The sequence below is a fragment of the Lynx canadensis genome, chromosome X (assembly GCF_007474595.2).
Source record: "Lynx canadensis isolate LIC74 chromosome X, mLynCan4.pri.v2, whole genome shotgun sequence".
Lineage (NCBI taxonomy): Eukaryota > Metazoa > Chordata > Mammalia > Carnivora > Felidae > Lynx > Lynx canadensis.
This window is the reverse complement of record NC_044321.2, coordinates 41506243-41648450: the sequence shown is the minus strand read 5'-3', so window position 1 is coordinate 41648450 and position 142208 is coordinate 41506243. Positions and strand designations below refer to the sequence as shown.

The window sequence follows — 142208 nt, the reverse complement described above, 5'->3', positions numbered from 1 at the left end:
TGTTAACATAAGGTTACTTTTAGTCTTTAATTAGACAAAAACATGAAGGAAGTAAGGCATCCATGAGTTCCTTGGACAGGGTCACCCTGCATGTTTCAGATATCTATCAGTGGGCTGCAAGCTGTAAGGAGATTTAATTGAAGCTACATTTTCTATTGCCTTTGTTTCCCTCATCAGTGGTATCTTTGTCATTTCACGTTTCACTATACATATTAAAAACTGGTGGCCTGTCACTATTTACTCTCCCTTTTGCCTTCCCCCACTTTGATCCCCTGAAGTTATTCAGTAGTCATTTGCTTAGAGAACTTCTTATTCTCCAATAAGGTGCACAGGTTACATGTACTCCTCTGACCAAAAATGTCTTTCTTTGGCCTTGATTGATATGTGCTGTCTTGCCTGGGTGGGGGGCCCATGCATCTCAAGCGTTTCTTCTCAGCGCTCCTTGGGTGCTACAGGCCACTGTCTTCTTGCTTCCAGAGTTGAGGAACAGAACTATTTGCATCTTAGTCCTCCAGGTATCTCTACTTTTTTTACTCAAATCGTCAAGCTCGAGCTCTGCACCTTGAAGGGGTTCTTCTGTTTTGTCTTACATTAAAAAAAAATGTTTATTTATTTTGAGAGAGAGAGTGAACGAACAGAGAAGGGGTAGTGAGGGGGGCAGAGAGAGAATCCCAAGCAGGCTCTGTGCTGCCAGCGCATAGCCCGATGTGGGGCTCAAACCCACGAACCATGAGATCATGACCTAAACTGAAACCAAGAGTTGGATGCTTAACTGACTGAGCCACCCAGGTGCCCCTTGTTTTTCTTTTTCTTTCTTTTTTTTTAATATTTGGTCTTTCAGATCATTGGTTTGACCTTCATCATTTTACCTGTTAAGTGTTTTCATGCCTTGGAAAGACCACTCTGGCAGCTGTTGGGAGAGAGTGGAGAGGAACAAAGAGGGAGTTTCAGGTGAGAGATGTGGTGGTTCAGGCTACAAAGCCAAGATGAGAGAAGAGGTGGAATTTAAGTATGTTCTGCGGGCAGAAGCCACAGGACTTAGTGACAGTTTGGCCCTGGGAGTTGAGAGTGGGAGGCTGCAGGGATGTCTCTCAGGTTTCTGGCTCAAGCAGATGAACAGATAGAGACACTGTCTATTCACATGAGGAGCAGAGGAGGAGGTCGTGTCGCAAGTGGATCTTGGGTTCTCTTTTTGGATCCCTTAGGTTTTCAGTGCTCTATGAGACATCCAGGGAGAGGCAGTGACATCCAAATAGGGCCTCGAGTTTGCTCCTCCCTCAGCTGTGTGGCAGAAGGCACAGTGGACTCCATGGACATGCTGCTTAGGGACAGCATTTGCCTGCAAATTACAATGGCTTAAACAAACCAAAGTTGATTTGCTTCATATTGTAGAGTTTGATATTGTATCAAGTATTATAAGATTTCATATTGTAGAGTTTATAGAGTTTGACATTGCTGTTGTGAGTTTAGCAGCTCTGTGGTTCCAGGGCTGACATCTCTTAAGTTTCTCAAACTTCCCTTCATGTGGCCACTGCCACTTCAGCCACCACATCACATTTGTGGTAGGAAGACAGGATGTGAGGGGAAGTAAAGAAGAGAGGAAAGAGACAAATTTCTATTGATATTCCAAGGGTCAAAACTGGAGAGAGCCAGTATAGCGCTATTTCCTCTAAGACACAAATACTTTCTCTAAAATCTGTCTGGGCTCTGGAGTCCGGTAAACAAGATTCAGATCCAGCCGTACCGTTTCCTGGCTGTCAAGTTTTGGCCAATTACCATTCCAACCTTTTTTGTCACCATCTACAAAATGAGAATGATCATGGTAATCTCTACCGATTGTGGGGTGAAGGCTACTGTGAATAGAAGATTAAGAGTTTGGGGGCACCCGGGTGGCTCAGTTGGTTAAACGTCCGCCTTGGGCCCAGGTCATGATCTTGCAGTTTGTGAGTTTGAGCCCCGCATCCGGCTCTGTGCTGACAGCTCAGAGCCTGGAGCCTGCTTCAGATTCTGTGTCTTCCTATCTCTCTCTCTCCTCCTCCCATGCTCGCTCACTCACTCTCCCTCTCAAAAATAACTAAACATTTTTTAAAAAGAGTTTGGGCTCTTGGGGTACCTGAGTGGCTCAGTTAGTTAGGGGTCTGACTCTTGATTTTGGCTCAGGTCATGATCTCACGTTTGTGGGTTCGAGCCCCATGACAGGCTCTGCACTGGCAGAGCAGAGCCTGCTTGGGATTCTCTGTCTCTCTGTCTCTCTCTCTCTCTCTCCCTCTCTCTCCCTCCCCCCCCCTTGCTCACGTGCTCTCTCTCAAAATAAATAAATAATCATTTAAAAAAAAAAAGAGTTTGGGCTCTTGAGCTTTGGGCCTGGGCTTCAAATTTCAGTTCACTCACTAGCTGTGAGGCCTTGGGTAACTATCTTCTATTGATTGTGCCTGTTCCCTCATAGAAAGAATCATGATAATAATGGTGCCTAACTTAGAGACTATGGATGTGAATGTTAAATGAGTCAATATTTGCAAAGGGCTCAGAATACTTCCTGGCACTTAGCACCATGGAACTGGTAATGTTATCTAGTGTTCTTATCATTTCTATTAAACTTAAGCCCTTGTCACAGTGCCTGGCACACAGTAAGTGCTCAATAACTATGACTTCATACATTAAAATATTGCTTAGAGTCTACCCAGCCATTTTGTGAGACCGTTACAAAAGAATTATTCATGGTTTAATTTTCGCCTGATTTGGATGACATGGGAAGAGAAGGTGGGAGTCATTCATTGCCCCGTGGGTAGCCTGGCTGTAGTAGGAGAGGAACCCAGCCCTGCGGTCTGGGACTCTGACCCCCATTCTCATATTGTGTCATTCTGTGTGCCTAGGCCCGCTGCTGGAAGACTGGGACATAATCAGCCCCAAAGATGTCATTGGTTCTGATGTGCTGCTGGCTGAGAAACGGTCATCGCTGACGACAGCTGCCCTGCCCTTCACGCAGTCTATCCTCTCTCAGGTGGTTTCAGGGACCCCTATGGCCAGCTGTAGCTGGCGCCCCAGACTCTGAGCATGCTGTTTGGCACCTGCCCAGCTGACAGGTGGCCTTTCCCCCTCCTTCCTTCACAGGTGGGCCGCACCTTGTCTAAGGTCCAACAGGTGCTGAGCTGGTCATATGGGGAAGATGTCAAGCCCTTCAAGCCACCCCTGAGCGATGCTGAGTTTCACACATACCTGAACCATGAGGGCCAGCTCTCCCGCCCCGAGGAGTTACGCCTGCGGATCTATCACGGTGGTGTTGAACCCTCCCTGCGAAAGGTGAGCCGCCTCGGTCACTCATCAGATCCATCACTCGTGCAGTCGTGAACAGCACATGAGACACATGCAGCGGACCACGCCATCATGGGATGGCATGGACATGTTCCAGAGCAGCAAGCTCTCCTTCAGGAGGGCTAGAGGCAGAGGTGGGAAGGCAGACTTTTCTGAAGGAAGACAAAGGCCCCAAGGCCACAGGGTGGATGGTATCGGATATACACTGGGATGTGGTGGCTCGTTTGTAGAACCTCAGCCTTATCCCTTTTGTCCCTGGCCAGGTGGTGTGGCGGTACCTGTTGAATGTGTACCCAGATGGGCTGACAGGCCGCGAGCGGATGGACTACATGAAACGCAAGAGTCGCGAGTATGAACAGCTCAAGAGCGAGTGGGCACAGCGAGCAAGCCCTGAGGACTTGGAATTCATCCGCAGCACAGTCCTCAAGGATGTGCTGCGTACGGACCGGGCCCACCCCTACTATGCGGGGCCTGAGGATGGCCCGCACCTGCGGGCACTGCATGACTTGCTCACCACCTATGCCGTTACCCACCCACAGGTGTCCTACTGCCAGGGCATGAGCGACCTTGCCTCGCCCATCCTCGCCGTCATGGACCATGAAGGCCATGCCTTCGTCTGCTTTTGTGGCATCATGAAGCGCCTGGCCGCGAACTTCCATCCTGACGGCCGAGCCATGGCCACCAAGTTCGCCCACCTTAAGCTGCTGCTGCGACACGCTGACCCTGACTTTTATCAGTACCTACAAGAAGCTGGTGCTGATGACCTGTTCTTCTGTTACCGCTGGTTGTTGCTTGAACTGAAGCGTGAGTTCGCCTTTGATGATGCCCTCCGCATGCTTGAGGTCACCTGGAGTTCGCTGCCACCCGATCCTCCTGAACATGAAGTAGAGCTCGTCGGACCCCCCAGTCAAGTGGCAGACACTGGCTTCAGTGGCCACAGGGGAAGGCCCATGCGACAGAGGCACATGCTGAGGCCTGCTGGTGGAGGAAGCAGTGCTTTTGAAGATGCTGTTGACCACTTGGTCACGAACAGCCAGGGGCCTGGTGGCGGGGGGCGTCTCCTGAGACAAGCCAGTCTGGATGACCTTCAGCAACTCAGGGATAACACGGGCTCCAGGAGGGACCCTCGGGTCCAGCTGCCCCACCCAGCTGCCCTTATCAGCTCTAAGTCCCTCTCCGAGCCCTTATTGAACTCCTCAGACCCACTGCTCTCCTCCTCTTCCCACCCTGATTCCCCATCCTCCTCATCTCCACCATCCACCCAAGAGGCCTCTCCTGCTGGTGATGTGGCTGCAGGATCCCCCTTGATGCCAGAGTTGGGCTCCCCACAAGAACCTGGGAAGTCCCTGCCACCCCCACCCCCACTGGGCCTGCCCCCACCCCAGGAGTTTGGTCGGGGGAACCCATTCATGCTCTTCCTCTGCCTCGCCATCCTGCTGGAGCACCGCGACCACATCATGCGCAACGGGCTAGATTACAATGAGCTGGCCATGCACTTTGACCGCCTCGTGCGAAAACACCACCTGGGGCGTGTCCTTCGCCGGGCCAAGTCTCTCTTCGCTGATTACCTGCAGTCAGAGGTGTGGGACTCAGAGGAGGGGGCCGAGGCCACAGCCCCATCTTGATCAGGTTGCTTGCAGCCTACCATCAGCCCCACCTGGTCTCTGTTCTTTGCCATGAGGGCCTACACATAAGACGCCACCTCCCTGCCTGTCAGCCCTTGACCTGTTGGAGTGCAGGGTCCTCTCTCCCCAGGTCTGAGAGTATGGGACTATGCTTTGGCACTGCCCCGTGGAGGCCACGGCCTCTTTTCTCAGTTTATGTTGTTTCATTTTTAACAACTATACTTTGCACACATGAACGTTGCTGTGGTCTTGTGTATTTCTCCGCCTTCTCCCTGGTTTTTGTTATAGATGGAGTCTCCAGGGGCTCTTAACCTGATGGAGCTGAAATAACTTCACTTGGTGGAGGGTGGTTCCTGCTGCCCCAGTGGCAGGAGAGTGGGTGCTGAGGCTTGGTTCTCAAAGGAGAGCCCAGGTCAAGGACTGCCTGGAGATGGCCTGAGGCTATTTTGTGGTACATCTGTCTGCCTGGGAGCGACTGGATTATGGCTGTAAATGTATGTTTTCAGGACAGGCCCCAAATGAGGGATGAGAGAGTTAGTTCCTGACTCCAAAAGGGCAAGACTCATCACACAGACTGGATGGTATAGGCTACTTAGAAATGTTGGGCCAGCCACTTCTGCCATTCCACATGTCACCATCTCTAGGATCCAGACCCTCCCCTGTGAGTCTTACTGCTGGCAGTCCTGGGCAGGGGGCTGAGGCTATTCTTGTCACTTGCTTTGGGACCAGCCTGAGGGACTGTGGCCTTGCCATGCCTCGGGCTCTAAGCCCTAAATTGGGTTTCCAGCTCACGAGGGCCTGTCTTAACAAGTTAGCAGTAGAAACCACTCCTCAGCTTTCTCTCTCCCACTTCTGTTGGCACACAAATCAAGCACTGATAAAACTCAGGCCCTAAAAGAAGTCACCCACTTATTTGAGAAGATAATGATCAAAAGAAGGCCCTTTTCCCCACTTACTTTCTCAGAAGGTGGATTCTTCTGTAGGCCAGTTGCTGTCCTCCCCAAAGGACATGGCAAATGATGGGTTAGGCAACTGGGTTCCTTCAGGTCCTGGCCAGAAGTTGCTGCACTAGGCTGAGATGAGAGGCATTGGGGCAGCCATCCTCTCATCTGTCTCCCTCAAGAATGCCATATAAAGCTGGAGATCACCCTTAAAAGGTTCCCATCATGACCCGGTATTTGGAGGGAAGCTGACCATTACTCTGATGAGGGCTCAGGCACCGGAAAAACAGGACAAGACCATTCTGTGTCTAGGGTACTCCCAAGTGCAGATAAGGTGCTCAGACATATGCCATCCAAGGGCTATCCAAGATTGAGCATCTGGCCCTCTGAGGACCTGAAATGTCCCCTTTGTCAGTCACCAGCTGATACCCTTTGGGTGCATTCTGTGAGTAATGAGCTCAGATATCTGAGGAGTCAGACAAGTCAATTTTGTGTATAGCAGCTTGGGACCTCTGAGGGTCAGAGGGGTCCTTTCTGTGAATAGGAAGCTCGGATACCCTGAAGGGCAGAAACCTCTATTAGTCCCTGAGGACACTTGGGGTTTCTCGTCCCTGCCAAGGTGGCAAACAGCACAAGCCACTGACTCCCTTGCCTGAAAGCAACCCTGGAGTAACTAGAGGGAAACATGAGTTCCAGAAACCACAGCACAGCTATGAAGACCTATGGGAAAATGGAAGGCTGTCTCTAAATGGACTATGTTTTGAGTGGCGATGGCTGCAGGCAGCAAATATGGGATAGGTTTAAATTCTGGCTCTTACCTCTCCCCCATGTTGTGTTGGGAAGGCTCTTCTATGCCCCTCATTGCAGACATCATCCAAACCACTTACAGTTGACTGGGGAGCTACCATCAGGGCAGCAAGAACCCTGTTGAGGGGAAGAAATGAGCAGCCAGAGGCAATCACCCCTCCACCTGCCCCCCTTCAGACACCAGAGCTGGTGGTGACACCTAGGGAGATGGGCTCCTCTTGGGGTTTAAAGATGAAACCTCTCAGAGGAATTGTCAAGTGGTGTGCTAGAAGGGACACCACTTGACTCACTCCAGGTGACTGAGCAGAGTTGAATCTGGCCTTCAGCCTTCCCTCAATATGCTGTATATGCCAGAACAGCCACTTACATCAGGAGAACGCGAGCTCACCACCAAAGCAACTAGACACCAGGGTAGCATAACTGCCTCCAGAGAACAATAAACTGGATGTATTTGTTAGCCATTGACATATAACAAATTACCCCCAAAACTTCACAGCTTAAAACAAACATTTATTTTCTCATTTTCTGAGTGTCCGGAATCTGGGAGCCACTCAGCTGGGTGGTTTTGACTCAGGGTCTCATCTGAGGCTTCAGTCAAATTGTCAGCCCAAACTGCAGTCAGCCGAATGTGTGACGTGGCTGAATGACCCACTTCCAATGTAGCCCACTCACGAGGCTGTTGGCAGGGGGCTTCGGTCTTTCACCACCTGAGCTTCTCCATGCAGCTTCTCACAACACGTGGGCCCAACAAGCAGGCAAGAGACCACAACCAAGACAGAACTGTAGTGGCTATTATAACCTAACCCCAGAAATGACATACCATCACTTCTGCTGTATTTTCTTGGTCACTCAGACCAACCCTGGTACAACATTGAAGGGAACTACACAGGATGTGAATACCATCAGGCACGGATCACTGGGGGCTATATTAGAGGCTGGCTACCATACTGGATGACATATAATATCTGAAGCAGAAGTACTGGAACAGACATGAAGAATTTTAAGTACAATAAATAAGAGACAATATTAGAATATAAAACCAGAACAAGTGGGGCGCCTGGGGGGCTCAGTTGGTTAAGCATCCGACCTTAGGCTCAGGTCATGATCTCTGGGTTCATGGGTTCAAGCCCCATGTCCAGCTCTGTGCTGACAGCTCAGAGCCTGGAACCTGCTTCGGATTCTGTGTTTCCATCTCTCTCTGCCCCTCCTCTGCTCATGCGCTCGCTCTCTCTCTCTCTCTCTCTCAAATTTTTTAAATTTTTTAAAAGAAAAAATAAAACCAGAACAAGTGATATAAAAAGGACCCAAAGAAAATATTAGGTATGAGTATGATAGGAAAAAAGGAACAGAAAAATACTGTAAATGGAGAATATGAAATGGGATGTCAGAAGTTTTAATATAATAGCAATAACACAAATATTTAGAACACAGACACTCATTGGATTAAAAAAAAAAAGGTCCATGGGGCGCCTGGGTGGCGCAGTCGGTTAAGCGTCCGACTTCAGCCAGGTCACGATCTCGCGGTCCGTGAGTTAGAGCCCCGCGTCGGGCTCTGGGCTGATGGCTCAGAGCCTGGAGCCTGTTTCCAATTCTGTGTCTCCCTCTCTCTCTGCCCCTCCCCCGTTCATGCTCTGTCTCTCTCTGTCCCAAAAATAAATAAACGTTGAAAAAAAAAAAGGTCCAACAACATACACAAAGATTAAGAAATGTTGAAAATGAAAGGATGAAGAAAGGATACGGCAGACTAATAACCCAAAGAAAGCTGGGCTAACCATCCCAATAGCTAACAATACAATTTAAGATCACAAAAGAGAAGGACATAGACTGATTGACAAGGAAGATACGTCTACCATAAACATATACTCCTAAGGAGTGCTGAACAATACATTTTTAAGCTCGATATATAGTCATTACATATATATAAAACACATTCCTTTTCTTTCTTTTTTTAAAATATTCATTTATTTTTGGGAGAGCCCAAGCAGGGAAGGGGCAGAGAGAAGGGGACAGAGGATCTGAAGTAGGCTGTGAGCCCGATATGGGGCTTGAGATCATGACCTGAGCTGAAGTCGGATGCTCAACCGACTGAGCCACCCAGGTGCCCCTATAAAAACACATTCCTGTATAACCCACCACTTAACAAACGGAGAAAAGGGGCGCCTGGGTGGCGCAGTCGGTTAAGCGTCCGACTTCAGCCAGGTCACGATCTCGCGGTCCGTGAGTTCGAGCCCCGCGTCAGGCTCTGGGCTGATGGCTCAGAGCCTGGAGCCTGTTTCCGATTCTGTGTCTCCCTCTCTCTCTGCCCCTCCCCCGTTCATGCTCTGTCTCTCTCTGTCCCAAAAATAAATAAACGTTGAAAAAAAAAAAAAACAAACGGAGAAGACTCCTTTTATGCTTATACTTAACAATTACAAAAATAGACCACGATAGGGCACAAAGAAAAGTTCAATGAGTTCAAAAGTATCAATATTAAGCATTATCTCTGACCATAATACAATAAAGTTAGAAACATCAAAAAGCTAAAAAAAAAAAAAAGCCCCCAGTTTTGGAAACAAACATTATTAAATAACCCTTGGATGAAAGAAGAAATCATAAAGAAACCTTAGAAATGTTTACAGGGGCTCCGGAGTGGCTTAGTCAGTTAAGCATCTGAGTCTGGATTTCAGCTCATCATGTCATGATCTCACAGTTGTGAGATGGAGCCCTTGTTGGGCTCTGCACTGGGCATGGAGCTTGCTTAAGATTCTCTCTCTCCCTCTGCCCCTCCCCACCCCCCCCCCCGCGTGCCCACACTCTTTCTCTCAAAAAAAAAATTACAACTAGGGGCACCTGGCTGGCTCAGTCAGTAGAGCATGAAACTCTTGATCTTGGCATTGAGAGTTCAAGCCCCACGTTGGGCATAGAGCTTACTTAAAAATATAAATAAATAAAATGTTAAAAAAGAAATATTTACAGCTAAATAATATAACACTACCCGAAAAAAAAATTGTAGCACACAGCAAAATCAGTTAATAAGAGAAACCTACAGCTTTCAATACTTTTATCAGGAAAGAGAAGTTGAAAAATACACACTTTAAGTCCAATAAAATGATTACTTGTGGGAGGAAGAGAACAACAGTTGGGTGCAGGATTAAAAGAATAAATAAAATGAGGGGTTTGCATGGAACAACAAGGAGGATGTGTCATGAACTGTAAGAATATGATCAGAGATCAGACACTTTGAAAGGCAAACAAGTACTTCTTTTTTCATGGGGGCTCAGATTCTCTGAGGGCTATCTAAGGCCATTATATATGTGGCCAATGTGAAATCTATTCATATCCATCCCGGGCATAGGAGGTCTGGATATGGCAAAAGCCAGACAAGTCCATTTTGTGGATGTGTACCATACCGTAATCTGAAAGTTAACAAATCTAGTCTGTGTTGGGAGGGCTGACCCTCAGAAGGGGTTCATTCTATGGATAAGAAATTTAGTTTCTGAGAGCAGACTAACCCGGTCCTCCTTGATGCAGAGCTCAGACACCCTGAAGGCTGGAAAAGACCAAATCATGAGCAGTGAGCTCAGCCTCTGCTTTAGATAATTCCACTGTGTACTGTGAAAGTCCTTTCTGCGGATCAAGGGCTCGGGAACCCTGAGTGATAGCAAAAATGGTTCTGTGGATTGGGATTTATTCCCTCTGAAGATTGGAGCATCCTGTCTTGTAGAAGGTATCGCAGGCAGTCTACTGGCAGGGAAATCAAGAGACTGGCTTCAGGAAGCTGTCAGATAAGGAGGAGGGCTCAAGTCAAATGAGAAGTAATGACGCCAGGAAAAAGTATCCCACGACAGGCAGCTAGCTGTTGGGTACAAAGAAGTAAAAATAGGGATCAGGATTAGACACTGAGAAATCGCAGGGTCTGACGTTAAGGACTGTGAAGGGTTAGAACGGCAGGGACAGTGAGGGATAAAACATCGGGCCCTTCAGGTATATGAGAGGACTGAGAGGTGAAGGAAGTTATCTGAAGATGGTAATTATGTCGTCAGGGCCCTTCAGGAAGACGATTGAGATGGCGAGGGACACGTCGGAACCAAGGGGGAAAATCAGGTCAAGGATAGCGAGGGTGATGTCACGGACGGAAAGGGGTATAAGCGAAAGGTCCGAGCGCAAAAGGGATGGAGACCGCTGGGCCAGTGAAGGGATGTGGACCGCAGGGCGCATCAATTACAGGAAGCTTGCCTCCAAGCCCGGAAGCGTGCTGAGGATATTGGTCCGTTTGCTCTGCCGTACCTTCCTCCCACCCCTTTCCACGCCCCCTTACCCTTCGCACCCCCCCTTTACCCCGCCCTTGCTGGCTTCAGCCAATGAACATGCACGCTCGTGCGCGCGGGGGACGTTCCGTGACGTACTCGCTACGCAGGCTTTATCAAGCGTCTTCCCGCGCGGCAGTCTTCCCAGTCTCTCTTCTCCGCGGCGGTAGCTGTTCTTCTGGTCTTTTTGCTTAACTTGCAGGTAAGCAGTGCATGTCTTGCGGGCTAGCTGCTCCTCGCCTCACTGATGTTTGCCGTGCCGGCTAGGAGCGAGGTGCACGAGTGGGGAGAGCAGCGGCTTCTGACACGTAGGCTTGGGCTTCTCCCGAGTGGGCGGGTCCCGTGCTCAGGAGTGAAACTTTGCTGTTGGTGGGAGGCTGGTGTCCTATATCCGAGTGCGAGGAATGCTGGGAGGGGTTGGCGACGTTTGTGGCGGTAGTGGCCGCGCGACAGTCAAGTTTGTGGGCTCCTCTTCCCCCACGTGACCGGCGCCATCTTGTTCTCCGGGCACTGAGGGAACGCGGGGATGTTGTGGGCCTGCGCAACGGGACAAAATGACGGGCGTGGTGGTGGAGGGTGGTCTGGGCATGCGCGAAGGCGGCCCGCAAATGGCCGCTTGCCTGGTTCAATACCGCGGATTCCCGCCTTTTCTGCTCGTGTTCTCTCTTTAGTTGCCTCTTGTTTACTGTCTACTTTTTATTGCTCCCTTTTTTTTTTCCCGTTCTTTCTTATTTTCAGTTTTTTTCTTCCCGTGTCCACGGTTTCTCCCACCTTTTTTTCATATTCCCCGTAGTACCCGAATTGACTGCCATGTCTTCTGAAGAAGGGAAGCTTTTCGTGGGAGGGCTCAATTTCAACACTGATGAGCAGGCTCTGGAAGACCACTTCAGCAGCTTCGGTCCTATTTCTGAAGGTGAGACATGAGCCAGATGCGTGATGAGTGGGGTATTTGTGAAAGTCTTGGGAGCCTTGCATTTCAAGAAATAATAAGAAAAATCAGGACCCTAGGCTTTTACATTTTGCTTTTCCTGTTGCTAGGCCTAAGGTGTAGTTTTACAGGAATTCCATAGTTTTCAATTGAGGATTGGCGGGAGATGTTCATTGTCTACCCGATGGTCTTTTGTCGCTTTCATTTCTTTTTACTCACATTCTCTCTCCTTTCCCCCAGTGGTCGTTGTCAAAGACCGGGAGACTCAGCGATCCCGGGGTTTTGGTTTCATCACCTTCACCAACCCAGAGCATGCCTCAGATGCCATGAGAGCCATGAATGGAGAGGTGAGGCCTCCTGCCTGCATAGGGGCCCTGCCCCCATCTGCCACTTCCAGCATTCTTTCTGTTTTTCCTTCTGTGTCTGCTAGGGGCAGCGCGGCCACCAAACCCCGCAGTGCCCACTCACAGGAGCGTGACTGCCTTCTGTTCTAGGGGGTGGAGGGCAGCGGCAGACAGAGCCGGGCTGCCTGGGAGGCGACGACTGGTCCTGCATGAGGCCGAGAAGCCACCTGTGGATGGTTGACCTGCCCTGGGCTTAGGTAGTAGAGTCTGCAGACCTGCGGGCCTGGCCCGGAGAGGACCTCGTGAGTCTTCTGGGATGGACTCTGAAGTCTCAAACCAAGAGAGGTGTCTGTCTAGCCCTAATAGTGGGGCAGCTTATAGGAGTGGGGAGGAGAACTCGGCCTGAGTTCAGTCAAGATGTAAGTAGTAGCAGGGGGAACACGGTGGATTCAGGTCATTTTGTGGGGTTCTATAGCTCCTGATAAAGCCATTGCGGTCAAAGGAGCTTGTTCTGGAACATGGCACCCAGAACCTGGTGCCCAGCAGGAGTTTCTGGGCTCTTTTGCCCGCCTGCCCTACCCATTCTTCCCTTACCACTGTCCTGTCTGACCACCAATCCATCCTCCTTGTGTCTCCCCACACCTAGTCTCTGGATGGTCGCCAGATCCGTGTGGATCACGCGGGCAAGTCGGCCAGGGGAGCTAGAGGGGGTGCCTTTGGGGCCCATGGGCGTGGTCGCGGCTACTCTAGAGGTAGGTGCAGTGGTAAGTTTGGGTATGGGAGGGAGCCACTTGTTAGTGACCTCTGTCTGGACAACTGCCTTTTAACTTTTTCTTGATCTGCTGTAGGTGGTGGGGACCAGGGCTATGGGAGTGGCAGATACGACAGTCGACCTGGAGGATATGGGTATGGATATGGATATGGATATGGAAGGTCCAGAGACTATGGTGGCAGGTGGGTAGCCAAGGGACTGGGGTACTCTGCTGGCGCTGCTTCCTTCTTAAGAGCTCAGCTGCCTGAGAGTTCATACGTGCCCATTTTAATGTTACTAGCATTTATTTCTACAAAATGCAATGAAAGTATAAATATGAAATTTAACACATTCTGGGTTCTGTATAGCGCATTAATTGTAAGATGGCGTAGACATAATGTACATAACACATATCATTTGTTGTGTATATTGCATTTATGCTGTAAGTATCCTACACGTAATTATGTGATTTCTATACAGTATTCATGTGCTTGAATATATCCCATTTTACACACTGAAGCGTATGTTATAATACGTCAAAAATGACAGGATATGTAAATAAGTATGATTGTTAATATCAAGGTGTATATAATACATTCTTGTTAATGCTGACGTGTGTTTTTTCCCAGAAGCCAGGGCGGTTATGACCGCTACTCAGGAGGAAATTACAGAGACAATTATGACAACTGAGATGAGGCATGTGCACCTAATGTAGGTGAGGCTTATATGTTGCCACTGAGCAGACCTCTGTCCACCAGCCCTGTCCTGTTCGTTCACTCCCCTTCTGCCTGCACATTCTTCACCTGTCCCACCTGACACCATTCCTAGGCCTCTTTGTTCTCAGGTGCCTTGTCAGGGCTAGTCTGCTGGGGGTGGGGCGTGTCTAAAAACTTGTCTCCCCTATAATCTACACTTGCTGGGCATGGAGGAGATGAAGCGGTATTGCTGTTGTCCAGCCTTCAGCACTCCTTGTCAACCCTGGGAGGTGAGCATGTTTGCCTGTGCCTTCCCAACATTACAATTCTCCCCCTTCTTACTGTTCTCAGATACACAAGGAATAAAACTTCTGATCCAGGATCATCCTTCCAAATGGCTGTATTTATAAAGATTTTTGGAGCTGCACTGAAAAATCTGTTTAGTACATCAACTTCTATTTTTGAATTGAGCTCCCAAGGTAGCTTGTTACAAAGACCTTTTAGAAAGTTCCATATGTCTTTTAAAGTTTTTCCTCCCATTTAAAGACAAGTCCTGGGACATTTGTAGAGTCTGAGTATTTTTCTTTTTACCAGTTTTTTAGTTTGGGCTCTCAGGATTACGGGCTATGGCAAAAAATGTTTGGTCACTTTTTTTTTTTCAAATGATGTGCATTTAGGGACATTTAAAAAACCTGTATACAATGTTTATCGTGATTAGGAAGCAATTTCTAAATGCAGCTGCAAGAACATGATTAGAGGTGATTTGGGGTTTTTTTGTTTTTATTCAAGGTCACCACCCTGATACACAGAAGTTTCTTAGAACTTGTGAATGTCCTTTTCTTTAATACTGGAAGAAAAAATACTCTGTTGTGTTTCACTTAGCATTTAGGATGTCTTTCACGGAGCTGATTAAAAAGTTGAAATGTGAAAACAAACTGATACTGATAGTGCTTTTTCTTTGTTCAACCTAGTTTTCAAACTTAAAATAGGAGATCAAGAGGGGAGGCTTTCAGGAAGGAATTTAGTTGGGGGGTAAGCAGTGGTTGCCAAAAGAGTCTCTGAGTTTGGTTCGGATATATATACATGAAGTGTGGGGGTGGGTCCCTGAGATGACCTCTTCCCATTGTTTTAAATACTGTCAGCTTGGGAATCAGACTGCTTGGGTTTGCATCTCCCTAGTTTCTCTGAGCATCAGGTGGGTGCCATCACAGGATTGTTCTGAGAATTAAAGCATCAGATGGGATTTAAACATTGGCATAAACAGCATTTCCGGTTTCTTTGAAATGTTGAAAGTTTATTTTGAGAGCACAGGGGTGGGCAGAGAGGGCAAGAATCCCAAGCAGGCTCTGCTGTCGGCGAAGAGGCAGACACAGGGCTCAAACTCATGAATCTGGAGATTATAACCTGGGCCAAAATCCAGAGTTGATGCCTAACCCACTGAGCTACCCAGGTGCCCCAGTCTGGTCTGCTTTTGTATCTTAGCTCGTCTTCATTCCTCAGTCCTGATTCCAGTGAGTCTGTGGCTTCCACCTGGCTGATAGAAAGCCAAGTACCACCAGATTGTAGGTTCCAGAACATCATGAACAGCCTTATTCCCTCATTTATGCAGAGTGTTAGTGAACTCTGTGTGTTCCCTCAAAAGTCCTATGTTAAAATTCTGCCCTCCCCAATATGATGGTATTCAGAGGTGAGGCCCTTGGGTGGTTAAGATTAGGTGCGGTCATAAAGGGTGGTGCCTTCCCTCTTCTGTTCTCAGCCATGTGAGGATACAAGAAGAGGGCTTTCACCATAGCTAAACTGAGCTGGTACCCTGAACTCAGACTTCAGCCTCCAGAACTGAGTTTATAAACCACCCAGTCTGGTATTGTTACAGCACCCTGACAGACTATGGGTCCCTGTATTGTGAGAGTCCCAGTAGTGGAAGCCTCCTGGTCCCAGCTAGTTGGGACAGGCCTCAAGGACCATTTCACCCAAGCACTTGTGAATCTTCTTTAGCAGGTGGAGAACTTCTCAGAGCTGTCTGGCCCACTGAGCCAGGACCAGGTAAAGGCATGGCTACCACCACCACTTGGATATTGGGTATTTGAGGAGATATTCTGTGCTGGGTCTTTGGAGGGCTAGGGCAGTGGAGGCTGGCAGGAAGAATACCACTACTGCCTTGTAGATAGGCTACAGCAGGGGGCACCTCTGCTCCCTGCCTGTCAGGAAGTAAAACGTCCTCACCCTTGACGTGTCCCAAGATAGGATCCCATAACCTACCACAAAGTTACTGCAACAAAGTGATCTAAGTGAAACCCATGAAGACCATAGCTTCCTACACCTAAAAAACTTGGTTGACCTGATCTGATGTTAGAAGGTACCTTAACAGGGGTGTCTTGGCTGGCTCCAGTCTGTACAGCATGTGACTCAATCTTGGGGTTGTGAGTTCAAGCCACACATTGGGCGTAGAGCTTACTTAAAACAGAAGGTGCCTTGTAATCAAGCCCAGGGAGGCCCAGTCTCTTGCTGTTTATTTGCTCTAAAGAAAAAGGCTTAAGAGGACTCCTGTTGGTTTTCTTTGTAATTGCCAATCCAAGTTCCCAGGTAATGGGATGCAGACCTATCAGTCAGTCCTCTGCTTTCAGTTTGACCAGAAGTTACCTAGTGTTCTCTAGTGTGCAAGTTCCTCAAGAACCCGTGGAGACCAGAAACTCCAATGCAGAGGTGCCTTGGAAACCTCTGTCCTAAGGCCCGTGAAGGCCAAGTAAGTCCCTGGCTTGCAAATATTTCAAGCCTTGGATCTTGCCTATACCCCAAATTTTGATACAAACCTCTACTTTAGACACCCTGCCTCCTTACCCCTTCCAAGAATAAATCCAAGGCCCTGCTTTTCCCACTCCATGTGGGCTAAAAACTGTTTTCAGATCTTGTTTCACAGTTTAAATTTCTCTGCCTCAGGCTCAACAGGTGTAAAATGGGAAATGATAATGCCCACTTCATGGACTTTTAGAACATGGCAAATTACTGATAGTACACCCACACCCATGCCCCATGCACTCTGGATTTGGGGGTGTAGGAAATTTTTTGTTTGTTTATTTTGAGAGCAGGGGAGGGACAGAGAGGGAGAGAGAATCCCAAGCAGGCTCCAAGCTGTCAGCCCAATGCAGGGCTCAAATCACAAACCATGAGATCATGACCTGAGCCAAAACCAAGAGTTGGATGCTTAACTAACTGAGCTACCCAGGCACCCCAGGTGTAGGAAACTTTTAAAAGGTTTTTCTTTTCAATTAAAAAATATTTTTTAATGTTTGGTTTTTTTTTAATTTTTTTTTTCAACGTTTATTTATTTTTGGGACAGAGAGTGACAGAGCATGAACGGGGGAGGGGCAGAGAGAGAGGGAGACACAGAATCGGAAACAGGCTCCAGGCTCTGAGCCATCAGCCCAGAGCCTGACGCGGGGCTCGAACTCCCGGACCGCGAGATCGTGACCTGGCTGAAGTCGGACGCTTAACCGACTGCGCCACCCAGGCGCCCCTAATGTTTGTTTTTTTGAGGGAAAGCAAGTAAGGGAGGGGCAGAGAGAGGAGACAGAATCCAAAGCAGGCTCCAGGCTCTGAGCTGTTGGCACAGAGCCTGATGCGGGGCTGGTACTCCCAAACCGCAACATCATGACCTGAGCCGAGGTCAGACTCAAGCGACTGAGCCACCCAGGCACCCCCAAAAGGTTTTTCAAAGTAAGTTGCTGTGAATACTTCAGGGACGTAAAAAGACATATTAGATAATGATCACTAGCCAGTGTTCTACCACTCTGCTTCTCAGGACAAAACCTACAGTCCCTGCCAGGCTCCATCTTCACCCCATCATCCCTCCCCAGGCTAACATAAAGGCTGTGATCCTTTACCATTCAGAGTGCACAAAGATCTGAGAAACTAGAAGCAGGTGTTTTTTGGTTTTGGGTTTTTTTTTTTTTTTCAAATTTGGTACAAGACCTGACTTGGAGCTTTTCTTAATTTTTTTTTTAACAAGTTTATTTATTTTGAGAGAGAACTCGCAGGGGAAGGGCAGAGAGGGGGGACAGAGGATCTGAAGTGGGTTCCGTGCTGACAGAAGAGAGCCCGATGTGGGGCTCGAACTTAGGAACCATGAGATCATGACTTGAGCCGAATCAGATGCCCCACTGACTGAGCCACCCAGGCACCCCGTAATCTTTTTCTTTTTTAAGTTTATTTTTTAAGTAATCTCTACACCCAATGAGGGGCTCAAATTCACAACTCCAAGGTCACGAGTCGCATGCTCTTCTGACTGAGCCAGCCAGGTGCCCCAGAGCTTTTGATAACCTTTATTTTTTCCAGTTAGCGTGAATATGCATACAATACACTGCAGAAAAGTTTGATTATGGACAGCTACCCTAGATTCTATTGCATGGTCTTCACATACAATGAATGCACAAAGAAAGTTAAGGCTTCTAAATTGTTAAAAACAGTCCATGGTGTTCTGTGTAAACATTCTTAGTACAGTGTTGAGTTAAATTTTTTAACCTTTAAATTTTGTATTTTTTATTTTTTTAAATGTTTTTATTTTATCTTTGGGAGCGAGAGAGAGAGCATGAGCAGGGGAGGGGTAGAGAGAAAGGGAGACTCCAGGCTCTGAGCTGTTGGCACAGAGCCCGACACGGGGCTCAAACCCACGAACTAGGAGAGCATGACCTGAGCTGAAGTTGGATGCTGAACCAACTGAGCCACCCAGGCACCCTTAAGCTTTCTTTAAGTAAAACTCTTTGGAAATTTCCTTTACTTTTTTAAGTTCTTAATAGTCATCTGAACCCACAATTTGCAGTCTCTATTTTAACCTTTATGATTGTAATCCATAATAAGAGGTATATTTTTCTTCATTGGAGTCCAGTCTTCCCATTGGTCTATGTAGTGGAAGAAAGGTTGAGTGAATGAAATGTGCAGAGTTCCTGGTGTTTCCTACTTTATGGTATCTTTTTTTTAAGTTTATTTACTTTCAGAGGGAGAGAGCACACAAGTCGGTTTGTGAGATTGAGCCCTGCGTCTACCCTGTCAGTGCAGAGCCTGCTTGGGATATATTCTCTCTCTCTCTCTCTCTCTCTCTCTCTCTCTCTCTCTCTCTCTCTTTCTATCCCCCGTCTTCTCCCCCCCTCCCTTTCTCCCTACTAGCTTCCTTTTCTTCGCATCTGACATTGTTATTTTCCAGATACTGGCCCTAGAACCCCATCCTGTTCCCTGCCCTCAATCACAGATCTCAGGACCTCTGTGGCTTTTCCAGTCAGAAGCACTACCTTTTTGCCCAGCCCTAGAGGTCCTGCCTTCCAACCTCCATACCGACGAACTCTTTTTTTTTAACGTTTATTTTTCATTATTGAGAGACAGACACAGAGCGTGAGCAGGGGAGGGGCAGAGAGAGAGGGAGACACAGAATCTGAAGAAGGCTCCAAGCTCTGAGCTGTCAGCACAGAGCCCGATGTGAGGCTCGAACCCACCAACCATGAGATCATGACCTGAGCCGAAGTCAGTTGCTTAACCAACTGAGCCACCCAGGCGCCCCATACCGATGAACTCTTAAAACTTCTCTCCTCGCCTCGTGGCGCCTGGGGGACTCAGTCGGTTAAGCGTCCGACTTCGGCTCATGGCATGATCTCGCAGTTTGTGAGTTCGAGTCCCACATCGGGCTCTGTGCCGGCAGCTCAGAGCCTGGAGCCTGCTTTGGATTCTTTGTCTCTGTCTGCCCATCCCCTGCTTGTGATTGCTTTCTCTCTCTCAGAAATAATAAATGAATCAACTTAAAAAAACTCTCTCCTGGCCTATAAAATGGAGATAATAAAGGTAGCCCATTAAATGAGTTAAGATACAGGAAGCACCTAGAACAGTGGTAGTTAGATGTGGTCAATAAATGTTAGCATTTGTTAAGTGTGACAGGTAATAGAAGGGATGTAGCAATTTTACAGTTTGAGCAGTTTTTGAAGGATGTGCAAGAAAGACAATGGCTGGAACCTAACCTGATAGAGGAAGAACAACAAGAGGCAAAGTTGCAGAGGAAGTCTGAGAGCAGCTAGGAGCCATTGTGGGTTTCAGTGTGGACCTACCAGCGCAGGAGGTCAAAGAGACAGGAGTGGAAATGGACTTGAGACTTGCTGTTGGGGATGTACAGAGAAAGGAGAAGAATGGAGCACTCCGTCAACACTGCCGGCTGGTTACCAGGGGTTGGTGGTCTCCAGTATCCAGGATAAGAAAATTAATCCAGTTCGACTTCTTGCCTGAGTCCAAATGCTAGTTCTCATGTCTTCAACTTCTGTAACCACAGAAGGTAAACCCCTCCAGGGTGCACTTCCCTCATCTTCAAAGTGGCGCTAAATGTCACACCTTTCTCATTGGGGAGGTTGTGACAGTTACAGAAGATGGATGTAGTCAGAGCCTGGTAAGTTCAGGCTGTCCCCAAAACCTGGCTGGGGTGCCTTGACATTTTGAAAAGCAATGAGATGTAGTTCAGTGTATTAACAGAACAAACAAGAAGAAGCAAGGCCAGGGACTATTTACCTATATTGCCGAGGACTGAGGTACCTAAACCCAGGGTCCAGTCTCTCCCAAGCCCATGATCTGGCCACAAATCCTTCACCAAGTAAATGGAATTGAGATCTTGAGAGCATAGGGACCCCATTTCTAGTCCTGTGAAGTGATTTCTGCCTCCTCTCTGAGTCAGTCATTCACCAGCTTCACCGACCTTATCTGCACATTCAGCCTGCAGAGCTGTGTGTATCTGGCTCCTTTTCATTCAGGTTCTAGCTTAAACTTATTTCCCATCCCTCCTCCTTTCCCCCAACAGCTCAGCAACACTAACCAAACTCTGACATTTTTTAAAAAAAAATTTAACATTCATTTTTTTGAGAGAGACAGTGCAAGCAGGGGAAGGACAGAAAGGGAAACACAGGATCCGAAACAGGCTCCAGGCTCTGAGCTGTCAGCACAGAGCCCGACGCAGGGCTCGAACTCACAAATGGTGGACTCATGACCTGAGCCAAAGTCGGACGCTTAACTGACTGAGCCACCCAGGCACCCCTAGGTGTGCTGTTTTGACGGGGCACATGCACCCCCATGTTTATAGCAGCACTATCAACAATAGCCAAAGTATGGAAAGAGCCCAAATGTCCATCGATGGATGAATGGATAAAGAAAATGTGGTATACACACACACACACACACACACACACACACACACACAATGGAGTATTATTCGGTGATCAAAAAGAATGAAATCTTGCCATTTGCAACAACATGGATGGAACTAGAGTGTATTATGCTAAGTGAAATAAGTCAGTCAAAGAAGGACAGACATCATATGATTTCACTCACAGGTGGGATTTAAGAGAACAAAACAGATGGACATAGGTGAGGGGAAGGAAATATAAAAACAGAGAGGGAGACAAACCATAAGAGACTCTTAAATACAAAGAACAAACTGAGGGCTGCTGGTGGGGTGTTGGGTGGGGGGATGGGCTGAATGGGTGATCGGCATTAAAGAGGGCGCTTGTTGGGATGAGCACTGGGTGTCCTATGTGAGGGATGAAGCACTGGATTCTATTCCTGAAATCATTATTACGCTGTATGTTAACTAACTTGGATTTAAATTAAAAAACAAATAAGTTAAATTAGATTAAAATATATGAATGAATGAATGAATAAATAAACAATGACTTGCAACCATGCCACACCCGTGCCCTTACACAGGCTCCCAGGGCCACATGTGTACCCACATCCATTTCCACCCCGCCGTATGCACCTGTTTACTCACGTTTGCACACGCTTGGCCGCCCAGGGTATACGTGCCCAGACCCTAGACACATAAGCCGGGGCCACTGGGCTCCCCTGCACCTGTGTGCTCATACATAGCCATGCATGTGCACCCTCGGGTACACGTGTACACACCTAGACACAGACACTCAGGCGTGCATCCGTGGCCATAGGGGCTTGAACTGGAATCTCATGCACAAGCATGTCCTCATGCCTATGCACAATTGCTTTTCACAAACACCCTTGTCAGGATACAGGCCCGTTTGTATCTGCTGGCCTTTTCTGCACCCTAGCATCTCCTGTAGCCAAAGCAGCACAGCTTTAACGCACACACGTACCACATACGCATACACGTATGGAAGCATTATAAATATGCACACAGAGGCATAAGTGCACCATGCACATACGCGCATAACGTTACACATGCTGATACGCACACACACCCAGACACACATCCATGCAGGCACGCACACACCCAATTGCCCTTTGAGCCTCTCATTCACCAGCCCAGCCCAGCCCAGCTGGTAATCGGTCCCAGATCCTGCATCTGGCAGAAGTTTCACATGAGATGTGACCCACGATTCACTCCAGCTTTCCCCAGCCCCTGTCACCTAGAGAGACTCCAACATTAGTCCCGTCCGTTGGGCTCCCACCAGGCCTGAGATCACAGCATCACGGCTACTCTCCTGAAGCAAGGCATTGATGGCTCTAAAACTGCACATGTGTTCTGTGGGAGAACAGTCTGGCATGATCCAGTTTTGGGTGGGGCTTTAGAGGGAGACTTGGGGCAGTTCTGAGATCTCCCAAACCATTCTTACGCATACTGCAGCATGGCCCAGGATGTTGTGTGGACACAGCTCCTGGAAACTGATCCACGAGAGTGCTGCGGATTTCATCCCTGGGCTTCCCCCGGGGCTGTACATCCCCTCTCTGAGCTCCAGTGGCCCCTTCATACCTAGACAAGGAAGATATGTCACATTTTTCTTCTTCCACTTGAACACTGCTGCCCTCGCATGTGGCCAAGATGAGTCTTCTGAAGTCAGATCCGAAACTGAGAAGCAATGTATTGGTTTGCTTGGGCCGCCATAACAAAATACCACAGACTGGGTGGCTTAAACAACAGACATTTATTTCCTCATAGTTCTGGAGGCTGGAAAATCCAAGGTCAAGGTGCCATCGGGGTTGGTTCTGGTGAGGCTTCTCTTCCTGGCTTGTAGACGGCAACCTTCTAGCTTTGACCTCACATGGTCTTTCCTCTGTGCCCGTGTGTGCAGAAAAAGTGCCTGGGGATTTCTTTCACTTCCCTTATAAGGCCACCAGCCCTATAACATTAGGGCCCCCCCCTTATGACCCCATTTAATCTTTATTACCTCTTTAAAAGCCTGATCTCCAAATATAGTCATGTTGGGGGTTAGGGCCCCAACATATGAATTTTCTTTGGTACAGGGGGCACAATTCAGGTCCTGATAGTCAACAAAGCACTATGTTGAGTTGCAGCAGTATGACCACGGCTCCTTCTTTTCCTCAGGTGCATTCCTGAGACAGGTCTGTGCAGAAACCACGTGGAGATGAGGCACAATCACAGCACCCCTCCCCTTTTTAAAGATTTTATTTAAATTCCAGTTAGTTAACATAAGGTTTAATAATAGTTTCAGGTGTACAATATAGTGATTCAACACTTCCATACAACACCCAGTGCTCATCACAAGTGCCCTTTAAAAAAAATCTTTATTTATTTTTTAAGTGATCTCTGTGTCTGACGTGGGGCTTGAATTCATGGCCCTGAGATCAAGAGTCACATGCTCTACTGACTGAGCCAGCCAGGTATCCCACGAGTGCCCTCTTTATAGACAAAGAACTCTCTATTGCTTGCAAAATATTGCATATGAGAAGTTACATTTATTGAGGTATACTTTATTATTATTATTATTCAAAAAATTTTTAAATATTTATTTTTGAGAGAGAAAGAGAGAGACAGAGCGTGAGTGGGGGAGGGGCAGAGAGAGAGAGGGAGAGACAGAATCTGAAGCAGGCTCCAGGCTCTGAGATGTTAGCACAGAGCCCAATGCGGGGCTCGAATTCATGAACTGCGAGATCAAAACATGAGCTGAAGTTGGACGCTTAACCAACTGAACCAGGCACCCCATATTATTTTTATTTGAGAGAGAGAGAGAGAGAGAGAGAGCATGAGCAGGGGAGAGGGGCAGAGGGGGTAAAGAGAGAATATTTTTTAATGTTTATTTATTTTGAGAGAGGGGCAGAAAGGGAGAGAGAGAGAGAGAGAGAGAGAGAGAGAGAGAGAATCCCAAGCAGGCTCCACACCACCAGAACAGAGCCCAATTTGGGGCTCAGACTCATGAACTGCAAGATCATGACTTGAGCCAAAACCAAGAGTTGGACACTTAACCGACTGAGCCACCCAAGTGCCAAGAGAGAGAGAGGGAGAAAGAGAGAGAGAGAGAGAGAGAATTTTTTTGATATTTTTAGCATTTTTATATTTATTTACAATAGTAAGTTTTTGCATTTTACCAACACTTTAGTGAAATTCTTAAAGATTCTAAGAGATTTTCACTGGCCAATTATATCATTTTTTTGATTAAAAATAATAATTCCTCTCCTCCTTCCACTACTTAGGTCTCTTATTTCTATTTCATACCTTATGAGTTTGCCAGAATATTCAGAAAATGTTATATAATATTTGAGATGGGACATCCTTTACTTTTCTTGCTTGAAAATTTTAATGGAAATGCCTTTGGTGTTTCACCATCAAACATAATGTTGGTTCTTGGCTAAAGAGAGAAACTGCTTATTCAAATTGAGGAATTATCTTTGGTCAAAACTTAAAATAATTTTTACAAAATTAATAAATACTGAAAAAATTAGTGAGCATTGAGTGTTGAACTTACAACTATTCTTTAAAGCAATTGGAAGAGACTGAAACATATTTTTAATATAACTTGAGGGTGTCCAATTGGATTAAAATCTTTCACCACATGTAGGAAATTGCTCTTTTTCTCTTCACTTAAGCGTAATAATTCAAGTACATGCTTTTGAATATTATGCTCATTCAATTATTTTTGAGTTTCTGTCACACATATTTTTCCCCTGTAGGTTATAATACATCAAATTTGATTAATGCAGAAAGCTCTGACAGATATTTTAGTGAGTTAATTTGTACCTCTTAAATGTTTGAAATTTATATAGTTAGTTGACATCCTGGCCAAGGCAATAAAATACTGAGAAATACAAATACAAGCTTGTTCTTAGTCAACGTATGTTTTTTTTGTATCAGCACCATAAAATTCCACACCTATAAATTTTGTTCTTATGCTGTAATCTTATTGGAAGTAAAAATTGTCGTAATATGGATTTCCCTGAGTTCAAAAGTAACAACCTAAAGACCTAGTTTTGCTTGATTTGCTTAGCTTTTCTGGTTTCACCTTTAGAGAAGATCCTTACAATAAATCTCTGTTTTGGTATCTGCATTTGAAGATTTGCCTCTAATCAGTTTTGTAGAAAATGTGTAGATTCTCTCTAGTCTTTAATTCATTGATTCACAGCACTTATCGAACACCTGCTATGTGCTCTACATGCTTGAGATAATTCATGAATAAAACAGAGATCCCCATCCTAGAGAAGTGTACATGCCCACAGACAATAAACAGGAAATATGCTCATGAATTATGTGGTATGTTAGATTCGACATGTTACATGATAAGGAGTTAGGGGCAGAGAGGAAGTGTAGATTGTGGTATAAAAAAAGTTGAGCGAGAGAGAGAGAGAGAGACAGAGAGAGAGAGAGAGAGAGAGAGAGAAAGAATCTCAAGCAGGCTCCATGGTCAGTGCAGAGCCCAATGTGGGGCTGGACCCCACGACCCTGGGACATGACCTGAACCAAATCAAGAGTCGGACACTCAACTGACTGAGCCACCCAGGCGCCCTAATTGAGGTATATTTTACATACAGTAAAATTTCCCCTTTGTACCATACCGTTCTCTGAGGCTTTGCAAACAAAAATGGTCAGCTGACTGGCACCACTCCTAGTGTTACAGGAGGGTGGGAGAGACGCTGGTCCTTGTCTGTCACAGAGTCAAAGAATGAATTTCACGGACAACAGAGAGTGAGCAGAGCCATAGAGTTTATTGGAAGCAAGTATAAAGCTCTCAAGAGTGACAGGGGTCCCAACTGGGTAGCCGCTGAGGACTTCTGTCCCTGGCTTTTTATTGGGACCTTATCAGAAAGTCAGTGAGACTCCACGCATGGCACCTAGCCCAGGCGAGTCCAGAACACTTTTATCCCTTTTTTCCCCCCTTCAAACCCCACTGCTCCCTCAGCCTCCCACCTGTAGCTGCAGCCTGCTTCCCTGAAGGTCCCTTATCTCCCCCTGCCTAATGTAACCCTTTCCCTACTCGTTTCTCCCCCCTGGAATAGGGTCCCTAACTGCCATTAGAGAACAGGGATGATGACTGCTCTGGCTTCTTCAAGCTGACAAGGGACAGTGTGGGGGTACAGCAGTCAGAGTCTACTCAAGGGTATGTCGGGTGGCCCACGGTGTGGATCTACAGGAAGGCTGGCAGGCAGGAGGCGGCACAAACAATGGCAGACACAAAGAGGAAAACACAAACTAAAGATTACACGGACCACCAAGATGACACCTCTGAGATGTCCCCAGTTCCCAAACCGGTCAAACAATCCAGGAGAGACCCTAACTTTGCCTAATTGTGTCCAAACGTCATCTATCAGCGGTGAGATTACGGGAATTATTGGTCATCTTGAAACAACACATGTCAGGGAATCTCTCACCACCCAGGCGATGGAGGAGCAGTAAGTAATCAGTGGTGGCTCGATTTTCCAAGAGTCTGGCCCTAACTTCGTTTCATTCTTGATTTAAAGCATCTAATGCTTGTGAGGTGTCATTTGGTGTTCTGCTGAGCAAGCAGACAGTTTGCTCTATTTTGCAGTGTAAAACTTTTCCAAAAGCCGGGAGTCCTACCAGGAGAAAGAGCCAAGACAGCCATTCACCATTATCACTTTGCAAATTTGTAGGTAAACTGAACCCGGCCTAAAAATTTGTTTTATAAAGCACAGCTTTTATTACGTCTTGCACCTTTTCTGTCTCGCAGGGGAAGGCCTCTACTCAATTAGTAAAAGTATCAACCCGTACCAACAGATGTTGGGACCTCTTTGACCTTGGCATGTGAGTGAAATCTAATTGTCAGTCTTCCCTGGATAGCCTCCAGGTCCTTGATTGCCCGGGAGAGCAAGTCTGTGGTTGAGAAGATAGCTTCTAGGACAGACTTCACAGGCCGCTACTACTTGCCGAACTGTCCTTGACAAATTTTTCCCAGTAAACATCCTTTGGGCCATTTGATAAGTTTTATCCCTCCCTAAATGAAAGGCCTGATGCAGTGCTTTAATGCTCTTCCAGCTCTAGGAGCTCGGTATTAGTAATTGCCCGGCTCTGTTTGTAACCATCCCGAGGGCTGGAGACAGTATCTAGGAGTCAGCCCCAGTTCATTTCCTTGGGAGAGTAGGTGGGATTGAGTCTCCTTTAATAATTGATAGAGCGGGTGAGCTATTTTCCTGAACCCTGGTATCCACAGCCTACAATATCCAGTAACTCCCCCAAACTCACACGATTTTCTGTCCTGGAGTTAGTAGCACTATAGTCGCTAATTCAGTTATAATGTCCCTTCCTAGCAAGGGAGTAAGGCTCTCTGGCATTATCAAGAAAGAATGAGAGAAAGTTAGTTTTCGCTGTATGCAGCCCAGGGGCTGAGAGAAAAATTTAGACATAAGTGTTCTGGAAATGACTCTAATCAGTATACCGTGTCTGTATAGTTGGCCTGGAGTGGAAAGGAAGACTGAAAAGGTGGCTCCGGTATCAAGAAGGAAACGAACCAGCTTTTTAGTTACCTGAGTTTTCCAGAGTTACCCGAGGGTCTGGGCTTCCAATAGACAGTTGGCTCCCGAAGCCACCTTGAAGAGTCCCAGAACCCATCAGTCCCTTTCAGGGACACTGGTTATCTGAGCCCTTGCAGATAGAGGTCTCCGAGGGCATTCAGACCTCCAGTGATTGTCTGCACACAAGGGGCATGGCTTACAGGGCTTTGACTTCTGTTGTCCCTTCTGAGGGCAGTCTCGTTTCCAGTGTCCCGACTGGCCACATAAGTGGCATTTGGTGCCAGGACCTCAGGAAGTTTGGTCTGACATAGAGTGTAAGGCCTCAGATTTTTCTTTCCTTTTTTTTTTTTTAATGTTTATTTACTTTTGAGAGAGAGGGAGACAGAATGCAAGTTGGGGGGGGGCGGGCAAAGAGAGAGGGAGACACAGAATCCGAAGCAGGCTCCAGGCTGTCAGCACAGAGCCCGATGTGGGGCTCAAACCCACAAACCATGAGATCATGATCTGAGCCAAAGTCGGACACTTAACCCACTGAGCCACCCAGGTGCCCCCGGCCTCAGATTTTTCTTTTTCTTTTTTTATTTTTTTTTATTTTTTTTCCAACGTTTATTTTTATGTTTGGGACAGAGAGAGACAGGGCATGAACGGGGGAGGGACAGAGAGAGAGGGAGACACAGAATCGGAAACAGGCTCCAGGCTCTGAGCCATCAGCCCAGAGCCCGACGTGGGGCTCGAACTCACGGACCGTGAGATCGTGACCTGGCTGAAGTCGGACGCTTAACCGACTGCGCCACCCAGGCGCCCCATCTTTTTCTTTTTTTAATGTTTGTTTATTTTTGAGAGACAGAGAGAGACAGCATGAGCAGGAGAGGGGCAGAGAGAGAGAGGGAGACCCAGAATATGAAACAGGCACCAGGCTCTGAGCTGTCAGCACAGAGCCCAACGTGGGGCTCAAACTCATGAGCCATGAGATCATGACCTGAGCCAAAGTTGGTCTCTCAACCGGCTTGGCCACCCAGGTGCCCCCAGATTTTTCTTAAGCCTCCTTTTCCGTTTTTTTGTTTTTTTTGTTTTTTTTTAATTTTGATCTTGGGTGTAACCTACCCGATTGGCAGCTTGTAAGAGCTCCTCCAAGGTCCCTTCCAGGCCAACAGCCAATTTTTGCATGTCCTCTGAATATCTAGGGCTGATTGAGTGACAAATTTGTCCTTCAAAATCATCTCAGACTTAGGGGTGTCAGGGCAGATAGCCATATATTTAATGAGAGCCTCCCTCTACCTCTCCAGGAAGGCCATCAGGCTCTCATTTTGTGTTTCTAAAATAGTGACTAATTTAGCATAATTTTAGAGCTTAATGTTAGACCTCCTTAATTTCTCTAAAGCACAAGCTTAGAAGTGGTGGCACTACCATTTTTTTTAATCTTATTTTGTTTTCTTAATTTACATCCAAATTAGTTAGCATCTAGTGCAACAATGACTTCAGGAGTAGATTCCTTAATGCCCCTACCTATTTAGCCCATCCCCCCTCCCACAACCCCTCCAGTAACCCTGTTTGTTCTCAATATTTATGAGTCTCGTATGGTTTGTCCCCCTCCCTCTTTTGTTAATTTTGCTTCCCTTCCCTTATGTTCATCTGTTTTGCATCTTAAAGTCCTCATATGAGTGAAGTCATATGATATTTGTCTTTCTCTGACTAATTTCACTTAGCATAATACCCTCCAGTTCCATCCAGGTTATTGCAAATGGCAAGACTTCATTATTTTTGATTGCCGAGTAATGCTCCATTGTATATATACACCACATCTTCTTTATCCGTTCATCCATCAATGGACATTTGGGCTCTTTCCATACTTTGGCTATTGTTGATAGTGCTGCTATAAACATTGGGGTGCATGTGCCCCTTTGAAACAGCATCCCTGTATCCTGCAGATAAATGCCTAGTAGTGCCGTTGCTGGGTCGTAGGGTAGTTCTATTTTTAGTTTTTTGAGGAACCTCCATACTGTTTTCCAGAGTGGCTACACCAGTTTGCATTCCCACCAGCAGTGCAAAAGAGATCCTCTTTCTCCGTATCCTCACCAACATCTGTTGTGGCCTGAGTTGTTAGTTAGCCATTCTGACAGATGTGAGGTCATAACTCATTGTGGTTTTGATTTGTGTTTCCCTGATGATGAGTGATGTGGAGCATTTTTTTCATGTGTCGGTTGGCCATCTGGATGTCTTCTTTGGAAAAGTGTCTATTCATGTCTTTTGCCCATTTCTTCACTGGAGTATTTGTTTTTCGGGTGTGGAGTTTGGTGTGTTCTTTATAGATTTTGGATACTAACCCTTTATCTGATATGTCATTTGCACATATCTTCTCCTATTCCGTCAGTTGCCTTTTAGTTTGGCTGATTGCTTCCTTCACTGTGCAGAAGCTTTTTATTTTGATGAGGTCCCAGTAGTTCATTTTTGCTTTTGTTTCCCTTGCCTCCAGAGACATGTTGAGTAAGAAGTTGCTGCAGCCACGGTCAAAGAGGTTTTTGCCTGCTTTCTCCTCGAGGATTTTGATGGCTTCCTGTCTTACATTGAGGTCTTTCATCCATTTTGAGTTTATTTTTGTGCATGGTGTAAGAAAGTGGTCCAGGTTCATTTTTACACATGTCACTGTCCAGTTTTCCCAGCACCACTTGCTGAAGAGACTATCTTTATTCCATTGGATATTCTTTCCTGCTTTGCCAAAGATTAGTTGCCCATATGCTTGTGTGTGTCCATTTCTGAGTTCTCTATTCTGTTCCATTGATCTGAGTGTCTGTTTTTGTGCCATGGCACTACCATTTCTTAAAAAAAAATTTTTTTAACGTGTATTTATTTTTGAGAGAGAGTGAGAGTGGGGAAGGGGCAGAGAGAGAGGGAGACACAGAACCTGAAACAGGCTCCAGGCTCTGAGCTGTCAGCACAGAGCCTGATGCGGGGCCTGAACTCATAATGGTGAGATCATGACCAAGGCTGAAGTGAGATGTTTAACCAACTGAGTCACCCAGGCGCCCCGGCGCTACCATTTCTTAATGGGATGGTCATAGTCCCAATTAGGATCTTGGGATGAAACTCCCTGGGCCCCGGTGGGAAACTGGAAGTTCCCTAGAGGGCATCCAGCCCCAAGATAATTAATGAGTTGTTTGTGGTTTTTTTCAGAGCTTATGGATCAAAATTATCCCAGCTTTTTAGAATGCATCCCAAAGGAGTGTTGGCCTGGTTGGGGAATTACCCATCTAAGGAAAAAGGAGGAAGAAGTGTCCCTTATCTTAATTTTCCATAGCTGGCCAGTAGAAACCTCATCTCCTGGCCCTGCATTTTGGCTGGTTATTCAACTGGCAGCCAAAAGCTTTGTCAGTCTCATGAGGTGCTGGGAGCAGTCGCTCTTATCCAGGCTTGACCCTACCTCTGAGAGCTGACCTTGTCTTCCCTGATTTCTCCTATCCCTCTATTTTTTCATCTGCAGGACGTTGAGGGTATCGACTATGCCCAAGCAAGACTTCCCTAGTTGTAGAAGGATGCACTAATTTCATTTTGGCCCAACAGTAATCCTCTTTACAACTATGTTTTAAAAGGCTGGTGAAAACCATTTTTTGAAAGGATAAAATTGGCCATCAAGGGGGCTAAAACTGCCAAAGTTGAGGTCTATTCCCTTGCCTTTTTCAGCAATGCCCACATAAATATGTTTCAGCCGTGTGGCTATCTGTTTTTTAGTATCTGGGTTGTTACAAATTGGCACACACTGGGCTAAGTGTAGCAAAATGGCTCCTATGTATTCCAGTGAAAGTCTTTTATATATCATAGTCATGTATTCCTTATATGGCACATGCATCCATTCCTTTGCTACACAGAAACAACACAAATGTGGAGCATTTGGAGGCTGGCAGCAAGGACATCGTCAAGGGCTCCCCAGCCTTTGGATCACAGGACAATTTCAGGGGCAATTCAAGGACAATTTCAAGGGCAATTTCAACCAAGGCTTGCGTAAAACACTCAAGGGCATGCTGCCCTGCACTTTTGGTTAAAATCATATTTTTTCCATCTTTTTGGGCAGAAAAAGTCTTTTTTTTACCTCTTTCTTTTATCAAAAATATACCAACAACCCACGAAAACTTTGCCTTTTTACCAGAAAGTAAAGCAGAATTTTAATCTTATACTAGTGCTCTTGTAAAATCCATTTATTTTAACCTTAGTCCATCCTGACCACATATAAAATTCCTTTGCTTTCAGATTTTGACCTAAGCCCTTTTTCTCCAAACAACCAGACTCATTTAGGACAAAATTACTTTCTTTTACTTTGAACAAAAAGGTATTCCCATTCCATATATCTTTCTTACATATCTCCTACTTTTCTACCTACAGAATTACTTTCATTATTTTTATTAGTCTTAATTATGCTTAGCAGAATTTTAACTCTTAGAAACCTTAGTCTCCAGTGAAAACTAAGTAGTAACCAACTGTTAACTCTGTGCTACATCAGAATTTTTTTTAGATGGCAAATTATGAATCCATTAACCATAAAGCATGTTTTTTTAAACAGATTTAAATATGCTTAGGTATTTTTTTTTTTTTGCCATAAGAAGCCAAAAACAGAAAACTTATGCTTAAGCAATTCTTTAGCATTCCATTCTATTTGGAAAAGACCTAGATGTCCAATGAATTCAATGCCATTTATTATGCAAGTAAAACTTTAAAATTTTAGGTTACCAAAGACCCTGAAAGTTATCTTAAGAATTACCCTTGAAAATGTTGAGACAGACAAAATTAACCATTATTTTAAGTCAACTTTTTGCTAACAAATTGCAACAGAGACAACATGAACTTATTTAACCTTTAGCAAACCTAGGTAGAATAAGTTTCATATTTAATGCTGATAACTTAATTAAACCAATAAACTTAAATTAGTTTAAATGCCAAATACGTCCCACCCACGTCCATTTAAAAGTCAATTTGTTCCCCATTATTAGTTTTTACCTGGGACACCAATGGGAAATCTGAAGTGGGCAGTCCAAGGGAGTGTTCTTTGCTCCTTGACCTTGAGGGTGGGAGGAGGAGCCTATGGTGCCTGAGGCACTGAGGATGGTAGTGGAATCAGTTATGCAGGCTGCACCCAAGGTGGTGCAGAAGGAGGAGGAGGGGGAGAGGAAGGCAGAAGAGGCCAGATTTGACCTAAAGCCTGAAGGCAAATAAAAGCCCAGAGGGTAGAGAGAGAGAGGTCTCCTGGTCTTAAAGCCTGTCCACTCAAACAGATGAGCAGACACCAGGTTTTTTCCCACCAAAGAGTGGAATTAGGCAGTCCATGTTAGGCTAGAGAAGACAGGGAACTTCCCCGAAACAAAACGATTTTCGGCAGATGTTTAGGAACATTCCTTAAAGTCTGCATCCCGAGGTAGACCAACCAGAGACAGTTGGCCCTAATCATCATAGTCATTGACCCAGGAAATGGATGAGGGAGAAGCCCCCACATACAGTTAGAGTAACCAGAGTGTATTAGGAGAAACAGTGAGAGAGAGATAGAGTATTAGAGTCCCCTTCGTTAGGGATGGCCTGTGTTTTTCTCCAGCAACCTGAGTTAGGTTTTGGAACACTTCTGTATATTGATCAGGATTGTCTGCAAATTTGCCCATGTCCTTTTTGTTTGCTTAAAATCTTACAAGGAAAATGGAACCTTCATGGGGCCAAATTCACCATTAGGCATTTCGGTCAATGGATACATTGAATGTGCCTTCCTTTTTTTTTAATTTTTTAAAAAATTGTTTACTTATTTTAAATATATTTTATCATTCAGTTAGCTAACATACAGTGTATACAGTGCTCTTGGCTTTAGGTGTAGATTCCCATTATTCATCGCTTACATACAATACTCAGTGCTCATCCCAACAAGTGCTCTCCTCAATGCCCATCATCCATTTTCCCCTCTTCCCCGCCTCCCCCCCCCAACCTGCCATCAACCCTCAGTTTGTTCTCTGTATTTAAGAGTCTCTTATGGTTTGCCTCCCTCTTTGTTTGAAAGTCTTTTTTTTCCCTTCCCTTCCTCCATGGTCTGCTGTTAAGTTTCTTAAGTTCCACATATGACTGAAAACATATATATGACTTTCTCTGACTGACTTATTTCACTTAGCATAATACCCTCCAGGTCCAACCACGTTGTTGCAAATGGTAGGATTTCATTCTTTCTCATTGCCAAGTAGTATTCCATTGTATACATAAACCACATTTTCTTTATTCATTCATCAGTTGATGGACATTTGGGCTCTTTCCATAATTTGTTGAAAGTGCTGCTATAAAAATTGGAGTACATGTGCCCTATTAATCAGCATGCCTGTATTGTTTGGATAAATTCCTAGCAGTGCTATCGCTGTATTGTAGGGTAATTCTATTTTTAATTTTTTTATATGAAATTTATTGTCAAATTGGTTTCCATATAACACCCAGTGCTCTTCCTAACAGGTGCCCTCCTCAATGCCCATCACCCACCCTCCCCACCCTCCCGCTCCCAATCAACCCTCAGGTTATTCTCAGTTTTGTTTTTTTTTAAATTTTTTTTAACGTTTATTTATTTTTGAGATAGGGAGAGACAGAGCATGAACGGGGGAGGGTCAGAGAGAGAGGGAGACACCGAATCTGAAACAGGCTCCAGGCTCTGAGCAGTCAGCACAGAGCCCGACGCGGGGCTCGAACTCCCAACCGCGAGATCGTGACCTGAGCTGAAGTCGGACGCTTAACCGACTGAGCCACCCAGGCGCCCCTATTCTCAGTTTTTAAGAGTCTCTTATGGTTTGGCTCCCTCCCTCTCTAACTTTTTTTTTCCTTCCCCTCCCCATGGTCTTCTGTTAACTTTCTCAGGATCCACATAAGAGTGAAAACATACGGTATCTGTCTTTCTCTGCATGACTTACTACTTACTGTCCACTCTCACCGCTGTTGTTTAACATAGTGTTGGAAGTTCTAGGATCAGCAATCAGACAACAAAAGGAAATCAAAGGCATCAAAATTGGCAAAGATGAAGTCAAGCTTTCACTGTTTTCAGATGACATGATATTATACATGGAAAACCTGACAGACTCCACCAAGAGTCTGCTAGAACTGATACATGAATTCAGCAAAGTCGCAGGATACAAAATTAATGTACAGAAATCAGTTGCATTCTTATACACTAATAATGAAGCAACAGAAAGACAAATAAAGAAACTGATCCCATTCACAATTGCACCAAGAATCATCAAATACCTAGGAATAAACCTAACCAAAGATGTAAAAGATCTGCATGCTGAAAACTATAGAAAGCTTATGAAGGAAATTGAAGAAGATACAAAGAAATGGAAAAACATTCCGTGCTCATGAATTGGAAGAATAAATATTGTTAAAATGTCAATGCTACCCAAAGCAATCTACACATTCAATGCAATCCCAATCAAAATTGCACCAGCATTCTTCTCGAAGCTAGAACAAGCAATCCTAAAATTTGTATGGAACCACAAAAGACCCCGAATAGCCAAAGTAATATTGAAGAAGACGACCAAAGTGGGAGGCATCACAATCCCAGACTTTAGCCTCTACTACAAAGCTGTAATCATCAAGACAGCATGGTATTGGCACAAAAACAGACATATAGACCAATGGAATAGAATAGAGACTCCAGAACTGGGGTCACAAACGTATGGCCAACTCATCTTTGACAAAGCAGGAAAGAATATCCAATGGAAAAAAGACAGTCTCTTTAACAAATGGTGCTGGGAAAACTGGACAGCAACATGCAGAAAAATGAAACTAGACAACATTCTTACACCATTCACAAAAAAAACCTCAAAATGGATAAAGGACCTGAATGTGAGACAGGAAACCATCAAAACCCTAGAGGAGAAAGCAGGAAAAAAACCTCTTTGACCTCAGCCGTAGCAATTTCTCACTCGACACACATCTAAAGGCAAGGGAATTAAAAGCAAAAATGAACTATTGGAACCTCATGAAGATAAAAAGCTTCCGCACTGCAAAGGAAACAATCCACAAAACTAAAAGGCAACTGATGGAATGGGAAAAGATATTTGCAAATGACATATCAGACAAAGGGCTAGTCTCCAAAATCTATAAAGAACACACCAAACTCCACACCCGAAAAACAAATAATCCAGTGAAGAAATGGGCAGAAAACATGAATAGACACTTCTCTAAAGAAGACATCCGGATGGCCAACAGGCACATGAAAAGATGCTCAACGTCACTTCTCATCAGGGAAATACAAGTAAAAACCACACTGAGATACCACCCCACGCCAGTCAGAGTGGCTAAAATGAACAAATCAGGAGACTATAGATGCTGGAGAGGATGTGGAGAAACGGGAACCCTCTTGCACTGTTGGTGGGAATGCAAACTTGTGCAGCCGCTCTGGAAAACAGTGTGGAGGTTCCTCAAGAAATTAAAAACAGATCTACCCTATGACCCAGCAATAGCACTGCTAGGAATTTACCCAAGTGATACAGGAGTGCTGACGCATGGGGCACTTGTACCCCTATGTTTATAGCAGCACTTTCAACAATAGCCAAATTATAGAAAGAGCCTAAATGTCCATCAACTGATGAATGGGTAAATAAAGTGTGGTTTATATACACAATGGAATACTACTTGGCAATGAGAAAGAATGAAATATGGCCATTTGTAGCAACGTGGATGGAAGTGGAGAGTGTTATGCTAAGTGAATGTGCCTTCCTTTCAGGGGGAGGATTTCTCATCCCTGCCAATCCTGGATAAGGAAGACATGAAGGTCTAACAGGTGGCTTTTCCTGAGAAGAGGCCTCAGCAGGCAAGTCTGCAAGTACTTGCCCTTCTGGGCTCCTTACAGGGGCCCAGAGGTCGGCACCTAACTTACAGGTCTTACATAAGGAACTTCTGACCATTCGCCCTCTCTTCTACGATATAGATCTAACTGTAAGATAGTACTGTACTGAATACTTCCCTCAGGAGGCCAGGATTCTCCATCCCCCAGGCCATATTGAGGCCAAGCCTGGGAACAAAAAAAACCTTCATGCTCTCCCTTTTGAGCATTTGTGGATCAAATCTTTCCCAACTTCTCAGAACACATTCCAGAGGAGTTCCCCATTGCAGAGGGTTTGTGACCCATCTGGCCATCGGGTAGGAGTCAAGAACCTCAAGTACCTATTATATTATAGAGTGACTATGACACATCCCAGCATATCAGCTCTCCCCTTTAGAATCAAGGCATCCCTGACCCGCACTCCGCAAGGTGAGAGGATGGCCTCGAACCCTGGGTCTAAGAAGGATTGGACGAGCGGGGTAGCCATTGTGACCCGCTGCTTTAGCCCCCACCCAACCCTGCCTTCCTTCCTCTGGATCCTTGTAAATGTCTTAAGGAGTTTGGCGAGCTTAGTGATTCAAGGTTTGTTATCTGTAAAGCTTATGGGTGCGAGCAAACAGCTGGGGCGGTTACAGGGAGGCACGTGCTGCGTACGGAGGAGGCTTCCCCGGGCCGTGACCCCCAGGGCCGGTCTCCATCCTTTTACGTGTCTCGGGTGCCCAATGGGAGCCACGGGGCAGGTTCAGAGTGCTGGATCGCCAGTCCTTATGTGTGCCCCTGGATGAACCTTTCCCATGACCGAGAGGGTCTCTGATGACCTCCGTCTTTGGAGGCCCCTTGACAGGGCCCTCATTTCGCGGTCGTACCAATTTGCTTGCACCCCCAACCCATGGAATCTAGTCCACACAGTCATTATTTCCTCACCTCCCCCCGCCCCAAGCATCTTTCCTTCCTACATGCCTCCCATCCTATCAGCAGATGGGTCCCGATTGTTAAGGTTCCCGCTGGTGCTGCCCACAAAGAAGGCACTGATGGTAGATCTCTCGTCCCATTCTTAATGTTCAATGCCAAGGGAATACAAAACACTTGACGATAGTAAGCTGCTTCTAGCTTGTCATGAGGGGAAATGACCCAAATGTTGTCTGCTCGCATTCAAGCCTAGAGCACTGACCACACGGAAGACTGAGTCATATCTGACAATAAAACATTTGTCTCCCCAAACAACAGAAAAACGGGAAAGATCTCTCTGCTTCATCGAGATTCTCACGAGAGACACTTTTATTTATTTTTTATTTATTTTTATTTTTTTTTAAATTTTTTTTCAATGTTTATTTATTTTTGGGACAGAGAGAGACAGAGCATGAACGGGGGAGGGGCAGAGAGAGAGGGAGACACAGAATCGGAAACAGGCTCCAGGCTCTGAGCCATCAGCCCAGAGCCCAACGCGGGGCTCAAACTCACAGACCGCGAGATCGTGACCTGGCTGAAGTCGGACGCTTAACCGACTGAGCCACCCAGGCGCCCCACGAGAGACACTTTTAAAGGGGAGGTCCTGAAAGCTACACAAACAGCATTTCCTCCCTACGTGACAAAATCAGTAGGGCCCCCTATGAAACTGCTGCACCCAAGAGATCCCCAGGTGTTTGGTGGAGAACGAGCCACGGTTATAACGAGGGATTCCAGATCCTGAGACGAGCCCCTAATTGCTGGAGCATATTGATCATCGGGGTTGGAGAGGTTTTAGAAGGCATTTAAGAAGGACAGGGGAAGGAAGGATAAGCCGAGAGCAGAAAGGGGAACTGGTTAGGGTTAGGCCAACGTTCCCCTTTCACAAGGGGGGATTGACCAACCTTTACCCAGAAGCCTGAGACTCGAGACTGGCGGCCACACGACCTGCTTTTAACTGGCGACAGGTGCCTGGTTTTGAGAGTCCTTGGTAAGGACATCCTGCGTTCAGAAAAGGAAAGGAAAGAGTCCACTGTTACTCACCCTCTGGCGGTCCCAGGGTCTCGGCACCAAAATGTTACTGGAGGGTGGGAGGGACACTGGTCCTTGTCTCACGGAGTCGAAGGATGAATCTCACAGATGGATGACAACAGAGAGCGAGCAGAGCCATAGAGTTTATTGAGGGAAAGTACAAAGCTCTCAAGAGCGAGAGGGGTCCTGACTAGGTAACCGCCGGGGATTTCTGTCCTGTCTTTTTACTGGGAACTTATTAGAAATTTTGTGAGACTCCACACATGGAGCTAGCCCGAGCGGGATGGGAACACATTTATCTCATCCTCTTCTTCCCCAAACTCCGCTGCTGCTGCTGCTGCTACTTTCTCAGCCTCCCACGTGTAGCTGCATTCTCCCTCCCTCAAGGCCCCTTTTCTCTCCCTGCCTAATGTAACCCTTTCCCTACTCACTACCACCAGTGCAGAGCCTGATGCAGGGCTGAAACTCATGACCTGCAAGATCGTGACCTGAGCCAAAACCAAGAGTCAGAGGTTTAACCGACTGAGCCACCCAGGTGTTGAGAGAGAAAGAGAGAGAGAGAGAGAGAGAGAGAGAGACAGAGAGACAGAAAGAGAGAGAGAATCCCAAGGAGGCTCCATGCTCGATGCAGAGCTCGATGTGGGGCTTGATCCCACGACTCTGGGATCATGACCTGAGCCGAAATCAACAGTCAGACACTCAACTGACTGAGCCACCCAGGCGCCCTAATTGAGGTATATTTTACATACAGCAAAATTTCCCCTTTGTACCATACCGTTCTCTGAGGCTTGACAAACAAAAATGGTCAGTTGACTGGCACCACAAGTGTGACACAGAGCAGTTCTCTCCCCCCTGAACAGTTCCTTGTGTGACCATGTTGAAGTCAGCCCCTCCCTCCACCCTAAAACCCCTGCTTTGGGTGCTATTCCCATAGTTCTGGCTTTGCCAGCATGCCGTGTAAGTGGAATCACACAGTATGTAACCTTATTATTCAGGCTTCCCTCACTTAGCATAGTGCATTTGAGATTCCTCTATGTTGTATGCATCAGTAGTCTGTTTTCTCATTGCTGAGTACTAAGTAAGGATGTATCCATTTGTTAGTTTATTGGCCAATTGAAAGAGATTTGATGGGACACTTGGCTACCTTGAGTCAGAAGGGCATGCGACTCTTTTTTTTCCCCTTAGTTTTTTTTTTTTTCAACGTTTATTTATTTTTGGGACAGAGAGAGACAGAGCATGAACGGGGGAGGGGCAGAGAGAGAGGGAGACACAGAATCAGAAACAGGCTCCAGGCTCTGAGCCATCAGCCCAGAGCCCGACGCGGGGCTCGAACTCCCGGACCGCGAGATCGTGACCTGGCTGAAGTCGGACGCTTAACCGACTGCGCCACCCAGGCGCCCCCCCCTTAGTTTATTAAATTATTTGAGAGAGACTGAGACAGTGTGAGTGGGGGAGGAGCAGGGAGAGGGAGAGAGAGAGAATCCCAAGCAGGCTCTGTGCTGCCAGCCCAGAGCTTGATGCGAGGCTCGAACTCACAAAACCGTGAGCTCATGACCTGAGCCCAAGCCAAGAGTCGTATGCTTAACCAACTGAGCCTCTCAGGAGCCTTGAGCATGTGACTCCTGATCTTGGGGTCATGAGTTATAGCCCCACACTGGGTGTGGAGATTACTTAAATAAATAAAACTTTAAAAAATGGAAAAAAGAAGGATATTTGGGTTGTTTCAGTTTGGAGTGATTACAAATAAAGCTGCTATAATTACTGGTGTGCAGTTTTTTGTGTGAACATGTTTTCATTTCTCTTGTATAAATACCAAGGGGTTGGACTGCTGCATTGTGTGGAAAATGTATGTTTCACTTTATGAGAAACCACCAAACTGTTTTTGCAAGGTGTCTGTACCATTTAACATTCCCACCAGCACTGTAGGTGAGTTTCATCTTCCCCAACACTTAGCATGGTCAGCCTTTTTTCAGTCTAGTCCTTCTAATAAGTGTGCAATGTATCTCATTGTGGTTTTTATTTTTCATTTCCCTAATGGTTAATGATGTAGAGCATCTACTCACAGGTTAATGTCATGTGTATTTCCTCTTTGGTGCAGTGTCTGGTCAAATCTTTGGACATTTCAAAAATTGGGTTGTTGGTTTTCTTTTTTTTTAAATATTTTTATTTATTTTTGAGAGGGAGAGAGAGACAGAGCATGAGCAAGGGAAGGGCAGAGGGAGAGGGAGAATCTGAAGCAGGCTCCAGGCTCTGAGCTATCAGTACAGAGCCTGATGCAGGGCTCAAACACACAAACCATGAGATCATGACCTGAGCCAAAGTAGGATGCTCAACCGACAGCCACCCAGGTGCCCTTGGGTTTTTGGTTTTCTTATTGAACTGTGGGAATTCTGTTTTTATTATTTTCTATTTATGTATTTATTTCTTTATTAAGTAGGCCTCATGCCCAACGTGGGGCTTGAACTCATGATCCCGAGATTAAGGGTTGCATGCTGTACAGACTGAGCCAGCCAGGAGCCCCTTATTTACTTTTTACATTGTAGTATAGTTGACACAAATTGCAACATTAATTTCAGGTGTGCAACATAATGATCGTGTTATGCTCTGCTCACCACAAGGGTAGCTACAGTCTGTCACCATACAGTGCTATTATAATGCCATTGACTATGTTCCCTACGCTGTGCCTTTCATTCCTGTGATTCATTCCATAACTGGAAGCCTGTACCTCCCACTCCCTTTCACCCATTTTGCCCTTCCTCCCACCCCCACCCCTCTGGCAACCAACCTGTTTGTTGTCTGTATTTACGGGTCTGCTTCTGCTTTGTGTTTGTTGTTGATTTCTTTTGTTGTAAAGTTCCACATATAAGCGAAATTATATGGCACTTTTCTTTCCCTGACTTATTTCACTTAGCATAATACCCTCTAGGTCCATCCGTATTGTCACAAATGGCAAGATCTCATTCTTTTCTATGGCTGCATATATTCCATTGTACATATACACCACATCTTCTTTATTCATTCATCTGTGGATGGACGCTTGGGCTGCTTCGGTATCTTGGCTATTGTAAATAATGTTGCAGTAATCATAGGGGTGTGTGTATCTCTTAGAGTTTTGTTTTCTTTGGGTAAAGAGCCAGTAGCAGAATTACTACAGTGTATAGTATTTCCATTTTTCATTTTTTGAGGAAACTCTATACTGTCTTCCACAGTGGCTGTACCAATTTATACAACTGTGGGAATTCTTTATATATTCTGGATACTGATCCTTTGCCAAGAACTGCATTTTGAAAATATTTTCTCCCTGTCTGGGGTTTATCCTTTCGCTTTTGCATTATACTTTTATATCTATTATTTTATGTCATTTATTCTTTCAGTGAGTATTTATTAAGAACCTACTATGGGGGCACTGGGGTGGCTCAGTTGGTTAAGCGTCCGACTTCCGCTCAGGTCATGATCTCATGGTTCGTGAGTTCAAGGCCAGCATCGGGCTCTGTGCTGACAGTGAGGAGTCTGCTTGGATCCTTTGTCTCCCTCTCTCTCTGCCCCTCACCCACTCACTCTCTCTCAAAAATAAATAAACATTTAAAAAACTAAAAAAAAAAATGGGGCGTCTGTGTGGCTCAGTCGGTTGAGTGGCCGACTTTGGCTCAGGTCATGATCTCGTAGTCCATGGGTTTGAGCCCCGCGTCAGGTTCTGTGCTGACAACTCAGAGCCTGGAGCCTGTTTGGGATTCTGTGTCTCCCTCTCCCTCTGCCCCTCCCCCACTCACTCTCTCTCTCTCTCTCTCTCTCTCTCTTTGTCAAAAATAAACATTAAATTAAAAAATAATTAAAAATAAAAGAACCTACTATGTGCCTGGTACAGCTCTAGGTACTAAAAACACAGAAGGGAAGACAACACATACAAGCCCCTGTCCTTCAGGGACTTCCCATACTCGGTATTATTATTATTATTATTATTATTAATATAATTCTTTTAATGTTTATTTTTGAGAGATAGACAGACTGCAAGTGGGGGAGGGGCAGAGAGAGAGGGAGACCCAGAATCCAAAGCAGGCTCCAGGCTCCGAGCCATCAGCACAGAGCCCGATGCGGGGCTCAAACTCACGAACCTCGAGAACATGACCTCAGCCGAAGTCAGACGCTTAACCAACTGAGCCACCCAGGCGCCCCACTCGGTATTATTTGATAGATGATAGAAAACACTAAATTAAGCTGCTGGATATTCCATTTGTCCCCCAGTCCATTCTCCCTCCTTCCCCTGCTCTGTGTCCCAAGAGGTTGACTGTGTGAACTTTATCAGCTGGAGTCTGCCATAGCTGGCTTCCAACTGAGCTGGCCTGAGAGGCCTTGGCAGGTAACTGGACAGTGGGAGGACACAGAAAGCCAGGTGCTCACCGGTCAGCGCTGGGCTCCAGCTTCCCCTAGGGTTCAGGAACACTGTTTCCTTTCCTGCCCTCTCAAGCCTAGGAATGGTCACAGCACTCCTCCACTGCCAGTCTTGAGGCAGCTCAGCAGCGCGATTGGTTTCTTGAACCCTCCTTGTACCTCCGTAAATGGTCCCTTCAAAATTCCACCTATGTGTGCCCTGTGTACCCCGCCTCCCTGGTGGCTACACTCAGGGCCCTGGCTGACTTGACAAGTAGATGTTTATTATTAGGAAGTGCTAAGTGCTGTGAAGAAAACAAGGCAGGATGCAGGGTTAGAGAGGGATGGGGTGCTGTTCTGCATAGTCAGGGAAGGCTTCCCGAGATGATCTTTAAGCAAAGAAAAGAAAATGAAGGAGGCAGCCATATAACTGTGAGCTACCTATATATCTTGGAAAAAGTGTCCAGGTACAGGGGCAATGACAGGTGCAAAGGCCCTGAGGTGGGAATAGTGCTTGGTGTATTTGAGGAACGTCAAGGAGGCTGGTGTGGTTGGAGAGAATTGGCGAGTAGAGACTCTCAGGAGAGACTGGCAGGGAAGGAAAGATTTATACTCATCTGCCAAAGGGGAAAACCCAGGACCTGGGGAAATGCAGGGCGGACCTAGGGTCTTATACTGAGGTCATCTTCACTCAGTCCCCATGGCTTCTCCCATTTCTGGAGGACAGGAGGAAGGCTGGAACTCTACTACATAGAAACCTGGCGAAACCTGTCAAGTGGTTCTGGTGCTGGCCCCTGGGGCCACTGCCCTCCACAGATCAGCCTCATCTCTGATCTGATTCAGGGGCTTCAGTCTGTCCTCACAGCAGCCAGAGGCTTCTGTTACAACCCAAGTCAGCCCTCAGCTCTCCTCTGCTCGGACCTTTGCTCTGTTTCCATCTCTCCGAGAAAAAGCAAAAGTCCTTTTTGTGGCCTACAAGGCTCTCCAGTCCCAGCCCTTCACCTCCTGCCACTGGCCCCTGCACTCACTCTGCTCCCACCACACTGGTCTCCTCTCTGTTCCTCTAATGTACCTAGAATGCTCCCACCTCAGGGCCTTTGCACGGGCTTTTCCCTTTGTTTGGATCACTCTTCCTCCAGACATGACTCCTTCTAGGGTCACACTGATTTGTGTATGGATCCTCTCAGGGTCACACAGTCGCGGGGGGACCCTCCCAGGATCAAACATATGGCGGTGTAGACACTCATGAAGTCACTAGATTTGGGTGTAAGCAACCCTGGGGACATACTGATTGGAGTGTGGACCTCCTAGGGTCAGAGAGACTAGGTTTGGTCCCTCCTGGGGTCACACATTAGGATGTGGAGGCTTTAGGGGTCACCCAGACTGGGATGTGGACATGGCTAAAGTCACACAGAATGGAGTGTGGCCATTCCTAAAGTGTCACAGACTGAGATGTGTTCTCTTAGAGTCTAGGGATTGGTATGTGGACATTTTTGGTGCCATACAGAGTGGCGTGTGGGCAACATTGGCGTCACACAGATGAGTTTAGACACCTCTCAGATCACCTCGTTAGGGGTGTGGACACTCCTGGGGTCACATGGACTATGATCTGGTATCTTCTGGACACACTCAATCACAAATTGTGGGGTCTGGGGCACCTGGGCGGCTCAGTTGGTTGAACGACTGACTTCTGCTCTGCTCATGATCTCCCAGTTCGTGAGTTCAAGCCCCACATCAGGCTCTCTGCTGTCTGTGGAGCCCGCTTCATATCCTCTGTCCCCCTCTCTCTGTGCCCCTCCTCTGAAAATAAACTTTAAAAAAACACAAATTCTGGGCTCTGGAGATGCCTAGGGTCACAAACTAGGACAAGGACATTGCTGAAGATGCATGAACTGGGAGGTAGATGCCACTGTGGCCAAATGGCTGTGGCATGGATACTCCTGGATTATCATAGGCTTGGCCATGGACACTCTTGTCACACAGCTTGTGGTGTGGACTCTATTGGGATCACACTAACTGGAGCAGAGATGTCTCTCGAGACACACAGATGGGGGGTGGGCACCCCTGTGGTCACACAGAATTTTGCGTGGGTACTCCTCTGGTCACACTGAATGGGAGATCGTCATCCCTGTGGCCACAGGTACTGGGATGTGGAGACTTCTTTGGTCCCCCAGATTGGGGGGGGTGTCCTCTCTGGGTCACCTAGACTGGAGTGTGGACCCACCAGTCAGTACAGGTTGGTCATCCTGGTGGGAGGAATTTCATACGCCTGTGGTCGTCCTGATGGGAGCACACCTTCACGAGGCCACACAGACTGGGGCGTGCACAACACTGTGCTGGACGCTGTGCCGTTTGGACAGCACTGGAGTCAAATACACTCAGGATTGGACATAGCTTCTGTCACAGAAACTTAGGTGTGGACACACTCACTCAGGTCATGGAGACTGGGGCGGGGAGACACTCCTGAAGTGGCTGGACTGGGGCAAAACCACTCCTGGAACATCCCAGGCTGGGCTGTAGACACCTGTGGTGTCCCCCAGGCTGGAGTGTGGACACCTCTGTGATCACAGTTTGACATGAACACACTCATGGTGCCACTGAGACTGCGGTGTGGAAACACCTTTGGTCACATAAGGCAAAGCTGTTGCCACTTCTGGATTCACACTGAGTGGGTAGACAGTCCTGGGCTCACACGGACTGGGCTGTGGAGGTTTCTGTAGTCAAACATTGGGATGTGGACACAACCAGGACTCATCCGTGGTCATAGAGACACGGAAGAGAACATGTTTGTGGTTCCATGTACTGGGGTGTAGACACCCCCTTGCTCACATTGTTTGGGATGTGGACACTCCTGGAATCATACAGACTGGAGCTTCGCTACTCCCAGAGTCACACAGACTGGGAAATGGACACTCCTGTGGCCACACACACACAATATAGTGAATGAATTTGGGGCCACAGAGACTGACGTGTGGAAACTATCCTAGAGTTGTAGACCAGGGAGTGACTCCCCGGTGTCAGAGTTTGGGGCGTGGAGACTTGTTTGACCAAACAGCCTAGGGTGTAAAAACCCTGGGAGTCACACAGGTAAGAGTATGCCACCCTGGGGACACGAAGACTGGGTGGTGGCTACTCTTGTGGTCACACAGAAAGTTGATCATCCTGGGGTTACACAGACAGGCTATTGTGTGGACATTTCCAGAGAAACAGGCTGGCTGTGGGCCCTCCTGGGGTGACACAGACTGGGGTGTGGACACTTCTGGCATTTCAAGGTCTGGGGAATGATCACTCCTAGGGGACACTGACCGGGAGGTGGAAAGCCCATGGTGACAGGCTGGGGTGTGAACAATTCTGCAGTAACACAGATGGGGGTATGTTCCTGAGGACACACACTGGGGTCTGGGGATTCCCGGGATCACATGTGGAGGTACACTCCTGTGGTGACAAAGGCTGACATATGACCATTGGTGAGGTCACTGGGGTGTGGGCACTACCATGGACTGACATACTCGGCAGGGGGCACATCTGTGGTCAAATAGATTGGAGTTTTCACAACTCTGTGGTCACGAGCTCTGGGATCTGGACACTTAGAGGGTCACAGAGACTGTTTTTGGTTACTCCAGGTATCATACAGACTGGAGTGCACATAACCTTGTGGTGACATGAACTGCGTTGTAGACGCCCCTGGGGAGACGATGACTGAGGTGTGGTGACCCCTGAGGTGCCATAGACTGGGGAACGGATATCCATTGTTGTCACACAGTCCAAGGAACTGACAAACTAGTGGTCAGACTGGGGTGTGTGCCCTTTTGGGGCGACACAGACCGGGTTATGGCAAGCCTAGGTTCACAGACTGGAAAATAAACTATCATCACAGACTGGGGTGGAAATACTCCAGGAGTCAGACTAAGGTAAGGGCTCAACTGGGGACACATGGCATGGGGTACACATACCTCTGTGGATAAACTGGCTTTGGTTACATCGAGGGGCGTGGACAGCCCTGGAGTTGTAAGGCTAGGGTATCCACACTCAGGGCCAGACGGGGTGCTCTCCAAGTCAGAGACCGGGCCTGGGTCAGGCTGGTCCTTCCCGAGCCACACACTCAGGGGTGTGGAAATCGCTGGGTCACACATTCTGGGGATTGGGCATTGCTCTCATCACAGGAACTCGCATGTGTATATGTTGGATGTCACACAGATGGGGGTGGACACAACTAGGGACACAGAGCCTGAGATGCAGATACCCACCAGGTCCCAAAGGCTGGTGTGTTTACACTCCTGGAAATTTAATTTTTTTTAACGTTTATTTTTGAGAGAGTGAGACAGAGTGGAAGCAGGGAAGGGGCAGAGAGAGAGGGAGACACAGAATCTGAAGCTGGCTCCAGGCTCCGAGCTGTCAGCACAGAGCCCGACGCAGGACTTGAACCCATGAACCATGAGATTGTGACCTCAGCTGAAGTTGGATGCTTAACCGATTGAGTCACCCAGGTGTCCCTATACTCCTGGATTAGATGGATACTCTTGGGGCGATGGGGATAGGTTTGCACTCCTGGGGCCTCAGATTCTAGTGTAGACATGTTGAATTTGTGCGGTAATGGGTGTGGATACTGCTGTGGTCACATAGGCTGTTGTGAGGATACTTTTGTCATACACTTCTGGGGTCACACTGCTTGGGTGACAAAACTCCTGGGTTAACATTCCATAGTGTGTCCCCCACCCCCGACATCTGGCATTACAGACACAGTATGGACATCCTTAGGGTCACACAGAAACATCTAGGGTCACCGACTGGGATGTGCATGGTCCTGAGGCCACTGAACGGAGGCATAGACAGAGAACGTGTTTCTGAAGATACAGGAGTAAAGATACAGGCAGAACCAGGCTCTGGTGAGTTTGTAGCTGGCGAGTTTGTCAGCTCCTGTTTGCTAAATTGTAGAAATTCAGCACTGCAGTCAAGGCTTTCTGACATTTTTTTTAATGTTTATTTCTGAGAGAAAGAGAGTGAGCAGGGTAGGAGCAGAGAGGGAGACAGAGGATCCGAAGCAGGCTCTGCACTGACAGCAGACAGCCAGACATGGGGCTCGAATCCATGAACTGTGAAATCATGACCTCAGCCAAAATCGGATGCTTAAACGACTGAGCCACCCAGGTGCCCCCTTTCTGACATCTTTAATAGGGGATCTTATAACCAAATTATGGAAACAACCTAGGTGTCTGTGGACAGATGAATGGATAAAGAAAGCGTGGTGTATGTATTTATATATACAATGGAATATTATCTAGCCATAAAAAGGAAAGAAATCCTGCCATTTGTGACAACACAGATGGACCTGGAGGGCATTGTGCTAAGTGAAGTAAGTCAGAGAAAGACACATACTGGGAAGTGAAGATCTCACTTACATGTGGAATCTAAAAAAACCAAACTCAAGGAAACATACAACAAATCAGTGGTCACCAGGGACAGGGGGCAAAATGGGTGAAGGTAGTCAAAAAAGGTACAAACTTGGAGTTATACATATAAGTTCAGGGATATAATGTACTGCATAGTGACTAGAATTATCAATATTGTATATGTGAAAAGTTCTAAGAGAGTAGATCTTAAAAGCTCCTATCACAAGAAAATAATTTGTAACCATGAGGTGATGCATGTTAACTTACTGTTAGGTATGTATCAAATTCAGTTGTATACTTTAAATTTATATAATGTTATTGTCAATTATACCTCAATGGGAAAAATATTACTATATATATTCAAATGAAACAATACTGGGATACAGTAATATATTGACTTTTTTATTAGAACATCAAATTATAAGATCTTCTATAATTCAAAGTAGTGATAAACGTGAACAGGATTTCAAGATGCCTGCAAAAACCTCAACATTAAAAAGGAACTGATTTGTATTGGTGGGAAGGTACAGGCACTGCTTTTAGTATTGTGAATTGTTGCCAGCATTTGTATTTGGGGGTAAAGCTACATTTCAGTTATATTAGTGAAATTTCAGTTCAGTATTAGTGAAAATAAAAATGTAATATTTTCCTCCGTTATGTTCACAGATACCCCTGATTTCTATCCGGGTTAAGAATCCCTGTTTTGGAGGTGAATTCTGGACATAACCAGGATGCCCCTGGAAAGACTGAGAGAGGAGGCAAGACCTGGCTCAAGAATCCCCTCTGCAGCACAGACAGGCGTTCCGTGATGTTTCTTTCCTTGCTGTGCTCATGGTGGTTGTTGCAGGTTCCCACTCGGATGCTCAGGACCCGATGATGAGATTTTTGAAAACAAGTTCATCAATGCCAGTTCTCATTTTCCTGACAGCAAACAGCTTCTGAGTTATATCATATTGCCAGCTAACTAAAACCAAGGAGAAAGAAAGTTTTAACAAGTACATTTCCCACTTTCTTCTACTGTAATGATCGTTCGTGCAGGTACTAACAGTTTTGTGACTTTTCCCCCATTTCTATCGTGAACCTTAACAAATACACAAATGTTTTATATACGTTCAGTTTAATGAGTGACATGGTGTTATTTTTTTATAGCTGTAGAATGTTCATTTTCATTGCTGTGTACTTCTCTGCTGTGAATATACCATGATTTATTTTTTTAATGTTTATTTATTTTTGAAAGAGAGAGACAGAGTGTAAGTGGGGGAGGGGCAGAGAGGGAGACCCAGAATCCGAAGCAGGCTCCAGTCTCCAAGCTGTCAGCACAGAGCCTGATGTGGGGCTCCAACTCACGAACCGCAAGATCATGACCCGAGCTGAAGTCAGCTGCTTAACTGACTGAGCCACCCAGGGGCTCCTGAATATACTATGATTTAATGATCCATTCTATAGTCAATGGATGTTTGGGCTCTATCTAGTCTGGGGGTACAAATAGTGCCCACTAGGAATTCCAGTACTTATTTCTCAGGAGTGGAACTAGCACACATGTAGCTTTAGACAATGGCTAACAATTTCCCATGGTGGCCATACCATTTTACGCTGCCACTGGTATATATGAGGGTTTCCATTGTTGCATGTTCTTCCGGACACTTAGTATTGCCAATCATCTTAGTTTTAGCTTGCATTTCCCTGAGAGACAGCTTTTGATGTGCTTGTTAGCTATTCTATTTTCTTCAAAAAAATTTTTTTAAGTATTTTATTTTTGAGAGAGAGAGAGAAAGAGAGACAGAGAAATTTTATGAGAGTGAGCGGGGGAGGGGCAGAGAGGGAGACACAGAATCCGAAGAAGGCTCCAGGCTCTGTGCTGTCAGCACAGAGCCCCATGTGGGGCTTATACTTGTGAACTGTGAGATCATGACCTAAGCTGAAGTCAGACGCTTAAGCCACCGAGCCACCCAGGTGCCCCTATAGGAGCTTTTTAATATAGAGGATATTATATATAGGGATGGTAAATGTTTTCCCACTGTGATTCACTGTTTCATTTTTAAAAAGGTATCCTTTTTGCTTCTTTTTTTAAAAAAGGATTCTAAATTTCATTTATTTATTTTTGAGAGAGAGAGGGAGGGTGGGAGGGAGGGAGGGAGAGAGGGAGAGAGGGAGGGAGGGAGAGAGGGAGGGAGAGAGGGAGGGAGGGAGGGAGGGAGAGGGAGAGAGAGAGAGAGAGAGAGAGAGAATATGAATGAATCCCAAGCAGGCTCTGTGTCATTAAATTAGAGCCCATTAGTGCGGAGCCTGAGGTGGGGCTCGAGCTCATGCACCATGAGATCATGACCTGAGCTGAAATCAAGAGTTGGACGCTTAAGTGACTGAGCCACCCAGGCACCTCTCATTTCTTTTTTTTAACAGAAGACTTGGTCTAAAAACCTGCTATGCCAGTGTCAGAAAGGGACTTCCTCTAACATGACTTCCCGAGGATGAGGAGTCCTCCAGCACAGACAGGTTTAGCCCACTCTGCTACAGGCAAACTGGCCCCTCACTGCTGCCTCACACACCAGGCATGGTTCCACCTCAGGGTCTTTGGATGTGCTATTTCCTCTCCGTGGAACGCTCTTCCCCTAGATAAACACACGGATCCCCTGCCTCATCTTCCTTCAGGTCTTTGCTCAGACATTACCTCAGCGAGCCCTTCGTGGCAACCCTTTTAAAAGCTGCAAACTGGGGGCGCCTGGGTGGCGCAGTCGGTTAAGCGTCCGACTTCAGCCAGGTCACGATCTCGCGGTCTGTGAGTTCGAGCCCCGCGTCGGGCTCTGGGCTGATGGCTCAGAGCCTGGAGCCTGTTTCCGATTCTGTGTCTCCCTCTCTCTCTGCCCCTCCCCCGTTCATGCTCTGTCTCTCTCTGTCCCAAAAATAAATAAAAAAAGGTTGAAAAAAAAAATTAAAAAAAAAAAAAAAAAGCTGCAAACTGGCACTCCTAGAATTCCTGATTCTCTTTACCCTACTTTATTTAAAAACATATTCAGGGGTGCCTGGGTGGCTCAGTTGGATAAGCATCTGACTCATTCAAACCCCGTGTCGGGCTCTGTGCTGACAGTGTGGAGTCTGCTTGGGATTCTCTCTCTCCCTCTCTCTGCCTCTCCCCTGCTCATGCTCTCTCAAAATAAAAAAACTTAAAAAAAATTTCATATCCCATATTACCTTCATATATGTATGTGTGTGTGTGTGTGTGTGCGTATAATACACCTGTGTATATATACAATGTTACAATTCAAGCTACAGGGAAATGTGAGCTATAAATGTGTACGTATATATATATATGTGTGTATGTAGTGGGTGTGTCCATGTGTATGCATGTGTAGAAACTCCTGCACTCATAAGCTGTTTTTATTACCTCTTTCCCAATCTAGAAGATCCATGAGGGTCAGGAGTTTTGCCTGTTTTGTTCCCTGCTTTATCTCCCAACCTGGAACAATGCCCAGCAAACAGCATGTGCTTAATAAATGTTTACTCAATGCCTCAATATGTAAAATGCTTAAAGCAGTTCCTGGCACACAGCATCAGGTACTTTGTAAAGGCTGGCTGACTGAAATCTTACCAGTTGAAGTAAAAATTTCAAAGGTGAAATTTTACTGAGCTTTTTCTTGAAGGTGCCCTTTACTCAAACTCTTAGATAAAAAGGCAAATTTACCTGAATGTATTAAGGCGAACAATTCATTCCATTGTCTTCCACCTACCCAAGAAAAAGAAAAAGGACTCAGATACTTGCCTAAGCTTTTCCATTCAGTAGACTTGGTCTTACCCACTGATTTTTATAGCTCTTAGGAGGCAGGGAGGAGTGTTTTGGCCCCAGAAATCATGTGATCTGGGCGTAGAACAAGGTGCAGTTAAAGCTGGGGTGGGGGGGTGTCACTGGGCTCAGGGACACGTGTTTCCAGACCTCAGAGGGCAGCAGGGTGTGGCGCTGTGGAGCAGCCAGGGGCTGGGGCATCGCGTCTACAGTGCTGATGGGGCAGTCCTGGGGGCGGATCTCCTTGGCCAGCCGCCCTTTCTTCTTCAACGTGCAGGCCTCCTGGTACGGTGGTGAGATGGGGGGCTGCGTGGGTGGAGTGTACTTGTACTCTGAGCCGTCCTCCAGCTGCAGGGACACATGGTGGGGGGACGGTGAGGACCTGGGAACCTAGGACAGAGCCCCCATCCACCTACTGTTGGTCAGGCACTCACGTCCAGTGGGTAACTGCGGTCTGAATCATAGGAGCTCAGGTCCCCACAGGTCACAAACGGCACAATGATGCGAGTGGGTCCATCTAATTGGTTGAAGTCTGGATCTGACAAGCAGGGAGAAATAAGACAGGACAGGGCTGGGATGCCTGGGACCAGTTAGGACTTGGGCTACAGCAAGGGTACGGAGTCTTCCCCATGTATCTACCAGCTACGTTCACACTCCTTCACCAGGAATACTTCATTTGGTTCAGATCACCTCCTTAGGAAAGCCCTCCATGATCACCTGTTCTAAAATATCACCTTCCCCTGCTTTCCTCACACTGCACTTATATCCACCTGCCATTCTACCATACGCTGCCTGAACTCTGTCTCACTCAAGCGTGCTTAAGAGCAGACTCTGTGCCTTTTCCCACTGTGGACCAGGCTAAAGACTCTCTCGGGGCAAAATTCTTATGCAGGGGTGCAGTATCCACCTGCGGGCATGACCGAGTCTTCCTAGGCTAGAATCTGAGGTAGGAGGAATCTCCACTGGGGCAGGACTCAGGACAGAATGTTCACCAGACTTGAGAGTAACCCTTAGAGGACCAGGATGAAGGTCCTCCTAGGACAAAACATCCATACAGGGGTGGAATTTCTACCACACGGTGGGGCTAAGGATCATCTTGGGACAGAATTTCAACAAAGGGTAAGTTTCCACCAAGGGGTGGGGCTGAGGGCCCTCCTGAGATAGAAATTCCATAAGGGGGCAGAAGTCTCCCCCGGGAGAGGCCCAGGGCTCTGGCTCTCACCGTATGAGTGGTCCAGCAGGGGCTTTGTCAGGTCCGGAAGGAAGCCCGCAGGGGGGTCATAACCCTGACAGACAGCGAAGGCCTCTGTGGGTGGAAGGTGGAGTGAGGGGAGACTGCTGCCTCTGCCCTGCACAGGATGTGTCCCCAAGACGCGAATCCACCTGCCCGGCCTTTCCATCCCACTGACCTATGCTGGAGTTGCGGCTGCTCCTGGGCTTGGCACACAGCACACTGGAGAAGAAGACACGCAGCTGGCTGTAGATCAGGGTCACATCCCGGCCTCGGAAGATCTGTAGGGGGAGGAGGCAGAGATGAAGGCATGAGGGCAGCCCTCGAGGACCTCTCTTGACCCCTCACCAGGTTCTCTGAGACTTACCTTGGCTACAAAGCAGCCCCCTGGCTTCAAGACGTGTGTAGCAATGTTCAGAGCCTGTGGGTGGGACAAATGGCTAAGGCTGAGGTGGAGACGGGCATGAGGGGTCCAAACTGAGGCAGGGGCAGCCAAGGTTACTCACAGCTAGGAGGAGCTGGGCCTGCATATACTCATCAACATCGTGGAGGCCAGTTACTGCGGCAAGAGGAACAGTGTTAGGGGGAGCCATCCAGTTCTGGCCATCTTCCTGTCCCAGAGAAGTCAGAATGCTAAAAGCATATCCCAGGTTCTTTCACTGCCAAGGTTCTGCTTGCAAAGTAATATCTGCCAACTGGAGGCTTATTTTGACCTCCCAACCCTTACTCATTTTAATTTTCAAAACAACCTTACACATAAGTATCATTAATTTGTTTTCAAAGATTTCATTTTTTAAAGTAATCTCCACATCCAACATGGGGTTCGAACTTACAACCCCGAGATCAAGAGTCGCACGCCCTACTGCCTGAGCCAGCCAGGCACTCCTACACGAGTACCATTACCATCACTTCTACCTCCAACCCAGACTGCTCCCCTGAACGCCTGACTATAGATCAGACTCAACATGTCCAAGACCAGACTCCTGACCTGCCTGCTCAAACTCCACTCCTTACACCATCTTCCCCATCTCATCCGATCCTTCCAGCTGTTCCAGCCAAAAGCCTTAGTACCATACACCTTCCATTCTCTCCTCACATCCACGTTCAAATATTAGCAAGTCCGGTCGGCTGTACTTTCAAAAGATCTCCTGGATCAACCCTCTTCCCGTCTCCGCCACCGCTACCACTGTCATCGCTTCCCTGGACTACTGCCGTGGCCTCCTCCTTGCACCCTCGCCCTCACACTGTTCACAGCAGCCAAAGGGATCCTGTTACAACCTGAGTCAGGCATGGCTGTCCTCTGCTCACAACCCTCTCCTGGTTTCCTCCGAGCTCTCATCTCAGTGAAAAAGCCACAGTCCTCACTGTGGCCCACAAGGACCCAGACGGGATCTTGCCCTCCGTCAACTCTCTGACCTCACCTCCTACCACTCTCCCCTCACTCTGATCCAACCACACTGATATCCTCACTATTCCTCATACATGCCCAACACGCTCCTACCTTGGGGACTTTGCACTGGCTGGTCCTCTTGCCCAGATTGTTCTTTCTCCAGATATGCCCTTGACCTACTCTCTCACCTCCTTTAGGTCTCTGTGTTAAAGTCAGGGTGGGGGGGCCTTCCCATCCACTTTACTTAAAATTCCAACAGGCACTTCCTGTCTCCTCCTCCTTTTCATTGATTTCCTCATGGTACCACTCACCTCTTCACATGCTACATGGCTATCATTTGTTTCTTTTCCATATGCTTCCACTAGAACATCAGGTCTATGAGATCAGATTAGTGGAATTCTATTCACAAATATTTTTCCCATGTGTAGAACAGTGCCCGACACACAACGGGCGCTCAATAAATGTGCACTGAATGAATGGCTGACTGAAAAAAAATGAATGAACACATAGTACAATAGAAATAGACAATTGCAGGTGAGAGATGAGCAAAGGGAAGGGGAGATAACAGACAAAACCAAAATGGTATGGTGTGGAGAGAGAGGCAGAGACCAGGAAGCAGGGGTAGGGAGAAGTTACTAGATGCGGGGAACAGCTGAGAGTAGAGGGGAGAGGCAGGGAGTAGCTGAAATAGTGAAGAAGCCAACAGAGGTGGGAGCCACAGAGGAGGACACACACAGGGCCCCCGCCTGGCCTCCCAACCCCTGCTGTTTACCATCGGGAGCCCCGTCGCACACCACTAGGTCCGCGGGGCAGCCCTCAAAGTGCTGGATGATCTCCTTGGCAGTGGACAGCTATGGAAGAGAGGGAGGATGAGTGGTCCCAGGCCCCCTGTCCGCAGCCCTCTTACCCCACCTGCCCACGGCCCTAGCCAGCAACCCTGGGTCAGCCAGACCCTCAGGCTTTGCCGGTCTAAGACTGGGCTCCATCTCTCGGGACCTAGTACTGTCATTTCTGGCTGTCTCTGCGATGACGACCTGCCGGATCTTGTTTCTCCACTGCTACGCTCTCTCTGGCTTCTCTCAGGTTATGCTCTCTTGCTCTTTCTTTTCCACTCTCCATAGCCCCCAGGTTGGAGGGGCTCTCGCCCCAGATATACCCCAACGCCCCCAGCCATGCTCTTACCTGGGTGATGTCCCCTTGGATCTGTAACACACCTGGTAATGGAGCCATCGCCTGAAGGTCCACAGCCACCACATGGCCGGAGCCCTGACCCCTGCAGACAGCATGGCCCATGTCAACCCGGTTTTCACTCCTGGCTCATCCCTGACCTGGCCTACCCTCCCCTCCCGGCCACCCCATCTGGGACTCCACACTCACCCAATTTTCTGGCTCAGCACCTGGCTCCAGCTGCCCGGGGCTGCACACAGGTCAACTGCCCGTGTCACGCCTGAGCACACACAGGAAGGTGTAGTGGTCAGTTGCACCCACCTCCCCAACCTCGAGCCCTGCAAAGTTCACCCCTCTCCCACATTCTATCCATGCCCAACTCCTTTCAAGCACCTGTCCCTCTTCCTACCTGTCCCCTGTCCCACAGACTCTCCACGTCAGCCCACCTACCACAGGAAGCTCTGCAGACATGGCCCACTTGTCCATTCCCTTTGCCCACCCCATACCCCGGTGACTCGCCCGCCAGGTGGGGACCTTGGAAGAGTTGGAATTCCTCATCAAGTTGTAGCAGCTTGAAGGCACTGCGGGCACGCCAGCCATTCTCCTTGGCCAGGCGGTAGTAGACATCCCGCTTGTCCTTTGATGTCCGTCCCATCTCACACGCTGTTTGCCCAGGTACCTGCCAACAGTAAGCTGATGCCGCCCTATATCAGTAACTGGGTGAGTGGGCTACCACCTATTTCTGCAGGGCAGTGAGAACCACACAAACTCCCCATGAGCCCCATGACAGCTCACTCAGCAGATGGGAAAAGTGGAGCCTGGTCACTGACCCCACTGACCTCACAAGGCCCGAGGGACCCCATCACTGAATTCTAAGGCTCTACTGCTCCCTCAAAGATCCCCCAAACCCAACACTTCTAGATGACCCATTACTGACCCTGTTGACCTCCCACTGCTGCCACCCATGCTGCACACTTAGCCCCACAACTCTCACTTTGAACCCTTCTCCACCCACCATTAACATCTCACTGACCATCTCCCCAGCTGTCTTCATGGCCCCTAGATTCACACAGCCCTATCATCCTGCTGTCAATCCCTTGCTTTCTCCCTCGTTATCCTAATACTACCTCCTTGTACTCCTCACCCCCTTAATCTCTCTCCACACCATTCCCCATTAATCCCGAAATGATTAGGTCCCCAGTAACTCCTTTATTACTACATCCTTATCAACCTCCATTAATACATAGAGGATCATGGCCTATTAACTCCCCATTAAGCTCTCGGTGACTATGATTTATCAGCTCCCATTAAGTCAGCCCTCCAACTGATCCCTCATACATCACACCATTAGTCCCCTGTAATCCCTTCATTACCACGTTAATCCCTGATGACCATCCATCAGTTCCCCATTCTCCCTCAATGCCCACCTTGCCCCCTCAATAATCACTTTTTTAAGTTTTAAATTTTTATTTCCTTTTTTGAGAGCAAGCGAGCGCACAAGCCAGGGAGGGTCAGAGAGGGAGGGAGACAGAGATTCACAAGCAGGCTCCCCGCTGTCAGTGAAGAACCTGTCGTGGGGCCCGAACCCATGAACTGTGAGATCATGTGAGCCAAAACCAAGAGTCAGATGCTTAACCAACTGAGCCACCCAAGCGCCCAATCAATAATCACTTGATGATCACACCCAGCAGCTTACTATTACCCTCCCTTTGCTCATTCTGTTCCCATTAATTCCACAATTATCATGCCGTGGTTACCTAAAGCCCGTGACTACAACCCACCTTCAACCTCTCATTCACTTTCCTTTGATCACTGACTCCATTAGTTCCTTGATCATGACTCCCACTGGCCTCTATTATCCCCTCCACTGCTTCACCATTATCCTTTTGATTACTATCGCCTGCCGCTCTTCATGAACCTGTTTAATACCACACGTCCAGCAATCCCTCAGGGATCACAGATCACACCCCATCTACCTCCAATTATCCAATTTCTTTCTAGTTGTCCATTCTACTATCCCTTCGTTAATCAATGAACACACCCCCGCCCCCGTGAGCATGTTGACTAAAACACTCCTATTAGCCCCCACTGATTCCCCGGTAACACGCCCATCAGACCTTCATTACTCTCATGCGACCTACCCGCCCCCTCCGTTAAACAGTCCTCTGGCCACACTCCGGATCTCGCATCATTACCTCAACGTCCATGTCCCCATTGGGACCACCGGACCCCACTCAAGGAGGCTCCGCCGATATCTGGACCCCTGAGCCCCCACCCTCACCCCTCCGTCCACCCCGCACAGCGGTTCCCTTCTAAAGACAAACCTTGGGTCTGGAGCCCACCCGGCACCAGGCGCCCAGACTACGCGGCTGCAGCACGGAAGGCGAACTTCTCTCCTTCCCTCGTCGGCGGGACAGAGCAGGTGTGCCTCAACCGTCTCGGCCTGGACCCCATCCTCCGCACCCCAGGGCCTACCTTAGCTTTCGGAGTGGGGAGAAGGGGGACGAAGGAGACCGGTCCGTGAGCAGCCCGAGCCTCGGCGAGAGCGCAGACCGGCCAGAAGTCGCAAGGCTGATTCAGTTTGTGTTCTCAGTCAACCCGAATGCCTGTCGCGCATGCCTAAGGGCCCCCACAGCGTGGGGGGCCTGTCATCGCGGAACGCGAAGGCTCCGGCGCGACGCGGGGCCAACCTGAACGTACGACGTGAGCCCCGTCATCTTGTGTCGACGTAGCCGGTCTCACGGACTGCCGTTCCCAGCATGCAACGGGCAAGACCCAAGCCGCTGAAATCGCGCACCGGGACGCCGAAATGTCGCGAGGCTCAAGAACGGACTCTTCTGTTCCAAGGCTAAGATCGCTTTACTCCCCGCCCCTCGTGTTTTTGGACCGTCGGGTTCACTGGGGACTACATTTCCCAAGATGCAACGAGCACGACGGCACCCATTCCTTTTAGGCGTGGCGCGAGGTGAAGTTACTGCTAGGGTCGCAAACGTGAGAGTGAGGAAAGTGCGTTAATTTAGTGCGCGAAAGCGCTGAAGCCGCTGTGCGCCAAAATTCGAATCCACGTCAGCCAATTAATAGCGCTGCTTCAATTGTACCCTTTCAGAACTTCAGTTTCTCCCTCTGTAAAATGGGGATCACTAATATAGGCTTCACAGAGTTATTGGGAGGATTAAATGCGTGTACTTTAGCACAGCGTCTGTCCTTTTGTAATTCTGTGTTCTTCAAACGTTTTGAACTTCGACCCACAAAAAAAGATCATGCGACCCAGTGCACAAGCAAATAGAATAATGGAAACATTCATTATAGCGTTTACAATGTGCCAAAGCACCTAAAGTGCTCTCAGTGATGTGCTGGTAAATGACTAACAAGCGATTCTCTGGGCGGGGGGAAGGGGGGGGAAGCTCTGATTTCTCACATTTGCCAGTTTTACATGGTTTCCATAGTATCGTCTTGTCAGATTTTAAATTACCAAAGTGTAGTCACGGAACACAGAGTTCGGAAGAGATGGCGGTAGTGCACCATTATGTAATATTTCTACCATACAGTTCAAATAGGGGTAAATTTCCTCAAGAGCATAAAGAATGAAATGTAGTAAAATAATCAGGAAGTGACGAGTTTTGAATATCACCTTTTATTTTTTTTAATTTTTATTTTTTTTAAATTTTTTTTTCAACGTTTATTTATCTTTGGGACAGAGAGAGACAGAGCATGAACGGGGGAGGGGCAGAGAGAGAGGGAGACACAGAATCGGAAACAGGCTCCAGGCTCCGAGCCATCAGCCCAGAGCCCGACGCGGGGCTCGAACTCGCGGACCGCGAGATCGTGACCTGGCTGAAGTCGGACGCTTAACCGACTGCGCCACCCAGGCGCCCCGAATATCACCTTTTAAAAAAACTAACTTATTTAATTGTAAGTTTATATTATTTCATTTTAAACAATAGCTCTTTACCAACTGGTTGACAGGATTCCTGAAAATGGAACAAGCAGTCTGCAAACCTGTGCTTGGCTCCAGTGCACTGCTGAATTCTTTCCTTGAACTCATTTTAATCCTTATAACAACCACATGAAGAAGTTACTGTAATTATCCTCAGGTTGTAGATATATAGGGAGAATATAGATTACATTAGGTATATAAACATATGTGCTGCTTGATATATATGTGATTATATAGAAATATAGTGATGTATAACATCCACTAGTATATAGGTTATATGTTAGTAAGAAATATAATAAATATAAATATACTGTTACATGTAAATATAAGAAAATATATAACCTATTTATGCATTTTGTATCATGTACATATAATACACATATCTTATGCATATAATATGTAAATGTGTATGCTGATATATATAAATATGCTGGTATCTATATACATTTACTTAGTAAAATAACTGTACTAAATTAAACATACTATCGTGTATGTAAATATATAATGTTTGTCAGGTGGTGATAAAATCCATGATGAATAATAAAGTAGGGTGAAAGCGATGGAGAGTAGCAGAGGATTTGAGTTGCTCTTTTAGTTTATTTATTTTTTTAAAGTTTATTTATTTATTTTGAGAGGGAGATGGACAGCAAGCAGGGGAGGGATGGAGGGAGGGGGAGACAGAGAATCCCAAGCAGGCTCCGCACTGTCAGCACAGAGCCCCATGCAGGGCTCAGACTCACGAACTGTGAGATCATGACCTGAGCCGAAACCAAGAGTCGGACGCTTAACCGAAGGAGCCACCCAGGTGCCCCGAATTTTTCTTTTAGACAGCATAGTCAGGGAGGGCTTCTCTGAGGAGGTGGCATTTGAGCTGAGACCTAAAGGGAAACGCACCCTAGGAATACTTGGAGGAAGAGCATTCCAGGCACAGGCAACACCGAGTGCAAAGACCCTGAAGTGAGAACAAGCTTGGTGAGTATTCAAAGAACTGAACGATTGATTCATCATTCCTTAGAAATATGAGCTTCACTAGGTGGGAATTTTGTTCTGTCCCTTTCACCGCTGCCTCCCGACCCTGGAACAGGGCCTGGCATACAGGTGGCATGCAGTAGATGTTTGTTGAATCCACGCTTTTGTTGCCTTGGTCCTTTATTCTTTCCTCAGTGGTGCGCTCTGCATTTATGCCAGGCCCTGGGAGTTGTGGACAGACAAGCAGAGACACGGAGAAAGCACTTCCTGGAGGAGTCCCGAGAGCCAGGGAGGAAGCAAGAGCTGGTGGCAGCGCTCCAGGGCCTTGTGGGGGCGGTGGGAACAACGGCTCCCCTGCAGAGGTGAGCAAGTGTGAGAAAGCAAGGGTTCAAGCCACCTGGCCTCTGCTCCACAGAGAGGAGGGGGTGCCAGGCATTGGGGGCCCATGTTCACCCTGTGGGATGCTTCCCATGTCCTGTTTTCTTGCCTCTCACAAAGAGGATGTTTAATTTTTTGCAAAGAAACTTGCTTCCTCCAGCAGGGCCCGGGGGAATTGGGGGACAGGATCCAGGCTCTGAACTCCCCAGGCTTTTCCCGAAGTAGGGTGTCGGCCTGCAGCTCCCACCCGGCACCCCACTGAGTGTAAAGGTGTCCTCCCCTCAGCCTCCTGAAGAGGTCAAGGAGCTGGGAGCTGCCAGGCCAGTTCTGTACCGGAGGGCATCTAACCGGGGGAGGGAAAGACGGGGGTGGTCCAGGTGCAGAGGACTAGACACAGACTCAAAAAAGCCTTGCTGCCCTGGGGCTGCTTTGAGGGACGGAAGAGTGTCTCAGTGGGGAGCCTGCCTGAAAGGGGAGATTAGAATCCTAAATGCAGCCCAGTAGGGGGTTGCATTCACAGGCGGAGAAGAATTCATTAATTCCTTTCACAAATATGTTATTGAGCAATTACTGTGTGTCAGGCATTGTTCTCAGCGCTTTACCTGTGTTAATTCACTCGGGTTTTCCCAGGGGCCCTAAGAGTTAGATGTTACTATGCCGCGGGGGGAAGCTGAGACAGAGAGGTTTCAGAATATGCTCCAGGCCACACAGCTAGTAAGTGGCAGAGCGGGGAAAGCTCTTGGTGTTAACTGCTTTGCTCTGTGGCTCCCTCCCCTGAAGGCTGCTGAGCAGTGACCTGTTTTTTTTTTTTTTTTTTTCTTATTTAAAAATCTCTTTATTTATTTATTTATTTATTTATTTATTTATTTATTTATTTTTATGAAATTTATTGACAAATTGGTTTCCATACAACACCCAGTGCTCATCCCAAAAGGTGCCCTCCTCAATACCCATCACCCACCCTCCCCTCCCTCCCACCCCCCATCAACCCTCAGTTTGTTCTCAGTTTTTAACAGTCTCTTATGCTTTGGCTCTCTCCCACTCAGTGACCTGTTTTAATGAAAAGCAGGGATCTGCTTATAAGAACCGACAGGAACCCAAGCCGACTTTTAATAGACTCGATAGGAATCCCAAACGTCACACAAGGGTCTGCTTTACTGAACCAACAAAAGCCTTAAATGACCCCGAGAAAGGACCTTACTTCGGTGAATTAACAAAGCATTCTTATCCCTGGCACAGTCTCAAGGCCTCGGTCAAGCTTAAAGACATCTGTTCCTTCTAAAGCAAGCTGCCCTCCCTCCGCAGCCAGATTTCCCTTTCCCTTTGTTTTCCCTCCTACCAGCATATGTTGAACACTTGCCATTTTCAGTGCCCTGAAACTTAGCTAAGCTATAGGGTGCGGAGCTGGGTGCAGGTTCGACCCTCCCGGAGAAGAGTTCACTTGGCAGAAATAAAAATAAGAATGATGATAATATGGCACTTGATAAGTGGCATTTATTGAGCACCTGCTGTGTGCCTGGCGGCCCTGCTGGGCAATGTTGGAGGGCCAGGGAATGATCAGGGCAGGACATTGCTGCTGGGAGGTGGTGGATGGGGGTATCTGTTTGTTGTCCAAGGTATACTAGCTTTTTTGGGCAGGACGCTTCAGACTTCTCTTGAAATCTAGACATCTGCCTAGCCTCCACCCCCCCCCAACCCCACCCGCCACACTTACCGTAGCCATGTAGGCCAAGGCCTCTGCCAACAGGTGTCTCTTTCCCTGGCCAGCCTCTAGCACAGATGTGTAATGGCTCTAGGGGGAGGAGGACCATGAGAGGAGAGAGACATCAGAATAGGCCGGGATAGACAAGGGGAGACTCTGTGGTGTGTGTGTGTGTGTGTGTTTGTGTGGGTGTGTATTTGAATACCCTCAATGTATCTCATCTGCCTGTACATGTTCTCAGCCACAAACACACGTATGTGAGCTCCACTTGTGTCTTCCTATGCAACTTGCCTGGGTGTATCTTGTGACCATGGCTGCCTGTCCAACTCCTGTGTTCCCTTTATGGCAACTGGGTGTGTCACTATGGCAACGGTGGTCTGTTTGCGCAGTTCGTCTCTATGGGGTCGTGTGTATGTTCCTTGGGTGTTTACATGTCTCCTTCGTAATGCTGATGGGCGCTGAGTGTGTTTGTCTTGCCCATAGGCGTGTGTCTCCTGTGTCTGTGTGCCTTTCTTCTCTGCCACCCTGTTTGTGTCTGTCTGTGGTGAGCTAGTGTAGGTGTGTGTGCCCTCTGGGTGTTTCTTTTGGTGCTGCTGTTTGTGTACTCTCTGGTTCCTTTGTTTCCTCTTCATGCAGTTTGAGATGTATTTTCTGGATTTCTCCCTTTGTAATGACAGTAAGTGTACTCTCTGCCTCCCTGCTTTCCCTGTTTGTGCACCCCTATATGTGTTTCTTCTGATTTGATTTGTGAGACACTGGGCCCACGCGTGATGTTGTCGGCTGTAGGAAATCATATTTGTGTGCTCTGTGTGCAGCTGTGAGTCTGTGCGCGATTTGCCTGTCGGCTCCCTAGGGTATGGCTGTTGAGTCCCTGGGTGATGATGTCCATGAGTCTAGAGGGGCTGTAAATCAGCACGAGCCCATCGCGTGTCAGTCTGTGTTCTCTGGACGCGACGCTGAGGCTGGGGGTGATGATACCTGGAATAGTGAGTCCTTTGGTGTGGCTGTTGAGTATGTGACTGTAGTCTCAATGTGACCTGGGCTCTCGATGCGCAGTCTGTGAGTGTTCTTATGTCAGCCCATATTCTCTGTGTGTGGCTGTGAGTCTGCGTGCAAGTTTGTGCTTCTGTGGGTGATGGGTGAGGCGGCCTCTACCTCTGAGCCCCTGGATGGGGTTGTGACCCCTGAGTGTTCTCTCCTGCTGTGGGGGAAGTAACCGCCCCATCCCTCACCCTCCTCCGACTGCGGGTAGGGTGGGGGCATCTAGGCTAGCTTTGAAGCCCCAGCCAGCCCCTGGCCTTTCCGGGAATTCTGTGCTCCCTGTGGGGGATGGGCAGGAGGGTGAAGAGGCCCAGACAGAGGCCTCTTGTCCACCAGGGCCTCAAGCAGCCCAGTGGAGTTGGGCCCGGACCCCAAGTCCGATCCGCCTGACTCTGTGCAGGAGACACATGCCTTGCCTGGGACAGACATGCCTGTCACATGCTTGGATGAGAGTGAACAGACAGACCCACATAGAAGGCAGACAGACAGACAGACAGTGGGGCTCCTCAGTTAGGGTGTGGACAATCCCCACCCAATGCCTGGGCTGGGGTCCAGCACTTTTTTTTGCCTAAGCTAGGCTCTCTCTCTGAGGTCAGCCCATAGTGGCCTGGCTGTGTCTTCCTGCACCTGTTGCACTGCCCCTCCCAGGTCTGTCCATCTACCCTGTCTGTCCCTCTGCCTGAATCTGACTCTCCCTCTGCCTGTCGTCATCTGTCCCTCTAGGTGTCTCCCTACCTCAACCACTCCCTCTTTCCCCTTGTCTCTCTCTGCCGGTGTGTCTGTTCCCAGCCTCTGGGGATGTGTCTGGCTGTGTCCACCTGTCTGTCTGCCAGTTGCGTCTCCTGTTTATTACTGGGCCTGACTGCCTGTCGCCTTCCTCCAGATGCTTCTGAGGAGGCCTCCCCCCCTCCCCCGTCTGCTTCTGAGTCTGCCTGCACCTCTCTTTCTCCCCATGGCTGCCCCTCTGCCTATCGACCACTCCTCAACATGGCTGTCTTTCTGCCCTCTCTGTTGTCTGTCCTTGTGTTGTGTCGCCTGCCCGCCTTTCTCTATTTGTGATCGTTTCCCTTACGATGTCTGTCTCTCCTCTCTGCATCCTCCGTGTGTCTGATCCCTGAGTCAGTTGCCTCTGCCTGCGTGTCCTTCTAAGGGTGGATCTACCCCCTCAATCTTTCTGTCCACCTCCCCCTACCCAAGGCCCCCACACACCTCTGTCTCTCTCCACGTGGGTGCAGGTGAAGGAGGGCGCCCTCCTCCCCCACCCCCTGTCCTCAGCCGAGAGCCAGATGGAGGGAAACTGAATTAAAATTAAAAGTTCTTCCTAGAAAAAAAAAATAATCCGCGGGCCAGATGCGGCGCGGGCTGCGCTGATTAGCCACCTAGCAAGCGCAGAGGAGCTGATTGGCCACGGGGCGGGGCGGGGGCAGGGTCCGCTGAAGGGGAGCCTTGCCGGGGCCGTGGGGTCCCAGAGCCCTAGTGAGTTACGGTGGCTTCAGGAGCTGAGAGGAGCAGGGAGGTGAGGAGGGGATACTGGCCGGGTTGGGGCTCCGGAGACCCCGAGGCATGAGTGGGGATCCTGGGAGAGGTTCTCTGGGGGAACCTCCGGGGAGGGGGGTTCCCCTGGAGACATTTTTAGCCCTAGTGGAGAATTGAATGGTACCTAGCTCCCAGGAAGTGAATTCAGAAGTGATTGAGAGTCTCCAGAAAGTGCTCGCGACTGAGGATGGGACTCCTTGAGAGCCCTCCCCTTCCCAGGAAGGGGATTAGGGGCTTGGGGAGGGGGTTTCCCAGAGGCACTTTTAGCAATGATGGGGACTTTGAATGGGAGTTTCTGAGATATTGCACTCCCAGGAAGTGAGCTCTGGGCGCGCGCGCGCGCGGGGTGAGGGGGTATCTTCAGAGACACTCCATCCAGAAGACAGGGGCCCCTCCTGGAGCACCTCCACCCCAGGAAACACATCAGGCCTTGGGATGGGGCTTTTGATGCAGGTTTCTGAGATAGCTCATCGTCAGGAGGGGGAGATTAGGGCTCAGAGCAGGTTCCTGAGACACCCCAAGACCAAGAAGGATCTTAAGTCTGGAAGTGTCTCTAAAGTTATTTCTGCCAGAAGAACGAGTGTTTAGGACTTGACAGGGGTCTGAGAAAAATACTAATCTGATCCCTAAAAGGGGGATTAAGTGGGGGTCCCTGGGTCACTTCTATCCCTGGAAGGAGGCTCCGATTGGAGAATTGTCTTTGGCCTCTAGTGAGGATATTCAGAGTTGTGGCGGAGGGCAGTTTGCAGCATGGGGTGGGGGTGGGGGGTTAAGGTCACCAAGTTGGCCCCCCACCTCCAGCTCCTGCAACAGCTTGCATCAGCTCTGGGCTCAGGCTCGGGGCCCAGGCCGGGAGGGGGGGGGGTGTAGGGGGCGTTAGGAGGGGTGGGGCAGCTGGGCCGACACGTGTCCCTGTAAGGAGTAAGAGGCTTGGCCAAGTGGTGAGGGTGGAGGGAAGGGGGGGCCGGGGGAGGTGGCAAGGAAAGAGACAGTAAGAGAGACAGAGTGAGTGTGGGTTCTGGAAGGACAGGCTATCCCAGCTCCAAATGGCCATCTCGTCTGCTGTGGGGTTGGTCTCTCTCTCTCTCTCTCTTTCTCTCTCAGTCTCTGCCCCTCTCCCCCTCTATTTGTCTCTCGCTGCCCTCTTTTTCTGCCTGTCTGAGTAACTGTTGGCATCCCTCCCCCTCCGATTCCCTTCTCTGCCTCCCATCTCTTTCTGTCGTCCTCTCACTGTTGTCTTCGAGTCTCTCCATTTATCTCTCAGTCTCTCTCATCCCTCTGTTCCTGTTCCCCTTGCCTCACCTCTGTTTCTGTTTCTCCATCTGTCTCTGTCTGACCCCCTACCCTATTCATCTAGCTCTCCTTACTTTGTAGCCCCCCCATCTCTGATCCCCACCCCCATTTCTCTGCCCACAGGATGGAACTTCAGGACCCAAAGATGAACGGAGCCCTCCCTGCGGATGCTCTGGGGTGAGTCGGGGGCCCAGGGGGACAAAGGTTAGAGGTCAGGATTACCCTCTCACCAGCCCCAATTTCCCTGCCTTCTCCAGCTACAGGCAGGAACGCGAGGGCTTCCTGCCCAGCCATCCTCCTGCTCCTGGGAGGAAGCCAATCGAGTTCATGGATGTGAGTGACCTCACAGGATCTGTCCTGGCTGCACCTTGCCCAGCTCATCTCTTCCCCTACTGTTCCCTCTTCCCAGGGGTTCCCTGCCTGGCTATTTCCTGTCCCCAGCCGCTCTCCTCCCTCGCTGTTTTGCCTCTGGTGGCTGCTCCGCCCTCCTCCCCTGTTCCTCTCCATTTCCAGCTGCTCCCCTCCAAAGTTCCTCCTAGTTCTTCCTTCCTAGCTCTTGCTTCCCCAGCTTCTCCCTGGCTTCCACTTTTTTTTCCTTCCTAGTTTCCGTCCTATAGTCCTTTCTGGGCTTCTCCCCGCCCTGGTCACTTCTCCCCTAGTCTTTCCTGGGCCCCAGCGCTGGTCCCGTTACCTGATCTCCTTCCCCATGTGTGCCCGGCCTGGCCCTTACCCGCAGTTCGAAGGGAAGACATCGTTTGGAATGTCCGTGTTCAATCTCAGCAATGCCATCATGGGCAGTGGCATCCTGGGACTGGCCTATGCCATGGCTCACACAGGGGTCCTCTTCTTCTTGTGAGTCTGGGGCGGCCGGGGTGGCCTGGGCCAGGGGGCAGGGGTGCTGTGTGGGACATGCAGGAGGCCTGGGGGCCAAGTCTGAGCTGTGCCATCTGCCACAGGGCCCTGCTGCTATGCATTGCGTTTCTATCTTCATATTCCATCCATCTCCTGCTGACCTGTGCCGGTGTTGTAGGTAAGGCCAGAGCTCAACGCAGATCTTGGACCCCAGACTCTGGATCTACCCCTCTGACCCGAGACCCTAGACCTCAACCCAAACCCTAGATTCTGAAAGTACCACATGGATCCCAGATCCTGGACCCAGGACCCCAGACCCCATACTTAACTCCCTGGACTCCAGACCTCAAACCGCACCTTGGCCTTCAGAACTTATCTGGGCTCCCAGATCTCCTCTTCTCAATCCTCACCCCTCACCCTCAGTCTGGCGTCAAACCTCATTTCTCAGACCCTCCCCACACCCAGATTACTCCACCTCTTACCTCCACTCCTCAGTCTCCAGCTCCCCCTAATTGTGGAAGCCAGCTTCACAACCCAAGAATCCCACGACCCACTACCCACATTTGGTCCCCAACCGTTTCTCTGGTCACAGATTCCCACCTCCCAGGCTCCACTGCAAGCCCAGCCCAAGTTAACTGCTTAACCCTCATCTCCAGCTTCCATCAATCAGATCCAATTACCCCAAGCCCCAGTTCCTCATTTCCCTGACCCTCAACTGCTCCTCTCCACCCCCCACCCAGTTCCTTACCCCTTGCCTAGCCTCCTGGACCCACAGCGCATTCCTTCCTGTCTCCCTACCCCAGGCATCCGAGCCTATGAGCAGCTGGGACAGAGGGCGCTGGGGCCTGCAGGGAAAGTAGTGGTGGCTGCGGTGATCTGTCTGCACAATGTTGGGGGTGAGGACTCTGGGAGGTAGGGGATCAGCTTGAGGGAAGAGGGTGAGGTGGGGTGGGCTTCCTCAGGCTGGGCTGGGAGGATGAGGGGAATCCTTCTGCTTATTACCTCCCCCCACCTGCACCAGCCATGTCCAGTTACCTGTTCATCATCAAATCCGAACTCCCTCTGGTTATCGGCACCTTCTTGGACATGGACTCTGAGGGGTGAGTGAGAAACACCCCTTAGCTCTGGCCTGCAGGCCACTGACTCTACCTGTGCGGTCTGGCTGCCATCTTCAACTCTGTGCTCAGTTGACTCCTAGGTGTTCAGAGATTGTTGGGCTGGCCAGTCTGGTCAGACTGTGATTCTTAACATATTATGATGCCGACAGAAAGTGTGACCGTTGATCTGACTATACAGCAGACCACGCATTGATTTTTGTGACTTGTTCTGGCTGATTCTGTCGGGTAGCCGACTCCGTATGTCCAGTACACTCTGATACTGACCAGGCGACTGTACATATCGAGTAGACCTAAACTCTGTGGATTTGGTTCTGGACTGCTGTACTGGCAGATTCTGTGGCCAGCTGTATGACAACTGACTACAGCTGTGTTCTGAATGCTGCGATCCCAACCATGTGTGTTTGACATTTTCTTACTCTGACTTTCCCTGTCCAGCAGATTCTGTTTGATTCAGGGTCCATCAGGCTGGCGGAAATCTGTCTAGCTCGAAGTGCACGGTCACTAACTGCAACCGTGTGTGTGCAGCGAACTGTGGTGCCAACTACGTATATGTGATTTGCTCCAACTGTATGTTCCAGTAGAATCCCACCTGTGTGTTTAATTTGGCAACCATTTTTTTCTGGAAAATTCTCTCTGGCTGAGTGTGTGTGATCCTCTACTCTGACTATATGTCCTCTGTACTATGGTTCCAGCCGTGTGTGTTTGACTGATGTTCTGCGTATGCGTCTAGTTGACTGTATGTTTGATTTTGGATCCATCTGCTAGCTAAATCTGTTCAGTTGTTTGTATATAATGGCTGACTCTGTGTATCCTGTTAGATCTTTGGTTTCATTCTGAAGCCATTTAGGTATCTGATAATCTGTGTGACTAGGTGTGTCTAATTATTATTATTATCTCCCACTGTATATATATGGCCAATGGTGCTTTGTTGGTTTATTTCTGTGTAACTGTGTGTATGAGATAGTGTGTGAATGCCTGGAACATAGCAGGCAATTAATAAAATTCCTTTGAACAAATGAGCAGTTTTTCAGCTGATTTTGTGTAACTGTCTTACCTGGGTACCTCCCTCCAATATCTGTACAGTTTCCACTCTTTTTTTGAACTTGGTTCCAACAGTATAGCCAGCTGGCTGATTTTGTCTCTAGTTCGGTCTTTTGCTATATGGCCAAGTTGGCCTGGCTACTTTTAGATATTCGACAAACCTTGACCTGTTCAAAAAACCACATGTGTGTGTTCCTGACTTCTTGTCTGACTTTGCATCATTGCCTGACTACCAGATCATCAGACTGTTGTTCTGCCTGTCAGACACACCAGGGTCATGACTCACTCTGTGTCTGGTACTCTGTGTTGGACTGTGTGAGTCTCACTGATTTGGGGCATTTTCTGCCCATCTGGTTGTATGTCTGCTGGCGAGTCTGATGGCACAGTTTTGTCCAGCTGTGCGTGTGTTCTTTCTTAGCTGTGTCCCTCTGACAGTGTCTGACTGACAGTCTGATAATCAGTCTGGTTGTTTCTGTCAATCCTATTGTGCCATATTTCACTGTGACTACCTGAATGGCTTCTCACAGCTGAGACGTCAGCTCACCTCCCCTGACTGCAGGTAGAAATCTGTGTGTCCAGCTGTTGTTTATGACTGTCTGCCTGACAGTTTTCTTTGGCAGGCAGCTAGTCACTGTGTTTGCCTGTCTCCCTAGGGGCTGGTTCTTGAAGGGAAACCTCCTCATCATCATTGTCAGTGTGTTAATCATCCTGCCACTGGCCCTCATGAGACACTTGGGTAAGAGGCTTCCTGTGTTGTTCACTGGATAGTGGAGTCAGAAAAAGGGAGCCAGATTGAGAAAATCCTCATTTTCAAGGGCTATGGAATACCAGGGGTGAGCTTATTTGATGTGGGTTTTAACAGATAAATAGGAGTTTGCTGTGGAGAGGAGGCTGGTTCAGGAAGAAGTAAAAGCTTGTGCAACATGTGGCCTAACTGGGGTGAGGTAGCCTTGAAGGCCAAACTGGGGCTTGATATTTGCTGTAGGGAGTCCCTGGATTTCTGAGGCTCTCTGTATTACCTCTTGCAGGCTACCTGGGATATACCAGCGGTCTCTCTTTGACCTGTATGCTGTTTTTTCTCATCTCGGTGAGTCTGAAAGAGAAGAACATGAAAAAGTGAAGCAAGAGTTTGGAACATTGGGTCATAGCCTTCCCCATGACCTCGCTTCCCCACCCTCCCCCAGGTCATCTATAAGAAGTTCCAGCTTGGCTGTCCTGTAGGTCTCAATGAGACGGAAGTGGAGAGCAAGAACCCTACGGCCCTTCCCATCCAGGGACTCAACAGAAGCTGTGAGGCCCATATGTTCACAGTTGACTCACAGGTGGGTGTGCAGGCATGTGTTTGGAGCTTGCACCACACTTAGGCCCTCTGGTCCCGTCACATGGTCCACTCTGTTCACAGTGGAGCTGGGCATCAGATATCGGGGGGGCTTCCATGTGTCTTATATGGAGTGCAATGGTGGGGTCAGGCGGATGAGGAGGGGATATAACCCTGTAGGCTCTAACCTCATGTACTTGGGCCATTCCCCTAGATGTTCTACACGGTGCCCATTATGGCTTTTGCCTTCGTCTGTCACCCTGAGGTGCTGCCCATCTACACAGAGCTCTGCCGGTGAGTGGGCAGGCAAGTGGGCATATGTGATGGGCCAGCAACTGGTAGGAGAGTCATAATGTCCGACAGCCCCTCAAGTGGTCCTTGTACTGTAGCTTGATGGTGGCTAGTTGGTGCCGGTGGTGGGGGGCGGTTGAAGTGGCCTTGGGGAATGCAGGGCGGTGACTTTTTACTGATTAGGGCTTAAATATTCTACTTTTAACATCCTGTACAAGTGTGAATGGACAGAGTGGGGAGGCAGGAATGATCAGAAGGAGGGTGTAGCATACGTGGATGGGGATGAGGAGATGGGGATGGGGAGATAGAATGGGGGATGGGTGAACAAAAGAGGGAGCAGGGATTATATGGTAGGGGGATGTGTGGATGATCAGATGGGGGCACAGCATGGATGGTCAGATGTGAGGGAAAGGCAGAGATGGGCAGACAGAGGAGATGGACAAAGATGGTCATATGGGGTGAGATGGCTGGACAGAGGGAGGCGTGGCTAATCACACAGGGGAGGTAGAGATGGGCATCCCAGCATGTACCAGCTGAATGTCAGCTCAGGAACAAGGGGACTCTGGAAAGTGCAGGCTACTTTGGAAGTGCCTGTACCAAGTCCAGGGGTCTGGGCATGACAGTTCCATAACCTCTATGACTCAGGCCCTCCAAGCACAGAATGCAGGCTGTGGCCAACGTGTCCATTGGGGCCATGTTCTGCATGTATGGGCTTACTGCGACCTTTGGATACCTCACCTTTTACAGTGAGTGGGGCTGGGGCCAGGGTTGGGTGGGGGCTGGAGTGGGGAGTGGGCAGACTGCTGGGGCAGGAACCTGAGTGCTTTTCCTCCGTGCCCTGGACCCATCAGTTTCCAAACAGAGGGTGCACATCACACATGTAGATTTTGTTGTGTGTGTGTGTGTGTGTGTGTGTGTGTGTATGAGTTTGTGTTTCTGGGACACTGGTCCTAGTGCTCCCACTACATCCTGCATCCCATGTCCCATGTCCCACATCCCAGATAGCGTGGAGGCGGAGATGCTGCACATGTACAGCCAGCAGGACCTGCTCATCCTTTGTGTGCGCCTGGCAGTGCTGCTCGCCGTGACTCTCACTGTGCCAGTTGTGCTGTTCCCTGTGCGTGGGGTTGAGGGTGGGCCCATGGAGTGGAGGGATGTGGATGGATGTAGAAGGCATAGGCATGGATGTCTGACTGGGGGGTGGAGATAGGAGTGGATTTATGGATGGAGGAGGCAGGGATGGACAGATAGGGAAGGCAAAGTTGGCAGATGGACAGAGAACGCAAAAATAGATGGTCAGACAGATGGGGGATAGATGTCAGGGCAGAGAGAATGAGAGGGAGAGGGGTAGTTAGTTGGAGGGAGGGGGCACAGATGTCTGGCCAGACAGAAGAGGGAGATAGGAGTGGATTTATGGATGGAGGAGGCAGGGATGGACAGATAGGGAAGGCAAAGTTGGCAGATGGACAGAGAACGCAAAAATAGATGGTCAGACAGATGGGGGATAGATGTCAGGGCAGAGAGAATGAGAGGGAGAGGGGTAGTTAGTTGGAGGGAGGGGGCACAGATGTCTGGCCAGACAGAAGAGGGAGGCAAGAATACTCAGACAGGGTAGAGGCATAGAGATGGACACTCAGAATGAAGAAACAGGGATGGACAGAAAAAGAGTGGAGGCAGAAGTCGTGAGGTATAAGGGGGGGCCAAGGCTCTCAGATGGGGAGGTGGGATGACTAGACAGAGGAGGGAGGCTGAGGTAGTCAGATGGCAAAAGAGAGGCAGGGATCTAAGACAGAATGGAAGGACAAGAGGGTGGTCAGACAGGGAGGCAGAGATTTCAGATAGTGGGTAGAAGCATCGATGGGTGATCAGACAGAAGGAAGACACATGGATCGTCAGAAGGGCGGCGGGATACTCATTCAGAAGGTGGAGGCACCGATGGGTGGTCAGACGAGGGGGACATGTAGATAGTCAGATGGAGGGGGAATCAGGCATCTCACACAGGGTGGAGGCACGATGGGTGCTCAGATGGAGGGTGGAGTTAAAGTCAGATGACCGCATGGAGTGGGGAGGCAGCACGTGGGCCCTGACTGGTGTCCTGCCCTACTCTGACCACAGATCCGCCGGGCCCTGCAGCAGCTGTTCTTCCCAAGCAGAGACTTCAGCTGGCCACGACACGTGGCCATAGCCCTGATCCTGCTTGTCTTGGTCAATGTTCTTGTCATTTGTGTGCCAACCATCCGGGATATCTTTGGGGTTATTGGTTAGTACCCCTAACCCCAATCCCAGACCCCACCTAATACGGGCCTGGTACCCCAAACTTACATTGGCTTCTGTCCCTCCTGCTTGTCCTTCAGGGTCCACTTCAGCCCCTAGCCTCATCTTCATCCTTCCTAGCATCTTCTACCTCCGCATTGTACCAACTGAGGTGGAGCCCCTCTACTCCTGGCCTAAGATCCAGGTGAGCATTCCAGGAGAGGGTTGGGGGAAGAGGGAGAATTCTGAGGAGAGAGCACTCCTGGATGGCCAGAGATAAAAAGAACATTTTCAAGAGGGGGCTGGGGGGAAGGGAGCAGGTGGTCTGGAAGAATGAAGGAGATTGTCTTAGAAAGGGGCTGAGCAGACAGAGTACCAGCAGGGTCTGCAAAGACAGAGGGAGCATTCTACAGACAACAGAAGGAGTACTATTTGAAGAGGGTCAGGAGCACTTTCAAGGAGGATATAGGAGAGTACTCTCTGAAGTGTTCTAGAAGGATGAAAGAAGAATTCTTAGGAAGGGGCTGGTTTTGAGGAAGGGGAGGGAGCAGGAGGGTCTGGAATGCATGGGGCACTCTGGAGGGGATGGAGGGCTAGAGGGACATTCTCAGGAGGAGCTCTGGTGTGGAGACCCAACCAACTGCATCTTGTCTCCCTCTCATCCACAGGCTCTGTGTTTTGGTCTCCTGGGGGTCCTCTTCATGGCAATCAGTCTAGGCTTTATGTTTGCCAACTGGGCCACAGTCCGGAGCCCTGTGTCTGGACACTGACCATGCCCTGCTCCTCCCTGGGCCCCCGTGCGCATGCTCCTGTGCACGTGGAGGAAGATGGGGCCCCTCTCCTGGGTCCCTCCTGCCTGTTGTGTGGAGGTGGCTGGTTCCCATTATCATGGCTGTTGGAGGTAGGGGGCTGCAGAGGTTGCAGAGTGGTCCACTTCCCTCCTCCCCAGGGATGCTGAGCTTGGATCATGGCCCTAAGCCCAACACCATGGGAGGAGGAGGAGACCAGGTCTTTGGGGAATCCCTGCCCAGCCCAGTCCTTTCTGCCTCTCTTGGCAGAAGCTGTTTGTCAGGATCACCCTCGAGCTAAAGGGGAAGAATAAAGATGCTGCATTGCAACTCTGGTCTCAGCCTTCTCATCTCTTTCTAAGTCTTCTTGGGGGAGTCTGCCTAGGTTCAGACAGGGGTAAACTAAGGCCCTGAGAGTAGGACTGAACTGGCTCTCAAGTATTCACTCACTTCTCCGCTCCTTCAGTAACTTGCTACTCAACTCATTGTTCCATTCACTTCCTCACTCAAGAAACCTCTTGAGAGCCTACTGGGTGCCAGGCACTGTTCTAGGTGCTGGGGTTGAATCAAGCAGACAATAATCCCTATAGTTGGTGTTCTAGCAAAAGAGTAGGCAAACTATGACCTACAGGCCAAATTCAGCAGCCTGCTGCCTCTTTTTGTATGGCCTGAGCCAAGAATAGTTTGCACATTTCTAAGTACTTGAAAAAAAAATAAGAAGAGGAATAATTTGTGACACCTGAAAAGTATGAAATTTAAATTTCAGTGTCTGCAAATCTTTTATTGGAACACAATAATGCTTGCTCACTTACATATTGTTTATGGTTATTTATTGCTACAACAGCAGGGCTGACGAGTTGCAACAGAGACCACATGGCCCACAAAGCCTAAGCTATTTATTATCTGGCCCTTTTCAGAAAAAAAAATTGCTGATCCCTGATCTAGCAGAAGAGAGGAAAAGAGATTAATTATTTCTGATAAAGATGAGCACTATGAGGGACTCCTGGCTGGCTCCGTCAGTGGAGCATGCGACTCTTGATCTCAGGGTTGTGAGTTCAAGCCTCACGTGAGGTGTAGAGATTACTTAAAAATAAAATCTTAGAGGGGAGCCTGGGTGGCTCAGTCAGTTAAGCGTCCAACTCTTGGTTTCTGCTCAGGTCATGATCTCACAGTTTCGTGGTTTCAAGCCCCACATCAGGCTCTGTGCTGGGAGTGCAGAGCCTGCTTGGGATTCTCTCCCCCTCTCAGGCTGTCTCTGGCTCTCTCAAAATAAATAAATAAGCTTAAAAAAAGATGCACACTGTGAGGAAAATAAGTGATGTGAGTGTGGTGTGCAGGGGGCAGTGAGGGGGTAGTCAGGGAGGCCTCACTGTCGAGCAGACAAGGAGCTGAGTCAGTCCTAGATTGGCAAGAAGGAGTGAGTCCCATGCTTATTTAGACAAAGTGTTCTTGGCTGAGGCCCCAGCAAGTGCAAAGGCCCTGAGGTAGAAACAAGCATGGCAGGTCCAACAGGAGCCAGCATGGCCATCTTGCTCTCCCACTGGCAGTGTGTATGAGTGCCAATTTCACCACAGCCTTGCCAACATCCTGAGTCATGAGACATGGATTTTTTGCCAACCTACTAGGTGAAAATGGTATTGCTGTTAAAATTCGCATGTGTTTCTTTATGAGAGAAGTTTCTGGATGTTTAAGAGACTTTTTGTTTATCTTCCCAGATAATTTTTAATGCATGTGCAAGCCACCACAGATAATAATCTTTCTCCTCTCTATATTTAGAAATAGGGCAGTTGACTGTAGTTGAATATGGTATCCTTCTTATTTCACTCTTCATTCCTTACTGCCACTAGGCTCAACACTAAAGCTCAACAAGCTGGCTTTTTTAAAAAGCTTATTTATTATTTTTTTAAAAAGTTCATTCACTTATTTTGAGAGAGAAAGAAAATGCGAGTCAGGAAGGGGCAGAGAGGAAGAGAGAGAGAATCCCACGCAGGCTCCGCACTGTCAGCATGGAGCCTGGCACGGGACTCGAACCCACAAACTGCGAGATCATGACCTGAGCTTCTATCTGCTGTTTCTCAAAATGATTAGCTCAAAGCCATCCTTATGCCAAAGAGGCATATTTTGGGGTGGCATATTCTGGTCTCCTACAATATGCGACAAATTAAAAGTAATTATCCCTAATATGTAAACAAGCTTTTGCAGATCAATAAGAGAAACTGGAGTAGCTCAATGAAAAAAAAATGTGTTCATGCAATGGCATTACTTCACATTACAGCACAAAGGATTAAGAAGTAGATAGTATGAAAGAAATAAAAGAAATGGAGGATAGGCCCCAGAAGTTTCAACATTCATCAAATAGGAGCTTCAGACACAGAAAATAGACAGTGGGGAGAAGGCAATACTTGAAGAAATAATGTTCTAGAATTTTCTGAGCTGAAAAAAGACAATCATCAAACTGAAAAGAGCCACTAAATTCTAAGCATGATTTACACGCATGCACACACACACACACACACACACACACACCATAGAAATAAAATTTCTAGGTTAAAAATAAAATCCTAAAGGATAACAAAATCCTGAAAGGTCCCAGCAAGAAAAGAGAGAAGAAAGAATACAGTGGAGGAGTTCTTCAAAGAGCTGATGAAAAATAACTTTGAACCTATATTTCAAAAAACCTGTATCTAGACAAGATAATCCAGATGAGAGCAAAAATATTTCAGAAAATTCATCACACACCTACCCCTTCTTAAAGGATTATTAGGGTATGTGATCCAGCAGAAGAAAACTGGATTAAGGAGCCAGAAGGGGGTTCTGGTAAGCAATGGTGAGGGGAAAAATAGTAACATTCATTGAAAAGTCTAAATAAGTTTTGATTGTAAATTTTAAAGATCACCATCTTGAACTAAAATTCCAGGTAATATAAACATGGGAGATGAGGGGAGGAAGAGGAAAGAAAAGAGAGTTCTTATGTTGTTTAAGGGATGACTGTAGATGCAAATTAATGGTAGAATTGTAGAACAGTTGCTTTTTAAAGTGTAAACTCTGGAGTCAAACTGCACATGGTCAAATTCTGGCTTCTCAATTTACTGGCAGTGTAACCTTGTGTAAGTCACATAATCTTTCTGTGCCTCAGTCTACTCAAGAGTAAACTGGGGATAGTTATTGAACTCACTGGATGGTTATGATGATTACGTGAGTTAATATATGTAAAGCACTTAGAATAGCCCCTGTCACATGGTAATTGGTATATATATTTCAGCTATTGTTGTTGTTGTCTTAAGTAATGACTTCAAATGTCTGCTAAAATATAAGGCAGGGTACCTGGGTGACTCAGTCAGTTGAGTGTCCGGCTCTTGATTTTGGCTCGGGTCATGATCTCATAGTGTGTGGGATCAAGCCCTGCGTCGGGCTCTGTGCTGACAGCATGGAGCCTGGTTGGGATTCTCTCTCTCCCTCTCTCTCTGCCCCTCCCCCCTCAAAATAAACAAACTCATAAATAAGTAAGTAAGTAAGCAAATAAATAAATAAAATGTAAATGTAGCTATAGATGAAGATGTTGAACAAGCAATAGCAGATACCACAGAAGAGGTAAGGAGCTGGTCAGGTTTCAGAATACTTCCCAGTCACAAAACTCTTGATGGTTTGGTCCCCAGTCGGGGATGCGATGGCCCAGAGTGGGAAAAGGTCAGAGGTCATCGATGGAGGATAAGCTGAGGTGGAGCTCTCTAACTGTGTCCTTTTGTCTCCTTATATTTTTTGGAAGGCTCATTACCTGTCCTGTAAGCACCACAAAGCAAAAAAGTGGCAGGGCTGGCCCAGTGCCAGTCTGAGGAGGCATGGTTACATCGGGGCAGAGTGGGTTTGGAAAGCTCATAGAAAATGTGCAGTCAGGCTAGCCAGTATATAGGCAGGCATTCTTCCCTTCACCCTCTGGGCTAGGAAACTACAACAAATAACACCCCCCCCCCCACCGAAGCCCCTCTACATCCTCACTTGGTGCAGAAGTCCTGGAAGTTCCTTTGGAGAGTCACAGGCTGGGGAGGGAAAAGAAGGATTAGCTGAGCCCAGAGGACAACTCTAGAAGTTCTCTACCCTGACATACCAACCTCCAAACCCTCAAACCCACAAGGAATGTCCAGGCTACATATCTTCCCAGAAGGTTATATAGAACTTTTACCTGAACCCGGGTTCACCTTTTGGTAGGTGTCTAGCTAAAAGACAAAACTAAGCCAAAGAATAAGAAAAGGAAGGGTTTTACTTGCAACAGGTATAGGAGAACACCAGAGATATTTCCCAAAGCAGTGTCTCCTCCAACAACTAAAGCCAGGTTAATTTTTTTAAGCTTATTTATTTATTTTGAGAATGGGGGAGGGGCAGAGAGAGAGAGAGAGAGAAAGAAAGAGAGACAGAGACAGAGAATCCCAACCAGGCTCCATGCTGTCAGCACAGAGCCCAATGCAGGGCTCGAACTCACGAACCCTTGAGATCATGACCTGAGCCAAAATCAAGAGTCGGATGCTCAACTGACTGAGCCACCCAGGTGCCCTTAAAACCAGGTTTGTTTTAAGCTAAGAGTGCATACATATTTATGAAGGGGCTTGCACAATAGGGAATTACAGCACGGAACTGGGGCAAAAGTCATTTTAAGGTGACTGAGTCCAGGTCAAAGTCACAAGGGCCAGCAAGGGCCAGCATCATCAGTTCTCTGGCTCCAGATCATCCAGTCTCTGAGTGCTTAAAGGGGTTTAGATCCTGCAAAGATAACTCAGCATGCATCTGGTCAGTCTTCACTTTTGAGTGGGATTAGACTATCTCCTGGCCTGATAGTGACTGTTTGTTATATTCTTTTACAAGTCGACTGGGGGCCTAAAATAACTTTTCTTATGTCAAGAAAGCTGTGTCTGTTTTTCTTTTTCTGGGGACCCCAGCTCTTTCTGCTTACAGAACTATTAGGAATACTAGATATTAATTTCTCAAATAAATAATTCAGTGGGCTAGGTTGGATATTAAAACAGATGCATTTGTTTTTTGTTTTTTTTATATATATGAAATTTATTGACAAATTGGTTTCCATACAACACCCAGTGCTCATCCCAAAAGGTGCCCTCCTCAATACCCATCACCCACCCTCCCCTCCCTCCCACCCCCCATCAACCCTCAGTTTGTTCTCAGTTTTTAAGAGTCTCTTATGCTTTGGCTCTCTCCCACTCTAACCTCTTTTTTTTTTTTTTCCTTCCCCTCCCCCATGGGTTCCTGTTTAGTTTCTCAGGATCCACATAAGAGTGAAACCATGTGGTATCTGTCTTTCTCTGTATGGCTTATTTCACTTAGCATAACACTCTCCAGTTCCATCCACATTGCTACAAAGGGCCATATTTCATTCTTTCTCATTGCCACGTAGTACTCCATTGTGTATATAAACCACAATTTCTTTATTCATTCGTCAGTTGATGGACATTTAGGCTCTTTCCATAATTTGGCTATTGTTGAGAGTGCTGCTATGAACATTGGGGTACAAGTGCCCCTATGCATCAGTACTCCTGTATCCCTTGGGTAAATTCCTAGCAGTGCTATTGCTGGGTCATAGGGTAGGTCTATTTTTAATTTTCTGAGGAACCTCCACACTGCTTTCCAGAGCGGCTGCACCAATTTGCATTCCCACCAACAGTGCAAGAGGGTTCCCGTTTCTCCACATCCTCTCCAGCATCTATAGTCTCCTGATTAAAACAGATGCATTTGAAAAGGCAAGAAACATGATGAGGAATGGATAGAGATGGAGTAAATGAAAGAAATGCTAATTAATATGGAGGATAGATGTATACATGTCAAGACCCATCTAATAGTAGCCTCGTAAGGACAGAATGCTTAAATTAAAAAAATGAGTGAGAATATCTCAGACTTAGATGACTTCAGATTTAAAGGGATCATAGTATGCTGAACAGAATAGATAAAGACATGCACATATATACACTCCCCTAGACACAGTAAAATTCCAGATTATGAAAGATAACAAAAATTATTTTCATTTTATTTTATTAAAGAGTTTATTTGTAAGTCATCTCTACACCCAGCGTGGGGCTCAAACTCACAACCCCGAGATCAAGAGTCACGTGCTCCACCGACTGAGCCGGTCAGGTGCCCCCAAAAAATGATTTTTAAAACATCTACAGAGAAATAGAAGTTTACTTACAAAGCAAAAGTAATTTAACTGACATCAGATTTCTCAAATACCATACCAGATGCAAGCAGACTAGGGTGTAATAACTCCAAAGTGTTGAAAGAAAGGAACTTTTATATAAGGTGGAATAGAGACAGTTTCAGGCATACAGATTGTCAGAAGTTTAAAGACAGAGAGAAAGTCTAAGCAATAAAGGCAACCACACAGCAGTAAAATGAATGTGCGAGGAAGGATAATTTTTGCACAATACTAAGCAAGAATCTGCTTTAACCTGGTATGGCATAAAGGTTTCCCTTCCATCACCAAGGGTGAGTATTATATTGAACTTTTATTTTTTATTTTATTTTTTTCACTTTCAATATACTAGCTAAATACATTTATTGAACTTTGAAAAAATTTTTTATTAGTTTTCTTTTATTATTTTTGAGAGGCAGAGAGAGAGAGAGAGAGAGACAGAGAGACAGAGCGCAAGTCGGGGAGGGGCAGAGAGAGAGGGAGACACAGAATCCCGAGCAGGTTCCAGGCTCTGAGCTATCAGTGCAGAGCCCGATGCGGGGCCCGAACTCATGGACTGTGAGATCATGACCTGAGCTGAGGTCGGAAGCTCAACTGACTGAGCCACCCAGGCACCCCCATTTATTGAACTTTTAAATTCATTCTATTGTAATTATGATGGTTGCTTTCCTTTGCCTCTTACTATGGGTTTACTGAATATTTTGGTGGCTACAAACTCCCCGAGAAAGGCAGAAATGGCAATGGAGATATTTTAAATATCTCCATTTAATAGTGTTGGGGCGCCTGGGTGGCTCAGTCCATTAAATGTTGGACTTCGGCTCAGGTCATGATCTCATAGCTCATGGGTTCAAGCCCTGCATCGGGCTCTGTGCTAACAGTGAGGAGCCTGCTTGGCGCTCTCTCTCTCTCTCTCTCTCTGCCTCTCCCTGACTTGTGTGCTTTCTCTCTCTCTCAAAATAAATCAATACATTTAAAAACATAAAAATGGTAGTGTCACTGTAAAAGAATAACCAAAGAGGAACATTGTTAGGGTAAATAAACACAAAACTGAATTTTCCCTGTTGCCAAAAAAGGGAAAGAGACTTCCCCTCCTTCACTTTTCTTCAAGCATTTCCTTGAGAAACCTAGGATTTTGAATCTTTCTCTGCCTCTTTGATATGTCTGTACATCTTTTTAAGAGCTAAATAAGCCTGTTGCCAGCCTATAACCCAGGAATGCCTTTCTTAATAAGAGCATTGGAGCCATATCTTTGAAATGTGGTTGTCAAAGAAGATAAGCATCCCATTTACCTGTCACCTGGGAGTTTCGCCTACGTGCTTGGCTCCAAGCTGTAAGCACCTGCTTATCATAGAGATAGTGGATAAAGGCAATTAGCTAGCACAGATGGCTAGTACAACTACCAGGTGAACTTAGGACTTGCCTGGGAGTACTTAGCGCTCACCCTTGGATGCTGCTCTAAAGCCAGGCCAGTGAGCTGCATGCCTGGGCTTTTTGGCTCCTCCCATCACTTCTGATTGTATGAAATGCTGGGTCTCAGAAGTGTGTAATCTGGCTTCCCAAACGTCTGTCAAAGGGGTCAGGTGGTGCAATCTGGAAATGTGGGGAGTTCATGCCTTCATGCCTGTGGGGTGCATTTTGACCAACAAGAAAAGGATCCGGGAGTGAGCTGGGCAGATCAAGTCTCTCCTTCCTCCCTCTCTTCATGCAAAGTTCTGGGCTGCATTTCTTTGTATAATCTGCCTGGAGACATCCTATATGCCCAAAGTCTGTTTCTTTGGGAATCTGGCCTTAAACAATGGTCATTTGAACTTGTGAAGGCCATGTTAAGTGTTGATTGTGGAGAACCCAAGTCTGAGCAGAGTAAAATTGTCCAAAAGAGAAAAAGGGCAAATATGAGGATTCGGGATAGATGGAGGTGATGTATGCTGGCTGGGGCCAAGGACCCAGAGGGGATCCCACAGGACCAGCCAAGAGGGTCCTTGGCTTCACACAAGAATAGAAATGGAGAACTGAAGAGGAAGTGATGGCAGAGTTTATTGATTAGTAGAAGTGATAGAGTACAGTAGAATGGAGACTAGAAAGGAAAAGAGAGAGTCTCATTTTTGCTTGGGGTCTGCAGTTTTTTTTTTTAAGGAAGAGATTTTATTTTATTTTAAAAGTAAGCTCTACCCACAACGTGGGGCTCAAACTCACGACCCCAAGGCCAAGAGTTGGCATGCTTTACCGACTGAGTCTGCCAGGTGCCCCTGGGGTCTGAGGTTTTTATTGAGGATGGAGATCTGGTGTACGTTGTCCTCTCAGGCATCCAGGAACTAGTCAAAACAAGGATGAATGCAGGGCCCCTGGGTGGCTCAGTCGGCTGAGTGTTCAACTCTGGCTCAGGTCATGATCTTGCAGTTCATGAGTTGGAGCCCCACTGCGGGCTCACTGCTGTCAGCCCAGGGTCTGCTTCAAATCCTTTGTCTCTCTCTGTCCCTTCCCCGCTTGTGCTCTTTCTCTCTCTCAAAATAAAATAAAATAAAATAAAATACCAAAAAAACCCAGGGATAAGTGCTCAGGTGTCCTCCATAAGTCACTTATGCCCTGGGGGCACAGGCCTGCAGTCAGTGGTCTGGAAAGGTACTGTACTGGAAGACTCCAAAGAAATCATTAACTCCATGACCTTTACAAGGAGTACATACACCGTTTTATATAAGGTGTGTGTAAGGAGGGGGGTATAGGTCCTAGCAAGAACAGAGGCAGGAATAAAGCAGTATATTATGGGGCCCCTTCAGTTTCCCTGTCTTAGAAGGAATAGAAGAATGGAAAGAGGACTTTAGATGCCTCTATTTTGACCTCGAGCTTTCTAGTTGGGTTCTTTCCTGTTTGTCTCTTAGCTCAGGTGGAAGACCCCAGGGCAAAAGCATCCCCTGATGGGAACTGCAAGTACACTCCCCAAGCAATAGGGACTGCCCTGAGCCAGCAAGACCCCATTGTGACTGACCCCAAGACAACGATCAGTTTGACCTTCATTGCCCACCTGCACTTACCCACTCGCCTTTACCCCACATTTTCCTTATATAACTTGGAACTTTCTGGCATTTTGGAGTCAGTCTTTGAGACACTAGTCTGCTGTCTTCCCGGTGTTGGCTTCATTGAAATCATTTCCATTCTTGTTCCACTACCACTCGTTTCTCAGGCATTGGGTTTTGTCAGTGGCGAGTGGCCGAACCTGGTCTGTTTAGGATGCCTGGAGCCAGGTACTCTTGTACCACAATACCCCGGCTACAGAAACAGTAGAATAGCTTAAAGGCAAGTTTTAAAAAGTTAATGTTAATATATTTTTGAGACAGAGACAGAATGCAAGCTGGGCAGGGGCAGAGGGAGGGGGAGACACAGAATCTGAAGCAGGCTCCAGGCTCCACAGAGCCTGATGTGGGGCTCGAATCCACAAACTGTGAGATCATGACGTGAGCCAAAGTTGGGCACTTAACTGACTGAGCCATCCAGGCACCCTTTAAGGGTGATTTTTTTGGGGGTAGGGAAGGCAGTTTAGGTGATTTTTGCAATGAAATTCTCAGCTCTGTAAAATATATACTTCCTTCACCTCCACTAGTCTTCTCTATGAAATCTTCAATAAATTGTCCTTTTATAATGATATTGCCTTGTGAAATGAATTTTCCTTTGGGGAATAAAACACATTGAGTCCTGTGCTAGCATTGGTGCAAGAGAGACTGCAGAGCAGAGCCTGGGGAAGGAGCAGGTCTCAGAGGACCTAAGCCTGCCATGTGAAGAAGCCCAGGCTGGCCTGTTTGAGGATTAGACCACAGGAAGCAAAAAGACTCAGGCTAGCTGAGCACCCTACCAACCTGCAAACTGACTGCAGTCGAATGAGTGATCCCAGGCAAGACCAGCAGAAGAACCACCTGGCCCGACCCAAAGAGCTAACCCATAAGATCCTGAGCATATAAAATGTTTGCTGTTATAAGCCAAACAAAACAAAACAAAAAACCCAAAAGCATATCCCCAATGGAACCTGCACATAGCCAGGTTACAAAATATTATATACAATAATTAAAAAAAAAATTAAAGTAGGCTCCACACCCAACGTGGGGCTTGAACTCACAACCTGAGATTTAGAGTTGTGTGCTCTACTGATGAAGTCAGACAGGCGCCCCTTATACACAATAATTGATAGGTTTCAAGAACCATTTAGAGAATAAAATGGAGGAAAATTGGGGCGCCTGAGTGGCTCGGTTGGTTAAGTATCTGACTCTTGATTTCAGCTCAAGTCTTGATCTCAGGGTCATAAGTAAGCCCTGCTTTGGGCTCCATGTTGGGTGTGAAACCTTAAAAAATGGAGGAAAATTACACTCATATAGTGACAAAAATTCATTACATCTACAAACAGATGATCGGAGGAGGATGGCAAATAGAGACTGTACGTCTCTCTCCCATCCCACCCAACATTATATTGATTTGGGAAGTGTTTTTAAGGATAAATTCTTTTTTTTTAAAGTAAGCTCCACTGTCAATGCAAGGCTCAAACTCATGAGCCCTAGATCAAGGGTTGCATGCTCTACTGACTGAACCAGCCAGGCATGCCAGGGATAAATTATTTTTTTAAGTTTACTTATTAATTGAGAGAGAGAGAGAGAGAGAGAGAGAAGAGACTGCAAGCAGGGGAGGGGCAGAGACAGAGGGACAGAGAGAATCCCAAGCAGGCTCCACACTGACAGTGCAGAGCCTGATGTGGGCCTTGAACTCACAAACCATGAGATCATGACTTGAGCTGAAATCAAGAGTCAAACGCTTAACCAACTGAGCCACCCAGGTGTCCCAGGATACATTCTTAACAGTACAGGGAAAAGGTGCTGGTGGGCCACCAGAAATGCTGAAACACTCCTGGAAGATAGAAACAAGGTGGGATCAGACTGAGAGAGAAGTCCAAGGAGACAAGATCACACCTCAAATCACCAGAGGCAAGAGCTGTTCTTTGTAACAAAGCCTCAGAAAAAGTCCAAACTCAGAGTCAAAAAGGACAAAGAGCGGGGGGGGGGGGGGGCTTAGGATAATCATCTGGTGAGTTCATTGAAAAGTTCATTGGTAGATTGCCCTCCAACACTTACATAGATTGGCTGGCAGTAGCCCTTTCTGCCTCTAAGGTGCAACTCCAATAACTGTTCATTAAAGAAAGTAAATAATCAGGAATCTGCCCAACTTTCTGTATAATACCCATGAACATTAATATATTTGACCATGTAATAGGCCACAAATAAATCTTGAAGCTGCCCCTCAAAATGTAGAAAATGCAAGGGACATTCTCTGAACACAATAAAAGTAAAACAACGGTTTCTACTCGGAAGTTTAAAAAACACCCTTAAAGATGTTCTGAAGATGGCTGCTTGAGCAAACTTGTCTACCTCTCCACTGAAATAACAGAAAAAAATTGTATAGAGTACCAGGAAACAAGAAAGGATGTCATTTGGGGACCAGAAATTGTGACGGATTCCTTAAAAACAGAAAGTAGCTCAGATGAGAGTTTCAAGGGGGAAGGGAGCCAGAAGCCAAAATGAGCAGGAGGAAACAACCAAGAAGAGAAGAATATATCTGGAGAAACTTCAAACAGGGTAAAATGGATAAAAAAATCAAGAACTACACTCACAGCTAAACGGCTAGTTGGACCTTCAACACCCTTACTTACACTGGGCAGATGGCACACTAATGACCATGAACTCCCTACCTCCTACATGGGAAAGTCCCCTAGGATGCATGTAGGGAATGCTGAGAAAGAAGCATATCAGAGCCTGGGGTACCTTCAGCCCTCCATAGTAATAATGAAGGAGAGAAATGCATTTGTAGAGAGGGAACCATTTTAAAAAAATTTTATTTTTGGGGCGCCTGGGTGGCGCAGTCGGTTAAGCGTCCGACTTCAGCCAGGTCACGATCTCGCGCTCCGTGAGTTCGAGCCCCGCGTCAGGCTCTGGGCTGATGGCTCAGAGCCTGGAGCCTGTTTCCAATTCTGTGTCTCCCTCTCTCTCTGCCCCTCCCCTGTTCATGCTCTGTCTCTCTCCCAAAAATAAATAAACGTTGAAAAAAAAAATTAAAAAAAAAAATTTTATTTTTAAGTAATCTCTACCCCTAACGTGGGGCTTGAATTCACAACCTCGAGGTCAGGAGTCGCGTGCTCCACTGGCTGAGCCAGCCAGATTCCGTGAGAAGGGACCATTTCTAGTCTGTCTGCTCCATGGCTAGTCATGCCAAAGCAAAGAGGAATATTCAGCATGCCCTACCTGCTTACAGAGAGTCTGAAACAGGCACCCTACAATGAAACTTTCATGTGTTTTATGATAGTAATATTTAGATAAAAAGGTAAAACACATAAAATGTTGTCAAAGGCATCATTGGCCTATTTCACTGGCTCAAAAACTGTTCCCGCAAGTACATGTGTCTCCCTAAGGAGAATAAATCTTTTTATTGAGGTAAAATTAGTATATAACATCACATAAGTTTCTGGTGTACCAATATTATAATTCAATATCTGTATACACTACAAAGTGATCACCACCAAAAGTCTAGTTACAATACATCACCATACAATTGAGCTCCTTTACTCATTTTGCCCACCCTCCGACACATTTCCCCCCCTGGTAACCATCAATCTGTTCTCTACTAGGTTGTTTTTGTGTTGTTTGTTTGTTTTTTGTTATGTTTTGTTTTAGATTCCATGTATGAGTGAAATCATGCTATTTGTCTTCCTCTGTCTTATTTCACTTAGGATTATACTCTCAAGGCCATCCATGTTGTCCTCTACTCTGAGACTTGGGACAGAACCTGAAGCTTATTCATGTTCCCCCTCCAATACACACCTGTTCTCCTTTTTTGAAAAGTTTACCTATTTATTTATTTTGAGAGAGGGCAGGGAGGGGCAGAGAAAGAGAGAGAGAGAGCGCATCCCAATCAGGCTTTGCATTGTCAGTAGTGCGGAGCCCAAAGCGGGGCTCAATCCCACAGACGGTGAGATCATGACCTAAGCCTAAATCAAGAGTCGGAAGCTTAACCAACTGAGCCACCAGGTATCCCCACACCTATTCTCCTTAATGTCTGAAGTCTCAGTGAGTTCCAAGCCCATCCATCCCACACATGCAATTTACAGGAACTCTGGCAAGAAGTCTGACATCTGCCAGTGTCTCTGTGTATAATCTCTCTCTATTTAAATTTTTTTTTTTCTCAACGTTTATTTATTTTTGGGACAGAGAGAGACAGAGCATGAACGGGGGAGGGGCAGAGAGAGAGGGAGACACAGAATCGGAAACAGGCTCCAGGCTCTGAGCCATCAGCCCAGAGCCCGACGCGGGGCTCGAACTCACGGACCGCGAGATCGTGACCTGGCTGAAGTCGGACGCTTAACCGACTGCGCCACCCAGGCGCCCCTATCTCTCTCTATTTATATATAACATCTATTAAATGCATGGTGAATATTAATTGCACTTTATATGGTTATTATGGAAGGTGGGCTGAGAAGACCCCAGTGAACCAGACCTCCCCCATTCCTGCAGATGGTGTTCTTGTCCTGGGATGTAAAGTCCTGGATTTGGGACTTGTCCCACCCAGAGGTGTGACAAGTGACAGGATAATATTCTCAAAGAAGCAGGTAAACAAGGATGTCCTCAATACACATTCCCCAGGAGCTGACTTTGTGGGGAGGGTCGCCCCTGTGAAGAAGGCTGTATCATGGGGAACATGCTGGTCAGAAAGAGTTCATGTATGTATCCCTATCTGCCTATACCCCTGGCCATGCTTTATTCCTCACCTGTCTGTCTTGTCTAGAGCTCCAATGAATGGTGATTCTTTGAGGCTTTTCTCAATCTCTCAGGGCAAAGTCCTCCGGAGTAGGGTCCACCAACTCTCAGGGCTTTAGGAGACCCAGCCTCAGGGCTGATGTGAGGACAGCCAACTCCGGCCCAGCAAATGTGGACTTAGCCTCGAGTCATAATGATCAGTCAGACCCCCAGGAGAGCCTTTAATTCTTGTCTGTCTCCTCAGGACCCAATCATCTGTGGCTTTATGGCTTCTCCCTGCTTTGGATCCAAATCTATTGGGATGAGGAGACAGGTCCAGAGGTGGAACAAAGGCAGAGGTAGGGGAGATGGAAGCCTCAGCGGAAGAGTAGAGACCTGCCAAGGCTGGGTGGTTGCTGGGAGGCTGAGGTGATGGGCAGTGGATGGTTAAAATAGCACCAACCCTGCTTCCATCTGGGGCTGGTATTTGATGTCCAATGCAAGTCACCTTGGTGACCTCTGTTGGCAACCTTAATGTCCCTTAATGTACCACACAATGGTTTGTTCCCTCAAAGACTCCCCTCTTCCTTTTCCCAGAGCTGATTATGTGGTCTGCAATGGTATGTATAGGAGGAGACTCTCCCATTCTCAACTCTTCATCCCCTCCCCAGCCCTCAAAACTTTGGTCATGAGACCCTTGATGGGCAGTTTCATACTTTTGTCCAGTGGATTTTTCCATCTGCTGCTCTCCTACATCATGACTAGCAAACTTCCATTCCTGCGCACCATATGCTCTCCAGGGGACCACTCCTTTTTCTATTCTTCTACATTCCCCAGTTGATGGTTTTATCTCTGTCTCCTCTCACAGACTTCCAAATGGACCATCCCAGCCCCTTACTAAGGAGATCTTACAGAGAGCAAAGGCCAAGGTGTCCAACCAGCACCTGCCCCAGAATTTGGGGTGTATAGTGTCCATCAAAATAAAAACTGGAAACATCACCCATTAGAATGTTAGCTCCATTTGGGCTGGGACATTTGTCTGTCTTGTTCCCTGATGTCTTTCAAGCACCTAGAGCAGTGTTCAGTACACAGTACATGTTCAATAGGTGTTTGTTGAATGAATGAGCCCTTTGACACAACAATTACACTTCTAAGACTGCGTGCTAAAGAAACACTCACACATATGCACAGGGCTCTGTGCAGAAGAATGAAAGGAGCAAACAACTGAGAAAAGCTTGTACATGTTTATTAACTGTCAATGACTAATACAACGTAAATTAATAATGTGGATTTACAACATGGAGCACCTGCTGAACAGGAACAAAATGAATGGTACTTGTCCAGGACACGCTGGTAGTGGGGAAAAAGCACGTGGGAAATGCTTATAGTAGTACCGTATGTGTGTGTGTAAATGCAGAGGAAAACATGTGAAATCAAACACCCAAAACTGCCCTCAGCAGTCACATCTGCACATCTGGGGAGGAGGGTAGTGCTGTTCTATGCAGAGAATTACCTGACAATACAATACTTATTTTCTAAGATAAGTGCATGGATACACAGAAAGAAATATGTATTAGGTATATGTTTTACTCATCAACAAAACTCTTATATCTAACAGAATATTTGGCGCACAGTAACAAAAATCATGTTTAACTTTTCACTATTGTGAACTCTTTCTTTTGCTTGCTATACACCTGATGGCTAGGAATTCACAGCCATGCCCATGTTCATGAAAGGCCACCAGGTTCTGCTTCTTATCATGGGCACTTGTACATCCCTGAGGTTGAGGCAAGGAAAGAGAAGGAGAATCAGTGGCAGTGAGCTCCTATTGTCTGATAAATCAATACCAAACTCCTCATCCACACCTGCTTGGCTGTGAGCACTCTGATTCTACCCTACTTCATCATCTGCATGCATCTCCCACTGCTCCTCAAAGTGAACCTTATGCTCATGCCATAGTGACCCCCTTACCTGTCTTTTGAGTTTTCCCAGACTACAGGAAAGTGTGGCCTACACATCAGGAGCTGACTAGGGGTTTGGGAGCCCACATCATTCTAGGTAGGGAGGATCCCTGGGTATACTGAGCAGGGAGCAGAAAGAGCATGGGAAACCTCATCATTTAGCTTCAATGCTGCACCCCAAGGGACTAGGAGAAAGGAATGGTTTGGGGAATAAGCGACAAGATGGGATACCAGTTCTATAACAGACAAGTACATTTTGCAGGGCTGCGGGTATGGACTGAAGGGTTACTTACAGGATTAGTCATCTTCCTCGGGATCACTGATCTCTTCATATGCTATCAGGTTCTTTCTTTGGCGCAGTCTATTGGCCCAAATATTCTTCCCTTTCTTGGATCCTATGGTGGAGAAGAGTTGGTAAATGAGAGTTGGTTGGGTTGGGGAGTATAAGTCTTTGTTTTGTTTTGTTTTGTTTTGTTTTCAGATAAGGAGATGCCTCCTCCCTCCCAAGTGCCCACAGGCATTCGACATAGTCTGTTTTCCACATCTTCTGGCTCAGAGAGGTTGAGATGTTAGACCAATACACACCAAATGCCCACAGTTTTAGCTTCTGGCTCTTCCCATTGTCAGATTTAGATTTCCAACCTCTTTACTTACCAGAACATTCATTCAGACCTTCTTTCATTCAGCATATTTGTGTTAAGGGCATATTGTGTGTCAGGCTGAGGGCTGGGGATACAACTGTAAGATGCATTCCCAGGTTATCACAGATGGAATTACTTGACCACATTTCATATTGTCAAGCTTTCTAGATTTAACGCCCTTGAACAATTTGTGAACTATGATTCTTTATTTCCATTTTATGGACTAGGAATCTGGAGTTCAAAGAATTTAGAAGACTTGCCTATAGTCACTTGGCTTTTATTTTTAATTCTTATTTTTTTAAAGTAGGCTCCACACTCAGCATGGAGCCCAACATGGGGTTTGAACTCACAACCCTGAGATGACCTGAGCTGAGATCAAGAGTCAGACACAACCAACTGAGCCACTCAGGCACCCCTAGTTACTTAGCTTTTATATCAATGACAAGTCAGGTCTATGACCCTGGAAGTCATGTTCTAATATCTCAGCTGGAGCTCGGTGAGCTCCTCAGTCCAGTCTGGCTACAACCCTGTCCAAGATCCATCCCCCATACCTAGACCACATACTTGAACATAGCCAGGAAACAGAGGAGTCGTTTCCACATAGCTACCTCTTACCTGGTTTCTTCTTACTCTTTTTACCAGGGGCACTCGCTTTTCCTGGGCAGCGCTGCTGTTCCTGAACCTGCTTAGAGCCAAGTGCTACTGGCACTGGGTCTGAATCATCTTTTTCCTTTGGTTTCTTGTGCATCACCTTTTTTAATGTGAAGGTCATACATAAACAGTATCAACAGCATTTCTCTAGTGCTTTAGAGCTTACAAAATGTCTTCACATGCAGTACTTTGATGAATGTCCTAAAACCCTGGAAGATCATTATATCACCTGTGCCTAAAGTATGAAGAGCCTGGGAGATTAGAACAAAAAGGAATGGCCTAAATGAGGATGTCTCCAGGGCTAGAAAGTTTGTCTTCACCTTCTTGCAAACAGCAAAATGCTCCATGTAAGTGGAGTGTTGTAGACAGAAGAGTTGGGGTAGAATAGCATTCTAAGAATCCCCATGAGGGGCTCCTTTCTTGCATAGAAGCTAGTAGAGAGCTGCAGGGAGAATAAATGTAAAAATGCACAGAGACAAAACACTGCTGGAAAATGGTATAGAGGAGAGGAGTACAGGGAAGGGAGAGGAAAGGAATAGTTCACAGACATTAATATAGACAGCAAAGAAAGCAGCACCAGATGTCACCTACTATCCTATGCTGGCAAGAACATTGAATGTGGAATTAGGCAAGGTGGCTCTCATACCAATTCTGCTTGCATCAGGATGTGTCACTGACCAACAATCTTAAGTTACCTTTCATTCAGTTCCCTTGTTTATGAAATAGTGAACAATAAAAGTAAAAGAAGCTAAGTGAAAGTACTGAGCTTGCAAACACTTTAATGTGGTAATAATGAAAATGAATACTTTCTTTTATGATCCTTCTTTGAATGCTCTCAACTGTCTCCAACCGTCTCAACTGTCCCAGATGCCTTTACCCTCTAAAGTAGAGTTTATTCTACAATTGTGGAATCACTTACTCAGTGAACATTCAGGTACCTCTGAGGGACTCCCTGGGCTGGGATCGAGGCTTCAGAGATGCCTCGGATGCTGACAAAGCCCCAAAGGAGATCACAGTAGGGAGGGGCTGACAGCTCAGGCCATTCTCAAGCCACATGAAAGTGTCCCTGCCACAGAGCAGAGGGGAGCTGGTATTTCATTTTGCGAGAGTGGGTGTCTAAACAGAAGCATGATCAGCTTCTGTGGGGTAAAGCTTTGGGAGAAACCCTCGAACTTCATAAACACATGAAAAGTTTCTTGAGCTTGGAAATCCTTTGGGGGCTTTTCTTAATTGTCTTGTGATTCATTAACAGTGTTTAGCAAGAACAATAACCCCTTTAAAAAAAGAAATGTTTCAAATGTACAGACTACTACCACTACCTCTGTGGTCTCAGGCAAATTACTTAACATCTCTGCACCACAACATCCTCATCTTTATTATTAGTTTTTATTACTAATATCCTCATTATTATCTGAGAATAATGATAGGAAAACATCATAGAGGTTTTCTGAGGATTAACGAAATTAATCCTTGTGAATTGCTTAAAATAGTATCTGACATCAGTATGAAAACAACAGAAGTATCAGCTATCACAATCTCTATTAAGTTATTGATGCTACATCAGGAATTGTGATGAACAGATCATGAAAGGGAGGCAGCAAGGGTCAGGCAATATTCAATATTCCCCCGCTCTTACCGATATTCATATCTGTGGAGGAAGAAAGAGTCTCTGGTTCTTTAGATTTGGGAGATACTCACCTTCAGGCGTTTTCTCTGTTGCACATCAGAATCCTCCTGAAGAGGTTCATCTAAAAGAAATGATAAGTGGAAGTTTTTCTCTGTTGACAAACATTCCCAAACACCAGAGACTCCTGTAGTATCAGGGAATTCTGAGGAAAGGGTTATGAATCCACTTATTGTCAAGGAGTTATTTTGAGACTGGCTTTTAAAATTTTTTTGATGTTTATTTATTTTTGAGAGAGAGAAAGAGACAGAGCACAAGTGGGTGAGGGAAAGAGAGAGACAGGGAGACACAGAATCCGAAGCAGTCTCCAGACTCTGCACTGCCAGCACAGACCCCGACGTGGAGCTTGAACCCACAAACTGTGAGATCATGACCTGAGCCGAAGTTGGACGCTTCACCAACTGAGCCACCCAGGTGTCCCTGAATTATCTTTAAATTGTGATTATACATTTATTCATGGCATCATAATTCATAATTTTCCTTCTGATGATTTATAAAATGTGAACTAAACTCCATCACTACCTCATCCTATTCTACTACATATTTCTTGCGTCTCCCCCCAATTAAACTGAATTAATTAAACTAAATTGATTGCATTCATTTAAAGATGTGTGACAACTAAAATCACTGTCTACTTAAACCTGGTGAATTTTATAATATGCCGGTTATACTTTAACCAAGTCATTAGGTGTATGATGAACCATGGATGATTTAGCAGTGGTTCTGGAATGTTTCCAGTAAAAAGATACTCCTTTAGTGTCAGGGGTGCCTGGGTGGCTCAGTTAAACATCCACCTCTTGGTTTTGGCTCAGGTCATGATCTCACAGCTCGTAGGTCCGAGCCCCATGTCATGGTCCTGGTGCGGGGCCTGCTTGGGATTCTCCCTGTCCCTCCCCCATTCACACACTCTCTCCCTAAAAATAAATAAATGATAATAATAAAAAGATACTCCCTTAGTATCAAAAATTTTGTAGATTTTCAAGCACTAGATTTTCAGCCCTCTCACAGTAGTTTTGGGAACTTGTGGAATCTGGTCTGTCTTCCTGGAGAGTCACAGGTCTGTTGGAGATGGTTTGAACATTCTGACTCTGTCTGCTTACAACTGTGCCGTCAGAGCAGAGACCAAGTGAGTATATCTCATCCTCTTTACAGCGAGTACACACACTGCTCAAATGCACACAGATTTCTAGAATCTGCTACCCTTTTCACTGTGTGTTACCTGTGCTCACTGACTAGAAAAGCTTGGTGTGTGGAGAATCGCTGTCTCAAACTCTCTCCCAAGCTCAACACCTAGAATCAGGTTGGATTAGGAGCAAAAAGACTACTTGGTTTGGGTAAAAACACCAAATAGCTGTATGTAATTATATAATCCATATAATGCATTATACACACACACACATATGTATATTATATAATGCATTAATCACTCTCTCTTAAGATATTTACCCAATACCTCTGCCCTATTATGAAATTGACTCTTGAAGTTTTTTGTAGATTTATACTTTTTTTTTTAAAAAAAGTAACTTCTGTGCTCACTTTGGCAGCACATATACTAAAAAAGTAATTTCTAAGCCCAATGTGGGGTCTGAACTCATGACACCGAGGTCAAGAGTCGCATGCTCTACCAACAGCCAGCCAGGTGCTCCACATGGATTTAGACTTTAATTATATTTTTCTTAATTGTCCTGTGATTCATTAACTGTGTTGAGCAAGAACAGTAACACATTAAAAAAAAAGAAATGTTTCAAATGTACAGAAAATTATGGAGAATAATATGGGAAACACGTGAACATCTATCACTGAGTCTAGTCAGATATTACCATTAGCCCACAACTGCTTCAGATTGTTCTGAGATCTTTATTCAAAATATAAGAAAACATGGGGCACCTGGGTGACTCAGTCGGTTAAGCGTCTGACTGGATTTTGGCTCAGGTCATGATGTCATGGTTTGTGAGTTCGAGCCCCACATCGGGCTCCATGCTGACACTGCAGAGCCTGCTTGTGATTCTCTCTCACTCTCTCTCACTCTCTGCCCCTTCCCTTCTCTCTCTCACACACACACACTCTCAAAATAAATAAATAAAACTTAAAAATATATATAACAAAACACAATAAACAAGTAACAGCTGAAGTCATCTGTACAGTCCTCACTGATCCCTGCCCTCCCTCTTTCTGCATTCCTGAATTTGATGGGTTTTATTCTCATTCAGGTTTTATACATTTACCATTGCTTATTATCCATAAAAATATATACTCTCATTTTGCATGTTTTAGGATTTTATATGAATGGCCTCTGACTCTACTTAACCTTCTACATCCAACTTTTCTCACTCAGCCATGATACTTTTGAGAGAGCAAACTCCTGAGAATCCTTCCCAAGCAGCTGGACCCAAAGCAGTTGGGCTTTAGGAGACCCTTTCCAGGCCCTTCCTGTCCACTTACTCTCATTCCCGGAGTCCTGGTCTTCATCAGAATCATGCCCACTGGACTTTGTGGCACATTTTTTAGGACACATGAAGGCTGGGAGGGTGGTCTTGAGACCTAGAAAGAAGCAAAATATTTGTTCTTTAAGAGACAACCTGAGAGGAGAGTAATGTGGGGTGGGATCCTGGGAAGCAGCAGGAAAAGTAAAGCTCATCAGCTGGGGGAATCCCAACAAGGGTGAGCAGAAGAGAAACATGTGGGATCTATGTTTGAGCATCTTTGTGGCCACCCCAGGCCCTCAGCCCTGCACAGAATAGAAAAGAGCAGAGGGGCTCAGTCGGTTGAGCGTCCAACTTCAGCTCAGGTTGTGATCTCACAGTTGGTGAGCTTGAGCCCTGCATCAGGCTTGCTGGTGTCAGCGTGGAGCCTGCTTCAGATTCCCTGTCTCCTTGTCTCTCTGCCCCTCCCCCGCTCATGCTAGCTCTCTCAAAAATAAATAAAACACTAAAAAAAAAAAAAGGAAAGGAAAGGAAAGAAAAGAAAAAAAGAAAAGAATGCCCTGAAGTTGCCCTAGGATTTCTCCCCGCACAAAGGGCAGGTGTGGGACATTTGCAGCCTAGGAAGAAGTCGTGGCATGTAAAGGGACTGAGGGGGTAGTGATGTGTTCCCAGGCTTGTCTGTACCCAGAACTTCCTGTTACCTAGACCAGTCATGATGTCATAGTTTCTCTTCATGTACACATAGGTGATTTTATCTGAGTATCCAAGTTTTGCCCACACTTCCTTAGAGAAGAACTTGGAAATAGCCTCGAATTCCTAGGAAAGAAAAATAAGTAAATCCTAACAGCAACTCAGCTAAACATGTCTGGTCTTCAGTTGGGGTCTCTTCCTCTGCCACAGGATCTCAATGTTGGATCTGTGAACTGGGGATAATAATCCTTCGCAGTTAATGTCATGGGTAACATTCTCTAGCCTTTCCCCAGGCATGCAGTAGATGCTTAATGCTGGTAGCATGCTCTTTCACCTTCCAGAATGGACTGAGAGTCACCAAATGCAGTGCAAAGTCACAGATCTGTTGTCTCCAGGGATGGTGGATGAGGAGAGAGTGAGGATGGGAAGCTCCTGAGTCTCTGGATCTCCCCCTGACACCCTGCTCCTTTTCTCCAGTGCCTCTTACCTCACCTCCTCAGAAATCTAGTCACTCTACAGTGTCCCCTGGGCCACTCCTCTACCCCCTCCAGATCACCTCACCTTGCATTTCTTCTCTGATTTCTGGGTAACCTCTTTGGGCCTCTTTGCAAAGGAGTTGCCTTTGTTCATAGAGCTGGAGATGGTTTGATCTTGAAGGGACATAACCTAAATCTCTCCAGTCATGTATCCAAAGGACCTGAGGAAGGGAGATAGCACTGAGGGTAGGCTACATTTCGTCAGTTACCTAGAGTTCTAGGTTCTACTTTTCTCCATCCTGGGCTTATCTGCCCCTGAAAAAGGACATGGCTGTGGGAGTGTGGGTTGGGGGGAGCAGAGTCAAATGAACAGGGAGCTGGAGATCTTTGGGAGAAGTACTGGTTAGGAATGACAGGTTTTCTGTAAGCATTAATGCATCCTTGAGACTTTGAGAAGGGATTTGTTACTGTTGATAGTAGTTTGCCTGAAGTTTGGCTTATCCTGAAGGAAAGATATAAAGACAAACTTGTTGGGCAAGAAGTGAAGTGAGCATCTAGTTTTATGAGGGGGAAGGGGGCATGTTTTGAGGCAAAAGAGTGAGGAGGTAAGTCCCAGAGACCATATGGTGTCTCTGACAGATGGGTTTAGGTTTTCAGGCAGAGGGATGTGGGGTTTTGCTCTGTTGAAAATAAATGAGGATTGCTAACATAAAGTGGATTTAGAGCCCATTATTAGGTTATTTGAAAATTATTGGTGTGAAGACAGCTAGAATCTCCAAGACTACTCGATCAGCCATCATTTAGGCAATGCAGCAATGTGGAGAGTTTCAATGCAGCAATCTGGTGTTCCTCAACATTGGGAATCTCTTAGGGAGAGAAAATTCAGGGGTCTCTAAGGCAAAGAAGGTTTCTGCTCTATCCTAGAGGAGTCAATAAAAGAGTCACTTAGGCAGTGGCTATTATCTCTGGTTGAAGAAATCTAGGGGCATCTAGCTGGTTTGGGGGCTGACGGGAGTTCTTTCCTCAGGAAGGCCAATTAGAAAGTCTCACAGACGAAAAACGAGTTTTATCTTTGCCTGACGGGGATTGCCCTGAAAGGCTTTAAGTCACTTCTCAGTCCTAGGGATATTGAGGATGTTGGGAGGCCCAGCGAGAATTAAACTACTTGAGTGACCTGTGGAGATTCGTTACTTTTTTACCTGCCCACCTTTGACCAGTCCGCAACTGTCCGAAAAGAACGCTTCCCTCAGAGGCGAAGCAGAGGCGAAAAGTCGCTCCAATGGATGATATCCCACAATTCTACTGCCCAAGGACAATCAACCAATCAGAACAGTGAATGAACTTGAACTGGCCAATCAGGGGGTAAGAAAGTAGGCGAGGCAAGGGAGTCAGTCACGGGGTCTCTTAAGTCCAGCTCCAGGGACAGTACCGTTTTTTTCACAGTGGGTTGATTTTCACGCTTGAAGCAGGATTGTGCTCTGCCAAAGTTGGCCGCTCTAGCTTCTGTAGGCCCTTAAGTGCGCATGCTCAGATGGTCCCTTTTTCTTCAGCGTACTGCTCTGTTCTGTGCCTTTGTTGTTTAGTTTTAATAAATGCGAAATATGAAACCATCACCTCAAATCCTTGCTATCAATCTCCAACTTCCTCAGGTATGGGGGTCTTTTCTAGGACTACTCTAGTGACTTCAGAATTTTAAACTTTTAAAAGATTGAATTCCTTTCATTAATATATGTATGAAGTTATTGAAACAGAGACTTCATGTAGTTGTCCCATTAAAGATAGCATTTGCAGGTACAAAGCTGCAGAGATGTCTACAGTCTTTATAAGTCGATCCTTCAACAGCAGTCTCATATTGGATTTCCTCATTCTAGATGAAGATTAGCAAATTATCCATAATCAAACTGATGTCTTTGATTAGATGACTAACAAAATTTCTAGTTATTTGGCTAGGAGCTCCCCAAGGAAGAGACACACAAATAGGGCATATCACTGGTACTGTCTGAAATAGGAACTATGTGATCATTGTTACAGTGATTCCATAAACGCTGTCAGGTAAAATTTGACCCTTGACAAAAGGGACACTTAATGATGGGATGCCCAGAAAAGCTTGTATTCTCTTGACAAATCTCTGTGTTGTTAGAGGTGAGTGTTTCACTCCTATTAATGTTCTCTACTGAATCTTGAGAGATCTGAAAATTTGGAATGATAGAAGAAACACAATATTCATCTTGAAAGCTTTCCTTTTTGAGAGAGAGGGAGAGAGCAGGAGAGAGGGGCAGAGGGAGAAAGAAAGAATCTTAAGCAGGCTCCATGCTCAGTGCAGAGCCTGATGCAGGGTTTGAAGTCATGATCCTGGGATCATGACCTGAGCCAAAATCAACAGTTGGATGCTCAACTGACTGAGCCACCCAGATGTCCTTATCTTGATATTTCTTTTTTTTTAAGTTTATTTATTTATTTATTTATTTATTTTGAGGGAGAGAGAGTGTATGAGCAGGGGAGAAGCAGAGAGAGAGAGAGAGAGAGAGAGAGAGAGAACCTCAAGCAGGCCCAGAACTGTCAGCACAGAGCCTGATGGGCGGCTTGATTGCACGAACTGCAAGATCATGATCTGAGCTGAAATCAAGAGTTGGATGCTCAACCGACTGAGTCAACAAGGTGCCCCCCCCATCTTGATACTTCTTAATAAAATTTGTAATGATATCTCAAGTAACAGGATTTAATCTGTTTTGCACAGCATCTACAACTACCTGAAAACTTCATCATGACAGTTTCTTGTTCGGGACATTCTCTCTTAAGTCTAGTCACATTTCCATAACAGAGGGGACAACATATTCTGCTCTCGTTAAAATCAGAAAACATTTCTTTAAAAAATTTTTCAATGTTTATTTATTTTAGAGAGAGAGAGAGAGAGATAGTGGGGGGAGGGGAAGAGAGAGAGGGAGACACAGAATTGGAAGCAGGCTCCAGGCTGTGAGCTGTCAGCATGACCTGAGTCGAATTCGAATGCTCAACTGACTGAGCCACCCAGGCGCCCCAGTCAGAAAACATTTCTTACAGAATGTGCTGATAGGCCATGGCCCCATGGCGGTTTGGAGCCCCCCCAACAGGTGGGGCAGTAGAAATTATCTTTGGTGTAGGACGTGGCCGAAGACAGGTCCTCAGCCATGGTGAGGGATAAAGGATCAAGGCAATGATGGTGGTGGTAGCAGTGTCAGCAGCCAAGGTGGAAGTGGGGGCCTGCATGACTCCCTGTGCAAACCCAGTGAGGGACAGGAATTATTTTAAACTTTTTTTTTTTACTGTTTTTGATAGGTGTTTTTGAAAGATGTGCTTTTTCTAGAAGACCCGATAACCAGGAATGTTTTCCTCCTTAATAGTAATATTTTAATAGTAATAGTATTAAAAAGAGTATCCATATAATTACAGCTTGCTCTGTCCCTCAGGGGACTCAGAAGATACTTTCTCTAGGAATTCGTTCCGACCCCCTACCACCAGTGCCTCCAACGGGTCCCCAATTCCTCCTGTGCTTTCTGTCCACAGTCTTGATCTCTCTAAGTTTTTCCTCCCAGAATGATAGGTCTCTTAGAACAGGGACAGGGCAATGACCCTTGTGCCCAGCACAAAGCCGTATGTGTGCATTATCCCATGTAATTTTCACAACCTCACCTTGAGTTAAGTACTGTTATTATCCCTATTGTGTAGATGTGGAGACTGGGGCTCAGAGAGTTATGCTGCCTGATCAAGGTCACACAATTCACTCCCAAGTTGAATTGAGTCCAAAGTCTGTGCTTTTATTTACTGTTTTATATGGCTTTCAATATTTGTTGGTTAGTTGAATGAATGAATGCATCTTAAAACTACAAGGGACTTTCAACATAATCTACATAATCTCTAATGATCACCCAAATTTCCTATGGCTGCTGTAACAAGTTACCAAAAGTTTTGTGGAATAAAACAAGAGAAATTTATTTTCCCAGAGTCTAAAATTAGTTTCTCTAAGCTGAAAAGAGGGTGTCAGCAAGGCTGTACTCCTTCCAGATGCTCTAGGAGAGAATCTTCTCTCTGCTCTTCCAGCTACTGGAGGCTGCCAGCATTCCTTGGCTGTGGCTGCATTATTCAAATCTCTACCTCCATGGTCACATCCCCCTCTTATCTTCTGTTGGTGACAAATTTCCCTGTGCCTCCCTCTGATAAGAACACTTGTGATGCATTTAGAACCCACCCAAATAATCTAGGATAATCCCCCTATATCATGATCTTTAACTTAATCACACTGGCAAAGTCTTTTTTTTTTGTTGGTATTGTAGGTAACACACATAAATTCCAGGAAATAGAATATCTTTCGTGGGAGAGGTGAAATTATTCAGTCTCCCATAATCTGACCTCTGGTCCCAGAAGATTCACATCCATCCCACATGCAAAACACATGTACTACATCACCAATACCCAAATTTCTCAATACATCAACTCAAGTCCACAATCTCATTTAATATTATCAGCTCAAAAGTACCAAATCTCATCACTTAAAATAAGTATGGATGAAACTCTTGGCATGATCCATCCTGGGTTAAAATTCCTCTTTGGACTTGGAAACTAGAAATCAAGTTATCATTATTAGAGGGAAAGATGGCAGAGTAGAAATATCCTTAACTCACCTCCTCCCAGAGACACATCAAGGTTGTAAATACATTTAAAACAACTCTTTCTGAGAATGACTTGGAGACTAGCAGAAAATCTCTTCCACAGCCAAAGATATGAAGAAAAAGTCCTATCAAGAAGGGTAGGAAAGGCAGAGATGAAACCTGGTTGGGAACCAAAGCCCTGGTGTAACAATCCACAAGTGGAGGGAATATGATAGACATGGGGGTCCTCTGTGAGGAGCAAAGGGTTCAAGTTCCATATTGGGTACCCCCAGCCCTGAAGATATGCACCAGGAAGATGAGCCTCCATAACATTTGGCTTTAAAAAATCAGTGGGGCTTAACTCTGGGAGAGCTGGTGGACTGTAGGAAACCAAGGCTCTGTGTTTTAAAAAAAATTTTATTAAAAAATATTTTTAATGTTTATTTATTCTTGAGAGAGAGAGAGAGACAGAGTGTGAGTGAGGGACAGGCAGAGAGAGAGGGAGACACAGAATCTGAAATGAGCTCCAGGCTCTGAGCTGTCAGCACAGAGCCCAACATGGGGCTTGAACTCACGAACTGTGAGTGAGATCATGACCTGAGCCGAAGTCGGATGCCCAACCAACTGAGCCATCCAGGTGCCCCCCAAGGCTCTGTTTTTAAAAGGCTTACACAATCTCACTTGCTCTGACACCCAGCACAGAGGCAGCAGTTTGAAGAGCAGCTAGGCCATATATGAAGAAGATTTATTGGCTAATTTTAGGGCATGTGCTGGAGGGGTAGAGATCTGTAGGAAATTTTTCCTGGAACAGAAGTGTTGACAGGTGCCTAGCTGGCCCAATGTTGGCAGGCACCAATTCTGTCACTGTCCATCTACCTTGATAGTACCACTTATCCTGTCTGACTCCTTGCAGCCCTACCCTACCAATGCACCCACTTCAATAGGCACCCCTTCAAAGCAGCTCCTGCCCCACCACTTTCTATGGACAGCCTCCTTTGGGACCAGTGCCCCTGCAAAGTGATTCCTGTGACAGGGAAGCACAGCTTCCTCCACCAGCATGCCTGTAAGAGTCATGGACAGGCCTCACAGCCAGTAACACCAGGGGATAACTCTACCCACCAACAAATCCACAGCAGCTTCAACCAGACCTCTCAGGCAGTCATGCTGGGGGTCAGCCCCACCCACCAGCATTCTCACAGCAGTTGTAGCCCATTCACAATAGGAAGGCACATGCAGCCTACATAAGGGACACCCCTGGAGTGCCCACTTCTGGTGATCAGAGGGGATTGTGCTTCTGGGTCCCATAAGATGCCTTCTACTAAGGCCACTACCTTAAAGACCAGTAGATGTAGCTGACCTACCTAATACACAGAAACAAACACAGAGTATCAGATAAAATGAGGAGACAGAGGAATATGTTCCAAATGAAAGAATAAGTCAAAACCTTAGCAAAAGAACTAAATGAAATGGAGATGAGCAGTCTATCTGATAAAGCGTTCAAAGTAATCATCATAAAGATGCTCACAGAACTTGGGAAAGGAGTGAATAAACTCATTTAGAATGTGAACAAAGAGAGAAAAAAATACATATATAAAAACAAATCAGAGCTGAAGAATATAATAACTGAAACGAAAAACATACTAGAGGAAATCAACAAAAGATTAGAGGATGCAGAAGAACAGATAAACTATCTGGAAGACAGTGTAGTGGAGATCATTTAACCTAAACAGCAAAAATTTTAAAAAAAGAATTTAAAATATGAGGATAGGTTAAGGGACCTCTCAGACAACATCAAGCATATTAGTATTTATGTTGTAGGTGTCCCAGAGGAGAAGAGAGAGAGAAAGGGGCAGAAAATGTATTTGAAGAAATGGTAGCTGAAAACTTCTCTAGCGTGGGGAAGGAAACAGATATTCTGGTCCAGGGATCACAGGAGTCCCCAAATAAATGAGCCCCAAAAGGTACACACTAAGACACATAATAGTTAAAATGTCAAAAATTAAAGATAAAGAGAGAATCTTAAAAGCAGCAAGAGAAAAGTAATTAGTTACATACAAGGGAACACCCTTAAGGCTATCAGATGATATTTTAGCAGAAACTTTGCAGGCCAGAAGGGAGTGGCATGATACATTTAAAGTGATGAAGGAGGGGTGCCTAGGTGGCTCCATCAGTTACGTGTCCAACTTCAGCTCAGGTCATGATATTGCGGTCCACGAGTTCGAGCCCTGTGTCGGGCTCTGTGCTGATAGTTCAGAGCCTGGAGCCAGCTTCAGATTCCGTGTCTGCCTCTCTCTCTCTGCCCCTCCCTGTCTCTCTCTATCTCTCATGCTCTCTCTCTGTCTCGAAAATAAACATTACCTAATTAAAAAAAAATAAAGTGATGAAGGATAAAGAAACCTGCAATCAAAACTACTTCAGCAAGATTATCATTCAAAATTTAAGGGGAAATAAAGAGTTTCCCATACAAACAAAAGTTAAAGAAGTTTATCACCACTAAATCAGGCTCTCAAGAAATGTTAAAGAGACTCCTTTACATGGAAAAAAAGAAGGTCATTACTAGATGTAAGAAAATTGAGAAATAAAAAATTGGTAAAAGCAAGCATATAGTAAAGGTAGTAGATTAATAACTTATAAAGCTAGCATGAAGATTAAAAAACAAAAGTAGTAAAATCAAATATATCTACAATAAGTAGTTAAGTGATACATAAAATAGAAATGCAAATTATGACATCAAATACATGAAACATTCAGGAGGGGAGGGAGTAGAAATGTAGTGATCTTAGAATGTGTTTGAACTTAAACAACTATAGATTTAAATAAGATTGCTATCTATATAAGGTGTTACATATGAACCTCATGGTATCCACAGACCACAAACCTATAATAGATACACACACACACAAAAATAAAATAAAAAGGAATCCAAGCATAACACTAAAGAAAATAATCAAATCATAATGGAAGAGAGCAAGAGAAGAAGAAAGCAGAAAAGAACTACAAAAACAACAAGAAAACAATTAACAAAATGGCAATAAGTACTTACCTGTCAACAATTACTTTAAGTGTAAATGGAATAAATTATCCAATCAAAAGACATAGGGCGACTAAATGGATTAAAAAAAACAAGACCCATTTATATGCTGCCCGCAACAGACTCACTTCAGACCTAAAGACACATACAGACTGAAAGTGAAGAGATGGAAGAAGATATTCCATGCAAATGGAAATGAGAAAAAAAGCTGGGGTAGCAATACTTATATCAGACAAAATAGCTTTTAAAACAAAGCCTGTAACAAGAGATAAAGAAGGGTATAACATAATGGTAAAGAGGAATATAACAAGAGGGTATAAAAATTGTAAATATCTATGCACCAAAATAGGAGCATCTAAATATATAATGCAAATACTAACAGACATAAAGGGAGAAATTGATAATAATACAATAATAGTGGGGACTTCGACACACCACTCACATCAATGGTTCAATCATCCAGATAGAAAATCAATAAGCAGGGGCTCCTGGGTGGCTCAGTTGGTTAAGCATCCAATTCTTGATTTTGGCTCAGATCATGATCTCATGGTTTGTGGGATTAAGCCCCACATTGGGCTCTGTGCTGTTAGCACAGAGCCTGATTGGGGTTGTCTCTCTCTCCCTCTACCCCCTCCCCCATCAAAATAAATAAATAAACATTAAAAAAAGAAAATCAATAAGTAAATGATGGGTATGAATGAAACATTAGACCAGATGGACTTAACAGATATATACAGAGCATTCCATTCCCAAACAGCAGAATACATATTCTTTTCAAGTGCACATGAAACATTCTGCAGGATAGATCACATGTTAGGCCACAAAACAAGTCTCAATAATTTGAACATTATTAAAATCATATCAGGCATCTTTTCTGACTATATAATGGTATGAAACTACAAATCAATTACAAAGAAAAAACTGGAAAAAATAAATGGAAATTAAGCAATATGCTACTAAACAACTAATGGGTCAATAAAAAAAATCAAAGAGGAAATAAAAAAATACGTTGAGACAAATAAAAATGGAAACCCAACATTCCAAAATCTTTGGGACACAACAAAAACTGTTCTGAGTGTTTATGCTGATATGGGCCTACCTAAAGAAAAAGAAAAATTCAAATAAACAATCTAAGCTTACACCTAAAGGAAATAGAAAAAGAAGAACAAAGCTCAAAGTTAGTGGAAGGAAGGAAATCATAAAGATCAGAATGGAAATACATGAAATAGGGACAAAAATCAATAAAGAAGATTAGTGAAATGCAAAACTGGTTCTTTGAAAATTTAAACAAAATTGATAAACCTTTAGCCAGACTCATTAAGAAAAAGAGGACTCAAATAAATAAAATTAGGAAGGAAAGAAAACGGACACTACAGCAATACAAAGGATTATAAGAGAATTATGAATAATTATATAACAAATTGGACAACATAGAAAAATGGGTAATTTCCTAGAATTTACAATCTTCCAAGACTGAATCATAAAAAACAGAAAATCTAGGGGTGCCTAGGTGGTTCAATCGGTTAAGTGACCGACTTTGGCTCAGGTCATGGTTTCATGGTTCATGAGTATGAGCCCCGCATCAGGCTCTCTGTTGTCAGCACAGAGCCCACTTCAGATTCCCTGTCCCCACTCTCTCTCCTTCTTTCCCCTTCCCCCCACGGTCTCTCTCTCTCTCTCTCTCAAAAATAAATAAACATTAAAAATATTTTTAAAAATAGAAAGTCTGACTAGACTGATTACTAAAGGATTTTGACTCAGTAAACAAAAACCTCCCAACAAACAAAGTCCAGCACCAGCGCCAGTACAGATGGCTTTACTGGTGAATTCTACCAAATATACATTTAATATTTTGAGACAGAGAGAGAGAGCGCCAATGGGGAAGGGGCAGAGAGAGAGGGAGAGAGAATCCCAAGCAGGCTCTACACTGTCAGTGCAGAGTCGAATGTGGGGCTCTATCTCATGAACCATGAGATCATGGCCTGAGCCAGAATCAATAGTCAAATGCTTAACCGACTGAATCACCCAGGCCCCTGTCTACCAAACAGTTAAAGGAGAATTAATATGTATCTTTATCAAACTATTCCAAGAACTCAAAGAAGAAAGAACACTTCCAAATTCATTCAAGGGCAGCAGTACCCTGATACCAAACCCAGATAAAGACACTACAAAAAAAGAAAATTACAGTCCAATATCCCTGTTGAATATAGATGCAAAAGTCCTCAACAAAACATTAGCAAACCTAATTCAATAATACATAAAAAGGATCATTCACGAAGATCAAGTGGTATTTATTCCAGAGATGGAAGATGGTTCGATATTCTCAAATAAATAAATAAATAAATATAATTCAGGGGGCATCTGGGTGGCTCAGTTGGTTAAGTGTCCAACTTCAGCTCAGGTCATGATCTCATGGTTCGTGAGTCCAAGCCCTGCATCAGGTTCTGTGCTGATAGATCACAGGCTGGAGCCTGCTTTGGATTCTGTGCCTCCATCTCTCTCTGCCCCTTCCCCACTTGCGCTCTGTCTCTGTCTCTCTCTCTCTCTCTCAAAAATAAGTAAATATTACAAAAATTTAAAAAAATTCACAAATCAACGTGATACACCACATCAACAAAATTAAAAATGGAAATTATACAGCCATCTCAATAGATGCAGAAAAAGCATTTGACAAAATTCAACATCCATTCATGATATTAAAAAAAAAAAAACTCAACAAAGTGGGTATGGGGGAACATACCTCAATATAATAAAGGCCGTATATGACAAACCCACAACTAATATCATACTCAATAGTGAAAAGCTGAAAGCCTTTGCTCTAAGATCAGGAACAAGATAAGAATGCTCACTCACCACTTTTATTCAGCATAGTGCTGAAAGTTCTAGTCACAATAATTAGGCAAGAAAAAGAAATAAAAAACATCCAAATTGGTAAGAAAGAAGTAAAAGTGTCATTAGTTGCAGATGATATGATACTATATATGGGAAAACCCTAGAGACCCCACTGAAAAACTATTAAAATTAATAAATTTAATTGAATAAAGTTTCAGGAAAGAAAATTAATATACAAAAATATGTTGCATTTCTGTACACTAATAACAGATTATCAGAAATATAAATTAATAAAACAATCTTATTTACAAGTGCGTCAAAAAGGCTAAAACACCTAGGAATAAATTTAACTACAGAGGTGGAAGACCCATATTCTGAAAGATATGACATTAATGAAATAAATTGAAGATGACACAAATAATTTAAAAGATATACAATGGTCATGGATTGGAAGAATTAATATTGTTAAAATGTCCATAATATCCAAAGTGATCTACAGATTCAATGTAATCCCTATCAAAATACCAATAACTTTTTTCACAGGACTAGAACAAGCAATTCTAAAACTTGTATGGAATCACAAAAGTTCCTGAATAGCCGAAGCAATCTTGAGAAATAAGAACAAAGCTGGAGGTATCATACTATAACATAGAAAGTTAGTATAGTATAGATTTCAAACCATACTACAAAGCTATAGTAATCAAAACTCTATGGTACTGGAACAAAAATAGACAATAACATAGATTGATGGAACCAAATAGATAACCTAAAAATAAACCCATGCTTATATGGTTAATTAACCTATGCCAAAGGAGGCAAGATTATAGCGTGGGGAAAAGATAGTCTCTTCAATAAGTTGATGTTGGGAAAACTGTACAGTTACATGCTAAAGAATGACTGGACCACTTTCTTACACCATATACACCAAAATGAATTAGAGACCTAAATGTAAGACCTGAAGCCTTAAAGCTCCTAAAGGAAAAATTAGGTAGTAAACTCTTGGACATTGGTCTTAACAATATGTTTTTGTATCTGTCTCGTGAAGCAAGGGCAACAAAATAAAAAATAAACAATTGGTACTATATCAAACCAAAAAGCTTTTGCACAGTGAAGGAATCCATCAACAAATAAAAAGCCTACCTACTGAATGGGAGAAGATATTCACAAATGACATATCTGATAGGGGGTTAATATCCAAAATATATAAGGAGCACATACAACTCAAAACCATAAAAATGAACAATCTGATTAAAAAATAGGCATAGGATCTGAATAGGCCTTTTTCCAAGTAAGACACTGAGATGGGTAACAGACACATGAAAAGATCTTCAACATCACTAAACATTAGGAAAATGTAAATCAAAATTACAATGAGATATCACCTCACACCAGTCCAAATGGCTAGTATCAAAAAGATAAGATACAACAAGTGTTGGTGAAGATGTGGAAAAATGGGAATCTTCATGTACCGTTGGTGGGAGTGTAAACTGGTATGGCCACTGTGGAAAACAATGCGGAGGTTCCTCAAAAAATTAAAATAGATATACCATACAATTCAACAATTCCACTTCTGTGTGTTTACTCAAAGAAAATGAAAACACTAGCTCAAAAATATGTATGCACCCCTATGTTTATTGCATTATTTACAACAGCCAAGTTATGGAAAGCAAACTAAGTGTCCATCTATAGATAAAGGATATGTGATATATATGTGCCATAAATATATAGGCAAAAAAGAATCAAACTTTGTCATTTGCAACAAAATGGATGGACCTAGAGGGTGTTATACTAAGTGAAATAAGTCAGACAGAGAAAGACAAATACTGTATGATTTCATTTATATGTGGAATCTAAAAAACCAAATAAGTGAACAAACAGAATAAAACAAAAACTGTCATAAATACAAAGAACAAACTTGTGGTCACCAAATGAGGGGGATGGGAAAAATCGATAAAGGGGACTAAGAGGTAAAAATCTCCAGTTTTATTATCCTTTCTTTGTGTCTGTAACATTTTGGGAGTCTAACAGTCTTCCTCCAGTTTGTCCTGCCTCTGCCTCTGCCTCTTTCAGTCCATTCTGGCAATTTTTCTAATGATATTCTCAAAAACCTTGTAGATTTCCCATATGTCACAGCAATTCATGCCATTAGTCTATAGGGTCTTGCACAGATCCTTCCCAGATAATCCCATCTCTATTCCTAGCTATGGCTGAGATGGTTGAAGAGATTCATGAGTCACACACTTACTCTCTTCAGTATTAGCAAACACAACCACATTCTTGACTTTCTCACCATAGCACACCTTCATGAGAGTAAATAGCTTAATTTTGTGTATTTTACAATGTTGATATGCTGAAAATTTTCCAAATCACCAAGTCCTGGATCTATTTTGCTTAATAGTTCTTTCCTCAATTTATCTCTTTCCTTTGACACTTAACTAATGCAGCAGGAATAAATTAGGCCATACCTTCAACACTTTGCTTAGAAATCCTCTCAGCTAAATATCCAAGTTTGTCACCTATAATTTCTGCTTTCCACATGATGGTAGGACATAATTCAGGTAAGTTTTGTCAGTGTGTAACAAAGATTGCCTTTCCTCCAGTTTCCAATAACATGCTCCTCATTTCCTTCCTATTTACCACCAGCATAACCTTTAATATTCATATTTCTAACATTTTACTTTTGACAATACATGTATTTTCTAAAATGATATATGTTTTATCTTCCATGCTCTTCACTTCCTTCTGAGATCTCACCAGAGTAACACTCAGTGTTAATATTTCTACCAACAATTTGTTTAATTCAATCTAGGATTTTTCCATCAAGCTTCTCAACATTTTTCTAGCCTCTATCCATTATCCAACTCCAAATTTACTTTCACACTTTTAGGTATTTGTTATGGCAGCATTCCACTTCCAGGCACCAAAATCTGTATTAGTTTCCTCTGGCTGCTATAACAAATTACCACAAACTTGTTGACACAAACAACAGAAAATTATTTTCTCATGGTTCTGTAGGCCATATGTCTGAAATCAGTATCACCGGTCAATATCAAGCTGTCAGAGGGCTGTGTTCCCTCTACAGGCTCTAGGGAGAATCATGCCTTACCTTACCTCTTCCAGTTCCTGTCACTGTCTTTATTCCCTGACTTTTGGTGGCTTTGCTACAATCTTCAAGGTTAACCTCCTCATATCTTTCTGTGTTTAATCTTTACATTGCCTTCTTCTGTGTGTATCTCTTAAATCTCCTGCTTATTTCTTTTGTCTTTTCAATGCACAGTCTTTATTTTCTCTAAAAATTGAGGTAAAGGGGACTCTTGAAAAGGAAACCATCTGCATGATTGAAAATGGGTAGCTCTTAACTTACTCAATGTTATGTGTCAATTATATCTCAATAAAGCCTGGAAAATTTCTTAATACAAAAAAAAACTGAAAAAAAGAAAATGGGAGGGTCCAGCTTCATGCAATAGCTCCAATGTGCTCAGAGGAAGAAATGAAAGTTGTCCAAAGTTAACCAAAAATTTCCTATTTCCTGAATGACTAGTATTTCCTGAGTGACTAGTATTTCAAAGATGAAAGCAATCAGTCAAAAGTTTGAGTCTTACTGTCCCTGGAAATATGAAACACTGATGCTCCTGTTACCTCAGCTGAGCATGCTGGCTGGCATTTCTGGTACTAGTGAAAAAATTGCCCCAATTTCCCAGGCTCTTCTGCTTTCCCCATGACCAACCTGGGATCTGCCCAGTCCTCCTGCCCCAAGAGAACAGCTAATTCTTGTAAGTCTTGGAGAATACTCTGCAGATGTGAATGTCTTGTACCATGAACCAACTTCACAAGAGTGTTGGATAGGCAAAGGTTTCTATAAGGGTCAGGAGAATCAGAGTAGGGCAAGATTTTCAACAATAGCCCCACCAGAAGGACAATATTTCAGGGTGGGCCTTCTCCTTTGTCCCTTTTCATTGTGGCCGGACTGGTCCTGGATTTTTAGAAGCTCACAGTGACATTCTACAGGCACTCAATGGTTTTGCTATTTCAGACCCTTGGGGCACCCAGGTCCTCCTGCAGTCACTGAGGTACTTGTCACACTAGGGCTCCAGGCTCTCAACCAAGGCACAGTGGAGGTGGTCTGTGCCCCCTACCATGTTGACTTGATGAAGGGGGAGAAGACCCTCCAGAGCAGGCACAACAAGAAGTAGTGCTGGACCAGTTGGGAGTAGATGATGCCTGGGTGCACTGCATAGGTGGTGACCCCTGTATCTTGGAGCCTCTTGGCCAGTTCCCAATTAAAAATATATTGGCCACCTAGCTGTGGCAATGAGCAAAACTCCTGGCTGTAGTGCTTCTTACCCTAGAGTTTGTGGAAATGAATCTTGCCAGCGTGGTGAGTTACTGATGACAGGTTCATCACCTGTGAGGGTGCAGACGTTTTCAGCAGCTCCAGGAGCAAGTGGGCACAAAAGAAGTAGCCCAGGTGGTTGACTCCTAGGTGGGTTTCAAAGTTACCAGCTGTCTTGGAATATGGATGCATTATCACTCTTGCTTTGTTGGTCAAAATATGGAGCTGCTTTTTCTCTGCCAGAAAGCCCTTAGCAAAGGCTCAGGTGGATTTGGTATTGGACGGGTCCAGTTTCTGAATTAGCATCTGAGAGTTCTTTGTATTGGCCTAGATTTCACTGGCCAGCAGATTATCCCCCTTAAGTATATCTTGGTAGGCAATGCATAGTTGGGCTCCTCTGCTACCAAGCTCTCTGTCTCCTTGCTAATGTCTATGTTGGCTCCAGTGATCACCCCTATCTTCCTGGGAAGCTGCATGTTTGTTCTCCATACCCCAGCAGCAAAGAACTTCCTAATGGATGGAGCTATCACATATTGGAAAGAAAGGAAGGAGGTGAGCAGTCCAAAGATAACTGGCATCTTTTCAATTTTTTTTAGTTGCTGCTTCTTTAGCAAAAGCAGCTTTTATTCCAACTCTGGCTTTGTCTCCTGGTCTGGGTCCAATCTTTGGCTGCTTCTCTCTCCCCTTTCTTTAGCTTCTCTAGCTCCTGGGCACTCAGTAACATCTTGGCTTGCCTCTTTCTTACAAGGACACACGTGGTTGCATTTAAGGCTCACCGAGATAATCCAGGATAATCTCCCTATCTCAACAGCCTTAACTTAATCATATTTACAAAGAACCATTTTCCAAATAAGGTAACATTTACAGGTTCCATGGATTATGGCTTAATATCTTTGGGGGGCATTATTCAGCCTACTACAAGGAGTAAATCAGACACCTTGTTCTGAAGTTCTAGGATCACTGGGTTTGGAAAGGAGTGACCAGAGCTTTCTGAGGCCACATGGGCAGAAGTCAGTGGAGACTGGTGGGAGGGATGTGGGCTCTGTGGTCAGACAGACCTGAATTCGCTTTCCAGCCTCAACATCTGATGACCTTGGGCAAGTTACTTAACCTTTCTGACTCTCCATTTCTCCCTCTGTGAAATGAAGTAATAACTGTTCCTCCCTCACAGGGCTGTTGTAACTTGTACTTGTAAAGCACTTAGCATAGGGCTAGGCACATTGTGAGTGATCAACAAATATTAGCTGTTATTATTAAATCATGAACATGGTGGCAATAATATCATACATTTGTTCTGTGTTTACTTTCTTCTGGTTTCACAAGAGATCGTAACATACACTCCCAGGAGGATATGATATAGATGTCCTTATTGCCTCATATCACAGATGTAGTTTCAAGAGGCCAGGACTTGCCCAGAGTCAGTTAACAAGTAGTAGAGGAATAGACGAAGACCATGTCTGGCTGATCTTTCAAAATAATGTTAGGAGGAGATTGTAAACCCCAGCACATGCAGAGGGCGTATGTAAATGATGGACACGTCTGCAAGCAGGAAAGTCTATGGCCAGTTGTATGGACAGACTTGCCAACTCTTAGGGCTGCAGACTGTGGTGTGAAAAACCAGGATGGTGGAGGTCTCTGTGCTCAGTAATTTTCTACAAAGACAACAAGAGACACTCTCTGCCCAGTGGTGGTGACAGATCCCTGTATGGGGGCAAAGCCTGTACCATGAGCCAGGATGCTGTGTACCTTCTGACTCCAGGCTGGATGGATGAAAAAGCCAGCATCATGTGGCTCTGGGAGTTTTCCATGATTCCTGAAGAATATTGTTCATTGAGCCCAAGATTTTTTTCACTCTATATTTCAATCTCTTTTCTTAAAAATTAAACTTTATATTAAGTGTAACATAAAGATGGAATCTTGCACAAATTGTAGGTATCATTTGACATAGGTAGGGGAACTCAAGATTTAAGAGTTGGTATTATTTTCCTCAAGGTAAACCACTGCTGTTGAGTGTGATATCAGAAAAATATATCTACCAGTTTCATGGTTCAACAACTTAGACTTTCTTGCATGTATTTCTGATATGATTGGCCATGTAGACTATTGTTACCTATGACATTAAAAATAGCTTTATTGGGGCGCCTGGGTGGCGCAGTCGGTTAAGCGTCCGACTTCAGCCAGGTCACGATCTCGCGGTCCGTGAGTTCAAGCCCCGTGTCGGGCTCTGGGCTGATGGCTCGGAGCCTGGAGCCTGTTTCCGATTCTGTGTCTCCCTCTCTCTCTGCCCCTCCCCCGTTCATGCTCTGTCTCTCTCTGTCCCAAAAAAATAAATAAACGTTGAAAAAAAAATTAAAAAAAAATAGCTTTATTGAGGTGCATGGGTGGCTCAGTCGGTTAACCATCTGACTTCAGCTCAGAACATGATGATCTCACAGCTCATGGGTTTGAGCCCTCGTCAGGCTCTGTGCTGACAGCTCAGAGCCTGGAATCTGCTTTGGATTCTGTGTCTCCCCTTCTCTCTGCCTCTCCCCTGCTTGTGCTCTGTCTCTCTCTCTCAAAAATAAATAAGCATTAAAATTTTTGAAAAAAAACTTTATCGAGATATAATTGTCATACAATAAATTGTACATATTAGAAGTGTACAATTTAATGAGTTTATATATTACACATATTCACCATAATCAAGATCTTAAATATATTCATCACTCTCCCCACTCTCATCCCCACTCTCACACATTCACTGATCCTGTCACTAAAGTTTAGTTTGCATTTTTATAAAGTTTTATATAAATAGTACCCTTATTCGTATAACTTCCTTCACTCAGTATTATTTTGAGATTCATCCATGTTGTGTAATATGCATATACTCTAATTTGCTTTTCCATTCATTTGTTGATGGACATTTAGGTTGTTTTCAGTTTTTGACTATTACAAATACACTTGCCATGCAAATATTGTACATGCCTTTGTATAGACATATATTTTCTTTTCTCTTGGAAAACAACTAAGAATGGGATAGCTGGATCATATGGCAGATACATGGTTAGATTTTTTTTGAATGTTTATTTATTTATTTTGAGAGAGAGAGAGATAGAGAAAGTGAGCAGGGGAGGGGCAAAGAGAGAGGGAGAGCAAGAATCCCAAGCATGTTCTGTGCTGTCAGTGCAGAGCCCAATGAGGGGCTTGATCCCTTGAGCTGAAATCAAGAGTCAGATGCTTAACTGGCTGAGCTACCCAGGTGCCCCGTTGCACGGTTAGAATTTAAAGAAACTATCAAACTGTTTCCCAAATTAGCAGTGTACGAGAGGTCCAGCTCCTCCACATAAATGCCAATATTTATTATGGTCGTTTTAATTTTAGCCATTCTATTAAGTGTGTAGTGGTATGCCTTTATGTATATATTTTTGAGAGAGAAAGAGACAGCACAAGCAGGGGAGGGGCAGAGAGAGAGGGAGACAAAGAAATCTGAACCAGGCTCCAGGCTCTGAGCTATCAGCGTGAAGCCCGATGCAAGGTTTGAACCCACAAACTGAGAGATCATAACCTAAGCTGAGGTCAGACTCTTAACAGACTAAGCCACCCAGGTGCTCCTAATTTTTTTTTTAATTTAGAGAGAGAGAAAGAGAGAGAGAGAGAGAGAGAGCATGAGTGGGGAAGAGGGGCAGGGGGAGAGAGAGAATCCCAAGCAGGTTCCACATTAAGCATGGGGCTTGATCCCACAACCCTGGAATAACGACCTGAGCTGAAATCAAGAGTCAGACGTTCACTGGACTGAGCCACCCAGGTGCCCCAGGTTTTTATGTTTTAAATTTACATTTCTTTATTGACAATGATGCTGAGCATATTTTCATGTATTTATTTCTCATCTGTATATCTTCTCAAATCTATTGCCTATTTTTTATTGGGCTACTTAAAATTTTTTAATGTTTGTTTATTTTGAGACAGAGAAAGTGCAAGTGGGGGAGGGGCAGAGAGAGAGAGAATCCGAAGCAGGCGCCAGGCTTCGAGCTGTCAGCACAGAGCTGGATGTGGGGCTCGAACTCATGAAAGGCAGGATCATGACCTGAGCTGAAGTCAGATGCTCAACTGACTGAGCCACCCAGGCGCCCCTATTAGGCTACTTTTTTTTTAATGTTTATTTATTTTGAGAGAGAGAGAGAGAAAGAGTGTGTGCATGTGAGTGGGAGAGGAATAGAGAGAGAGGGAGAAAGAGAGAATCCCAAGCAGGCTCCATGCTGTCAGTGTAGAGCCCCATGCAGGGTTTGATCCCACAAACCATAAGATCTTGACCTGAGCCAAAATCAGGAGTCCGTCCCTTAACCAACTGAGCCACCCAGGTACCCCACTGACATTGTCTTTTTAGCCAATGGGCTTGCTTTTAACAGATTTGTCATTTTAATGTGTCTTTCATTTAATGTATCACCCTAAATTATGTATAGAAAAGTGAACAGAAGTCATTCCACAAAATCCTTTACTGACTATTCACTACCATATTCACTATCAATAAACAATTAGAACAGTGGTTCTCAACCAGGGGTAATTTTGCTCCCCAAAGGACATTTGGCAATGTCTGCAAAATTTTGTCATGATTGGGTTGAGGGGGCCACTGGCATCTAGTGGATAGAGGCCAGAGATGATACTAAACATCCTACAATGCACAAGATAACCTCCCACAACAAATAATTATCTAGCCCAAGATGTCAATATTATTGAGGTTGAGAAATTCTGCATTAGAAATAAGTAAATATGCAGATGTGAGCCTCACAATAAATGTACTTATGCAGACAACACAATGTAGACAGATGTAGCTCATTTATTTTTTTAATTTATTTTTTAAATGTTTTTATTTATTTTGGAGAAAGAGAGAGAGAGAGAGAGGAATATGAGTGGAGGAGGGGCAGAGAGAGAGGGAGACATAGGATTTGAAGCAGGCTCCAGGCTCTGAGCTGTCAGCACAGAGCCCGACGTGGGACTTGAACTCACAAACCGCTAGATCATGACCTGAGCTGAAGTCGGACGCTCAACCGACTGAGCCACCCAGGTTCCCCTAGCAGGGCTCATTTAAATTTCATATAAATTTTGTCCTTTCCAGGGGCGCCTGGGTGGCTCAGTCGGTTAAGCGGCCGACTTTGCCTCAGGTCATGATCTCGCGGTCCGTGAGTTCGAGTCCCGCATCGGGCTCTGTGCTGACAGCTCAGAGCCTGGAGCCTGTTTCAGATTCTGTGTCTCCCTCTCTCTGACCCTCCCCCGTTCATACTCTGTCTCTCTCTGTCTCAAAAATAAATAAACGTTAAAAAAATTAAAAAAAATATTTTGTCCTTTCCAGGGTGCCTGGGTGGCTCAGTCGGTTGAGTGTCTGACTTCGGCTCAGGTCATGATCTCTTAGTCCATGGGTTCGAGTCCCCCATCGGGCTCTGTGCTGACAGCTCAGAGCCTGGACCCTACTTTGGATCCTGTGTCTCCCTCTCTCTCTGACCCTCCCCCTCCCCCACTCATGCTCTGTCTCTGTCTGTTTGTCTGTCTGTCTCTCCCTCTTAAAAATAAACATTAAAATTTTGTTTATCCTTTCCTCAAATCCTATAAAAACTGTACCTTTTCTTTTATGTGGTGAGATGTCCCATGGTTCTTCTGATGTGTAGTTTCCCTCATTGAAAAGGGTCAATAAACTTGACATTGTTGGACTGCAGGTTTGTTGCTGGTGCTTAAGAGCACTGCCTCTAACTGTTAAAATCCAAATGCCACTGCAGTTGATTAAGCTAGACCAAATTCATGGGACATCTCGGTGGCTCAGTCGGTTAAGCGCCCAACTCTTGGTTTCAGCTCAGGTCATGATCTCACGGTTCATGAGTTCAAGCCCCCAAACCGGGCTCTATGCTGACAGTGTGGAGTCTGCTTGGGATTCTCTATCTCTCCCCTCCCCTGCTCGCACTGTCTCTCTCTCAAAATAAATAAATAATATTTTATTTCTTTAAAAAAATTTTTAATGTTTATTTTTATTTTTGACAGAGACAGAGCATGAGTGGGGGAGGGGCAGAGAGAGAGGGAGACGCAGAATCCGAAGCAGACTCCAGGCTCCGAGCTGTCAGCACAGAGCCCAATGCGGGGCTCGAACTCACACTGCAAGATCATGACCTGAGCTGAAGTCGGATGCTCAACTGACTGAGCCACCCAGGTGCCCCAAATAAATAATATATTTTTAAAAAAGAACAAATTCATGCTGTGGAATCAGATTCTCTATTTTGAGATATGTTTCTGGGAAACTGGACTGGTCTAGAAACTCTGGAGGAATGGAAGTAGAGGTGATGAGCTTCTGAGATAAGCCTCTGAAGGATGGGAAGGGTAAGCTCAGTATAGGCCCTAATTCACAAGCATCCAGGGCTGAAATACTCTCTACTTGCAGTGAGCTTGACCCTCCTTTCCCTGCTGCAACAGCTTCATCAGCTCCTGAAGGCTTAATGTCCAGACGATGGCCCAGCCCTGTGGTCTGAATCACCCAGCAGAACTGATATGTTAATGGGGCTGGCACTGTGTAACCTGGGTTCCTACAACAGTAGCCAAAGCAAGCTGGATCACCAAACACAGTACCCTTGAAGGGTGGCACTGACGTTCAAGCTTAGCACCTCATTCCAGATGGATGTTGAGATTCACACTACCTCTAGCTGTTGAAATCCAGATGCCACTGCTCATCAAATCCTGAGTAATTAATTGTTTTTCCTTCTCTGGCCCAGAATTTGCCATGGCTCCACTGGCCCCTGGCCCTTAATTCCTTTCAACCTGCAAAGCTGCAAAGCAAAGCAGTTTGGGCCATCTGCTGAGAAACCTGGGACACAGGCTCCTCCCCTGAGGCCTTTGAATCCACTGGTGCGACTGGTATGTCCTGATACCTGGCTACCTGGAGGCAGAGGGTTGGACAAAATGACCTATTGGGGCACAGGCAGCACAGAGAGAGGACACTTTCTGCAGCCCCATCCCAAGGGTGTCAGATATAGATTCCTCACTCCTGCCCTAGGGATACCCTGGCTGCTTCTAGGGATAGAGCAGTTTCTCTGCTTCCTTTAGTCCCTCACAAGCCCCTTCCAAGGCCTCTTCAGTGGGAGGAAGGCATCAGTCCTTAGCTCCTGACCTTTCCCTTGGGAATTTTCTCCACAGGTTTCACTAGACATGTGAATTTATCCTGGAGTGGGGACCCAGTTGGACAGATAACAGGGCAAGGGTTCTACCAGAGAAAGGCTGGTGTAGCCAGATCCTTGACATAGATTCTCATTGGTACACTTCAGTTCTACCTGTGAGTTGGGTTGGTGTTCCTTGGGCAGGATACCCTCCATACCTGACTCGCCAAGTTAGTTGCCCACTTTGTCTCTGGTTTTATTTGCTTATCTCTTCCTGACTCTCTTCATCTTCTTCTCTCCATTCTCTTTCTCTTAAAGCCTCTCAGAGGCTTTTCTCTCTCTCTCTCCCACATTCTTCCTCTTTTGTTCTTCTCTCCTCTAACGGTGTTGGCTGCAGCATCTCTAGCTGATGTCCAAACCCTAATACAACCACACACAGGACCAGTGACATTGTCTTTAAGCACCTGCTGCTGTCACATCCTGGGGGACTCTGACAGTGCTGACATCCTGTTGAGGTCATGTGAGAAATAAGCCCACTGACTCAATCAAAGGAGGACTGCAGAGACTCAGAGGCCCGTGAAATGAGGCTTTAATCAACATTCTTGCAAGAGCAGGTGTCTGATGGACAGGCACATTCGGGGCAGTCACAGCAGGCAATTTATCTCCCAGCACACAAGACCCTCCTCTGATTCCTCATTGGCTGAGTACTACAGAGGTTACAGCCTTACCCAGACATCACCTATGCCCACGTAAGGTAAAAAGTAGTCTGATTGGAACAAATGTATATTTCCTGAGGTGACGCAGAGACTTCAGTTCTTTAGTGCATGCTCATTGCAAAGCCCTCAAAACGGAGAGGGGAAGAACCAAGAAGTTAAGTGTCTGAGGGTTTGGGACTCCATTATAGGGGGGATGTTCATATATATTTCCAATAGATTGTAAACCTACTGTTAACTAGACAGCACAGCTTTTAATTGGTACTTCTGAAAATGAATCATCTCCCTTACTTCTCACAATCCCTTCTCTTCTAGGTTGATTCCATTTTCATTTATATTTCCTTTATTTTTGAGCTCTCATTCAAACATGTTCAGCAAGTGTTGACTCTCCTCTTCACAGTCAGGTTTATCTTCTAATATGCCCTTATTTTGGGCATAAGGCACAGATATCTGTTTCTAAAGAGAAACCTTATGCCTGAGGGGGTTTGCTGTGGTCAGAAGCTCCCAGCATTGTTACAAGACATGTTTGTTTTTTTTTTTCCCACCCAGGGACCTCATGTCCTAACCTTTCCCTCTCTGCCTACTGAATCCCATCTTTTCCTATCATATTCCCCGGCATTCAACATGTAACTCCTAACTGCCCTTAGGAATTGGGACCATGACTGATCTTAACTGCTTCCTGCTGAAAGGGGGTGATGACATAGGTACAACAGTTGGGGCAGGTTCAGAGGTCGATCCAGAGGTCCGAAATAATGGGAGGGTATTTGGAAGGTCTGGGCTAGAAAAATTTTCTTGAATGTCTTTTTTTCTGGCATCTGTGAGGGCTTCTATAAATGACATATAAAAAGAATATTAGACCAACAAGCATTATTATTCTAAATGCAATGCCTCCTAGGGAGGAGGTCACACGAGAGGAAGGAAAGATGCATTGTAGCCATCCAAAAAGTCCCTGACGTGTCTGGTCATATTTTTTTTATTGTAACTGTAGTTTTTCCTTCCCTTCCATATTTATTGGGATCTTGTGATATTGCTGGTTAGAATAATTAAGCACCTGAACTAGTTTTTGGTTCTCAATCTGCAAAGATTCCTTTGGCCCTCCAGTTTCCATAGGAACAACTCCATGACACATATTTAATTTTACCTCAAGGAAAGATTGATCTTCGATATCCAGATTACTATAAGTTTAGGCAATTGTTTATCTGTCCTGGAGCTAGTAGCACTATAGTCCTTAATTTAGTCAATTATGACTCGTCTCTTTCTAACAAGGGAGAGGGGCTCTCTGGCATTATGAAAAAAGAATGTGAAAAAAAAGTCTCCCCATATGCACCCTGGTGGCTGAGAGAAAAATTTAATCATAAGTTTTCTGAAGATGCCCCTAATTGTTACACCGTGTTTGGACAGTTGGCCAGAAGTGGAAAGGAGGACAGAAAAGGTGGCTCCTGTGTCAAGACGGAAATCAACCAGTTTTCCTTCTATTTTCAGAGTTATCTGAGGCTCTGGGTTTCCAACAGATGGTTGGTTTAGGGGAGCCACCCCAAAGAGCCCCAGGTCCCATCAGTTCCTTTCAGGGACACTGGTTATCTGAGACCCCACAGGTTGAGGTCCTCAAGGGCATTCAGATCTTCCAGTGATCGTCACCACATAAGGGCATGGCTTATGGGTTTTCAACTTCTGTTGTCCCCTCCGAGGACATTCTCGTTTCCAGTGCCCTGAATGGCACTTGGTTCCAAGACCTCGGGAAGTCTGGACTGACATAATAAGTAAGGCCACGACTAAGGCTTTAGGTTTTTTTTTTAAAGCTTCTTTTCATGTTCATTATTCTCCTCTTGATCTCAGTTGTAATATACTCAATTGGCAGCTTGTAAGAGCTCCTCCAGGGTCCCTTCCAGGCCAACTGCCAAATTTTGCAGCTTCCTTGGAAATTCTGGGGCTGATTGGGTGACAAATTTGTCCTTTAGAATTGTCTCAGCTTCAAGGGTATCAGGGGAGATAGCCGTATATTTAAACTTAATCTTTCCAGGGAGGCCACCAGGCTCTCATCCTGTGTTTGTAAAGTAGTGGCCAATTTAGACTAATTTAAGGCTTTAACCTAAATATCCTTAATTTTTCCAAAACACAAGCTTGGAAGTGGCAACGATAGCATTCCCCAACAGGATTATCATAGTCCCAATTAGGATCTTGGGGCAGAACTGCCTGAACCCCAGTAGGGAACTGGGAGTTCCCTATAGGACCTCTAGTCCCATGATAATTAGGAAGTTCCTTGTCCCCATATCTCTCAGCTGCTGTCAGGACACCATGCTTCTCTGTCTCATTAACAGTCTGATTCAACAAAAGCATTGTATCTTTCCAGATCAACTCAAAAACATACGTAATATTCTGAAAAACCTCTATTTATTTATCCGGATCATCAGAAAATTTACCTAGATATTCTTTTATCTGTCTTAAGTCCTGCAATGAAAAAGGTACTTGCAATCTTATCCTAGTGGTGCCTCCCTGCGTTTCTCCTTCTGGCACTCTAGCTTCTTGTAGGGGAAACATGCCTGTTACATTATGGGGAGGGCCTGGATAAGGTGGGCATCAGGGAGCAGAAGTGCACATTTCTAGGTCTGGATATATAGATTGAGGACCCAAGGAGGAGGAAGTTGAGGTGGAGGACTTCCCTTCCTACTTCTCTAGGTCTTCTTTGGGTACAGGCAAGGGACTCTTGGCTCCCTTGCTTCATCATTGTGAACCCTTGGAAAGGGTTGCCAGTAGGCCAGGATCGACCTTATACATACCTTGTTCATCTCTTCAGGCCCCAAAACACTGAACACAGGATACTTCTCCCTGTTTCTCCTCATGTTTGCAAAACAAGTCCAATTGAAGGATAGTATTATAATTGATATTTCTCTCTGGTGGCCAAATTTCCTCTTCCAATTTATACTGGGGACAAGCTTCAGTGCAAAAGCAATTGATAACTAAGGGTTAGGGTTTGTGGATCACAATCATCCCAATTTTTCAGAATGCATCCCAAAGAATATTGGCCTTGGTTGGGGAATTGCCCATCTATAGGAAAAAGAAGAAAAGTCATCCCTTATAGCTGACCAAGAGAAACGTCATCTCTTGGTCCTGTGTTTTGGCTGGCTATGTGACTGGCAGCCAAAAGCCTTGTCAATCTAAGGAGGTGCTTGGAATAGTTGCTCTTACCCAGGCTTGACCTGGGTATTGACTGTGACCAAGCATGATTCCATTGGTTGTAGAGGGATGCATTGATTTTATTTTGGCCCAACAGTAATTTATACATCAATCATAACAAAACTGTTCGTCTTTACAAGTACATTTTAAAAGACTGGTGAAAACTATTTTTTTATAAGGGTAAAATTGGCCATTGAGGGGAGCTAAAAGGGCCAAAGTCAAGATCTATTCCCCTGCCTTTTTTTTTTTTTTTTGGCAATGTCTACATAAGTATGTTCCAGCCATGTAGATGTCCATTTTAAGGTCACTGTATTGGTACAAATCAGCTTATACTGGGCTCAGTGTAGCAAAATGGCTCCCATGTAATCCGGTAAAAGCCCTTTATATAGAATAGTCATCCAGCCCTCATATAGCATAGGAACCCATTTCTCTGCATTGCAGAAATAATACAAATGTGGAGCATTTGGAGAGTAGCAGCGAGGACATTGCCATCATCTCCTCTGCCTTTGGATCAAAGAAGGGGAAACCAAGCTTTGATTAAAACAGCTCAAAAGGATGGGGCGCCTGGGTGGCTCAGTTGGTTGAGCATTGGAGTTTGGCTCAGGTCATGATCTTGCGGTCCATGAGTTCAAGCCCCACATTGGGCTCTGTGTTTACAGCTCAGAGGCTGGAGCCTGCTTTGGATTCTGTGTCTCCCTCTCTCTCTTCCCCTCCCCCACTCATATTGTGTCTCTTTCTGTCTCTCAAAAATGAATAAACGTTAAGAAAAATTAAAAAAAAAACTCAAAAGGACATGCTGTCCTGCCCTTTTGGTTAAAATCATAGTTCTTTCCATCTTTTTGGGCAAAGAGGAAAGAAATCTTTCCTTTTTTGTTGTTTTTCAAAAGCAGACCCACAAGCCAAGAAAACTTTGTCTTTTTAACAGAGAGTAAAGCAGGATTTTAATCTTATACCAGAGTACTTTTAAAACACATTCATTTTTTAAGTCTTAATCTTATTTTATTTATTTTTTAAATATAACTTATTGTCAAATTGGCTTACATACAACACCCAGTGCTCATCCCAACAAGGGCCCTCCTCAACCACTTTCCCCTCTCCCCCACCTCCCATCAACCCTCAGTTTGTTCTCTGTATTTATGAGTCTCTTATGGTTTGTCTCCCTCCCTCTCTGTTTGTAACTATTTTTTCCCCTTCCCTTCCCCCGTGGTCTGTTGTTAAGTTTCTCAAGATCCAAATATGAATGAAAACAAATGTATCTGTCTTTCTCTGACTGATTTATTTCACTTAGAATAATACCCTCTAGTTCCATCCACGTTATTGCAAATGGCAAGATTTAATTCTTTCTCATTGCCAAGTAGTAGTCCACTGTATATATAAACCACATCTTCTTTATCAATTCATCAGTTGATGGACATTTAGGCTCTTTCCATAATTTGGCTATTGTTGAAAGCGCTGCTATAAACATAGGGGTACATGTGCCACTATGTATCAACACCCCTATATCCCTTGAAAACCTATTCATTTTAACCTTGGTCCATCCTGGCCACACATAAAATTCTTTTCCAAAGACTTCCCTTCATGAACTGTCTACAACTTTCCCTTACATTTAGATTTTGTCCCAAGCCATTCCTCTCCAAACAACCAGTCTCATTTAGGACAAAATTATTTTCTTTTATCTTCAACAAAAATGTATATCCATTTTGAAAATATTTTTACATACCTACTTTTACATACAGAGATGCTTTCCTTATTTCTATCATTCTTAACTGCATTTAGCAGAATTTTAACTCTTAGAAAACTTAGTCTCCAGTGAAAACTAAGTAGTTACCAATTGTGAACTGTTATATCAGAATTCTTTAGATGGCAAATTTATGAATCTATTAAGCACAAAGCATGTTTACCATCAGACCCAAATAGCCTTAGCATCCCCAGTACAGTAACATTCGCCCCAACATACTATCCAGGGGAATCTGAGGAGACCCTGCCTCTTTCTGGGTAATTCTTCCTTACCCCTAGGCCTAGAATTTTTGTTCCCCATACTCTACCAAGCTAGTTCTTGTTCCCGAGTTTCACTGGGGCCCTCATCCACCCTTAATGGAGGTTTCTTGCACTCTCCAGAGCCCACTTCTTCTGTCTCTGGCTGTTTCCCTCATGAGAAAACGGGTCCGTGGATTGAGACTCTGCATTTACTTTGTATCTAGGATACGTCTCAGTCACACACACTCAGCCTCTGAGGATTTCCCAACCCCCAAGGCCATACTTGTAGTCCAATTTTCCTATCTTTGTCCATGCATGGAGTTATCAGGACACCACAGTGCTTGTCTTTTACCCTTTTCATAGTGTCACTTCTTTTGTCTCCAAAAGCAAAAAGTCTTGAGTTCCATGGATCCCTGAGGGGCCAGGGGTCTTCCTGTGGGAAGGCCACCCAAACTGGGGTGGGATGCGACTCCCCTCTTGCAGGAGGACCTGGACCTTGTGGGTCAAGGTGAATCCGGGACTAGCCCCTAAATGTGGGAAATAAGGCAGCTGAACCAATCAAAATCAGAGCACAGTGAAGCGAGGCTTTAATCTATGTTCCTGCAAGAGCAGGTGTCTGATGGACAGGCACACTCAGGGCAGTCACAGTAGGCAATTTATCTCCTATCATGCATGTTCCTCCTGATTCCTCATTGGCTGAGTACTAAAGAGGTTACAGCCTTACCCGGACATTGCCTATGCCCATGTGAAGCAAAAAGTAGTCTGATTGGAACAAATGTACATTTCCTGAGGTGACGCAGAGACTTTCAGTCCCTCCTTTGTTCTTTGGTGCATGCTGATTGTAAAGCCCATGAAAAGAAGCCCGTGAAACAAAGAGGGGAAGAAGAATCAGGAAATGAAGTGTCTAAGGGTTTGGGACTCCATTATGTGTGTCTGTGTGTGTGGGTTCATATATATATCCAATAGGTTGTAAATGTACTGTTAACTGGACAGCACAGTTTTATTTGGTATTTCTGAAAATGAATCATCTCCCTTACCTCTCACAGGTCACCAGTGCACTGTCCCTTTCCAGCCCTGAATGAAACAATTTGCTGCAAACCACCTATAAAGATGTGGTATCAACCACTAGGGAGGCAGCAAGGGGAAGATGAACTCTCATCATCTTCTTCCCATTTTGATCCAAGACTCCTGCACTGGAAAAGGCTCATCTGCTCAGGTCTCCCTCTCCCCACGCTGTAGGTTTTCATAATTCATGGGGTTTTGGAGTGATGGGAGTTTCGAGCTGATGGCCAAGAAAAAATTCTTGAGACATCTTTGGTGCAAAAAGGTGATTTTATTAAAGCACGGGGACAAGACCTGTGGGCAGAAAGAGCTGCATTGGGGTCATGAAGAGTGATTGCTTATATACTGTGGAGTTGGGGCAAATAAAGTCAAGAGGAAGTTTCTTTAAAAAAATTTTTTTTTAATGTTTACTTATTTTTGAGAGAGAGAGAGAGAGAGCAGGAGGTGGGAGAGAGAGGAGACACAGAATCTGAAGTAGGCTCCAGGCTCTGAGCTGTCAGCACAGATCCCGATGCAAGGCTTGAACTCAGGAACTGCGAGATCATGACCTGAGCCGAAGTTGGACGCTTAACTGACTGAGCCACCCAGGTACTCCAAGAGGAAGTTTCTTACAGGTATTTCCATATGCTAAAGAAGATTCACAGATTACTAAAGGCCTAGTTATTGTCAAGCTAAAGTTGTTTTTCCCTCTAGCAAAACATTATGGTTAGGACTGTAGGGAGTTGCTGGAGACTAAGCTATTGATAAGATTGCCCTTTTCTTGTAATTGTACTAAGATATTTGTAAATTGATGGAGACTCTATCAGTTTAAGTATTTGTTTTCTGTCCTTTCCTCTATTCTTGGGAAGCCAGGAGTGCCTGAGGAATATCACACATATCCCACCTGCCAGGGGTGGGAGGTGTGCAAGCTTGTGTTTGGTCCTCAGCTTGCCTTATGGTCCCTCATCAATAATGATGGTTTTTTCCTTTTTAAATGTTTGTTTATTTATTTATTAAATATTTATTTATTTATTTTTGAGAGAGAGAGAGAGAGAGAGAGTGCGAGCTGGTGCACATGTGAGTGGGGGAGGGGAAGAGAGAGAGAATCCCAAGCAGGCTCCAAGCTGTCAGCCCAGACCTCACTGTGGGGCTGGATCTCATGTACCATGAGATCATGACCTGAGCTGAGATCAATAGTCAGATGCTTAATTGACTGAGCCACTCAGGCTCTCCTCATCAATGACCTTTAACTTTAAACTCATGGCTCTATTAAGTATGCCACCATTAATGTGGCTTTGCTCTAGATCTTAAATCTGGACTTCAGTTAACTTTTCCACCATCAGTGCTCCTACGATCATGACCTAGGGCCCAGGGTCTATATTCAGATTTCCATCAATTTCCTTTTTTGACCTTGAACTCAGGTCTTTGAAAAAATTCTGACATAACAGATTGGGCTCCTCACTGATACCCATCTGGTTTGAATTCAACCTTCATATACTATCATTAGTCTTTCTCTATTAATACCTTGTGCCCCGACCAAATCTTCCACCACCATTGACCCTCTGAATGTTTTTACATGGAAAAAGGAACTATGCACATATGAGTAAATTAAAAAGTCTTGAGATGGGAAGATTATTATGGATTATCCAGATAAGTCCAGTGTAATCACAAGGGTCCTTATAAGAAGGAAAGAGGAAGGTCAGAGTCAAAAATTGAGGTGTGATGATGGAAGCAGAAGGACACAGTCATAAAGAGATTTGAAGATGCTACAATGCTGGCTTTGAAGATGGAAGAAGGGGTTTTAAGCCAAGGAATACAGTTGACCTCTAGAAGCTAGAAAAAGCAAGGAAATGGATTCTTCCCTAGAGCCTCCAGAGGGAGTATGATTCTGCTACTACCTTGATTTCAGCCCAGGGAAACTCACTTTGGACTTCTGACCTCCAGAACTATAACATAATAAACTTGTGTTGTTTTAAACTTGTAAGTTTATGGTAATTTTTTAGAGCAGCAATAGAAAACTAATACAGGCATCTTTGAAAAATTCCACCATTGATGCCCACCTGCTCAACACTCAAACCATGTCCTTATTAACTAACTCTTCCACCACCCACGCCCCTCTGTGTGACCTCAAATCCCAGCCATTGTTAGCCATTCCACCATCAAAATCCCTTATCTATGTCCTCCAACCTGGACCTCTATTAACTTTTCCAACCTAAATCAACTCTGATTTTATCTTGAACTCAGGCATCAGTTATCTATTCTACCATTAACGGGTTTTGATCTAGATATAGAATCTAGAGCTTTAAGGGTAGAAAGTTAACAGTCCCTTTGTGTTTGTGTATTATGCTTGGATGTCTGTTCATTTCTCCACTATCAGGGCAATTTATGTGTCAATCTTTTTTCACATTGTTAACTTTCCCCCACTGTTACCCTTCAGCTATGTACATTGATGGCAGCCTTAGTTAAATCCTCCCCAACTGTCTTCTTTTAGTGTGTGCTGAAAAATCAAACCGATGCTAACTCTTGTGCCATTATTGCCCCTTCTTCTATGTGCATCAACTCCAGCCCTTTGTTCATGTTTTTATCATAAATGCCTATTTGGTCTGACCTTGAAGTCAGGTCTTGGTTAACTCTTCTGCGATCATTGCCCCTTTGGTATAGTTTGTGAATTGTGCGCCTTTGCTAATTAGGCCACCATTGATGCTTCACCAGTCTACCAGAGAAGTTAATGTTTACATTTTCAAAGCCTCTCTGGAAAGAATTGGTAACTAGGCCACAATTTTACCTTCAGTGCCTTTCTGGTTTGACTTAGAAGTAAAATTTTTGTTACCTTCCCTCCCCCCCCCCCCCATCCATGTGCTCTGGTAGAAGTCTTGAATCCTAGGGCTTTAACTATTTCACCATCAGAACTCCTCTATGTTGTAGATCTAGAATCTGAGATTTTGTTAACTATTCAATCCCATTCAGGGTTTGCCTCCAATATAGCCTTTTGTTAAGTTTTCTAAAATCAATGTTCCTTAGGTTTTAAATTTTTTTTTTCAACGTTTATTTATTTTTGGGACAGAGAGAGAGCATGAACGGGGGAGGGGCAGAGAGAGAGGGAGACACAGAATCAGAAACAGGCTCCAGGCTCCGAGCCATCAGCCCAGAGCCTGACGCTCTCACGGACCGCGAGATCGTGACCTGGCTGAAGTCGGACGCTTAACCGACTGCGCCACCCAGGCGCCCCTCCTTAGGTTTTACCTTAAACTTCTGCCTCTCTTAATTCTTTCAGTTTTTAAAAAAACGTTTATTTATTTATTTTGAGAGAGGCAGTGCAAGCGGGGGAAGAGGAGGAGAGAGAGAGAGAGAGAGAGAGAGAGAGAGATCCTCTGAAGCGGGTTCTGTGCTGACAGCAGTGAGCCCAAAGCGGGGCTGTGGAACCCACGAACCTGTGAGATCATGACCTGAGCAGAAGTCCGATGCTCAATGGTCTGAGCTATCCAGGTGCCCCCTCTCTTTTAGCTTTCATATTGGGCTACAAAAGGCCACATCTGCCCACTTTAAGGGACCCTGGCAGAAAGTCTGGCCCGTGAGCGACAAGAGAGGGAGGACCTTCTGTGTTCAAAGGAGCCAATAGAAGACTAGGAGCGCGGCGAGGCAGAGCCTTGAGTGACACAAGGGGAGGGGGCGCTGCCCCTTCGAAGGAACAATAGGAAGGCCGGAGGGCAACAACGCTAGGCTGCTAGAGGCGGGCCGGGTGTGTTAACGAGAGAATACGTTATGTAAAAAGACTCTTCACTTTCTCCAGATGTTTTAGAAATGAAGCTTCTGCAGAGCAATCTCCCAGGCGGTGCTTCTACCCTCCGGCCTTACCACTCCCTCCCGCCCCGCTCCCAGGACCGGGTTCCCTCCGAACACCCCTACCCGCACGTCGCCACGCCTTTGCTCTGGCAGTGCCTCTGCCGATGGCCGGGAACGCCCATTTACCCGCCCGGAACAGTCGCTACACATTGGAGCCTCACACTACTTTCGAAGCACCAATTCCGAATACCCTGCCTCGGAAATATCACGAGGACTTCCTGGACTCCAAAACGCGTATCTCTTCTGGCTGGAATGGGAGCCTCAAGAGGCAGTGTGAGGCCCTGGCCGTTTTCCTGGCCGGCGACGTTGTTCCTGGCACAGACCGAATGACGCCATTTTTGTTACTGGTAGAGCTCGGCTTGGAGGCTGTTTCTGGGCATGCGAAAGATAAGCTAAAGCGTCAACCAGACCCACCAAGGAGGGCTGGAGGGGAAAGGGAATTTCGGGGGATGTTGAGCCCATTTGTGCAAGCAGGGAGCCAAGTTCGTCTTGAGAAGGAGCTTTGGGGTCCTGAGAGCAGAGCCAGGGTGAGGGGCCCCGTTAAGTGATGCGGGTCTGTGTGGTCAGTGATGGGGACATGTGGAAGGACTAATGAGGGGGTTCTTTGGACTGAATGATGTGGAAAACAGTGATAGGGAGGGGAGTCTGTAAGACTGTGTGGGATATTCGATGAGGGGTTTATGGAGGCGATAGGGGAGTCTGTGCAATGAGCAAAAGTGTCTGTAGGGTGAGTGGTAGGGTTTCAAGGGAGTGAGTGAAAGGGGTTTGTGGGACGAGTGATGGAGAGTCTGTTGGGTGAATGATGGGGGATCTGGGGTGAGCAATGGGGTGGTCTTTAGGGTGAATGATGAGGGTCCATGGAGACAGGAATTAGAATGTGTAGGGTCAATGTTGAGATTCTGTGAGGTCCATGATGGGTGGCTCTTTGAGATGGATAGTACATCCAAGAATAAACAAAAATTCCTGCCCTTGTGGTATCAACATTCCAATGGAGGAGTCATACATTGGGCCTTTAATTTGTATTTCCCTGATGACTGCTTTTTCATATATTTTTGATATCTTAGATCCTCTTTTGTAAGGCACCTGTTCAGATCTTTTGCTCCTTTTTCTATTGAATGTCTGCCTTTTCCTTATTGATTTGTGGAACTTGTTTTTATATATTCTGATACTACTCCTTTATCAGTGATATGTGTTTTGCAAATATTTCATTGATTTTTGGCTTCTCTCTTCCGTGTTGTGGCTTTGAATATTAAGGTTTTAAGTTAACTTTGAGCTGTAAAGCACAATGTAAATTTAGAGTTTTGTTATTCTCAAGTTAACAACCAGACAATGCCTTCTGTAATTTAGGAGGAGAATTAATTTCTAGGGCATTCAGAAGCAGAGTCGCATCTCTGAAAACTTTGGTGCCATGACAGCTAAGGAGGAGTTCTCTGCTTTTTGTTTTCCCACCACTTCACCCTCTAGTCACTGGCTGTGTGATCATGAATAAGTCACTAAACCTCTTTAGGCCTCAGTTTCTTCACTGTGAAATGAGGATAATAGCAGGGTCTATCCTTTGAGGCTTGGGATGATATTTAAGTGAGTTAATACCCGATTATTATCTATTCATTATTGTTTTGTAGCACTGATCTTGTATATATTTCATGGATCTTCCATGAATTCAAGGTCAGTTCTACTCATGTGATACCCAAGAAAATCCAATGAAAGAAATTAGATACCAACAAATAAGATTTTGTCAGGTGGGGTTGAACTTTGGATGGCCACAAACCACTGTGATATCTTTGGGAACAGATGTTTGTTGTTATTAAACAATTGGGAGTGTGATCTTGTGGTCTGCCTCTTCTTCATTTTGCAGGTGTATTTCCATGCTATTAACTTTATTTCCATATACTATTAAGTATATTTCTATGGAGATTTTCAAACATTCAGCAAAATAGAGGGAATTATATAATAAACCCCATTATGCACATCACCCAGTATCATCAATCATCAACTCATGACCACTGTTGTTTCACCTAGACCAGGGGATGGAAAACTCTAGGCAGTGGGCCAAATATGGCCTGCTGCTGTTTTTATACAGCTGTAAGCCATGAATGGTTTTCACATTTTTTAATGTTTGGAAAAAAATCAGAAGAATATTTTGTGACATATGAAAATGATATAAAATTCAAATTATAGTGTCCATAAGTGATGTTTTATTGGAACACAGCCAGTAAACAGAATTGGCTTATGCATTGTCTATAGCTGCTTTCAATCACTGAATAATTGCAACAAAGACCATAGGCTTCACAAATCTGAAATATTTACTGTCTGTCTCTTTACAGAGAAAGTTTGCCAACCCCTAATCTAGACCACCCATTTATTTCTCTCTTCCAGATTGTTTTTGTTATTGATAACATAAAATGCACAAATATTAAATGTATAGCTCAATTAATCTTTATATATATAGTTGTTATTATTTTGAAACAAAGCCCAGATATATCATTTCATACAAAAGATAAAGACTTCAAGGTCAATACTTGAATTTTATATATTCAATATAAAATAACAGTAATAACTTCCGATCATCATTGGTTAAATTTCTTAATATCATCAAATATCTAGTCAGGACTCAAAATTTAATGAGTATCTCAAAGATTTTTTTGTCTTTTTAAATTAAGGTCCAGACAAGGTCCATACTTTACATTTGGTTTCTGTATCTCGTGAACCTCTTAATTGTCTCTAGTGTTACTTTAAATGGTCACCTGCCTTTTCATCTCTTGGAGGTTCCATAACTTATTTTCTCAGTCCTCAGTGATTAGGCATTTTGATTATTTTCAAAATTATGGTGTTAAAGACAAATCTGTGATGAAATTTCCTTCAGTTAAGTCTCTGCACACATCCATGATTATTACCTTAGGAAAAAGTTCTAGAAGTGGCATTGCTGGTCAAATGACAAAGACAATTACCAATGAATTAACAACTAATTCATTTTATATTCAGCCACTGAAGAGTGATTAATACAGCCTGGTCTCTGAAGACTCTTCTGTACCCCCACCCCACCCCCAATTGGTTTCCAAAGAGAAACAGAAAATGATGGAGTCCCAGGTAGGTTGTTTGTTTCCCACTTGGTTTTCCCACAATAAAATGAAAAAGGACAATACATTGAACACATGAATTAGAGAAATATAGACAGAATAGAAGATTAAGAGGCAGGTGAAGTTACGTGAAGATATCTGGCCATATTTGATATAAAATGAGATAAACATTTTATCTTCAAGCTTCCTGGCAGCCACAGTGAAAATGGCAAACAGGATGCTTTAGATGATTTGCATTCCCCATCAAGATAAAGCAGTTCATCAATCCATCTCCTCAAGTCAAGATTTCTGAGACTTTAGCTTAAGAAATGTTATTGTTGAGTTTTCCTAAAGACCAGCCGTTTTCAGCACAGTGTGGTATCATCAATAGTTGTTTCAAAGAGGCTATTTTTAGTTAAAATTTTCTGGCAGAGGCTTGGAGCCTGGTTTTCCATGGCTCCTTCACTGTCATCTCATAGTTTGTGGGATCATGCCCCAACTCAAGGCCAGTTCCTTCTCTACTCTTCCATTTTATGCCTTTTTATCCTTTCTTTGCAAGGGTAGTATATACATGGTGCAAAGAATGTACATAATATTGCAAAGTAAAATTTAGGAAGAAAGGGAAATATGTCTGAAATCTAATTTTTGCCTTCTTCCCTGGCATAACTAGTATTATGTAGTTTGGGGATGATCTTTACACTCTTTATACATATAATCCCTATGTGTGTAGATGTATATATGTAAATGTGTGTGAGTGATTTTATTATTTTCATGTGTTTTTTACTACACAAACTGTATCTTCTGTAACTTTAAAAAAGTGTATTGATAAAACATTTCCAATAAATCCAAACTTTACATATTTTATTATGGAAAGTTTCAGTTTTGAACATACACAAAAGCTGATTTTTGTGAACCCCTTTGTACTTATCACCCAGCTGCAAATATTATCAACCAGTGGCCAATCTTGTTTTATCTGTGGTTAATCTCCAACCATTCCTGTCATCATCATCATCATCATCATCATCGAGTCAGTCTTTTATTAATATTTTGTTGAGAATTTTTACTCCTATGTTCATGAGACATGGTTGTGTTTTTTTTGTATTGTGCTTATCATGTTTTGGCATCACAGTTATGTTGGCTTTATTTAACAAGTTGGGAAGTATTCTTTGAAAGAGTTTGGGTAAAATTAGTATTATTTCCTTCTTTTTATTTTTTTAAGTTTATTTATTTATTTTGAGAGAGAGAGCAACTGGGGGAGGGGCAGAGAAAGAATCCCAAGCAGGCTCCACGCCAACAGCCCAATATGGGGCTCGAACGCACTAACCATTAGATTATGACCTGAGCCAAAACCAAGAGTCAGATGCCTAACCGACTCAGCCGCCCAGGCACCCTAGTATTATTTCCTTCTTAAAAATTAGGAAGAATTCTCCAGTGAAGTCATCAGGGTGTGAAGTTTTATTTGTGGTTAAGTTTTTAATTATGAATTTGATCTATTTAAAAGATACAATACCATCCAGCTTTTCTATTTCTATGTATGTTGGGTTTGTTAACTTGTGATTTCCAAGTAATTTGTCCAGTTTGTCTAAGTTAGAGGTCAGCAAACTTTTTCTGTAGAGGGCCAGATAGAAATACTTAAGCTTTTGTAGGCCATATGGTCTCTGTTGCAACTACTCAGTTCTGCTTTTGTAGGTTGAAAACAGCTGTAGACAATATGTAAACCAATGAACATGGCTGTAATCCAATAAAATTTTATTTATGGACACTGAAAAATGAATTTCATACAATGTTCACATGCCACAAAATATTCTCCTTTCACTTTTTTCTTCAACAGTTAAAAGTGTAAAAACCATCCTATGCTTGTGGGCCAGATTTGGCATGCGTACCATACCCTGCTGTCCTGCAATCTGCATTGTAAATAAACTTTATTTATAAATAAAATTGTTCATAGTATCTTTTTAAATGTTTATTTATTTATTTTGAGAGAGGGAGAAAGCACGTGTGCAAGCGTGAGCAGGGGAGGGGCAGAAAGAGAGAGGGAGAAAGAGATAATCACAGGTAGGCTCTGTGCTGTCAGCACACAGCCCGATGCAAGGCTTGATGTCATGAGCCCAGAGATCATGGCCTGAGCTGAAATCAAGAGTCTGGCACTCAACTGACTGAGCCACCCAGGCACTTTGTTCATAGTATCTTTTTATTGTTCTTTTAATGTTTGCAGGATACCAGCCCCTTGTTGTGGATTCTTTTATTGTTTCTGTTTTTTTTTTCTTTGATGTCTAATGGAAATAAGAATAAGAATAGGGACGCCTGGGTGGTTCAGTCCATGAAGCATCCTACTTTGGCTCAGGTTATGATCTTGCGGGCGTGACTTTGAGCCCCATGTTGGGCTCTATCCTGACAGCTCAGAGCCTAGAGCCTGCTTCAGATTCTGCGGCTCCCTCTCCTCTGCCCCTCTCCCGCTTGCACTCAAAATGGGTCTCTCTCTCACACAAAAATAAACATTAAAAAAATTTTTTTAAAAGAATAAGAATAATCACAGCTACCGTTTATTGAATGCCTACTGTGTGCCTGACACCATTATAATAAAACATAATGGAATTACTTTGTGTTAGATACTATTATTTATCCCCATTCTTCAGAGAAAAAAAGCTGAGGCATGGGTAGTACATAGTCTCACCAATACTCTAAAGTAGTGAAGTCACAAATAAGGGAACAACCTTATCAACATATTTTTGTATATTTCTCAAATATTTATATAGACCAAATTCTTGGACATGAGAGTGCTAGGTTACAGAGCAAGCATGTTTAAAATTTAAAGGGTATTTTTCAAATTGCATTTTGATATTATGTAATAAGCTTCTACATGTGGCTTCAAATCACTTATAAAAAGGCCCATTTCCAAATACTTCTCTTACTACCAGATAGCTTCAGTGGTTTTCATTCTTACTATTTTTATGGTTGAGCATTGTATCTTATTTTCATTTGCTTTTCATTAATCATTAAATGAAATATGGCATTTTTTCACATTTTATTTGCCATTTAAAAATTTCTCTGTAAAACTCCCTTTTCTGTCTTTGTCTTTTGCTCATTGATTTCTAAGAGCTTTTTGTATATGAGTGATACAAATTTTGAAGTACACATTAAAAACTTTTTTTTGGCTATATGTCATTTTCTCACTCAGCCTTGTTGGCTGTCTTCTCTCACTAGAATATGAGATACTTGAAGAAAGATATTTTTGTCAGGTTTCTTTTTTGCTGTATCCCCAGTTCCTAGAAAAATGCCTGGTATTCAGTGGGATCTCAACTGCTTGCTGAATAGATGGATGTTTTTTTCACTTAACAATATATCTTAGAGACTTTTGCATAGCGATCCTTGTTGCTTTTTATGGTTGTATATGGAATTCTCTTATGCAGATTGAAGCACAATTCATCCAATCCCCCATAAAGTTGTCTGCATTATTTTGCTATTATAAATAGTACTGTAGTGAAGTAACATCACACATGTTCTTTTGCTTACATATATGTGTTGAATAATTTCTAGAAATGGAATTGCTGGTCAGATGACTATAGATGCTAGAGAGGATGTGGAGAAACAGGAACCCTCTTGTACTGTTGGTGGGAATGCAAACTGGTGCAGCCACTCTGGAAAACAGTGTGGAGGTTCCTCAAAAAATTAAAAGTAGATCTACCCTATGACCCAGCAATAGCACTGCTAGGAATTTACCCAAGGGATACAGGAGTACTGATGCACAGGGGCACTTGTACCCCAATGTTTATAGCAGCACTCTCAACAATAGCCAAATTGTGGAAAAAGCCTAAATGTCCATCAACTGATGAATGGATAAAGAAGATGTGATTTATATATACAATGGAATACTACTTGGCAATGAGAAAGAATGAAATCTGGCCTTTTGTAGCAACGTGGATGGAACTGGAGAGTGTTATGCTAAGTGAAATAAGTCAGGCAGAGAAAGACAGATATCATGTTTTCACTCATATGTGGATCCTGAGAAACTTAACAGAAGACCAGGGGGGAGGGGAAGGGGGGAAAAGTTACATAGACGGAAGGAGGCAAACCATAAGAGACTCTTAAATACTGAGAACAAACTGAGGGTTGATAGGGGGTTGGGGAGAGGGGAAAGTGGGTGATGGGCATTGAGGAGGGCACCTGTTGGGATGAGCACTGGATGTTGTATGGAAACCAATTTGACAATCAATTATATTAAAAATAAGATTTTGATGGATATTGTTAAATTATTGTAAGTTAATTGCCCTCAAAATATATTGTACCAGTGTATACTCGCAATTTGAGTGCTACTTTTTTTTTTACATCTTCACCATCTTAGTGACTTATCAAACTCTAAACTTTGATATTATGTAAGAAAAACATGATATTTTGATTTAATTTGCATTTCTCTTCATGTGAATGAAGTTGAACACCATTTTACATGTTTAGAAGCCATTTGCATTTTATTTTCTCTGAATTGACAGTAATGTCCTTTGATTATTTTTTAAAAGGTTAAGTTGTTAGTCATTTTCTTTTTGCTTTGTAGGAGCTCTATAAATTGAGCAAATTTGTTCTTTGTCCATCTTATGTGTTGTGCATATATATACTCCTCAGGTAGTTGCTTGTCCTTTGAATTTGTTTATGGTATATTTTGCTATGAAATACATAAAGTAATCAAATTTATCAGTATTTTCCTTTGTGACATCTGGGTCTTGTAGCATGCCTACTTAGAAGAGTTTTCTCCACTTTAAAATTATTTTTAGAATCTCTCCTGTCTTTATTTTTATGTCTTCTGATTTTCTTTGTTTAAATTTTTGTTATATCTCAAATTTATTTTTGAGTATAGTATGAAATAAGGAGTCTAACTTTACATTTTTCTGATAACTACCCAGTTTTGAACAATCTGTCTTTTCTGCATTTATTTACTTTCAAAATTCATTTGTTTATTTTTTTTTCTTTTTTCTTTTTTTTAAATTTAAGTTATAGTTAACATAGAGTGCAATATTGGTTTCAGGAGTAGAATTCAGTGATTCGTCACTTACACACAACACCCAGTGCTCATTACAACAAGTGCCCTCCTTAATACCCATCACCTATCTAACCCTTCTCCCAACCACTTCCCTCCATCAGCCCTCAGTTTTTTCTCTATTGTTAAGAGTCTCTTGTGGTTTGTTTCCCTCTGTTCTCATTTTTTCCTTTCCTATATGTTCATCTGTCTTGTTTCCTAAATTCCACGTATGAGTCAAATCATATGGTATTTGTCTTTCTCTGACTGACTTATTTTGCTTAGCATAACACGTTGTAGCTCCATCCATGTTGTTGAAATGGCAAGATTTCATTCTCTTTTAATGTTTATTTATTTATTTTGACAGAGAGAAAGCGAGAGATAGAGAGAGAGCAGGCGAGGGGTAGAGAGAGAAGGAGAGAGAGAACCCCAAGCAGGCTCCATGCTGTCAATGCAGAGCCCAAAGCGAGGCTCAATCTCATGAACTGTGAGATCATGACCTGAGCCGAAATCAAGAGTCGGATGCTTCACTGACTGAGCCACCCAGGGTGCTCCAAGATTTCATTCTTTTTGGTGGCTGAGTAATATTCCATTGCACATCTAGTTTTAGACTCTTTATTCTGTTCCACCAACTATTCTTGCTAATGGCAGAACTTACAAAGTTTTTCTCATTAAGTATGCTACACAAAATGATAAGTAGTTATCCTACAGGTGTTGCTGTGGTAAAAATGATCAGAATGAGCAGATTGTACATAATGTGCTGTTATAGGAACTAGTGACCTATGAAGATGTGGCTGTGGACTTCACCCAGGAGGAGTGGCAGCGTCTGGACCCTGCTCAGAAGATCCTACACAGAGATGTGATGCTGGAGATCTACAGCCATCTGGTCTCTGTGGGTAAGGGCAAATTCTCTGTATAACAATGAATCAAGTCCTCCCCACTCTTCAAACTGTCAAGACCATGACCTTTATGATTTTCCATTAATAGGGTCTTTATAGTTTTTTTATGTTTATATTTTTGTTATATCTGGAATTTATTTTTGTGAGTTAAGGATCCATCTTTCCTGGGAGGCCCCTGAGATAGCTTCTTCTCTTTATGAATTTCTGAATAATTTTCCCTTAACAGGGTGTTCAGGTATAAGTCCAGGTATAATCTTCAAGTTGGAACATGAAGAGGACCCATGGACCATGAAGAGTGAGTTGTCAAGGTGGATCCACTCAGGTAAGTGAGAATTGGATAGATGGCTGGGAGGGTATTTTCTTCTTCTCTGACATCAATGACATCTTTTATTCTTTAAAATTCACCAGGCCTTCTTTATAACATCCATCCCACATGAGCACCTTCTTAGCACTTCTGTTCATTGCTGTTTTATTTTTGGTTTCTATTTGATTTTATCTTTTTCTTCTTTCAGACAGGGAGAAAAGCCTTGACTCTTCCCAGCAGATCATTTCTGAAGAACTTTCATTTCAAAAAGAGATATTGGAAAAAGCCCCAAAGGATAATTCATTGTACTACCTTTTAAAAGTTTGGCGTATTGATGGTCAGACACATAAATATCAGGGAAACCAAGACAGAGTTTTGAAGCAAGTCACAGTCATTAACCATGAAACATTGACCAAGGAGAAAGGCCCCAAATATAACACACTTGGAAACAGTTTTGGTGGGTGCATAAACCTTGATCCTTCAAGTAAAAAACTCCATAATTTTGATTTATGTGAAAAGAACTTGGAATCTAATTTAGACTCACTGATATGTAATAGGAGCCATACAAGAAAGAACCCCATTGAGAGATTTGGATGCAGGAGCCCACCTAGCTTTAGTGATTCCTGTTCTGTACCTGAGAAAATTTACACTGGCATGAAACCTTGTGGACATGGTCAATGTGAAAAATTTCTCAGTCATAAACAAGTCCATATTCAGTATAAAAAAGGTCAAGCTGGTAAGAAACCCAATGTTTGTGGTGAGTGTGGGAAAGGCTTTATTAAGAAGTCACAACTTATTATACATCAAAGAATTCATACTGGAGAAAAACCGTATGTATGTGGAGATTGTGGAAAAGCCTTCAGTGAGAAATCACACCTCATTGTGCATCAGAGGATTCATACTGGGGAGAAGCCCTATGAGTGTACTAAGTGTGGGAGGGCCTTCTCCCAGAAGTCACCCTTCATTGTTCATCAAAGAGTCCACACTGGAGAGAAACCCTATGAATGTTCTGAGTGTCAAAAAGCCTTCTCTCAGAAGTCACATCTCATTATACATCAGCGAGTTCACACTAGAGAGAAGCCCTTTGAATGTAGTGAATGTGGGAAAGCCTTCTGTGAGAAGTCTCACCTTTTTATACACCAGATAACTCATACTGGGGAGAGACCCTATGAATGTACTGAATGTGGGAAGACCTTCCCTCGGAAAACACAACTCATCATCCATTATAGAACACATACTGGAGAGAAACCCTATAAGTGTACTGAATGTGGAAAAACCTTTTGCCAGCAGTCCCACCTCATAGGGCATCAAAGAATTCATACAGGAGAGAAACCTTATGTGTGTAATGACTGTGGAAAAGCCTTTTCCCAAAAGTCCCACCTTACTGGACATCAAAGGCTTCACACTGGAGAGAAACCTTATATATGTACAGTGTGTGGAAGAGCCTTCTCTCAGAAATCACCTCTTATTATACACCAGAGAATTCATACAGGGGAGAAACCCTATGAGTGTAGTGACTGTGGCAAAACCTTCTCCCAGAAATCACCCCTCATTATTCATCAGAGAATTCATACAGGGGAGAAACCCTATGAGTGTACTGAGTGTGGAAGGGCATTTTCCCTGAAGTCACATCTCATTATACATCAGAGAGCTCATGCTGGAGAGAAACCATATGAATGTAATGAATCTGGAAAGGCCTTATGTGAGACGTCTCCACTAGCTGTACATCAAAGAACTCATACTAGGGAGAAACCCACTGAATCTGCTGAATATGGTATGGCCTTTTCCCAAAATTCACAGATGATCGCATATCAGAGAACACACACAGCAGAGAAACCCTCCAACTGCAGTGACTGTGGGAAGGTGTTCTGCCAGCACATACACTTCACTGGACATCAGAACCAACATAGGAGAGAAACCTCATATAAGTACTGATTGTGGGAAGGTCTTCCCAGAAGTCAGATCTCACTATGGATGAAAAAACTCACACTGAACAGAAATCCTCTGGGTACATTGGACATGAAAAAAATGTGGCACTTCCTTTACTGTGGAATAGATTCATACATTCCTACATATTTCTGATTACTCCTCCACAGGATGATCTGGTCAGCTCTCAGAATATTTTCAACACTGTAAATATGTAATGCACTTGCTCACCTTCAAAGTATTCCTCCCCCTCACAGAATAAATACATCTGGAATAATTGGCATAGTTTTGGTGTTATTTGGTGCTTGAAGGTTTTGTAGCATTTTCCGGTGAATTTATTTGGGTATGGTGCATAATTTGAAAGCAATCTCATTGTCATCTTTCTCTATTTCTTTCATCATATTTTCTCTCTTTAGATTATATATGTATTTATGTTGATATGTCTATCAATACATAGATATAGATATATGAATCCTTGTAATTTTCATAAAAATCATCCATTTTCTCAAGGAAATATAGATTTGTGAAATTTTGAAAAAAGAAAAATATATTTATGAAGTTTTGAGCAAAGTGATCTCCTATGATTCATTTAATTTCCTCGACATATATTGTTATTTCTCCACTATCATTTCTCATAGTGTGTATTTGTGATTTCTTTTTCCCTAATTAGGTAAACTAATACTAATTTTTTTCTCTCTTTCTCCTCTCAACTTTTATTTTATTTTTTTTAATTTCTTAATGTTTATTATTTTTTTGAGAGAAAGACACAGAGTGCAAGTGGGAGAGGGGCAGAGAGAGAGGGAGACACAGAATCCAAGCAGGCTCTAGGCTCCGAACTGTCAGCACAGAGCCCGATGCGGGCTCAAACTCACAAACTATGAGATCATGACCTGAGCTGAAGTCGGATGCTTAACCGACTGAGCCACCTAGTCACCCCTCAACTTTTACTTTTTATTTTCTTCTTCCAAATTTTTATTTAAGTTCTAGTTAATATGTAATGTAATATTGGTTTCAGGAGTAGAATTTAGTGAGTCATCACTTCCATATAACACCCAGTGTTCATCATAACAAGTGTCCTACTTAATACCCATAACCCATTTATCCCACCTCCCTCCATCAACCTTCAGTTTGTTCTCTATTATTGAGAGTCTTTTATGGTTTGCTTCCCTCTCTCCTTTTCCCCTCTTCCCATGGGTTCAACTGTTTTGTTTCCTAAATCCCACATATGAGTGAAATCATACGATATTTGTCTTTCTCTCATTGACTTATTTCGCTTAGCATAATACACTCTAGCTCCATCCACATTGTTGCAAAGGCAAGATTTCATTCTTTTTGATGGCTGTATTTCATTGTATGAATATACCACATCTTCTTTATCCATTTATCAGTCAATGGATAATTGGGCTCTTGCCATAATTTGGCTATAGTTGATAATGCTTCTATAAACATTGGGGTGATGTACCCCTTCATATCTGTATTTTTGTATTCTTTGTGTAAAGACCTAGAAATGCAACTGTCAGATCATAAGGTAGTTCTATTTTTAACTTTTTGAGGAAGTTTTATACTGTTTTTCACAGTGGCTGCACCAGTTTACATTCCCACCAGCAGTGCAAGAGGTTCCCCTTTTTCTGCATCCTTGCTAACATCTGCTGTTTCCTCTGTTGTTAATTTTAGCCATTCTGACAGGTGTGAAGTGGTATCTCAGTGTGGTTTTGATTTGTATTTCTCTGATGATGAATGATATTGAGCATCTTTTCATGTGTCTCTTAGCCATCTGGTTGTCTTTCTTGGAAAAATGTCTATTCATGTCTTCTGTCCATTTCTTAACTGGA

At 44.9% G+C, this 142208-nt stretch overlaps 6 protein-coding genes and 2 pseudogenes across 20 annotated transcripts in view; 4 read left to right on the top strand and 4 right to left on the bottom strand.

Moving 5' to 3' along the window:
• Positions 1-5173, top strand: part of TBC1D25 (TBC1 domain family member 25) — a 14356-nt gene extending 9183 nt beyond the window's left edge. The window contains exons 1-4 of one of the 2 annotated variants that reach the window (XM_030304737.1): positions 790-951; positions 2874-3001; positions 3112-3300; positions 3576-5173. In XM_030304737.1, coding sequence (XP_030160597.1) covers positions 885-951; positions 2874-3001; positions 3112-3300; positions 3576-4937 — 1746 coding nt within the window. In that variant the 5' untranslated portion in view covers positions 790-884 and the 3' untranslated portion in view covers positions 4938-5173. Of the gene's footprint in view, positions 1-789; positions 952-2873; positions 3002-3111; positions 3301-3575 lie in introns of those variants that run through there. The other variant, XM_030304736.2, reaches the window with a different exon arrangement.
• Positions 5174-11055: 5882 nt separating this feature from the next.
• RBM3 (RNA binding motif protein 3) lies at positions 11056-14628 on the top strand. 3 transcript variants are annotated; one of them, XM_030304742.2, is made up of 7 exons: positions 11056-11173; positions 11765-11884; positions 12140-12246; positions 12890-12995; positions 13092-13197; positions 13624-13709; positions 14041-14628. In XM_030304742.2, the coding sequence occupies exons 2-6, from the start codon at positions 11782-11784 to the stop codon at positions 13682-13684; spliced, it is 483 nt and encodes a 160-aa protein (XP_030160602.1). In that variant the 5' UTR covers positions 11056-11173; positions 11765-11781; the 3' UTR covers positions 13685-13709; positions 14041-14628. The 3 variants fall into 3 exon arrangements, with proteins under 3 accessions (XP_030160602.1, XP_030160605.1, XP_030160604.1); XM_030304745.2 differs by having other exon boundaries at positions 11069-11173; positions 13627-13709; XM_030304744.2 differs by having other exon boundaries at positions 11069-11173; positions 13624-13705.
• A 33693-nt stretch (positions 14629-48321) lies between these two features.
• FTSJ1 (FtsJ RNA 2'-O-methyltransferase 1) lies at positions 48322-58244 on the bottom strand. Of its 10 annotated transcripts, none has more exons than XM_030305273.2 (13): positions 57982-58244; positions 56041-56199; positions 55717-55786; positions 55522-55612; positions 55112-55190; positions 53456-53508; positions 53317-53370; positions 53128-53230; positions 52941-53024; positions 52153-52250; positions 51869-52066; positions 51620-51661; positions 48322-48904 (listed from the first exon to the last, which is right to left on the bottom strand). In XM_030305273.2, the coding sequence occupies exons 2-12, from the start codon at positions 56159-56161 to the stop codon at positions 51629-51631; spliced, it is 984 nt and encodes a 327-aa protein (XP_030161133.1). In that variant the 5' UTR covers positions 56162-56199; positions 57982-58244; the 3' UTR covers positions 48322-48904; positions 51620-51628. The 10 variants fall into 10 exon arrangements, with proteins under 10 accessions (XP_030161133.1, XP_030161131.1, XP_030161126.1 ...); XM_030305271.2 differs by having other exon boundaries at positions 52153-52256; positions 56013-56185; XM_030305266.2 differs by having other exon boundaries at positions 52153-52256; positions 57831-58243.
• A 6724-nt stretch (positions 58245-64968) lies between these two features.
• On the top strand, positions 64969-74358 carry SLC38A5 (solute carrier family 38 member 5). 3 transcript variants are annotated; one of them, XM_030305262.1, is made up of 16 exons: positions 64969-65049; positions 66486-66539; positions 66620-66695; positions 67099-67214; positions 67319-67392; positions 68018-68110; positions 68236-68314; positions 70027-70109; positions 70402-70460; positions 70558-70695; positions 70906-70985; positions 71628-71728; positions 71984-72099; positions 73098-73242; positions 73337-73440; positions 73904-74358. In XM_030305262.1, the coding sequence occupies exons 2-16, from the start codon at positions 66487-66489 to the stop codon at positions 74003-74005; spliced, it is 1419 nt and encodes a 472-aa protein (XP_030161122.1). In that variant the 5' UTR covers positions 64969-65049; position 66486; the 3' UTR covers positions 74006-74358. The 3 variants fall into 3 exon arrangements, with proteins under 3 accessions (XP_030161122.1, XP_030161123.1, XP_030161121.1); XM_030305261.1 differs by lacking the exon at positions 64969-65049 and adding an exon at positions 66094-66138; XM_030305263.1 differs by lacking the exons at positions 64969-65049; positions 73098-73242 and adding an exon at positions 66092-66138.
• A 15879-nt stretch (positions 74359-90237) lies between these two features.
• LOC115506683 (protein SSX1-like) lies at positions 90238-96692 on the bottom strand. Its single transcript, XM_030304664.1, has 6 exons — positions 96591-96692; positions 96041-96155; positions 95359-95457; positions 92931-92980; positions 91197-91332; positions 90238-90335 (listed from the first exon to the last, which is right to left on the bottom strand). Exons 1-6 carry the CDS (start codon positions 96690-96692, stop codon positions 90238-90240), a joined length of 600 nt encoding a protein of 199 aa, XP_030160524.1.
• A 1569-nt stretch (positions 96693-98261) lies between these two features.
• On the bottom strand, positions 98262-99674 carry LOC115506764 (annotated as a pseudogene).
• An 11193-nt stretch (positions 99675-110867) lies between these two features.
• LOC115506763 lies at positions 110868-111904 on the bottom strand (annotated as a pseudogene).
• Positions 111905-131613: 19709 nt separating this feature from the next.
• ZNF630 (zinc finger protein 630) lies at positions 131614-140653 on the top strand. The gene is made up of 4 exons (XM_030306010.1): positions 131614-132270; positions 138017-138143; positions 138373-138468; positions 138659-140653. The coding sequence occupies exons 1-4, from the start codon at positions 132256-132258 to the stop codon at positions 140383-140385; spliced, it is 1965 nt and encodes a 654-aa protein (XP_030161870.1). The 5' UTR covers positions 131614-132255; the 3' UTR covers positions 140386-140653.
• Positions 140654-142208: the final 1555 nt, after the last annotated feature.

Coding starts and splice junctions, on each gene's coding strand:
- RBM3 (XM_030304742.2), top strand. CDS start 11,782: ATGTCTTCTGAAGAAGGGAAGCTTTTCGTGGGAGGGCTCAATTTCAAC. Junction 11,885..12,139: donor CTTCGGTCCTATTTCTGAAG/GTGAGACATGAG, acceptor CCTTTCCCCCAG/TGGTCGTTGTCAAAGACCGG. Junction 12,996..13,091: donor TGGTCGCGGCTACTCTAGAG/GTAGGTGCAGTG, acceptor GATCTGCTGTAG/GTGGTGGGGACCAGGGCTAT.
- FTSJ1 (XM_030305271.2), bottom strand. CDS start 56,133: ATGTCTACTACCGCCTGGCCAAGGAGAATGGCTGGCGTGCCCGCAGTG. Junction 53,509..55,111: donor GTGCGACGGGGCTCCCGATG/GTAAACAGCAGG, acceptor CTCTTGCCGCAG/TAACTGGCCTCCACGATGTT. Junction 51,662..51,868: donor ACACCCTGCTGCCCTCTGAG/GTCTGGAAACAC, acceptor TTTCTTGGGTAG/GTGGAAGACAATGGAATGAA.
- SLC38A5 (XM_030305261.1), top strand. CDS start 66,116: ATGGCCATCTCGTCTGCTGTGGG. Junction 67,393..68,017: donor GACCTGTGCCGGTGTTGTAG/GTAAGGCCAGAG, acceptor TCCCTACCCCAG/GCATCCGAGCCTATGAGCAG. Junction 73,243..73,336: donor GGATATCTTTGGGGTTATTG/GTTAGTACCCCT, acceptor CTTGTCCTTCAG/GGTCCACTTCAGCCCCTAGC.
- LOC115506683 (XM_030304664.1), bottom strand. CDS start 96,692: ATGTCCCTTCAAGATCAAACCATCTCCAGCTCTATGAACAAAGGCAAC. Junction 96,156..96,590: donor AATCAGAGAAGAAATGCAAG/GTGAGGTGATCT, acceptor TTTCTTTCCTAG/GAATTCGAGGCTATTTCCAA. Junction 92,981..95,358: donor CCAGGACTCCGGGAATGAGA/GTAAGTGGACAG, acceptor CATTTCTTTTAG/ATGAACCTCTTCAGGAGGAT.
- ZNF630 (XM_030306010.1), top strand. Junction 138,144..138,372: donor CAGCCATCTGGTCTCTGTGG/GTAAGGGCAAAT, acceptor TTCCCTTAACAG/GGTGTTCAGGTATAAGTCCA. Junction 138,469..138,658: donor GTCAAGGTGGATCCACTCAG/GTAAGTGAGAAT, acceptor TTCTTCTTTCAG/ACAGGGAGAAAAGCCTTGAC.